The sequence below is a fragment of the Aquila chrysaetos genome, chromosome 17 (genome assembly GCF_900496995.4).
Source record: "Aquila chrysaetos chrysaetos chromosome 17, bAquChr1.4, whole genome shotgun sequence".
Taxonomy (NCBI): domain Eukaryota; kingdom Metazoa; phylum Chordata; class Aves; order Accipitriformes; family Accipitridae; genus Aquila; species Aquila chrysaetos.
In genome coordinates this window covers 28,336,474-28,452,087 of record NC_044020.1, presented here as the reverse complement: position 1 = coordinate 28,452,087, position 115,614 = coordinate 28,336,474, and the positions used below count along the sequence as shown (strand labels likewise).

At 43.4% G+C, this 115,614-nt stretch overlaps 2 protein-coding genes across 8 annotated transcripts; both read left to right on the top strand.

The window, feature by feature from the left end:
- Positions 1-4,867: 4,867 nt before the first annotated feature.
- On the top strand, positions 4,868-72,312 carry PARVB (parvin beta). Of its 5 annotated transcripts, none has more exons than XM_041118215.1 (14): positions 4,868-5,084; positions 5,122-5,285; positions 29,416-29,505; positions 32,856-32,926; positions 42,042-42,144; positions 45,524-45,664; positions 46,543-46,658; positions 52,221-52,279; positions 53,975-53,994; positions 55,746-55,807; positions 57,523-57,591; positions 59,839-59,940; positions 63,339-63,411; positions 68,656-72,312. In XM_041118215.1, exons 2-14 carry the CDS (start codon positions 5,171-5,173, stop codon positions 68,730-68,732), a joined length of 1,098 nt encoding a protein of 365 aa, XP_040974149.1. In that variant the 5' UTR covers positions 4,868-5,084; positions 5,122-5,170; the 3' UTR covers positions 68,733-72,312. The 5 variants fall into 5 exon arrangements, with proteins under 5 accessions (XP_040974149.1, XP_029896914.1, XP_029896916.1 ...); XM_030041057.2 differs by lacking the exons at positions 4,868-5,084; positions 5,122-5,285 and adding exons at positions 26,693-26,790; positions 27,308-27,408; XM_030041054.2 differs by having other exon boundaries at positions 4,868-5,285.
- A 338-nt stretch (positions 72,313-72,650) lies between these two features.
- On the top strand, positions 72,651-100,870 carry PARVG (parvin gamma). Of its 3 annotated transcripts, XM_041129677.1 has the most exons (15): positions 72,651-72,800; positions 74,233-74,491; positions 74,582-74,653; positions 80,341-80,442; positions 80,948-81,012; positions 85,560-85,662; positions 86,704-86,844; positions 87,264-87,379; positions 89,409-89,464; positions 90,359-90,381; positions 92,379-92,440; positions 92,554-92,622; positions 93,770-93,871; positions 97,606-97,678; positions 99,552-100,870. In XM_041129677.1, exons 4-15 carry the CDS (start codon positions 80,364-80,366, stop codon positions 99,629-99,631), a joined length of 969 nt encoding a protein of 322 aa, XP_040985611.1. In that variant the 5' UTR covers positions 72,651-72,800; positions 74,233-74,491; positions 74,582-74,653; positions 80,341-80,363; the 3' UTR covers positions 99,632-100,870. The 3 variants fall into 3 exon arrangements, with proteins under 3 accessions (XP_040985611.1, XP_029897188.1, XP_029897187.1); XM_030041328.2 differs by having other exon boundaries at positions 72,651-74,491; XM_030041327.2 differs by lacking the exon at positions 74,582-74,653 and having other exon boundaries at positions 72,651-74,491.
- The last annotated feature ends 14,744 nt before the right edge of the window (positions 100,871-115,614 follow it).

The window sequence follows — 115,614 nt, the reverse complement described above, 5'->3', positions numbered from 1 at the left end:
GAGGAGCTGTATTTGAATTAGGTTATTTAAGAAATTACACAACTTTTCAGCACTCACAGTACTGACACTACTGCTGTTAAATGCTGCAACAACACACTTGACTGGCAAACCTGGTACTGAAGGAGTGTGGCAGCTCTGTTTTTTGGATATGTAGACAGAACTGTGTGAAAGATGCATGTATTCATACCGTATGTGAATCTGGATGGTAAACTGGGTGTGTATCTCATTAGCAACTCCAAGGGTTGAAATATTCACCAGAAAAATGTGTAATAGTTGAAGTGTAGGTATTCGAACAAAGTAGAATAGCTTAAGGTTTTGGTATGCTAATCCACTTTTTCTACTAGCAAGAGCACCGGGAGGAACTCTCGCCTGCACAGGAAATCATCATAAAACATTCATTAGGTATAGCCTGAAACCTCAAAATCATTTAAGTGAGATGCAGATTTGTAACTGATATTGATCCCAGCCTCAGTAACTTCTCACTTACGGTCTAAAAGCCTTTGCTATGGGCCACACACTGTTGTTTCAGGAAATAGAATCTATTTGTTCTTCCAAAGAAGCACTACCCATAAAAAATAATCATCATCATTGCCTTGATGGGCAAACACAAGACAGGCTTATCTTGCTGTGAGGTTTAAAGATCAAATATTTACAGGGAGGAGATTATTTGACTAAAGCTGGGGCAGTGGGCTGTCTAAGAACAAACTGCTCCATTTTAAGTTTTACGTTTACTACACATTCCAAAATCATCATAGCATAAGGTTCACAGCTTTTTAAAGGCAGTGTTATCTATGAGCTAAGGCAAACATTTCTGTAACAAAGCAAGACATGAGCGTCCTGGTGCAGCACGAACCTTCAATGAAAATCAGAGATGGTTAGCGAAGAGGTGAGCATGCGAGAGGATTGTCACAGTGCGTGGTACATGGGAACGTGGAACTGGGACGATGCAGAACAAGACTGTGTGGTCACTGCAACTGCTTCAGCTATGCATTAAACATTTAGTTCAGACAGACCCTTATAAAATCCCTTCTGTAGGGTCCATGCAACATAGATCACAGGATGCTTCCTTGTATTCTGCAATAAAACTAGGTCAGAATTGAAAGCTATTGGCAGGTTTGGGACTTGCCAAGGAAATGGGAAGAGAAGTTCAGGTAATAACCCATGTCTTAAGCAGGATTTACACTTATTGAAATTGATTTCTGAAATCAGGAGAAAGAAACTTTGGGAAGGAATGAGAAAATAGATTTTGTGTAAGTTTCAGGTTACCTTATTGATGAGTGCTTAAAGCAAGAAATTATGCTTTAAAAAAAAAAATAGACTGCAAATATAGGGCATATTTATCTAGACACCAATTTAACACATGAGCCCTTAAAGATCTCCGGCATCATCTTCTGTTTGTGCAGCTCCTAAACTTGACAGAGTGGTTCTTTTCATTCCAGGCAGTGCCTCTTAAAGGGCTGCAAATGGGTCGTCATAATTGTTAAGCTGTTTTGCAGCCCTCCAAGACAGTACGTGGGCTGAATGAGCGGATTGGTCAGCAAAGGTCATCTCCTCAGGTGCCTGGAGCCTTTGTTGTAGTCGACAGTACCCCAGCAAGAAGAAGTGGGCACCATGGTCTGGTCTGGTCTGGGGGTTAGACCTACTGGAAGCTGGAAAATGCAGAATGCACCGTTGATGCAATGGTGCCAGGGTATGCCTTGTTTGTATCTTCTTCCTAGTAATTCTCACTGCTCTTTATGCAAACAAAGTAGTGAAGTTTTATAATTGTTTCCATGATGGATTCTGTGATCAATTAGAGTGAATCCATATGTTGCACTCAGGTTTGGGCCAGATATGAGGGACTGCCCTAATTTATACCAGGGCTTGCTGTGTTCCCTGAAGTTCTCAAGCATAGTGTGGTTACCATTTTATTTTTGCCTTGCTTGTTTTTAAGAAAAGTCATACTTTCTTCAGAGAGGTTTTGTCCAGGATTTCCCGAGATTTTTGTTTGTCACCAATCCATTCTTAAGGTTAGCATTCCTGGGGCTCCTGAATGGGCAGGATCACCACTCAGCAGTCTGGCTGGCGGAGCAGCCCACAAGAAACATGGCTTGCAGGAACAGCTAATGCTGCTTGCACAGCCAGTGAGAGTGACCATTATGTTAAAATCCACAGTATATATTATTTTATGAGATATTCAGATGATGTGGTAGCGCATAATGTAATGGTAGGATGGGGCTGGAGGAAATCACAGATGTGGAAATACTGCTCATTAACCTGATCAGGAACCCCTGGTCCAAGCTCCCTGCAATGCAAGACTTCTGAGACGTAGAAACAGCACTCCTCGTTCTCGGTTGCTTTTGCCAGTGATGCACTGTGGTGCTGCGGGTGACTTCGGACCTTGCTGTGCTGGAGCAGTAGGTGGTTTGAGCAAAGGAATGTTATAAACTTGAAATCTAATCCATTAAAGGCGAATATTAGAAGTAGCTGCAGGTGCTTCTCCCAACTTGTCACTGCCCCTCAGTTCTATGCTTTGAAACAGTATTTGTCTATTTTCCACTGTCCTGCTGATTTGCAAAACACAACAGAAATAGAGCCTGTAAGGCAAACCTATGGTTCAAATGCAGAAAGAGAACCCATTAGAGAAACAGCTGAGCAAGCACTGATGTTTTGAATCCTTCATTAGCTGTTGTGTTAAATATTACGTTCAACCGAAATATTTTGGGAAAACCAAAATATTTTTATACAAAAATTTACAGATTTTATTAAAAAATATACAGATTTTAAAATGCGATGTAGGTAAATTAACAGTATCTCTATATTTAGAAACTGCTCCATGTTCTGCTAACAGCAGTTGTGACAGAAACGCAAAACGCTCAGTCTCTTACAAACACCTTCAGGCAAAATCAAACTGCGTCCTGCACTGTGTTCCTCTTTGGACAAAAAGCCACATTCTAGTTTAAACACCCTCCTGTTTTGGGTTTGTATTCTAAAGGATGCTCCATGGCTGCCATCTCATTTAATGAAAAGGCATTTTCACGAAATGCCAAGTGTTGTGTAGCTTTGCTTTTCTGGCAGTTTAGAGCAGCCCTGCCCTGTTTGGACTAGTGTCATATTCTCAACAGACACGGTGGGATAGTTGCTGGGTGCAGCGGGTCCCTTTGGCCTGTGACCGCAAGGTGAGTTACAGGCTCTTGATTAAAGTTCCCTGCTGTGTCTCAGCTGGTGGACTGCACTGCCCACTCCTGAAACATGTAGTTCTTCTCAAAAAGCACCTGAACTTCCTTTATCCGCTGTTCTGCCACTGACAGCAGCAGCATCCCTCCTGGTCTTTGGTAATGTCTTTATAGTTGCAAAGCTGGATTAAAATGTGTCAGTCCAGTCTGGCACCTTCCTCTGAAAACATCATCTCAAAAAAAAAAAGTCAGTGTTCACTCTTGAATGCATTTAGAGTTGGATTCCCAAAGAATTAATGTCTACTCAAAATAAGTCATCACTCCATCATGTATCAGGCTGCAAATTCATGATAACCTCCAGTTCACAGAAGTCTGCGCTGCCATTCGAAAGGGTCTTCCCAGCCCCAGTCATGTGTTGCCTCCGCTTCCCTTCTGCTGGCACTTGCCCTTGGGTGACTTTATGCTCAGTCACACTGGAAAGCTGGGCAGGGCGATTTTGGTTTTGGTTTGTTGGCTGGGTTTTTTTTTGATTAGTTGCCTAAGTGCCTGTAGAAAAGCAACAAGCAGCAGGAGGAGAGGGACAAGAGTAGGTCTTCATGACAGAGTGGATTAGCTTGGGTTAAATGTCTTGTGAAACTACACACTGGGAAGAGTATCTCTGCTCTCTTATGCTCTGGATGTGTTGTGTCAGGTCAAGCATGAAAATCTGTCCCATAAACTGGGTGTGTGGATCCTGTGCCAAGTCACGTTGATTTGAATGCGGTTCTTTGTTGGGGCAAGGGCTGCTGACAGGGGGGAACCGCTTGCGGGAGCACAGCCAAAGGCATGTGCATAACTTTAGGTACCCAGTAGTCTCATTAAAGTCAAGGGGACCACTTCAGGGGCTTAAAGTTAAGTATGTGCATAAGACTTTGCAGGATCAGAGCCTAACGCTATAAACTCTTCAGGATCTGTTTTTAATGCGTATTCCACAAAGCCCTTATCACGCTCCCAGGTGCTGTAAAATGATAAGCAATAAGAATTCTCTCTGTGGGATCAAAACCGACTTTCCGTTTTTGGCTGTTTTTGTGAGCATACGCCGTGCTGACGGCGGCGGCAGTGCTCGGGGACCTGGGAGGTGGTGGCTTCCCTCCCGGAGGTGCCTGCGGGCCTCAGCACACCCGAGCCCGGCAAACACGGAGCCCACGGCCCCCTTCTCCTCAACCTTGCCTCAAGGGAGATGCCAAACCTAACAGGCAACGCGCCGGGAGGAGAAGGCAGGCTAGCCTGGCAGGAGAGGTGCTTGGCTGCAAAATTAGGAGGCGAGCCTGGATGCCGCCAGCACGAAGCGGCTAAGCAGAGCCCTGACCAACGGCACAGGCTCAGAGTTTGCCCTCAGTTCTGCGGTGCGGTCCGGTCTGGCTGCGAGGGGACCCGGGGCTTTGCTTTTTTGCCAGGCTTTTTACCCGCTTTCTCCCCACCCTCGTGGGTCTGTCACCGCACACGCACAGCCGCGGCGCCCCCGGCCCCTTTTCCCGGCCGCCGCCCAGCCGCGAAGGGACTCGCCCGGCTCTCTCCCGGTGAAGGAGCTTCACCGCTCGCTGCCGCCCGCCGCCCCGGCATTGGCCTCGGGCGACTCCCCGCGGCGGCCGCCGCCCCGCGGCCCCTCAGGGGGCGCGGGGCTGCCTGAGGCGGCGGGGCCGGCTCGGCGCGGCGGCCCGCCCCCGCCTCCCGCGGACTTCCAGGCCGTGGCAGGGCGCTGTGGCCGCCGGCAGCGGCTCTCAACCCGCCCCCCCCCCCCCCCCCCCGCCTTGCCCTCCGTGCGGCTCCGGCTCGCACACCCCCCACCCCACACACCGCCTCCCGCCGCCGGCTCTCCCCGCTGGGTCGCGGCCGGCCGGGCGATTCGGCCGCTGCCGGGCTTTGTTCGGCTCCTCGGGCCGCTTCAGCACCGCCCCCCCCCCCCCACCCCGGGCGGGGCAGGGATCGGGCAGGCCCCCCTCCCCGCCGCTGACCCCCCTACCCCGGCCGAGCCGATGTCCGCCGCTCCCGTCCGATCCCCGACGCTGCGGCCCCACAGGATGAAGAAAGACGAGTCGTTCCTGGGCAAGCTAGGCGGGACCCTGGCGAGGAAGAAGAAAGCCAAGGAGGGTGAGTTCGCCCGCGCGGAGGGGAGGAAGGAAAGTCCGCCCGACTCGGCAGCGGCTTGTCCCGTCCCGTCCCGTCCCGTCCCTCGGCGGGAGGCCTGCGGGGCAGAGCCCCGCTTTGTTCTAGCAGCCCCCGCGGAGGGGGGCACCGCCGCGGCTGCCGGGAGGCCCCTCCGCCCGGCGGCCCCTCCGCCTGGCAGCGCCCGGCGCTTCCCGCCACACGCCCCTGTGGGGCGGCCGGCCGCGGGCTCGGCCGCTCACGCCACCCCGCTGCCCGGCTCCCCTCTTCGCGCGGGAACCCCAGAACCCGCTTATCTGCTGTAAAATAAACTTCTGGCGAGCCAGGAGGCTGCGGGCGTCGTGTTCTTTTTTCTGGTCGGAGTTGAGGGAGCCACGAGGGAACCGTTCGATGCACCCGCGTTTCGTTCCAGGCCCGCTTCGTCCGTAGGCTTTGTGTTGGGGCAGACGCTTTCCCCAGAGTGTTTTTCGTGACCAGATACATTCAGCAAAAACATCTAGCCCTCGAGCGCCCGGATTTCGCACGGGCGCGCTCACACCAGGGTACACCGAGCGTGTTCGTTGCGGTCGTGGCCGCCGGCCGGGCAGGGAAAGCGTTAGCCTTCCCCTTCGGTGCGGGGAGCCTGGAGAGGCTCCCTCAGCCCGAGCCCCGTGGACCAGCACCCGCGTCGGGGTGGCTCAGCCTCCCCCCGGCACGGCCTTCGCACGTGGGCACGCGCGCGAGGCCACCTCGCCGCGGGGGCCGCTGGCGCCAGCGGCTGCGCGGAGATAGCACCGCTCGCGCTCGAGCAACGCGACTGGTTTTTAACTGTTGTTGCAGAGAGGGAGGCGGCGTCTCGCCGCTAGACTTGATAAAGACGGTCCAGCCCTGTGTATGCACAAAGTGTTCCTTTCTCCTGAGCGTTGTCTCCTCTCAGGACGGTGTACTCGGTCCTCTGCTTCCCCCACTGACCGAATACCGGCTTCTGTGGAGAAACTCCCTCCGCGTTATGCCCACACTGCTGCCGTCTGCTAGCAAGAAATCTAGGTGTCCTTGCCTTACAGTTTAATGCAGTTTTCACTTTCTGGCCGGTTAAAACTGGCCTTGGTTTTGTTCTAGAGTCTGATGGGTGTAGGGTAGGGACGTAGCTTGAGTTTCAGCCCCCTTTCAGCTGGCTGTAGAGTGAGCACATGCTTCACCCGTATTGAGTCTATTGATTGCCAGCAACATTTAGAAGGCAGCTTTCTAATATTTAACAATAACATATTTGGCCTCAAAACCTGGCTCAGGGAAATTGCTTCCCTTTCCTTCTGCTGGCCCTTGGTGTGGCTTACTGGTATTTCCTTTATTATCTATTCAAGTTTCTTCAACATGGTTCTGCTGAGGAGCAGCAGAAACAGTCATGCCTTCCTGATGATCTCATTGCTTCTGAAGGAAGATGGTGGAGAAAACTCATCTCCAGCGGGGGATGCCGACCACACGCTCCAAAAGAATGTGTTTTGTTGAAAGGTGGCTTCTAAGCTTAAACAGGTTGGCAGCGTCCCTTCTTAAACGAGAAATTTCAGCATCACTAGGTGATGTTTTTGAGGCGACCACTTTCAGCAGGGGCCACCCACTCGTTTTGCTGAGTTTGCCTGTTATTTTGCCTGCTCTTGTGGCTGCAGGTCCTCTTGGCGATGGAAGGGCCCATTTCGGTTACTGCCCTCAGTACTTGGTGGGGAACTGCTGCTGTGGTAGCGTAAAGCATGACAGTCACGCTTCTGTCAGTGCGATGGGGAGGAAACTGAAACATGTGATGCAGCTTTTAGTTTGAGTATTCCTTCCAGTCTGAAAATATGAAGGGAGGAAAGACTGCCTGCGAGCCCGTGGAGCCACCCGTGGGGTGTGACGCGCTGTGGTGCTGCCAGCGGCTGAGGCCCTTCGTTGAAAGGGGAAACGGCTTATTACCCTTTTACGTTTCGCACTTTCTTTGTGGGGTAGCGCTGAAATGCCGGCTGTCCAGACCGTGGCTGTGAAACTGGAGGGGGCCAAGGGCCGAGCAGTGACGAGGTGGTGGGATGGGGTCTGCGCCAGGGGGAGAGAGGCTGGTCCGTGGCTTGTGGTAGGACCTGGGCGGCCGCAGGAGCAAATTTCAGGGCTAGAAACTAAATCTTTGTGGGTGTGAAGCAGAAGTAAATTGGAAGCTCACCTGAGTGGCGTTCCTTGCATGAGTTGATAGACCATATAGGAGCCATGTGGTCAACTTTTCCTGTGAGCTTGGGAACCGCTCTGCCCTTGGGGGATTTCCTCCCTCCCTCCCTCCCTTCGGTTTCTGCTGGTTTTCTCTGAGGGGACCAGCAGAGGTCAGAGTGATCTTCCCAGAGTAAATGTTACCCTCTCCACAAACTACTCTCCACAATAGCAAATGGAAACCAAAAATCATTCTTGCCTTCTCTGCCTCTAAAGGCATGAAAAGCAAGCAAGCCAGAGGTCTCTTTATACATACTTCTTGCTTTCACTGCCTGTCTTTTGAACCGTAGTGTAGATATGGGCCTGCTATCACCATGTCAACTGTATTCATATAACGACCTTTAACCTGGTCTGTGCAAGAGCTGTAAGCCAGTTATGTTAACCCTTTTCATCTTTGTGCATCACTTCTGAGCCACGCAGCTCAAAGATCCTTATAATGGTACTGAAAAAGTTTTCATTTGTTACTTACGTGATTTTCTTTTTTTAATCATGGGTGGCAGCTATGTCATAAATAACCATAATATGTGGCTACCAACCCATAAGCAACTAAATTTAAATATTTTTTTGGCTAACTACTTTATAACAGGCTGCAGTCTATTTTTAGAGAAGCTATATTGGGAGAGGAGGGTTCATTAGGCTTATCAAGACGGCCACTGTAAGCTCATACCCTTGCTTTGTGACAGGAGGATAAATAAGGTTCCTAGGTATGCTGCGATAGTCACTGTGGCAGTATTCGAAGTATTTACTGTAGCATGTAAACAACTTTGCTGCTGCTTTGGCTTTAGCAGTATGGCGTGACATAGTGCTTTGTAAGTGGGTGCCAGCAGGTGAGGTAGGGTTGAGACCTCACGTCAAATTTGTTCAACGTTTTAAGTCAAATTCTATAGGTTGCTTAACTGTTTGAGGAACCCTTTGAATTTCTACCTCAGACCTCTGCTTTACACTATTACACCTTATATTCATGTTTCTGAATTTTTATGGCTGAACTGACTTATTAGGTAGCCCTGACAAAAGAAGCAGCAGCCACTGTTGCTCGTGGGGAAGCCGTTTTTACCCGGTTTCCTATGGAAGTACAGGGTGGGTGATCTGACTGTCTGTTTGGCTCCTCCCTTCCTCTTCCTTCCCAGGAATATTTTTAACCCATAGTTTGGCTGAAAATGCCCCTGAGAGAAAGCTACCCATCTTAAGGGTTATTAAATGACTGCGGATTGTGTCAAAATGGGTCACCAGTGAGTGTAGAAAGACCTTAGTGGAGTCCCACAGCAGGAAAACCTGCAGATGAGCTCAACCCTTACATGCTACTAGAGAGCCCACCTGGCAGGGACACGGCTGGAGAAAGGACCCATCTGTGGGGAGAGCACTGCGTGGAGATGTGCGTTCTTAATCTTTCAATCAGTCATGACACACATCCTTAGAAAAGCAGGATGTGTTAGTTCCAGTGCTCGTGCGACCGCTTGGTTTTTACTTCCCCCACTCCCCAACGAGGCTATGTGGAAGTCTGTGAAAATCTGTTTGCCTCATGTTACTGTGACACGGCTCTGTCGTGGTGTATGTTGGGCTTTCAAGATGTGCCACATCTGTGATATGATTAATAAACTTAAAACACCCATTCAGGAGCTCCAAAATGAGCTTTAAATACCTTACAAAACTATTGGGGTGCTGGCAGGGCCCATAGCAGGATACAGTTTGTAAGCTAGATGATCCCTTAGCTTCTTTTCAGACTCTGTAAAAGATAGTGTTTTAGATAGTGCTGTGTTTCATCTCCATCTCTAAATGAAACTTAAAAAACCCTCCCCTTTCCTGTTGGTCAGTGATGTCTTTGTACTGAAATACAGGAGGGGGTTTGCTCCAAGCTTCGCTCCAAGCCTACTTGCAAAGCTTTGTTTTCTTTTCCTCATAACACACTGTATGAAAGATCTGGGCAGCAGGTGTTTGGCTAAATAAACCTTCTATTATTGTATCTGTGTATGTGTGTGTGTGTATATATAGCCTATATGGAGGAGTCAGTGAGAGAAATACAACAGACTTAATTGCTTAGTGTTGTTTCCCACTGACACGATTGAGGGTGGGCATAGGGTGAGGGAAGTGCTCCAGAAAAGAGCGATTCATTGTGCCTGATGAAAACAATAGGAGAGGGGGAAAGAAGGGGAGAGATGACAGTGCTGCAGAGGGCAGAATTATTGCAACAGCAGCTGAATAATACAAAGGTTTTACGCATATCAAGGGAGGTTTAAGTATTGTTCTCATGGTCTGTGGCTCAGTGTGACAGTGAGATGGTGTGGCTGTGAAAAGTGTACTGTTGCATTTGCCTGCAGGCACACCAGTTTGGTAAATAGCTTGGTAATGCATATTTCGCTAGGTGGCAAGGTTTTTCTCCCAGAGAAAGGTGGCAGTTGTTGCCTCTATTTTGCAGGGAGAAAAGGTGGAGGGTGAGGAAGTGATTTGTTCAAGGTCATCTGGCAAGCCGGGGACAAAGCCGGGGAACGAAACTGTATCTCCAGAGTTGTCTCTCCTGCCGTGATCCTTAGGCAAAGGTGCTGCATAATCTGCCCATTTCCCACAGCTCCACACACGCTAAAACCCATCTCCAAATTGTTCAGATGGGGACTGCTCGTACTGCCCGATCCACTTTGGCTTTCTGGAGGGAAGAACATGGGGAAATAAGCCCAAAAGCAGAATTAAATTGGAGGAAACAGTTTCTTTATCATTCCTTTGAAACTGATGGGGCTGCTTGTGGGGGTAATTGCTCTCTGGAGAGAAAAGAGGTTCAAAACCAGATCTACTTCATTGCCTTTGTATTGATGAGCACATCTCAGGCCTGTAAGGCATCCCCTTGAACGCAAGAGGGTAGGAGAATTGGACTTGCTTAGAAAATGGATCTCATCTTTCATTTGAATATGGTATACTGAAAATAGTTAAAATCTCTTTTTAATGCTGTCTGTTATGCGGTCTCCAGAGGTGTATCTGTGTAAACAAACTGCAAAAAATTGAACTTCTCTGCCTCTGTGTGCTGCACGTTTGCTTTAGTCACTGCCTAGTGGCTGCCTGGGATTTCTAACAAATGTATTTAGCTTTAAAATTATGTTGAAAGATGCCTGTTCAATAGATCCTAAAAAGACGTAAAGCTGTAAGGCATCCTTAACTCAATCTTCATTCACCTTGCAGGTGTCACTCGTGTTGGTGGTATTATTCATGCGCAGGATTTGTCCCAGTCACAACCATTCCTGACCATTGCAGATTGCGTTTCATGCTGGCTGTGCCCATGCATCCTACTTCATGAACTGGTGCTGGTGGAGTAATTGCTCTAAGCTCTCTGATGTGGAAGAACTGGGACGTTGGCATCACCTGGTGCCTGGAAAGCTCAGGATGGAGGTGTGCTGCTGGTGTGGTGCCTGCACTCTAGCTTTTGTCCTGAGGCATGTCTGCATTTCTGACTGGTGGTGAAGTGCCAGGTAACTTGCAGGGTGCTGGCTAGTCTTGTGGTATTTCTCACCCAACAGGAAACTTCATGACCAAATCTGCCTCTCACAGATCCTTGAGGTGCAATCTGAGATCAGTTTCAACCGGTTGCTTCTTACTGTCTCCTGACCTGATGCTCAATGTGTTTTTAAGGCTCTTCCTTTCAATAGACTGGTGTTGGAGCTCACCCACATCTTAACTTACTTTCCATGCTCATAGTATGTGGCAGTGAATTCTTAGCCAGATGGAGAGACAAACGCAAAGTACATAGGGTCTAATTCTGTGGTCCTGGTTCACACAAGTACATTTCCTGCAGTCTGAGAGGATACTTGGCTAGGGAAGCGTGTCTGTGCATTGTAATGGGCTACTGCTGCTGAAATACGCAAACAGAAGATGAGATGGGTGCTGGTTAAGCAGAATTACTTGCTTTTTAAGAGAGTAATTTGCATATAATTATATTGAAGCTACATACTGTTCCAGGTATGTGTATATATCCATAGAAAGACTGTGCAGACATATGCAAATTCAGGTTCAATTTATTATCCTTTCTACTACTAATTTAAACAGAGACCTAAATTTCCAGTTGGAACCTGTGTAGCCTAATTGCTGAGTTTCTCCTGTAGGGCTCAGGCGTACCTCTGACCAGGTCTGGTTTCAGTCTTGCTAGAGCAGTGCCAGTTTAGGTTCTGACACTGTGTTCTATTCTGGCAAAAGCTGTGCTGTGGATGTAGTTTGTGTCAACGTCTCAACCAAAATGAACTTTACATGCACAGGAATCATCCTTTTAATAGTGTCATAAAACCTGTGCTTTTCTCCTGTAACTGCAGCTAGGCTAGGATGGTTCACCCAATGCAGCTTTAGGCACAGTCTCTTGGTGAGACAATAGAGTTTTGAATTACAGCCTAAAGTTTTCTTCCAGACAGGATGCAGCAAGATATGCGAAATAGCTCTGTAGCTCTTCAGCAGTGAATTGAAGAAAGTGACTTGCTTTTATTTGAGAAAAACAGCCATTTTAAAGTTGTTTTATTTTCAGAGTTGGAATCCTTAAAATAAGATCCATTATAAGAACACTGTTATGTTTCATTGTAAAACCTTAGCAAGGTGGTTATCAACACTTCTGATTTTCCAGAACCAGATTTGGAATTTCTTAAAAATACTAATGCAAGGATTTGGAAAGGGACTCCTTTTCTGCTTAAAGTCTACCCTTACTTAAAAGCAATTGTTCGATGATACCTGTTTTCATTTCTTCTAAAAGATTTATTAATGCTAACATCTTGGGAGAGACTTCTAGAAGCTGGTGTCTGGCTGTTTCTGTTCTGAGGAGCGTGTGGGTGAGCCCTGTGAGACTTTGATGTGTGGAGGGCTGCACATGGATCTGATATGGATGGGGGGAGCTTGGCCAAGTCACGACTTCATGCAGAGTCTGTGCCGATGCTCTCTGCTGGACGGTGTGAAGGGGGGATTCTTCGTCCCACTGGTGAATCTGTGCAGGGAGATCAGGCTGTGTTCTGCAATGCATTATCATAAATGCATTAGTCATATTGACTTCAGTGCTTGTGTTTTTAAGAGTTGTGATATTTAGATCCCTTTATTAATCTAAATGCATCCTACTGATTTGCACGTTGGCAATACAGGAGTCCAGAAGATTTAGTATCGTTACGCATAACAGTGCTAAATGTCTTTTTATGTACTTCAAGAACTGTTACAGGCCGGCTGATCCGAAAACAGATGAAGCTGGTGGAGTTTTCCAATGCACTGCTTTGAGCTTTGGATCATACTTTGATGTTAGGAGATTGGGGAGATTAACTGGCAAGCTCTTTCCATTGCGAAAGCATGTCAGAACAACTTGTTGCTAAGGGATCCAGGGATGTGTGGTCTGTGGCAAGACCAATGCAAGGGAGAGTCTGCTAGTTGCAGGAATTGGTGTTTCAGCAGCTACAGCTTTGCTGTTCAACTGGGAAGGAAATCTGGTGTGTGTACCTTGTGCATGCAAGTGTCACGGACAGAGCTGAGGAGATTAAAGTTTGTAGCTGTGGAAGTGCCAGTTCAAAGCTGCTCATAAGGGATTTGGATGCCAAATTGCTGTTAGTTTTCAAAGGGAGTCGAGTGCACAAATCTCTTGGGCACCAGTAGAAATCTTGGCCTGCAAATACACACCTCAGAGGTTGTCTGTGTCAGGGTGTCCTGTGTCAAGACATGATGTCTTGGCGGGGACATACAACCGTACAGAGACACTGATATGTATCATAAGGAGGAGGACTTTTCTGCCTCACTTATAACCTCATCTGTTTGTGATCCTTGTCACCCTTGCTCCTGCTGGTGATGCAGGAGGCTCTGTGTGTGCCGCCTTTACCCTGGAGTCTTGTTGCCTTTTCAGTGTTTTCAGTCTATCCATGTTCTTATGCAGGTGGGGCAAGGTCTTCACTGCAGCAGCAGGCTAAGGGCCAGCCCTCAAGCTCCTCACAGTCATTTCAGGAGACCTGGACGCCAGCGAGAAAGAAGGAAGGGAAGCCTTGTTTCCCAAAGGCTTCTCCTTGTGCTGACCTCTGCTCACTATAGGAATCACAGGAATCACAACTTCAGCAAACCCCCAGGGTTCTTTGAACTAACACGATCTGGGTATTTTGTTGCAGAAGCCGCCTACTTGAAAGTGATCCAGATGGCTCCAAAGATCTGACCTGTGCCAGTGTCTGGACGTGACTGATGGCATGGGCTCTGTTCTGGTCAGCTGTCGTGATGTCCACATGCTTTACTCTGCACAGCCCTCTAATTGAGCTCTTCTGCATGGTAACTTTGGTAGTTGCTTATCCCCTCCCTTGTACGTCCTCTGCCTGCTTAGTGAGATGTGTTATATATGTGCATTGTCACTGATGAAGCTTAGTTTTTTTCCTCGGGGCACAGCAAAATCAACCGATGCAGTTGTCAGAGTTGTCTGCTCTAACTTGCAAAGTACACACGTCTGCGGCAGGTTTTCCCCAGGGTCTATATGGCATAAATGGACTGGCCCTTGCTTTACGTGCCGTCCCGGGGGCTGCGGTGTACCTGCCTCTGGTCGTTGTCATAGGCTGCGTTGGCACTTCTCGCCCTGGGCTGAGGGGTTGGTGGTTTGGGAAGTGTGGCATGCGTTGCGGTGAGGAGGAGGGAAGTGGAAGGGAAGAAGGGGCAGGGTGAGCAGTGGGAGAGCCCTGCTTTTCAGGGGGCTTTTCCAGGCTGCCCTCAGGAGGAGTGCTGGATCCTGGGACCTCTGCTGCAGGACAGGCTGCTCGGTGGTGGTGCATGCCATCCCCACCATCGCAGGAGGGGCTGGGGGGGGGGCGGAATCTACACCAGCAGTTCTTGTGTGGGTGACAGTGACCCCTGTTTATCTTTGGGGGTGGGCTGAGCATGGAGGGGAAGTGGGAACAGGAACCTCTGTGTTGCACAGCTAATAGGTCAGTGGCCAAGTGATCTCTCCAGGGTGAAGTGTATTCTGCTCAGGTATAGACTTCCTAATTTGTACTCTTCTGTTGGCCAAGTAGAAAGCTGTAACCCAAAATTCGTGCCTTCTGTTGTGTATGTCTAGTTTAGTTGGAAAAGTATTATGACTAACATATGTGGTTTCAGGGTTTTGTAATTTGAATCCGGTTAAGTCTTGCTCTGAAAACCAGATGTGGAGAGAACATGCACACCTGGCAGTGTGTACTGGCCGAGAGCAGTGGCTCCTTACTCTTTGGGCCCTTAAATCACTGTCACTTCCTCGTGGAGGAACATATATCCGCACAACGAAGCTTCTAATTATAAATCCTGTACACATGATTTGTATCCATGCACCCCCTGCAGACCCCTCTCCAGAGCCCTTAGGCTGAGAGGGGAGGCCACAGGATGGGATTCTGCTTTTAGCTTTGCTAGTGGTGAGCAACAGGATCTTTGGGAATTCAGTTTTGCCTCTCAGTGACTGTTTCTCCAAGTTAAAAAAGGCTTCTTTATAATCCCGGAGACCTCTCTGGCGATCAGATATAAACTCTTACAAAATCTCTTTTCAATGTATGCTGCGTTTTGGTTATAAAACAAGCAAGCTGTTCTGGCTCCTGGAATTCCGGTTCCTTCTTTAAGTACTTCTTTCATTAAGTGGTTGAACCATAGTGAAATCCACTGAAAAAAGAAATAGGATTTTCCATTACAGCTGCCATATGGCCTTATTGCTAATTTTTAATTAGCTGAGATGGTTGCATACACAATTTATTTGGAGTAAGGAAGGAGACTGTGAGAGCTGGATGAGGAAGAGAGCTATTCTGATGTCTGTATAGAGGCATGGTGTCTTTTTTACTGCCTTTAAATAGAAAAACGTGTAATCCTCAGAAAGTGTCTTTCACTAGGTCTGTTTGGCAGATGTATGCATGTGTGTTATTAAACAGATGCAGACACTTCTGTCATTTTAAAATAGAATAGTGTTGTTTGCTCTCTGGCTTGTCTAGTCCAGCAGATGGATTTTGAGGCTTTGCAAAATGGACAGGATTTTCTTCAGAAATGGTAGAATAGGAGAAAGTACCAGGCCATCCAGGCTTGCATTTTCTGCTTAATATTCCTTCTCAGGAACAGGTTTATAAAATTGTCCCTCAGGATTACTGTTTGCCTTCTTCCCTGTGTGTGGCTCCCAGTATTGTTACAGTGAATTGGTTCCATTGGAAAATTAGGCAGGCTGCAAGAATGGTAACACTATACATATATCCTCGATCTGTACTGAATTTGGTCTGGCAGGGATCTTGACTCTCTAATTAGGTAATTAAATAAGCATGTATAATGGAGCCCTATCACTGGGAAACTGGATTTGAACTGGGTGCAGGATGTCATGCTCCAAGTGGTCCTGCTGTGCCAGGAGCAAACCAGATCTGCTGCCTGTATAGCAGATCTGATGCTGTTTGCCACACAAACTGATAGGGTTTTTTTCGCATGTGGAAGGGGAGAAGCAGTCATGACTGGCCTTGTCTAATATGGCAGTAGTCCAGCTCCAAGGTGGACCTTGGCAGGTCCTTCCAATCAAAATTTCTGTGATTCTGTGGAGCTGGTTTTTTTGCGGGTCCCTCGTCAGGGAGAGAGACAGTTGGTAATGGGAAGGGAAGAGGGACTGGCCTTAGTATCCACCCTCTGCTGTATGGTTGAAGGAGAAAGGTATAGATTTGTTTCCATGACATGTCCGGGATAACTGTGTGCTTGTGAGTTTTTCCTCTGACTGCTCACACAGATTCAGACTAATAGTTTCCCGCTTGACCACTTATGATGTGCTTAATTAGACTGGTGTCTTGAAAATGCCCTCTGTTACTACAGCACTGCAGCTGTAGCTCCATTAACACAGTGAGGGGCCATAGTTTAAATCATCATGTTGGATCCTCAGTATCATTTAGCTTTGTATCATTTAGCTTAAAAAACTAAACTGTGGTGGCTGTTGCTCTGCTGACACCAGTAGTAAGAGCAACAAGAAGGCTAGGGAGCTGTGCTTGACCAAGCCATGACTCTGACATTTAAGGTGTTTGTTTTATACTGTCTTTGCAACTGTATATTTCTGATCCCTTAATTCCTGTCATTTACATGTTAACAAACAGATCACAGGTACCAACATTTTCCAAGCTAGTTCAGCACTTGGTAAAAAGCCTTTCTTCATCAGTTCTTTAACCAACCGGGAACACGTATGGATTTTCTTTTCTGTGGACAAACTGGTAAAACAAATTGTAATTTTTAGTGAGTGACTTTTCTTCCCATGAATGGCATTATGTGCAGATGCCATACCACCCAGACTCTTGGTAGAAGGCATCCTCACTGAGTTCCTTCATTTGCTAAACAAATGTGCTGTTGATCCAGTGGTTCCTAAGAGGTTTCTCCAAGAATGCAAACACAATTACTTTGAAACTGTCTGAGCTGGGGAATTCCGCTTTTGTACTGAATGCACAGGAGATGGGCACTGTTGTTCCAGGAAGGCTGAGTTAATTTGGTGTGTTGCAGCACAGCTGGCCGTATGATTCTGTGGAGCCTTATTGGGAGTGTGAAAGATTTCGTATCTATTACATTGGAAGAGTGAAAACAGAGTAACTAATCCCTGTGCAAGAAAAGAGGGGAAAAGATCCTCGTGGCTGCCTGTGGCACTGCCCCTATGTCGTGTGATCTGTTTGTCTCGTGTTCTATCCCGGGATGTGTCCTGTTTAACATCTTCATCACCGACCTGGAGGACGTGGTGGAGCGCACGCTCGTGCAGTTTGCAGATGACACCAAAGTGGGTGACCAGCAGATACACTCGAGGGCAGGGCTGCCGCTCAGGGAGACGTAGACAGGCAGGAGAAACGGGCCGACAGAAACCTTCTGAAATCCAACAAGAACAAGTGAAAGGTCCTGGACTCGGGAAAGAAGAGCCCCCTGCAATGATACAGGCTGGAGACTGCCTGCCTGGGGGGCAGCTCTGCTGGAAAGGCCCTGGGGGCCGTGGTGGGCAGCAAGGTGACCACGGGCCAGCAGCATGCCATTGCTGGGAAGAAAACCAGCAATACCCTGGGGTGTATTAACAGGAGCACAGCAGTACGTGGAGCAAAGTGATCATCCCCTCTACTTAGCACTCCTTAGATCCCAGCTGATAGGCTGTGTCTGGTTTTGGGCTCCTCAATATGGGAAAGACCTGGCTAAACTGGAGCCCCTTCAGCAGTGGGCCTCCTCTCTCTGTGAGGAGAGCTGAGGGAGCTGGGCTTGTTCAGCCTATGGAAGAGACTGCTTCAGGGAGATCTTTAATAAGCAGTCTGCTGATACCTGTGAGGAGATTATTGAGAGGATGGAGCCAGGTTCTTCACCGTTGTGCATAGCAGAGGAGAGAGACAACAGGTATAAACTGAAACGAATGAGGTTCAGTCTGGACAAAGGGAGAAACCTTTTCATGCTGGGCACTGTGAAGCGGTGGGACAGGATGCCTACAGAGTTTGTGCAGCTTCCATTCTTAGAGGTTTTAAGATGTGACACAATAAAGCCTGAGCAACGTGGCCTGATCTCAGAGCTGACCCTGCTTTGAGGAGGAGGTTCAGCTAGAGACCTCCTTCGGTCCTTTCCACCCTGAATTATCCAATCATACTATGCAGCTCCCTGACAGCTTAGACCCTTCAAAGCCTGGAGTAAGGACATTTCTTATGACGTGAAGTCTGAGGATTGATGATTTATGAGCATGTGAATACAAGGGTGTGCAGTGGAACTGTGCTTCTCATCGGGGTCCTTTTACTGGTTTTGCACTGAGGTACTAGTAAAAGTACAATTATTTTTTTTTCCTGTCTTTTTTGCCTGTCTAACCTTTTAGTGAGGAGGAAAGCATGGTTTCCACTGGGCTGCTGCTCTGGCTGCTTCTTTAGCGAGGGTGAGTCGGAGAGGCTGTGTAGTTAGAAAGCTATTTTGGGACTGACCAGTAGCTGAGCTTGAAAGTCTTTAAGATGTCTAGCCCCATTGAAACGCCACCTTGTCTAGCTCATAGGACCTGGTATTAACAGCGCAAAGGCTTTAAAAGAGACCACAGAAAGCTAGAACTCCAAATCCTGTTAAAGTTTGGTGTGCTGACTAAGTAAACAAATAACAACAGCTGCAGGTCTTTTTGATACTTGGTGAAATGTGACATTTTCTTGTGCTTTGGACTCTATCTGATTCTTGGGCTGGCTGTTGTTTCATGATTGCATTGTGCTATCCTTTGAGGGCTGTGTTTGGGAGACTGGACTGGAATGGCAGTTGGAGGCCTGGGCTCCACTCTTTCTACATGGTCTTCAGCAGCTCCGTTAGGACATGGTGGTGTCTATTTCTTACTTAAACCTGGCAGACTTAAACACCTGCATGCTTTTATGGCAGCCTTTGTCTTCACTGTACCTTCCCTTTGTGGATGGGCTTTTATCTGACTGTGGGCTCTGAGTTCCAGACTTTCTTTTACTGTGAGGTCTGTAGTGCTTATCACTGAAGTGCTTGTCTTGGCAGGCTTCTCTGGTGCTCAAAGTAACAAGTAAAATAATTTTCCACATATGACTTGTCTGGAAACCATTGAGAAAACTTACTTGTATTTTGCAGTGTCTGCTTGTATAGTGAGATATTTCAGTTCATTTTCAGTACACTCTTTTACTGCCCTGGATGCAGGTAGGACACAGGAAAGGTAGAGCTGGGCGTGAGCAACCTCAGTATATGGGACTCTGAAAACTGTGTTGAGTGTTTAGGTTAAAGCTTCTAGTCTGGAGCACTGCCTGTCCCTCCATTGGTCCTGTGCACTGTTGAACTAAAAACTAGTATTTACTAGCAAACCCACAACATGTGTGTTGCAAATAAAGTTGCTATATATGAGTGTTTTTCAGGGTTTTCCTTGTCTTTCTGGGTGACGTTTGGGCAACTCCAGCAATTAGGCATGTGCACTTTTTGTGGTTTGCAGGATCATTTATCTCAGCTTATTCTTCCTGTAGAATCATGTTGCGCAAGCAAAAAAGTTGCTGTTTTTGAATTGCAAGTCATAGCTGTAGCCTCCTTTCCATTTGCATGAAGTTTGTTCGTTGAGCTCTGTACTACCAGCTGGAGAAGACGGTGCCCTTCTGTTACTTCTTGTGCTCACCTGCCATCACTGCCTTCAGAAGTGAGTCTGTTACTCTGTACTTCTCTTGACATGTTCAGAAGAACAAGCAACATCAAATGTTTTCATATTTGCACAGTAAAATGCTTTTGGTGGTGCTTCTTAACCTTCTCATGCCTTTGGGAAGGGGGGCGAAGGGTATGGGGAAAGCAGTAAGCTGAAGCAGGTAAAACTGCTTGGGCAGTTAACTAAGGGGATTTCATTTGGGTACTTACAAATGAAGTGTCAAACCATGAGAAGGAGGTGGAAGGAAGTTGATGTAGGGATGGAAACCAGCTCAGTTGTAAAATGTGTTATCACGAGCCACAGTAGTGACTTTTATGATGCCGAGTGTTCTGCTTGATAAAGTTTTCACAGTTAGATTTGTATGTGGGATCAGAGATAGAGCTTATAGGAGGCAATAAACTGAAGTGCTGTTTTCTCCCAGATTTCTTCATGATGCAGAAGACAAGAATTGAATGAAGGGACTGGGCATCTCTATTCCAGAGTAATGCTATTAGCTCTGCTTCTGACAGCTTCTGCTAGCCTTTCCCTTGGTGATTTGCTTTGTCTGGACCCATCAAACATGGATACTTTAAGTAGTGACTTGATTCTGGTTTCTGGAGTTGCTTTTGGTTAAAGGAGTCTTGTTGGTACTTGGCACCTTGCAGAAATCAGCCTACTTTGTTGGGGATCTCAGACTGAGTTCCTAGACTGTGAACATGCTGTTCCCTACCTGCTTGTGCCCATCAGCTTTGGTTGTAGGTGTACACAGAAGCCTTGGAGAGTACTAAGCACTATATAGTAGAATACAGTATTTCATGGAGAATTGGTGGCAGTAATTTAAAATGCCTTGCAGGTTTTCTACTGGGGGCAGATACAGGCCAGAAGTCTCCTTCAGTCCTTTCCTTTTCCTACCAGACTTTTTCTTTCCCTCTGTTCTCATCAGGCGGATTTGACTCCACATCCTTCTTTCAGGTGGAAGTTGTCCTGGTGCTCATGCGGTATGCTTGGGAGAACATAATCCTTCACCATTGCTTCGTGGGAAGAAATGACCTTTTGTATGTTGTGATGGAATTGTAACTGGGGAGGCTGAGAAAGTATGTTTTCTCCATTTTCAAGTAGAACTTGTGTGCAGAGTGAGGAGTGTAGCTTTCCCTAGTTGCTTTTAGGGTCCTCTCAAGCTGCAGTTACTGCCTGTGATGTTTGAGGCAGCAGCCTGGCTTTTCCCTGTGAAAAAACTCTGGGATTGAAGCAATCTGTTTTCAAGTTCAGGACAAAGCAAGTGCCAAAGGTATGCCCAGTTCATGTCCTGGAGTGTAGAAGCTGCATAGTTTTGGGGTGTATTATGCTAGTGCTTAGGAGAGCTGGGTAAGTCGTAGATACTTTAGAGAGTATTTTATTTTTGCCTTACAAATAAATACACGCTTGGCTTGGGACCCTCTCTTTACCTGAAACATTTTCCCATTTATTAACAAGGCTGTGCAAAAACTAGTGCAAGAGGCAGGAAATGGGGGAGAAAAATCTCACATCCATGAAATGAATGGATAAGTTGTGGGGTCCTGGTTCCAGCCGGGTGCTGGTTCCAGACCTCAGAGCGCACACAGGGTCTAAGCAACACTGAGGTGTAACAGCCAGCCTGCATCCTGAGAATACCGCAGCACATGACAAGTAACAAATGCAGCTTGTTGACCTCTCCTTGCTCATTTGCATGAAGGGGAGTGTTCTGTTTTGGGCAGGGAGGACAAAATGTCAGAACCATTTTCTGGGAGCTGCTAAAACATATACTTACACCTCTCAGGCATGAGGAAAGATGATTAAAAAAATGTGTGATTTTCAAAACTGTCGGATTGCGTTTGTAAGGTCAATGCAGGGAGACTGAAGCAGAGCTGACTAGGCCAGTAGGTCGGTATGTCAGCTCAGTATCCTATTGGGTGGCTTTTTTTATACTTGAAAACCTCCCCTTTGTAGGTGTAACTTTATAATAAACACCACTCTTGTTCACACTCTTATTTCTGCTGGTTGGAGTTTTTTTGTTTGGGTTTTTTTTGGCCAGCATTAGTGTTTGTGTGTCTACACAGTGCAAATTGACTTTATATTTTTTTCCTTTCTTATCTGGTTAGTTTTCAGGCACAGTGTCCTCACTCTGTGCCATAATGTGGCTTCTGCAATCACTCGTGCCAGCAAAAGGGAAGGGGTGAGTGGCAGCTAGGGATGGAGGCAAAGTCTGGAGTGCCCCTTTGCTGACAGCATGGGTGCCTGCCTGATGAAAACGGCTACATAACTATGGCTTAAGACACTAATGAAAGAAATGAGAAACAGGGACTTAGAGCAAAGTGATGAATCCCAAGTTTGACTTTTCGTTTTAGTTCCATAGCTCTCTGTATGCTTCCATCAGTCTGCTTCTCGCTTTTCTGCTTTGCAGAACCTATTTTGAAGGATTACTAGTTAAGTATTTACCGAGTGGGTGTTAGACCTGTTGCATGAGCTGAGCAGAAGGAGACTAAAACAACTGAGGAGCTAAAAGCTGAGATGAATTCTGGTCTGGTCCTTTTGGTAGTTTGAATGGGATTAGTGTGACTGCTGGAAAGAAGACCTGAATGTTAAAGACGATGGCTCTGTGTTGGTACTGTGGGCTCACCGTGGCTTTTGTCACTTTATGCCCAGGCAGCTGCAGGTCAGCTCTGGCTTTGTCAGTTGCTATCAGAGCCAGATTAATACCGGAGGGGGGATCTATCTGTTCAGTTATTCCAGCAGCGTGACAGCAGGGGTAGTCAGTCCTGCTTTCCTGGCTGTTGTGTTGTCCGTGGCTGACAGACTCAGGTGAGGCTGCCCAGCGTGGCAGTGGCTGGGTGAGGACAGGATCCTCCGTCCTCCTCGCAGGGCCCTGCGGGGACCTGGCGCAGAAAACTGGTTCAGCGCACAGCAGCTTGCTTTTTGCAGGATTCGGCTTTCTTGTTTTCTTGCTGAATTAAAGTGGAACACGTAACTGGCTAAAGATCTGTCTGCTTAGTAATTACAGAGTCTCATTTTGTTTGATTTGGTGTTCAGTTGCCAGCGCTGGCGATGTTGAAAGCCGCTTGCGGCCGCTGCAGTCCGTTTAGTGCTCCTCTCTCCCGAGCTGCTGCATCTCTGCCTGTTCCTCTTCTGCCTCAGTGCACCCTTCGTCTTTTCAGGAGGGCTGGTACATGTGCAGGGCTTGGCCAGGAGAGCTGTAACCGCTAAGCATTGGCTATCTCAACACAGGTGTCACCCACCAAAAAATGCAGATTCTTTTTTCACCCCACAACTCAACAGAAAGATAAGAATTTTCATGGGCAAAAATCTGAAAGCAGTATTTCACCCTCACAAACAAAACAAAGCCCCAGCTTCTCATAAATGTTTCCAGCTGGCTCAAGTATTGAATATGCTGCTACCACGCTAGATATATATTTTACCCCTGGCAAAAATAAAGGGGAGACCTTTGTTCTGGCAGTCACAGAATAGACCACTTGTCTGCGTAAGTCTAACACATCCATATAAGCAACTGTGGCCTGCTCTTTGTAACTAAACCAAAAGCATTATTACAGCCCTTTCCTAAAAGTTGCCTTTAGTTTTACTTTTCCCTTTTTTTAGGTCTTTAAGTGACAGAGCCTGGCCGTTGTGAGTGCCTTGTCTGCCTACTGAGGCATATAAATAATTTCCTTTATTACCACAGTTCTACTTTGAATGCAGTCCCTTGATACAGTGCCTTTATGTCGATTTGATCAAGTCTTTGCCTTTGATCTGCCTAGGATTATTAATGCTCTATTATAATTAATAGAGGCTTTCTCTTTCTCCTGCAGTCTCTATCAAAAGATCTCAGAGCCTTTTGTAAATGTTAAGCGATTAGTAATGCAGTAGCAGACTGGTGAGTTGTGTGTGTGGTTTGTCGAGTCACAGTTTATCAGCATGCGTTGCTTGGGGCTGGTTTTGAAATCTTTCAATACAACAGTTTTTCTTGGAAAATGCCAGGTTTTGTAAAACTTTATTTTTTTTAAATGTTCCTAGAAGGCTTACAGTTTAGAAGATGACTTTTTGTGAAAGAGTTTTAGGTGTCAGGTGGAAATTCTGCATGTGCATGGCTGCACGTGTTGGTCCGTGATAGGCAAATAGAGGAGCAGGTTAAGAGACAGACACTGCAGGGTCTCTACCCACCAGGGACCTGTTGCCTTCTGGTCTGACACTTTCTGTGGGAAGTGGGAGCTCCAGCAGAGATTTGATCTTTTAGGCAAGGGTTGGCTGCTTCATCAGGGGGATTTGTTCTGTGGTCACGTCTCACCTGAGGTGTGAGTGAATGAGGGTCATGTCACTGGTCTGGATGGGGTAGAGATGGTCTTGAATATGGACTTTCTGTTTTGCGCATGATTATCCGAACTCTTAGGATATGAGTTGCAGGCAGGTGAGTCACTGTCTGAAAAAGTGCAGCTGGTCACGGTTTTGTCTCTGGGAAGAGCAAGGAAACTTGGGAAGCAGTAAGACGTTGGGGGCAGGAAGAGCTTCCCGTGCAGTTCGAGTTCCATGGTCGTTGCACGTTTCCCGTCTGTGTGCTGCTCCAACCAAAGAGGATGACAAAGTTACTTGAACAAATAATCTGTAACGGAGCCAAGGGTAACAAAGCAGTCTAATAGCTTCCAAACTTAGGGTTTAATCATGAGATGAAAGTACATCATGTAAAAGTTGTGGTCAGGCAGCGCTGCAGAGCCAGCTCGGCACTGGTTGAATGCGAAGGAAAGCACCGTATCCAGAAACCCATGATTAGCATCACGACAGCTGCTGCTTTCTGCAGGGTGGGATTCAGCCTTGCAGTCAGAAATAACTAGAGCTAAAATTAAGTAGCATTTACCATCTGGTTTTGTAAGAGGCAGAGGCTTGTGGTCAATTTTTTAATAACAAGGCAGTGAATGGTAAAGACTTAAGAGGTGAACTGTGCTGTTGTTGATATCTTCTAAAATTACACTAAAATTATTAAGAGTGAAGGTAGAAAGGGTTAAATTGTTGACATCAGCTTGCTCTTTCTTATAAAAAGGAGAAAGCGGGGAGATCTCTTCTTTTTATAGTCCTATTGCTGACTTTAAAGGCCATTTCCTGACTTATGAGAAATCCTTGACAGCTCTGGTGGCACTTCCAACTTGCTGCAGCTAATTGCTCCTGTTCAGTGCAGTTTGCATGTAATCCCATGCACCGAGACAGCCTGCCTGGCTTACAGATACAGTGCTGTATAGCATGTGTGTATGCGATCCGCTCATTATATTAATTTGTTTGAAAGGCCAGCACAGCTTCCAATGTGACTAAATCATGTTGACTGCTGACACTGCCAGGAGATTATTAAAACATCAGAGGGCTGCCAGGAACTCTTGCTGCTTTCCTGGGGACTGGTAGAGAAGTGACCTTATACTGGTGAATTTAAATTTCTGGTTTAGGGAAATACTCAGGGTTTTTGCTGAATGCCTTGGCCACTTGCCTGTTCCTTGTTATGTTTGCATTTTGCTAGTGCTGGCTGATGGGGTACTAAAGCGGTTCAGAGGACTAGTGCTGCCTGTTAATCGAGGATCTGCTCAGAGAGGAGATCTCCAGCTGAAAGGGAGGGAGGCTACAGCAGACATCTGGGAGAAATCATAGATAATTCTGCCAGATACCTTCCCAAGGCATCATCTTTCTGTGCCTGTAGTAACACCTGACTTGCCCTATGTAAGTTCACAGCTGAGTCATTTAGACCATTGGCAAGTTTTATGTTAAGGCTCTAAACATTTAGCAGAGCCTGTGTTTTGGTTCACGGTGGGGGCAAACTCTTTTCGTGGGCAGGAGAGCATTCCCTGGGTGCTGGGGCTGCTCGTACGAGTACTGCTGGCATGTGAGGGAGACCTCTGCCCTGGCGTGGCGTGGCGTGCCAGCAGGAGCAGACAAACCAGCCGGGGGCAACAGATACAGGAGAGGTTCTGCTGGGGACCAGCCTGGACTAAGTGATAATACTCCAGCCTGTACTCAATTTCCTACCCCTTCCTGTCTTCCCCTACCGCAGGTTTCCTCTGACCGATCTATGAAATTAAACGATTAGGCTGTAGAGAAAGATGTTTTACACAGATCTCGTTTACAAAGAACTATGCCAACAGAACAGGGGAAGGTGTTTCCTCTGGCGAAGGGAAGGGGAGGAGAAAAGAAGGGGATCTGTGTATGGGGAGGTGGAGAGCAGGCAAGGAGCAGTAATACCTCATGTGGGACCTGCCATGACTATAACCTGTTGTACAGGTGCAGCTCTGCTCTACCAGTAAAACACCCTCTTGTATGGATGGCTCGTTCGATGTAAGGATCTCATATAAATCTTACAGCAAAGCCAGTGTTGCTGATACAAAGTCGAGGAGGTTGGCGTTTGCCAATTGATTAATATCCATAATCTTTTACAGTACCTTTGGGTTTGTGAAAGCATGGGCTGAAAGCTGTTCTTTGTTGTAAATTTGCATTAAAACATCTATCAGGTTCTTCTCAGAAATGTACCTGTTGCTCCATCCTGATGATTATTTTAACTGTCTCCACTTGGTTGTTTGTGGGCTCTCTGTTTTTTTCCAGTGTTGTGGCTCGGTTTCCTTTTCCTGCTTCTGTTTCTTTGCTCAGCAGTGATAAGTGAATACTGGGGGCAGCAAGCAGGGAAAAAGTCCTCAGCATTTGTTCAAGTGCAGCGTGAAAGGGTTCTGGAGTGCAGCAGGTGTTGCAACCTCACAAATTTATGTTCCTGAGCGCAATTGCTTCTTTGCGTGCTGGCTGTTGCTCTCTGGATGTCTGTGTTCCTGGGGCAAGATGTCACGGTGGGGAGCCCGACTGTGCTTTGCCCAGAGGGAGGAGATAACTTTCTCAGGACGGTCCTTGCCGAGAAAATGCCATCTCTGAGATGCCCGCTGTTAGGCGGCCAGCAGCAGCCCAAGGGAGGCACTTGGCTATCCGCAGAAGCGGCAAGGATAGGGAGGGATTCCTGGCTGGGAGTCCAGGGCCAAGTGCCGTGTCCTCCCTCCCGGCCCCCCCTCACCTAGCAGCTGGGAGGCTATCTTAGTGCCTCCTCCTGTGTTACCATGCCCGAATTAACGTAGGTTTGGCAGTCCCGAGGTGGCAGCCCCTTATCCAGTTGCTGCTGCTCCTTCAGCGTTCGGACGGCCCACGCGGTTCATCGGCGACCTGTTTGTGCTGCTGGGGCTGGGATGGCGGGGCTCCTGTGTAAGAGGCGCAAAAAAGGAGGTAAGAAACACTACATTTGTAGCAAGAATCTCTCCTAAGCTGTCTGCCTAGGAACTGGTGTACGGCCTCTCTGTGTATGGGCTCTCCCTGGGCAGCAGGCTTTGGGAGACTCTCAGCTGACATAGCTGTGCTTTGCCAGTAGTGGTAGGAGAGGATGTTTTGTGGACCCAGCCGCACCGGGTCTGAAGCCAAGTGTAAAGGTTTTATGTGGCTCTTTGTGTTGTGAGAGATGGGGGCTTAATACATAAATTTGTATTAATGTTTTCTTTCAGTTTAGTAAAGTGGTCAGAAACAAGGTATTTTTGTTAGGAAGAGTGGACATCGTTTTTATATTAAAAAAAAAAAGAGCAAGTGTGCTATCTTAATTGAACTTTTGGGAATAAAACTAGTTTAGCTGCATTTAAAAGTATTCTGGCTTGAAATGTATGCAGTATTTTTTTTTATATGGCATACACTGAAGACAGTACCATGTATTCACTGCCCAGAGGAACTAAGCAGCTCTCTTCTGCATTTGCAGAGCATTAGGAACTGCGATGCCCTGACCTCATTGAACGCTTGGCTTTCCCAGAATGACAGTAATGCTATAGTAATGAAAAGAGAGTTACATCTAGAAACAAGGCTGGTACTTCCAAAAAGAGTCTGATTTAAGTGGAATTTGGGCATTTACAGTCCTAGCAGGGTTTTAAAAATATTACTTGTAATGTCCAGTTTCCACACGATTTTTCTTGTGCCTCCTGGTGGCTGTATTCCTATTGGCATCACAATGTAGGAGCTGCTCGGGTGAGAAAGCTCTAGTTGGGCGTAATGCAAACAGGGCTGGGTAAGGCATGCTGTTAGAGCTGGTTTGGTCTGTTGCATGAGGCCTCTTAGCTCCCTGACTTTTGCTTGAAGAGTTTTCCAAGAAAATGAGAATGAGTGCAGAAAAGGGGTAATTAAGAGTTTCTTTAATAATAGTTTTCATTCAGGAGGTTAAATCTCAGCCTGCAGACATTGTATTCTGTTTGCAGTTGAGAATGCTGTTCCTTCCCTTCCCTTCCCTTTGCAGAAGGTACACAATACAGAAAGCAAGCCGTGCTTACTGCTGGCAGCCCCCCTACCTCCAGGCTTTGTACCGTGTCAGCTCTAACCAGCTGCTTTAACATGGTTCATAAGCCATAAGGTCTCAAAATATGAGACTGGTATTTGTTGCTTGCAGAACATAAGAACAGCATTTCGTAACTGAGTATTTTAGTCATGTTCAATATCATGCTGTGAACCAGAATTAACTAGCATCTTGGAACTGCAATTAAGAAATGTGGTAACTTGTTTTAAGAACCTGTTTCAAGTATCTGTGGGAGAAGGAGTGGGGACTGTAGTGTATTCTTCTTCCCTGTCCTCCTTTGGGGCAGTAGCATCTCTGTGTTTTCTCCTTCTGTCAAGCAGGAAAAAAGCAAGTACTGATGAAGGATTTTGTAACCTTTGCAGACTGCATGCAAATGATTAGCCTGTGGTTTGATTTTCCAATGGGAAAGGGGAATAGTGACTGTTCTTGAAGGAAGTGCTTGTTGGGATACTGTGACTATTAGCTAACTGTTCCTCCTTTTCTTTCCCCAGAAAAGTTTGTCTAGCAGACCTTACTTATTTGGAAGTCCTTGCTTTTCCCTGAAAAGAGTATGGGACTTGGACCTCTCCCAAAGGAGACTGTAATACCACAAGTGCTGCCACAAATTATCTTAGCCCATGCTAACACAGAACTGTCACTGAATAGATGGGCCTGTCTCGGTGTCTTTGTATCTCCTGTTTCAAGTGCATGTATTTCAATAGCTTGGCTTATAATAAATAATCGTTATCTGAGTTTGGGGGGAGATGTGCCTTGGAAAGTAAAAGTGTTATAGCATTGCTAGTGCTTTTCTTACTGCCAAGCTCTGTGAAGATACTAAAGAACTATTCAGTACTTGTCCTCTAGTTCAGTTCCTCTCAGGACGTAGGGAAGTATTTTAATATCCATTTTATTGATGAAGGTTACTTTACTGACTTTCCCAAATGAAAGTTGTAGGTTTTGGACAAGAGCTTGAAATCACAAATCCCAGATTTGTGTTCACCAGATCATGCTACATCTATTTTTAGCCGGTGGCAATGCTAGAAATAAATACATTTTCATCTTTATTTGGTGGGTCTCCCTGGGATTCTCTGAGGCTTTTAATAAGGCCAGTAGCAAGTTGCAGTTCCTGGTGTTCTGCAGCTGGAAAAGGTGGTGATGAGTGGTGGTTGTGCTATCAGAAAATGAGCTTGCTTTTACAGTTTGCTGTCTGCTCTAGATCTGGGCCGTCCTGCAGACAAAGCTCACACCCCTTCCTTCTGGAGAAGCAAGCATTCTGAGGTTGCTCTTACCACAAAGTTGGGTTTCTTGCAAAATATTTTCAGCCAGTTGTGTGGTGGCTCAGTCTAATAAGAAGCTATAAAAGGATGTTACTTTGATTTTATTTTCCACTGCGGCTGCAGTTCTTAATTCCATAAACTGTGGGCCTGTTTTGAAATAGATCTACCAGATGTTTTCTTTTATTATGAATACCCTCTTCAACCCCTACATATCTGCAAACTTTGCATTTATTACAGTCTTTCTTTCTGTTTTTTCCCTCTATTCAGTGAGTGACCTCCAAGAAGAAGGTAAAAATGCTATCAATGCACCAATGAACCCAAGCACTGTGGACATCCATCCAGAAGACACACTATTAGGTAAAGTATTCGTGCTACAGACCTCGACTAAGCGATTATTAATGAAGGTGGCCCCTGTGACCCCCATATGCATTGCTTTGCTGTTGAATGTAGATTGCTCAGTTGAAACTGAGAGAATTAGGCATGAGAATTGAAAACTGTTGCATGTCACATGTAGACTAGAAATTAGAAGGGCTAAAATGGAGTTTAAAGAGCAGTGCCAGCTATGCAGATACACTTAAACTAGGTAGTTTATGGGAAAATTGACTTGTTCAATGAATTGGCAGAGAACTTGAGTTCTTCTGTGATCAACCTGGAAGTAGATGGAAAGTTGAGGTTTGCAAAGAATTAGATGGAAAATACTGCTGAATTTGTCTGCTTAAGATTTACTTCAGTTCCATTAACTCATTGGCCAAGTGCATCTCAGACATCCTTCTTTGGTAAGGAAGTGGTATCTTCTCTCTATATATGTATAGATGGGGAACTGAAGTGTCAAAGGACCAACCCACAGAAAGCCTATAGCAGAATTGTGTGTTGTGGTTCCTGTGGAACCCTCAGACTGCCTTGTCTCAATGTACATACTACACTGTTGTTAACTACTGGATGCCATGTTCCTCCTTGGGTTACTGCTGCCACTTTGCAAGCGACAGTACATCAAAATGGGACCTGACACTGAATGAACAGATGAGCATTTAGGCTGCTGAAAATAGTAATTAAATGTGATTAGGATAGAAGTATGTAAAACAAGCAATGCTTTCTAGAAAGAAGGTAAATATTCAAATTTCTGTTCTCTCTGTTCCGTCCCCGTTCTGTTCCCTCCCCCCCCCCCCCCCCCCCGGGCCCCACCGAGTCCCTACAAGAGCAACAGCATAATTTAACAGCTAAAGTGTTTAAAACTTGTTGGAATAAACCACTTTTTTCTTTCCTGGCCATATGTCTCTCAGTCTACAGAATTAGCTGAAGCAAGCTGTCATGGAGACAAATAATAAAACAGTAAATTAAAAACAAAAAAGGGTTAGTCATTTAGATTTTCTGATTAGAAGAGTGGTAGGACATGCAAAGTACTGTTCTTCTGAGACATGGGCAAAGCGTTGATTGCTCTATGTATATGTATGGATTGTCTCCAGCAATTTCTTCTGGGTACCACTAAAGGTGAGTATGAATTTAGAAGATGCAGGACCACTCCTGAAGGCCTGTCATGCAAAGGCATGACCACTGGTGAACCTTAAGGAAAGTTCTGTGGTGAATCGTATACCATTATGGGTCAAATCTTGTTCAGGGTTTCAGTTAGCAGTATTTTGGGTGTGTAGTGGGTGTCATTTCCTTACGACTAGACTGCCTGACTCATCCTAGGCAGTAAGGAGGAAGTAAAGGAACAGGGGAAAAAAAAAACAGCGAAAGAATTCATGTTTTTTCAAAGGTTTGTGGAAATTTGTCAAGTATGTTCAGATAGCAGGGTCTTATTTTTTTTAATAAAGATAAGGGGCTTTGGAAAATACTGAACCCAAATGTCTGGGTAAGGTAACCAGTTAGATGGTATAGTCTGTCTTGTGTCTAGGATGTGTGAGTGTTGTGTTTTCCATCTGACAGCAGTGAAGTCTAGCACTGCAATAGGAAGTTACTGGAGGTTGGTCATTGTCAGGTTTTAAAGGGTTCCTCTATGCAGTGTGGCAATGGCCGGACCAATGGTCATACCGAAACCCCTCCTTTCTTGTCATGCTGGAAGGAATTGAGAAATCAATAGGAAAATAGGATTCCATATGGCCTGTCTAGACACAGCTAAAGATAAATCCATGGGGTTTATAAATAATTATTTTAGCTGAAGAGATGTGGATCTCCTCGTGTAGCTGTGACACTGTCACCATCCTTGTGTTCCTGTTGTGTGGTAGCCAGGATTTGCTCTCCACTGAAAGGACCAGATCGAACCTAGATCACAGCTACAACTTGGCTACTAAAGGAGCTAAAATGAAGGGTGCAGGGAGAGGTCTGCTACTTGAAAGCAAGCACCAGAATTTAAAATATGACACTTGCTCCAGCTGCTTCCTAAAAACTGGTATCCACACCTACAGTAGCATATAAACATGCACATGATGCACGTGTCTGTATGTGCTGTTGTGAAGATAATTCTGCCAAAGGTTGTTTGATTGTTAGCCTTACTGAGCTCAAGTTGATTTTTGCTACCAACATTTCTGTATGAAATCATCCCTTCTAAAAATTAATCTTTATATTTATGCCTCTTGTGGTTGTCCTGCTGGCCATTGGAGAGCATTTCTCACATCTGTCCATCTGCCAGCAACAGAAGAAATAGAAGACTTTACACCTGAGAAGTCTATTCTATGTTCTTCCCCCATGCACAACTGATATACATTTTCATTCTCCAGCTTAACCAGAGGTTAAGGAGTTCATGCACTCAGGGCTGCATGCGTGACCAAGTTTCAGGGAACCAGAGAGCGGAGGCACCAACTCTCAGCCCAAGTCTCAGCAGTTGCACTGAGTGTAGTGCCGTATGCTTGCTATACTTTTCAGGATGGTGTCATTTGGGACAGGTGTTTTCAAATAGAATCTAAATACAAATTGAGGAGAGGGAGAAAAGTAGTCAACTGCACTTTTTGGCATATTTATATTAACATGCCCCACATGGTATAGAGGATGGTGATTTTCTTGAACTGTTCTCCGTACAGCAGGGTCTGAGCTGGGGAAGGCCAGTGGAAACAGTCTTATTTTAGGGAAGTGTCCGGGGTTCAGCTGGGATAGAGTTAATTTTCACAGGAACCTGGGAGGGGGCACAGCTGGGACAGCTGACCTGAACTAGCCAAGGAGCTATTCCATACCTTGTGACGCCATACCCAGTATATAACTGGGGAGCAGGCTGGGGGTCCCCTCTCGGCTTTCGGTGGGGGAAGTGGCAGAGCGTCGGGTTCCGGGTGGTGAGCAGCTGCACTGTGCATCACTCATTTTGTATATTCTTTTATTAGTACCATTATTGTTGTTGTAACTTCTCTTCTTGTGTTGTCCCAGTAAACTGTCCTTATCTCAACCCACGAGGTTCCGTTTTTTTTCTTTTTTCCTTTCTGATTCTCCTCTCCATCCCACTGGAGCGGGGTGGGGAGGAGTGGGCGAGCGGCTGCGCGGTGCTTTGTTACCGGCTGGGCTGAAACCACGACAGGAAGTTAGGGCTGTGTTATCTCTCTGTATGTCTCTAAAAATACCTAACACTTTGATCATTGGATATTCCCTTGCTAAGATGATGACTAGGCACCGTCATTTCTTGATCAGCTGACAGGCCACTTCATGATTAGGAATTGTTGCAGTATTTCAGCAGTGTGTGTGTGAAGTGGATCTCACTAAAGTTTCCCATTTTACTTGGACAGAGGAGAATGAGGAACGCACTATGATTGATCCTAACTCAAAAGAAGACCCCAAGTTCAAAGAACTGATCAAGGTAGGAAATCACTATTTTGTCCTTCTTCAAATCTTTCACTAGTGAGCCAGAGTCATTTACAAGCTGCTTACCAAGAACACAGTTGAGGAGTAACAACTTGTTACTGAAGTATATCTGTGAAAACTGAGGTCATCAACAAGGTAAGGCTAAAAGCAACAACGAGAGAAAGAAGAAAAGGCTGAATGTCAGAGTGCTCATGGTAGTTATGGAGTAAAGCTCCATTGTCCACTTATATCGTTGTGATTATCACAGTGAGGATCAGTGCTTAGCTTGAATCTACCTGCAGTCATTGCACATAAACCTAGGTTCCTTCTGTTTATGAAAACAGGGAAGGAGTTTTGGAAAGCATTAGTGAGATTTCAGGAGAAGAGTAGGACTGAAATGAGCAAGGGCATGGTAGGGGACAACGAGGAGACCTCTGGTGTTACAGGAGAGTTGGACCTGAGATTCTTCTTGCCCTGTATTCTGTTGTTTTTTTTTAAAGAAAAGTCCTCAGTTTACCTGTGTGATTGGGGCAGGGGCCAGATTGTCCTGAATCTGTTGTCACTGGAGTCATCTGCCCAAGGTATTGATAATGGTGTTCCCAGCTGTGCTGATGTGAAGTGTGGCTTTCTGCCTCAGCAGTGCTCGTAGTTTCTGTCAGGTACGATGGAGGATTTGATCTTGAGGGACTAGTGTTTAGGAGAACCTTTCCTATGCAGTAAGTCATCGAGGTTAACACAGTGAAAGCTTGAGCAGGAAGAGAACGGATGGCAATTCTGAACAAATGTGATCTCTTTCCAAAAACCATTTGTGCTTGTGTTATACTTCCCGCTACACTTCCTCTTTATTATTTTTAAATTATTTTTAAAAATTATTTTTGTTAGAAACAACAATGCAGCTGTAGCTGGGTGGGTCTGAAAACTTTGGATAACGTCTCCAGATAGGGGGTTCAGCTGTGGCACATTCCTTTCAGGACACCTTGTGCACCTTGGCTGCACGCATATGCTTCACAGAATGCTTGAGCAAACTGCTCACCTGGTACATATTTAAAACAAGCCCAGTGATCTGTTATTAACGCTGCAATAACATGTTTAGGATTATAAAACTTCATCAAACCGAGTTTAGCAAGGAGCTCTACTCAAATTTCTTTGTTATTCTAATTCACCTGGAATACATTGTGGTTTTAAATCAAGTGAATTTGCATGTTCTTTCTTTGTTAGTACCTAAATCCATTAATTCTCTCAAAAGGTACAGTGGTCTTGCATCACTCTTTCAAAATGTACTGTGGTTTCTTTGCTAGTGGAGCAGCGATATTATCATGAATAATTCAGCTGAACAAGAGTCATTGTGGTGAAGGAACCAGATGCACTGTGTGATGCAGGAGACTCGATACTGAGATCAGAATTGCTTTTAAATTGGGAATTTTGCTGTTGAATTTAATAGGAGTTGGTGAGTCTTCCCCGGATGTCAGAGTCTAGCAAGGTTGTATTTTCCAGTTTAAAAACCTGAAAACCTTCAGGAGGAATGAAAATCAGGGCTAGAGCAGCACTTGAGAATGTGTCTGAGTGCTTACAGCACATTGCAGAAGGAGGCTCTGGTTCACTACGCCAGTTTACACTTGCATGAAGAGAGAATAACATATTACCAATTGAATATGTTCAATTGGAGCAGCCGGTGCAGGGAACAGCATGTAACTGCAGATTGTTTCCTTGGGATCATCCTCAAAGGAGAGATGTGTCCTGTAGAGTGCCTACTTGAAAATTATGTAATTTAGGTAATTGCTAATCATTTGCATACCTCTCAGCAGTTGAGAGTTTTTACAGAGATTCAGCTAGAGAAATATTTAACACTATGTTGGTGTGAATCTGTAAGGCAGGGAGAGGTTTGAATTATGTTAGTAAAACCTATTTTATGCCACAGAGTTTGGATAATGCAAAAAAATGAGCAATTTATTCCTTTTTTTCTGTTCTTCAGTGGTTAATGACATTTTCCAGGAGCCCCAGTGCTGGATGAGAATTAGCTGTGCTAAGTGCTGTTCAGCAGCAGCCAGCAGAAAAGATTGCCTGTCCCACACAGCTTGAAATCAAAGATCTCCACGGACTAGCAAGGAGTGAGGAGTTGAATAGATGGAGGTTTTTGTAGTTTAAAGTGGTTCTCGCTCTTTTCCCCTCAGAGGGGAGTGTGTCAATAGCAGCAATAGAGCCTCATGCCTTTTGAAGTTTGGCAGTATCACTTAGTTTCATTGGTGCCAGCCCAAATCTCTTTCAACACCAGAGTTAGACATGCCAATGGTTTGCCATCGTTGATTTTGAGTGTTTCTGTTCTGTCAGTCACATGCAGTTGGGTAAATGGATCTCAGTGCAAAGCAGCAGCAGAGATGATCTGTTGCTGACACTGCTTTAATATCTCTTTGTCTCCACAAAATGTTGTTTTAATTTCTGCTAGCCTCATGCCATAGGGACGATATGCATAATGGGTTGATCAGTGCAAGCTTGTGTGAGTGTTTGGAAGTGATTTTGACAGAGCCGTTGTAACTCTGGAGAGACAGATTGTATAGCATTGTGGTAACACGGAGAGACCAACAGAAAAAAACCCCACAATAAAAAGCCTCATTCCTCACTCTTATTAATGCAAATATACAGTGCATCCCCTTGTTGAAGACTGCTTAGTTGGGGATGCTAAAATACCTGCTTTAAGTCCTTTTGCACATATGAAAATCATTAGGAACTAGAATTATTCCTCAAAGTGTTGTTTGTTATCATCATTGATGGTATTCTAAAAATAGTTGGCCACAATTTGTCAATATGAAGTGTTCAAATAAGTTCCCTCTGTGGCCAGCAGCCTTTTTTTCCTCACTTAATTTGCTCTGTGTCTAATCAAACACAGTTTGGTACACGGCTGAACAGACCTAAAGCTGAAAATTCAGATCAGGGAAAGAAAGATGAGTTATCATTTTATTTATATATATGTATAAATAATTTATTCACAAAATACTCTATTTCTAGTGTCTGAAATGTGTGCGCTTCTTTTACTCAGTGCCCAATATTTGCCAAGTGACAAGTGCACAGCTAACTTAAAAGTAAGCATTTGAATTTTAAGTTTGGGCTGTTTTGTGATCAGATACAGAGGTGTCCTGTGATAATATTGTTTCTTTTTGTATACTTCAGAGTCAGGTTTCTGGTCTATATGTTATTGTGAATCTGTTTAAAATTCAGTTTACATTAATATATAAAGTTCCCTTAGTTGGTCCATGTCGCTAATTGTAAAGAGTGTGTAGGGGTTCTTCTAGCTCTCTTTTGAATACTAAAAAAAAAAAGAGGCGGCTGATGTATGTGTGCTTTCCTTGTTGTTCATGTGTGTTTCTTTGTGTACTGGGTGTAAAGGTGGTTTTTCCCCCCTTCTGGTTCAGATATGGCTGACGGGTAAAAGTTTCACAAGCTTCATTGCTGGTTGTCATCCTAAACATAATTAGAATTAATAGGCTGTAGGAATTGAGTCAGAGACTTCGAAAAGATATTTTAACATTTGACATAAGTGGCAGATTTCCTAGGGTTTTCTCATGTATTTCAGTAGGAAAAGTATGAAGAAGAGCTTCTACTAATTGAATCCAAAATTTTAGAACAGCAGCTTGTGAGAATTGGGTCCTGTCTGAAAGTGCCTTGCCTTGACAAAAGACAGTGAGTCACAGTTGCAAGATGCTTTCCCTCCCTGCAAAGACTTCTGCAAGATTGACTGATACTGCAACAACTTTTGGCCCTTAAAGCCTCATCTAAACTTAATACAGAGCCAAACACTGGTGCTCTAGATACTGCCTGAAACGAGTAAACATTCTCATTTGTAGTAAATCATTCACTGTCTTAGAAATTATCACCTTTTTCCATGTCTAATTTTATGGCTTTTTAAAATTCACTGTGGTGAACAGAAAACCAAAATGAAGCCACCTTCCTTTTGGTAAGGTTTCATGTGACCAAATGAAACTGTGCTTCCTAAATGCTCTCCATGGTCTGCTTTTAAAAACAAGAAGCCTTCTCTTTGTTTACAGGCAACCAGTGCTTTGTGCTTAGTCAATAGTTTCCAGGCCTGAATATGAATTTTTAATAAATTTCCATGCTCAACCCTGAAGCCAGTTAAGCTTTCATAGCTTTGATCTCTGCTTCCTATTTCTCGCAGAAGTCGGGGGAAAAGTGTCATTGAAATTAGGGTTTTCTTTCTTTGCTGCTTTTGGTGACTGGGCTTCCTGTTTTCCCATTGTACCAGATGTGTTCATGTATTTTGTCTTGGTTTTCATTTTGTTCATTACTGTATAGCGGTGACTGTGGGGTCCTTATGCCCTTGAACTCTGCACATTAACTCTGAATGTGCCTCACTGCCATGGGAACAGCCAGCCTGCCGAACAAAAATACTTCACCGAGCTGGTGAAGTTTGATGTAAAACCCCATCTTGCATGAACTAAAAAAACAAGTCGACCAGGCAGACTCATTTTTCCTCTCTAGATTTCTAGCACTCTCTTGTTTCAGCTGTCTGCCTCATGGCAAATTTCAGTTTTCAGCCCAGTGTTTAGTGATGCAACACGGCTCACTTAACCAGACATACGCATTTGTCTTAAGAATGATACGATAAATGGATGTGTCAGAATTTAAAGCACTGCTGGAAATTTTAGAACTACAAACGCATGTGTCTGAGCATTTGACGCAGTTCAGAGATGTTTTATATGAGTGTGGATATGCATGAAAGGGTAGGCGTGGTTTTGAGGACATGGGTATATTGTATTAAAGTTTTTAAATTGCGCTGCTAATCCCACATACTATAGAAAAGCAGCTTTTTATGAAGGTATGACAAGGGACCTAACAAACATTTTCTTGTACCTGCAGGCTGTTTTGTGAGTCTCCAAGTACTGAACAAGATGATGAGTCTCAGGTGCATTGAAGATCATTAGCTACATGTGGGATCTTGTAGTGGCTTCACCAGCCACTGCGTGTAAGGGGAGGCATGGTGTTAGGGCTGACACTGGGAGAACAGGCTTTGCAATAAAGCACTCCCTCAGTCCTGCAGTGTTTCTCCTACCCCTGTTATTTAATGCAGCAAATGTAGCCTGAGCTTAAAAGGCAATATCGAACTGCAGATGTATGAAGTACAGGCACAGAAATGAGGGAATGGGTAGAGGAGTGTGAGACCAGACAGATCGAAGTTAAGCATATTTTCATGCACCGGAAAAGCTCTCTGTCTGCACCTTCTGTCTGCTTCCCACCAAGTACTCTGCCTGTATCAAGCTGTTTAAATTTTTAGACATTCAGGTTATTGAATATTTTCTGCTTCTGTCTTTGCATGAAGGAGCAACTACAAAGAACTGGAGAGCTGACTATCCATGAGCAGAGAGTTAGAGAGTATTTCTGCATGTTTGTCATTTCAATAAGCAATATGGTGCTTTATTTCCCTTTTAAAAGTTAAAAAAAAAAAAATAATTCTGTGCATAAAGATTTTTCCAGGCTTCTAATTAAGACACAATCAGGAAATCAAGAGGTGGGACAGCAGATTTTGGGGGTTTGTTTGTTTGCTTTTTAATTACAGCACTTGCCAGTCTTGAAGGGTTGTTAAAAAAAAAAAACTTGGATTTTTTTTTTCTTAAATATAAATTGCAAATTCATTTTTTTCTAGCAGAGCTGGAGTTGTAGTCTGAATACTAAAGAAGTTAGAATGTTCTTTGGGTTATCTTTCATTCAGATGCTGAACTATTAAAATGATAAAATAACTATGGCTAGACCTTGTTTAATTTGTATCTCTTTTATGTACTTTTTTTTCCAAAAGTTTTCCAGTGCTAAATTTCCCTGAAACATTTAAGTAGCACATAGTGTAGGTATTTCCCTTTTTTAACACCTTGTACCCAAAGCCACTTTATGATTCCTGTGTACGTGCACACTTGGAAATGGGATGTTGGCTCCTACATTAGAAGGTACTTCCAGACTTTTATTTGTAATTCCTTGGCATTTTGTAGGTTCTGACTTCAATACCATTCAGCACAGCACAGACAAAATAAAATGTTCATTAATGGTTTCAAATAGTTTAGCATCCTGAGTCTTCTTTTAACAAAGCTTCTGAGGACTTTTGGAAATCTGCCCTCTTCCTTTAGGGACTGTAATGGGATCTGATTATCAAATGATAATTTCAGCTGAACTTCAGATAATTTTTGAAAGTCTGCTCTGTAAATCTCGCAGAAGACCTAAATCTTCTGTGACTTTGATTTCTTCTGTTGTTTTTCTATTGATGTCTATGTGTGTCAAACTTGTATCATTTTGGAATTGGGCAGTCACCTTATTGACAGGCTTTGAAAATCTCTTTCTAGATGATCTGCGACAAGAAAATACCTTGTTATTTAGGACTCACTTTTCTGTATCACTGGTGAGCAGTTTTCGAGGTGAAAGATGGTAGCCCTCTTCTCATTGTCTTCCAGCTGTGGTAATCCTTTGCCAACTTGTCTAATGACTCTCCAGCCCTTTACCATAAATGTCCATCTATCCCCTGAAGAAGATTGAAAGAGCCAAGAACAGCTGATTGGAGTTTTCTCTACAAATGTGGTCATGGTTCCCCACCTGTGGAGCAGAGCTCTGCTAACTGTTTTATTTAGACTGCATCTTCTTGCATTTAACTTTTGCTGGCTATGCTCTCCGATGAGCTCATTTTGGTTGGGGTTTTCAAAGGAAATCCAAAGGTTTGATGCCCTATGCCGGGTGATAGGTGACACGTTACGATTTTTTGAAAACCCTAGCTTTAAGCCTAGGGGAGAAGCACTGGGCAGGGAGAGTTTACCTGTTCCAGAGGCTGCTGAAGAGGCATCCTGAGGGTGAAACACAGGAAGAGCAGTTGTCTTGACATTTTTACCTGCCCATATGTGAGATATATATATATATATATATATATAGATAGATATATATATATATATATATCAGGCTGCGTGACACAGAAGCAAGATGGTTTCCAGGACATATTGGAGCATGTGTCAGGAGACAGACTTCCCAGCTTTGCTCCTGTGAGCACCGCCGAAGTGAGAGGATGACTGTACCTGCCAGGGCATGGTCCTGCAATACCCCTTTCAATCCAGGACCCCAAGTGCCAGGGGTAGCTGGCGTGCCGGCAGGCTGGGCTGCTAAAGCAGAAGTGTGGTTGTCAATTTATTGGCAGTGAAAGCCATGAAGGTGTTGCAGGAGGGGAGCATGAGGCAGGGGAAGGAGAGGGGGAAACTATGATCCTCCTCCCAATAAAAGGCATTAGGTGGATGTGAGAGTGTGGAACAACTTGGTGGCATGTGTTGGAACACTGGTGGTAGCTGTAACCTCGCAGCGGAGGCCATCTGGTAGAGGGAATGGCCCAAGTGGTAGATAAGGTTCCTGCAAGGTCACAGGGGAGCAGTGGGGCAATAATACCGGTGCAGAGCACATCCTTGTATATGCACGTCTGTCTTCAAATGTCACCTCCACTTTTCCTTTACCTGCTCTAGAGAAGACCACTTTTGATACAAGTTGCTGATACTGCCTAGTGAATAACTTACCAGAAAAGCTTTATTTTGAAAGCAAGCTCTTTAGAGGAGTCATTTTTATTACTGAGATTTTTCATCCCTCTGGGCAGCTTAGAGGGCAAAAGCGATTTACATATGTAAGCATTGATGCCGAGCCTTGCTTTCCATGACTTGACTGGTTGCCATATCACCCAGCTAAAATTTGCCACTTACACTATTTTTAGAGCCGAGTTTCAGCCCTCGCATTTTCAGCATGCTTTGGAAGTACTAAAGATACAGATTAGAGGTGCATGAAGCATTAGTATTTCATGTTTGGATTGTAAACTTCTTTGTAGACACTAAGTCTAGCAAAACTTACTTGAGGTTGGTAGATTCAGTGAACCTCAGTAGCCAGGCTGAATTACTTAAATGTCCTTGTGACCAACATATTCAAATGCTCATGTTTCCTAGGATGGCCGAGGTGGGTGTTTTCCGGTGCAAGCCTGTCTGAATTTTGTTTATTTGCTTTTGTTTCACAATCTCTTGTATATTAAAAACCTAAAACTCTCTTAGCTGTCATGACTGTTGAGAAGAGGCAGAAGTATGGGATCTAATCAGAAAGTTAATTTAAAGAATCCACAATTTTATATGAAGCAAATTAAAATCTGCAGAATTTTTAAATGAGGCTCATTGCTTTACGTGGCTCTAGTTAATGGATTTTGCATGTCTATGATTGGCAATACTCTTCTCTTATAGAATCAAGGATTTATCAGGATTTAACATTGCGTCTCTTCCCACAGAACAATATTATTTTTGCAAAAGTAATTTAATTTTCCAAATAATAAATTGGAGGAAAGCACTACTGCCAACTTCAAACAGTCAAGGCTGTTTTTCCTGTAACTGTTTGGTAATTGTTATCTTTGGCACCTGGAAAACTTAACTCAGTTCCTTTTCTTTTTAAAGGTTCTTTATGTTCATTCCTGTTTTGCAGGTGATTGAATGATTTTTATAGTTACAGTAGTCAGCATATGGGGACTATTGTATATGTTGTAGAATGGTTATCAGGTCCATTTGACAAAAATTTTAATTTGTATCCTTCTGTATCCTGCAATAGCTTAAGATAAAATGCCTTGTCCTGTTGCTAATGGCTGGGATCTAGCTAGTGGGTCTGTTTAGCTCCTGTTATAAGCGTTCAGTCTTTCCCTTCTGAAGCTCTTCTTTCTGGCACACCACTCACATCTATTCAGGGTAGAGATCATGGTGGGAGCGTGGGACTATTGTCATCTATTGGCAGGTCTGCTGTTCACATAAAACAGGTAAGACATGAGTTTTGGGACCTGGAGAACATAGATACTAGCAGAGGTTATTGTTGCAGAGCTGCTAGTTGCTACTTGCTTTAGAATTAGTGCAATAAGGAGACATTTTAATGTGGAAAAATAGAGGACACTAAAATTGCCATGCTGTAAGACCTGAACTAAAAACAATACAGCAAAAGCATCTCTTTGTCTGTTATTTCTCTGTAACCTGGAAGTACATAAATATGGTTACTCTTGCTCTGTTTTAAATTCCTGATTACTGCCTTGAATGGAAGGAACATCTTTCAGTGGTTTTTAGACATTTGTCCCCTTTTTTCTGTACTTCTAGGTTCTAATTGACTGGATTAATGATGTGCTGGTGGAGGAGAGAATCATTGTCAAACAGCTTGAAGAGGACCTTTATGATGGGCAGGTGCTGCAAAAGCTGCTAGGTGAGTTCACACAAGGGAAGGCGGCCCCTAAGTCTGGAAGGGGCCCAAAGTTAATCTCTTCCAAAGCTGCAGACAGCAGCAGGTCTGTGCAGTAACTCAACCATCTCACCAGGGATAGAGTTTGTTTCACTGATAGCTACAGTGTCAGCTTCTCCATCTGTTCTTCTCAGGCTGTCTGCTGAAAGGGGAGGAAATCCAGATGATTCCTAGGTATCTGTTTCATGGACTAAGTATAGTCCAGACAGCTGAAATATGTGGCAGAAAAAAGGTGAGATTTGTGTTTACAATGGGGAACCAAGCAGAAGCCATGTGACCCAAAATTTTGTCTGTATAGTTTGCTTCTGAAAGCTCTTGGGCTGAGAGCTTTTTTGAGGTCCTGATAGAATTACTTAAGGGGAAGAAAATGAGAAAAAGAGAATGTGTGGCAGCAGGCACATACTCATCATGTGCACTTCTGTGCGAATGAATCATGAAAGGATATACTCAGTTGAGCAATTGCAATTTTGCAGCCCCCTTACATCTTTGCGATGTGTGTGTTCACGGAAGCAGCACAATGGAGAAAACCTTATGATGATGCAGTGATTTATGGGGGTGCTTTTAGCAAACAAAGAGACTTGAAGCTTCAAGTGCCATTGTAAATCTACACTGTTTCTTGGAGATAGATAGTCAGACTGCTCTCAGTTTACTTATGACATGTTTTCAAGAGTGGGCTGGGATGTGGGATGTATGTGTCAGAGTGGGGCAAGAGGACCTAGTGGTGCTAATTCCACTGGTGCTAATGGATTCTGTTTACTGAGTTTACTGCATATGTCTGTGAAATAACAGGTCTGCTGGGTTTTGGTGAACATTCACAAGCTTTTAAAATTGGTTAACAGCAATTAACTTTGTGTTCAATTAAAATGCCTCAAAAATAACTTCACGAATAAAACAAGAGTACTTCTAACACTGCTTGGTTAGACTGCAGCTGGGACCCTCCAGACATGGTGGGGAGCAGGGGTGTGGAGTTAGTTTTAGCTGGGGAGTATTTGCGTGAATACAGTTGTACTTCTTAATATATAGACACTGCTGTTTCAGCAGGTGGTAGTGCATTTCACTGTAGCCATTTCTCATAGGTATCACTGCTTTCTTACACTCCCTGTGGAGGTTATGGTTCCACCTGCAGGCCTGCAGACATTTAGAAAGTGCTTAGTTGTACATACATACATACATATGCAGTTCCGTTGAACTTAGCGTATCTTACAGGAGAGAAGGTGGGCATGTACATCTTGCAGCCTGAGACTTTAACTGGACTGGTTTTCCCCCATTTTTTTCCTGTTGGGCCTCTGATTGGAGAGCAAAAGCTTCTCCCCTGACCTGAAGCTACCACAGCTCGGCCCCCATCTTGTGTTGTTCTTCAGTGGTGTCTTGGTTTCTTCAGCAAGACTTGTATTACTGAATCTATCCATCTTTGTGCTGTCTTATTGATGCAAGAGGCAAAGCAAGTCGTGCTTGTGGTGGTGCTGATGCTCGAGGCCTCAGAACTGAGTCAGCCCTCCGTTGTGCAATTCTTCTTTTCTGGTGCCTGTAGTAAAGGCTAACAAAGTAGGGTCATTAAACTTCAAGTAGTAGTTATCATTCCTTGTGTGTGAGAGATGTTTCAAAAAGACCTGTCCTGATAGGCAGACACAAAAAAAAGATGAAAGACAACAGCTTGTCAGTGGGCTTATTTTGAAGCAGTTTGGAGTAAGAGATTACCAAATGGCTGTCTGACTGATTGAGGTGTAGCTCCTTTAGTTAACTTTATCAATGTACAAGTAGTGCCACATAGAGGGGCTGGGGTGGCTTGGTATGCATGGTTTCAGGGTGAAAGGAAATAAATTTCTGCTTGCTGACTGGCAGCTAACGTGGGCTGAGAATAGATAGGAGCCATAACATGTAACCAAAAAATGAATCTTGTAGTATAATTTTTTTTAAAATGTCTAAAATAATTTTAAATAATATTTGCATGTTTTGGTGGTCAGTTTAAAAAAGACTCAGAGTTGGCTAAATGACATTTTTCCCATTAATATTATTTGGATATTGATTAAAATTTCCTACTGTAGATTGATAGAAACAGTCAAAATGTTCAAAGTATTTGTGAGTTGATAACCTGCAAGTCTCTTCTGTTCGGGTACTAACGTACTTTTGTATTTCTGTCACTTTTTAAAAAACAGATATATTATCTTCAGGTAGGTGAAATGTCCAGAAGAAACATACTCTGGAACTTGAGAGCAGAAATATCTCCATTATTGGAATAATAGGTTTTGACAACTCTGAAATGTTTCTGAAATAATCTTTAGAGGTGAAGCCCATCCCATTTTGTGGAAACAGCTTTGGTTGAAGTATGTTTTTTTTGTTTTAAAGACTGGAATAATAATATATAATCGGAATATGTTCAACCAGTCCTGACCTCCTAGTCCCAGGAGCAGAGTGAGTTTGACCTTTTTTTCCCCAGGGTGGAGGGAGAAAAGAGATCAGCTTGTTCCCATTGCTCTGGTGGCTGGAGGACTCTACCCCACCTTCCTCAGCTCTCTTTCTTCTTTTTTTTCTTTTTTAGAGAAATTCAGCTCCTGTGTCTTTGGCAAGGGCCACAATGCAGAGGAAGAGAAGAATGACTTGTCTATGACTTTGGCAACAAATAATTATATTACAGAAACATAATTCAAATTTTAGTAATGGCATTTTACAAAATTTCCTGCATTAGTTCATTTCTGGAAGTAATCAACCATGATGTGACAATGTCATAACAACATGACAAGCTTGTACCAACTTACTTCTTTCTTTAAATTAGTTCCACTAAGCCAGTACAAATCTGTGGGTCATATGAGTCTGTGACTCTTGATGGTTTATTGAGGAGGCAGTTTGCTCTAGCTTAAATTCATGCCTTCAGCTAACCTGAAATAAATCTTATCAAGGCGAAGTAAATGGTCACACAATATTTCCCCTTTTTTGTCCTAAATTAACTTGTTATTAGAAAAGTCCATTGAACCTGTGCAGATTCCTTGTGTAGTGAAGGCTGTGTTGTGCCAAGTGCTTTTCAGCAGTGCAAGAAAATGGGAGGTACAATAAATATTATTACTAACTTGGTGCCTGTCTGAAAGTTGTTATATATTTTGACACTTGATTGATGAGCATGCTCTGTCAGACCTTAGCAGTTTTCTGTCACAGATTTTATTGGAATTGATGCACTTTGATGAAAGGTTTGCTTTCAGCTGTTTTGCTTTCTGAGGAAAATCATTCTCTTGGAAAATTTCTAGCAGAGTCCAGCTCTGACCAGTGCTCTGTGCTCGTTATTCCCACTCAGGCCTTTGTTTAATCTGATTTTGCCTGTTCTTTTTGTTATTCTTTTTTTCAAACACAGAAAAATTGGCTGACCGTAAACTGAATGTGGCAGAAGTGACGCAATCTGAAATTGGTCAGAAACAAAAGTTGCAGACGGTCCTGGAAGCTGTCCATGATTTACTCCGACCCCATGGCTGGACAATCAAGTGGAACATTGACTGTAAGGACTCTGTTGTGCTTTCTCTCTCAGCTTCGCAGGCAAGGAGGGTATGATAATCAATAGGTTGATCATATTCTCTGTGATGCAGCGTGTTTTTTAAAAATTATTTATTTATTTGCGTAGAGGGTGTTACCACATCCATGTATGGATTGTAGCTGGTACCACCTTCTGTGGTCTTTGTTTAAGGACAGATGTACATTGCTATGGGATAGTTGAAGTAATTTGTTCCTTTAAGGATATGCTTTCATTAGAAAGTTTTTTGTTTGCTTCCTGAATTTGAATCCCCACAGGCATGAGAAATGTGTTAGTCATTCAAGTACTAGAGGGTCCTCTAACCCTTCAGGCCACCACAGGGAGGGTAAAAGGATCCTGCATCCTGCTGGAGGATGCAGCTTCTGACAGGCTAAGCAGAAAGTGCCCTTTGTTCAAGCATGGCCTGTTGCAATCCAAAAGTGAGAGCGGAATTTGAGAAGTCCCTTCACCTAGGTAGTGGGTTGGGTTCATCCCTTAAAGGTAGGAAAGCTTGTGTTAACACTTTGGAAGTCTGCTAAAAGAATTTTCCAGTGTTCTCTGGTACAGTGGAAGGCAAGTGATTGAGTCTGCCTGTCTTAATTGACTAGAGAGGGAGCTGAAGTGTTTGGACTCCTAAGTGAGGCATGTAATTTAAAGGGAGGGTTGAATCTAGGCTTTGCTACCTGTAAAATTATATTGTAGGCCTTGTTAATTTGGGATGGAGAAGAAGAAGGATAAAAAGAAAAAAGACAGTGTTCACCAAAGGCATTTTTCGCTGCCTTTTTCCTGCCTTTTTCCTGGAGCTGTTTGTTTAAAATAAGGCCTCAGTATTCTTTTATTTGCTTCATTTTCCTTATTCCCTGCAGCAATCCATGGCAAGAATCTGATTTCCATTCTTCACCTACTGGTAGCTTTGGCAATGCATTTCCGGGCTCCCATTCGACTGCCTGAACATGTGTCTGTACAAGTGGTAGTTGTACGGGTGAGTATGAACTCGTGAGAGAAATTGATCAGAACAATCATTATTTATCACTCTGATTTTTCAGTACTAGGCTGCTCCCATCCATTGTCCCCTGATCTCTTGTAATTTAGAAAATTCTTGTTCCAGTTGTTTAGTGAGTCCCAGTCCTGGGAATGCATTTTTGGTGTGCTCAAATGTGATCCCGAGAACATCATATCTTTAATATGTTTGGGACCACCATTTCCTACTGCAACATCAAGCTAAAAACATGTGATGGGTTTTTGTATAAGAGAGAGTTGTGTCCGTAATTTCTGGCACCTTAGTAAATGGGTTTTGCCATGCATTTTGTGTAGAGAAGCCATTGAAACATGAACAGCACAGAAAGGAGTTTCAGCATGTAGAATCTCCCTAGTCTGGGAAGCCTGTTACTGACGTTGTTTTTCCCCGATGACTTATTATGCAGACTTAGACATGTTGTTTTCCTTGGCATGCTAATAGACTTTCAAAATTTCTTTCACAGCTTTGTGTTTTTGTTAGCTTTCCTTGGATATGGAGAGGAGATCTGACCTGAGGAACCCTGATTTCTTCCCTCCTGCCCTAGATATTGCTCTAGTTATTCCTTTCTCTGCTTGGTGTTGATCATTTCCTTTCACTCTGCAAAGACTTTACTGTCAGAGCACATGTACTCTTACTTTTTATCTTGCCTTCTATCCCAGCTGAAGCTCCTGTGGCACTTCAGTCTGAAGCATGCGAACCCAGCTTTTCTCAACAGCTGTTGAAACACCAGGCAGAGCTGTTCCAGCTGGCACTCTGATCATGCCGTGACTGTTTGCTGTTGCTCAGCGCTGTTGTTGCAAGGCAGGCTGAGCTGCTGGCAACAGGCTGTGGAAGTGCTTTCTGTACGTGCCACTTACTGTTAGAGCTGTCAGGTTGCAGTAGGTTTCCTTTCAAGAATAAAGAAGAAAAAGTGATCTTGGATTCTGTTTTGCGAATGTGGATCGCCTTACAAGATGCGATTGCAAGGTGGTTGCTTAGGCAAGCCTCATTTTGCTTTACATTTAAATAATGGGATTTTCCAGGCTGCCTGCCTGAATGCTCTAGGGGTACTGGGTGTGATGCAAGTGAGTAATTGATGGATACTCCCTGGCTCACAATAAATGTATGTATTATCTTTAAGAGGTGATTTTGAACTGCTTTCAGGCTGCTGTATTTCTTTCATTTTAGTAATGGTGAGTTAGGTATAAAGTAACATGAATGTAAATAGGAGACCAATTTCTTCTTAAATTTCTTTTGACTGTCTTGGAAAGGTAAGGAGGAAAATGTAAATACAAGGTGGTCAACAGTCCTCTGACACCCTGATGCTAGAAATCTCCTCCTGCCCAGTACAGTGAAGTGTCTTCTGCAACTGATAAATCAGGAAAAAAACCTTAGGTGAAGAGGTAAAGCCTCCCTTTCCTTGTCCTTAGTTCAAGCTTCAGGACCCTCCACCTCTGTAGCACAGGGAAGGCTGTGCAGAATGTGCTTTCACATCTTTTCCTGTTGGAGGGATATAGAGAAGACACCTACTGAGAGCATCTGGTTCACCAGAGTCCCTGCATCTTGAGACTAGGCAAGGCTGAGGTGAAGACAGGATGAGATAAAGGCTGACAGAAACTAGGGAAAGAAAGAAAGAAAGAAAGAGGAAGAGCAACTCTTGTGTCCCCAAGGGAATGCCTGAAGGTGTCAGAGCAATGGTACAATGAGAGTTTAAGCCTGAGAGGCTGTAAGCTCTTGCTCTTGGACCTAGAGCCTGGAGTCCTGGAGATGGTTATGGCATCTGCTGGCTATGAGCCTACTTCAGCTGGCCTTGTGCAAGAGGAGGCTTGTTTCAGCCCCCCTATCCCACTGCTAGGAAAAGCTTGCAAATCTTCAGGTTTGTTTATTTAAATGGAAGGCAAGGCACAGTATGAACTGAAGCATGTTTCTTCTGGAGCAATAACTTTTGCCATATAGTTTGGTAAATTGAATTTTTGTGGTTCAGCATCCATATTCTCATCTAAAAATAGATGCTGGTTCAGTAACACAGATCTCTCTAAATGGATTTTATTTAGCCTTTGTTATACTAATGACAAACAGAATAATGGTAATGAGGTTAATACTGTTCCTAATCCAAGTAAGATAATAATAATCTTCTTAATAATAGTTCTTATAATTATCAATTTATTATGAAGTGATCTCTTACTACAGATCCTGATAATGATTAGGGTTCTGTCAAACTAGATCACAATTAACATAAGATGTCTGCTCTGAAAGGTTTTAGTTTAAATGCCTCTTCTTGCTTGAATATGCATTTAAGGGGATTAATTAACAGTTTAAGTGACTTCTTTGTAAGCTTTGCAGAATTGACCCCGCATCAAGAAAACCTTGCAAGATGCTGTGGAGTATTGTGCAAGAACACACCCACACTGAAATTTTCAAAACTAGTTAAGTGTCACTTTCACAGGTGACTTTGGCACTTAGGATTATCATTATCAACTTTGTTGAGCCGTCCTCACACTGTGCAGATGCATGAGGTGCTCCTTGCCCAGAAGGGCTGTGCTTACGCTATGAAAACAAGAGAGTCATACTGGTTTAGCAAGTTACTGCTTAGCTAAGTTGTGTGCATTTCCGTAGCCCATCTCAGAGCAATGCAGAATACCTTATTAGCTTGTGTAAGTGTTGTGGGCTTTTTCTTCTCTAATTTTTAGTGTCCTGCTCCATAAAATGAGATAATATCATGACAGCACTGTGCTACATGGAAAGTATTTATCAAGATCTCCACAGACTGGTGGTCATTCTGCCCTTCCCTTAAATTCTTCCCTTCCTTTAACATCTTGAGGTGGCAGACTGAGATTAAAAATAGTTAATTTAGAGCCTGAGAGATTTGTAGCTGGATCTGTATCTGCCAAACAATACACTATTGTTTTTTGGTCCTCCACTGTCTAGTTTGCTCAGAAAACCACAAGTGTTTTGGAGAGGACTTTCTGCTTTACCTTCCTTGGCAGGAAGAACCTTTGCCTATCTGTATGTCTGTCAATATTACGTAGAACAGCTACAAGACTAACCCAGCAGAAAACACTTTTGTTTATATTATTTTATAATGGGCACCATGAGGTAGCCCCTCTCAAGAGCAGAGTTCCTGAAACCTAGTTACTTTCAAACCTTTTTGAAATCAACCTCCAAAATTGTTTTTCTTGGTGGGTTTTGTGTGAAATAGAAAATTTTGTTACCATGACAATATATGTCCAAGTTGTACATGAAGTGTCCTAGCAGAGCAAGTGTTTAGGTGGGTCTTCTAGTTAAGATCCTGTTGATGGCTACTCCTGAGCTAAGTGCTGAGTTAAGAGTCTAAGATGCTACATGTTTTAATCCTGGTGTCACTCAGCATGTGCCTGTTGTTCCAGCCCTCCTCAGTGAGGACAGGGAGAAGAGAAAATTTGTGGTTTCAGTGAGTGCTTCCAGTGAGAACTGAAAATCCCGAGATTTTTCTTCCAGCTGACTTTACTACCTGTTATTTGAAACATAAACTTGAATGATGAAGGAATACCCTAATTCAGGAAAACAAAAATGTTCTCAGAAGTAAGTGTAAAATTTGTTCTTAAGTGTCACTGTGTTGGGTATTTTTACATGGCTCAGGAATTGCTGTCTTTTGCACTTAGCTTCCCTCATCCTCAGTTTTAACATTGCAGCATGTTCCACCTTGATGCTGCTGGGAGATCTGAGGTATTTTTACAGTAATTCCCTTGTAGTCTGAGTTGTAGACTGAAAGGTCAGAGGCAAGGCAGGATGAAGAATAAATATGTCTAGTGGCAGCGGTGCAAGGAATCAAAGTTTTATCAAAGAATGACATTTGCTTTTGGATTGCAAGGCCAAGGGACCTGGGCTTGCTGTGCGAGCAGCATGCTCAGCTGCCTCGGAGGGGGCTATGCAGAAATGCTGCCGTTTCCACCTGTTGGGGAGTCAGTGTTGGCATCTATTCCTCTTTCTTATCAGGCGTTTGGAGGCATTATTCACTAGTCACCACTTACTGAGTTTTTGTTCACAGTTTATAGCATCTTCTCCCTGGGGTACGTGGTGCCTGGAAGGTCCCAAAACCTGTGTTAATAAAGCAGAGACGTGGTGGGATGGAATAAAGACAACATTGTTTTGCATGCAAGAAAACATTGCCCTGTCAGATGTTTCCTCATTTTTCCATCCATGCTGTCATCCTGGCTTGTTTCACCAAACCTTCTGGCGCTGTTCCCGCGGCTCCCTGAGGGGAGCGGGATGAGATGGATGCGTGATAGGGAAGTGAGGAGCTGTGAAGACATGGCCAGCTGGCGGCATCCAGCACAGGGCCCAGCTCAGGCAGGAGCTGTAACAGCACGGCGGTGAGGGACCACGGCTCCCACCGTGCTTTCAGCCAGGCTCCCTGGGTGGTGGCTTGAGAAAGCAACGCTGCCTTCATTCATTGAGTAGGGAGTGGAGGGGCAGGAGTACTTCTTACGGGTTTTTAGATTTCAGGTTTTATTTCTTAGATTGCTGCTGGGGAAGGATGTGTTTCTCTTCAAAGCTGTTCTCCCTAATAACTTCTTGTTTGGGGCTCAGCTGGTGAAAAATGATTGAGGTGGCATACGTGTGTGGAGATTGTGCCTGAAGGGGTGGTTTCCCTGCTTACCTGAGCTAGCAGCTTTATTAACCTTGCCGTAAGTCATTCTGACAGACCCGGTTCCTAGATGGCTGCTGAGATTTGAGCTCTTTGTGTCAGCTTTTTAAGCACAGAGAAGGGACGAAAGAAATTCCTCCATTCAGGCATAAGGCTATATCCCATAGTTTTGGAAGTGACCCGTAGAGATGTTAAGAAAGTTTTTGACTCAGGTGAAAGCACTTCCAGCCTCCGAGATGTACGTGCCATGTCTCCAAAACTCTGGAGAGGCTCAGAAACATTTGACCCCACCTGTGTCAGAGGGCTGTGTCTTAACAGAGCTGAGGAAGCTGTTATAAAGCCGTTTTGAAACTGAGTCTCACCACATGCTAACTTTTTGTTGGGTAGGAAAATCCTTATTCATGCAGAAAATTATCCCAAGGAGAGAAAACCTGGTAACAGGGAAATACTATTCATGCACACCGGAGCCCTGGCCTGGGGGCAGCCATCCACGTTCTTTCAGCCCCAGACCTCTCCGGAGAGCCAGGCTGCCAATTGTGTCGAATTGTTGGTTGACACTGTGACATGAACGAGCACCCTTGGGGAATTTAAGATAGGGCTGACAAACTCTCTCTAATTTGTGTTCCAGGCACGATGTTGACTCTGGTTGCAGGTGGAGAATTGTTAGTGAGTCTGTTGGCTGCAGATATATATATATATTTCCGAAACTTCCATTTGGCTGTCAGCCTGATGAATGCCACTGTTCTGGGAGTGAGCCCTCCTGTGCCAGCTGTTTCACCTCTATCTCTACAAAACTTAGCAAGCACGCTTTATCCAGTTTTATCCTCTGGGATTCTGAAAGATGGTGAATGCTGCAGGGCCCCTAATGAGCTTCTCCTTTACTAATGCCATCCCGTTTCTAACTCCATCTTCCTTTCCAGAAACGTGAAGGCCTCCTTCAGACCACTCATGTTACAGAGGAGCTGACGACTACAACAGAGTAAGCACAAAACACTTTAGCTTTGGAGTGTATCTGTGGGGCATGATGTGAGACCGTTTACAAAGACGAAAGAGAGACTTAATCTTCCCCCTGTCCCTGCTAAATTAACAAAATCCCCTAATGTGGTGCTTTTTTAACTATATAGAAATAACTTGGTCTCTGGAAATATGTTACAAAGGAGAGAAGTATTTTCTTGACATTCTTGCATTACAGAAGCTTTTAACTGAATAGTTCTTTGAAAGTGACCTTTGTGGGCCTTTTTTTTTTTTTTTCCCCTGCCTTCTGGAGGTGGCCATATATAACTAATTTCTGCCCAGTGCTGTTGCCTCTCTCAAGCGAACGGCCCATGTTGATATTTTGGCGAAGAATTAGTTTGACAAAAGGCAGCTCTTTGGAATACCTCTCAAAACTGAAGCGATACCCTGTTAAAATTGTAGGGAGAGATGATCTCTCATGATGATGTCTCATCTCAGAGATGAGCTCTGTAGAGCTCAGCAAAAATAAATTAAATAAATAAACCTCTTCCCTCTCCAGTTTTTGCAACGGATTACTTTATGTTTTTACAGTCCTTTTTATAAGGCGAAGGCTAGACATGCACTTTGGCTGCAAATAAAAGCTGAGATTTTTCTTCACGTGGCCTGAAGGCATCTCTTGTAAGAGGGGCTTGCATGAGCCCTCCTTCAGTTTATCAGTGTATTGGCTCCCTGTAGAGTTGGCTCCGCTTTCCATGACTTTGAAGATAAATGAAGTACCATGTGGCTAGCTCAGTGGGGAAGATCTTTCAGATGGAAATGCTCAAAAATGAGATCATAACATCTCTCTGTGGACATTAAAGATCTCATAGTGTTTTTTGTAGGATCAGAGCTCTGCCTCAGGTTTGTGGGCCAAAATTCCTCCCCTCACTCCTATGCTCTTCAACAATGTAGTTTGCTTGTCCTCTCCTTCAGATGTGGTTTGTAAGATGTAATCTGCGGAGTGGGGTTTAGACACTTTTTTTAGCAAGAAACATGTTTACAGATTTGCATGTGTGTTTATACATTTATTTATTAAGTTATTTAATATTACACAATATTAAGAGGTTTACTGTTTAATGTGTTGCACACCCAGTTATAAGGATAGCTACGGAAAATGCAATGATCAGCAGAATCCAGCATTGATTGAATACTTTAAAATTCCTCTGTGCAAATCAGGGCAAGATTCTCAGCTGATAAACATCTGCATATGTCTGGTGATGTCACTGGCTGTGTATATAATTCATATGTGGCAGTTTTATTTACATAATATCCAGCTCTGATGTATGTTTTCTTTCTTCAGAGAGAACAGATTGAAGTGAGATAGATAGCCTTGCTCCTTCTGAGCTCTGTGGACTGTATTTGTGGAAACTGTACACAGAAGTACATTTGTTCAGTCTTCATCATAAAAATAGTTATGCATAAGAAATCGTAATTATGTGTAAAACATAATTACACATTTCCATTCATTTAAAATGTATCTCCCTGACATCACTGGCGGTCTGCTGGGGACATTCCTGCAGCACGATGGGTCTGGTCTTGCACCATGCTCAGCCTCCTGACTTGGTAGGAGTGGTTATCCCTCGGCATCTTGCAGGAAAAGGCCTGTTAAGCCCATGGTCTTGTCTTTTCAAAGTGATTATTCGTGAACTAACCAGATATTTTTGAATGCTCTGACTTGCAGGATGATGATGGGAAGATTTGGTAAGTAACAAAATTGACTGAATTTTTTTTTAATTTATGTCAGCCACAGAAATCTTGTCTGTTTTCCTTCAGCAGATCAAGACAATAGGTTGAGCAATTCTGTGGGGTTGGAATGTATTGCGCGGGCAGGTTTTGTTACTCCACAGAGATGTGGAGCATAATGGGTAGAACCAGATCATCCAGTATACTGCTTGTGCTCTGTAGACTGGTCTCTGTTGATTAGTTTTCATTTGCAAGTAATGAATAGTGAAAATGCTGCACAGGGCAGTATTTCCTAGTACTGTTGTTAGTGGCTTGCAAGTAAAAATCTTTGCAACCCCCAGCAATAAGAGTTACACCTTCATGATGTGACCATTTAATTTATATACAAATGAATACATGAAAATTACTGAAGCAAAGGTGTATGGTACAAGGTCTAAGAAAGCTCTGTTTATCTGTCCGCTTTCAGCAGCCAGTCAGCCCTCTATAATTCCTTTGCATGGAGTGTCTTATCTCCTCCATATTCACTAGATTTTACAGTTTGGACCTTGCCAACCGTAGATTTGGTCTTCGAAACAAAACCCAATTTTTTTGGTGTTGCTGCCGAGAGACTTCTCTTTTTGCATTTAGTTTTGTTAGTGGCATCAAGTCACCACTTCTCACTGAAGAGATGTGGGCTCCTGTAAAGGACTATGCGTGATGAAGAACAAGTAATTTAGTTTCTCTGTTCCCCGGTTGTAATATGTGAACGCTATCATTTCCCCTCTTGCAGAATATCTATATTAATGATTAATAAGGTATTCGGAAAATAAGTAATGTCAGGGCGCTATAGGGACTAAATAACATTTCTTCAGATACGAAAGGGATTTGGATAATAAATATGTTTGTTTATTTAATAATAGAAAACTATTAAAAGGTAAACAAAAAGAATTTGAAATTGGAAAAACTGTTAAAAACTATGTTGAAAATTTTAACAGCTTAAAACCTGCACACTTTTCCAGCATTTTTTTATGCTTTTTTTTTTCCAAATGCAACTGCAATTGGTTAGATTTCCAATTTTTTCCTGTTTTACCTGATGATGACAGTTGTAATCCAAAAAACTCAGTGTTTGGAAAATTTCAGTCAGCCCAAAGCTGCCACAATGTGAAATGTTGCACTACTATAGTCAATTTAGTAGATTTTAGATTGGATTAGATATTGTTATACAATGCTTTGAAAGTCTAAAAATAATTTAAATGTTCATACTGTATGTAAGCTTTGCTTTTCCTACACTGCTGGATCAGGTTCACTCATGTTCAGTTTTAAGCTTTACTGAAGTCAGGGGTACTAACAGTAATTTTAAATTAACCAAATTAATATCTGATTTTGACACCAAGTGGTGGATGCAACCATAGCTATCACTGTAGCTGTAGTGCATCAAAACCAGGTGATGTTTCAGTGGCTCATTGTTTAAGTTAGGATTGGGGCATAGTCAAAATTTGTGTTTCATTTTAATTTTGATTCCACCTACATGTTTTGTGTACCCGTTATGAATGGCAGAAAAGGGAAATCAGTGAATGGTATGTTTATTTTCAGTTACCTCTAAAATTCCATGGGGAGTTTGCTCTGGCATTTAGTTAGACACCAAAATCAGGTGATAACTTTTAGCTTGAGTCTCTGTTATGTGGTTTTCTGAGAAAGACCTTTAAGCTTGGGACACATAACCTGCTTCCCATAGTTGGCTGTTGGAGGTGTATTGATTTTTTTTTTTTTTTTCCCCCCCCTAAAACCAGAGCGTGATGCCTTTGACACACTTTTTGATCATGCACCAGACAAACTCAGCGTAGTCAAAAAGGTAAAAAATAAAATTCAAGTTTTATTTTCTACATTGCTTTTTTTCTTATGGTTTTGGAAAGATATCCAGAAAGATCTGGAAAATAGGATAGGAGATAGATAGGAGAAGAGGATACTGAAATAGTGAGAAGCGTGTTTATCCCCCAGCGGTCACTGTTTCAAAGCCAGGTGATACCTGGATTCATTGGCTTCGGTCAGGCTTGTCTCATTACTCTGGTTTATTGGCCAAGGCTTTTCTAATGGTAGTGCTAGGTAGTGCTGCTAGATTCAATCAAAATGATGCAGGTTAGAAAAAGCTACTCTGCACTACTCTGCAGTGGTACAGATCATTCTGACTGGACAATTGTACACGCTTTTATGTCCCAGGCGCTGTCCTCCAGCGAGGAGGGGCTGCGCTGTAGGCTAATGAGCGGCTGGCTCATTAAAGTGGTGACCCCTTCACTGGGGCAGCCACAGTCATGCGTGTGTCTTCAGCCTTAGTCTCCCCAAGAAGCACTCGCTGTTTGGTTTTCAGCTCATTCTTGTACTAAAGATGATCTTCCATAACTGGAAGATTTTTTCCACAGTACCCTGAAATGTGATTCACCCATAAATAAGTTTGCTAAATATAAAGCTTTTACAGAAGAGTTGCTTTTGTCCCAGGGTTTTCTACTTAACACTAATTCATATGGTCCTCTGGTTTCTCCTCCAAGGCTGAGCATCATCGCAAAGCATGCCTATCCAGACATATTCTTGACATGGCTTTTTGTGCTAGGCAGAATGGAGGGGTAAAGTAGGTGTTGATCTCTGCCAGCTCTTGTTAGTTTTAGAGAACACATAAGGAAGAGACTCCATGTTGTTCCAACATGGCTGTTAAGGTATTTATTAGAACAGTAGTATGCAAAGATCAGTATTGTAATTTGTCCCTTCACTTTGTATGAAACAGCGGATGTATGCATTTAAAATAATGCTTTGAAGTCTCTGGAAGATTTTATCTTTCCAATCTGAAACATCTTCTAGAAGAGTGTTTTTAAAGTTGATAGAGAATTAAGTTAACTCTATCCACACAATGAAAGTGTTAACACCCAACTCTATGTCTCGTTTCAAAATGTTATAAGCAGGCTGGCAGATCTCTGTGCTTCAATACATGAGCACGTAATGTGGCTCATAGTAGCAGGATCTTGGATGTCTGCTTCCTATGGGAGTAGAAATGCCAGACTTGGGTTACATCCTGACTGTAATTTTCTAATTGATATACACACATCACTCCAGGAACAGAGGTGTGTGCAGGACAGCGTACTGTTGGAATCTTCTCTTGGGAGTCTTAGCTCAGTGCTGCTGCTGCCTTGCTCCCAGGCAGTGGATCTTCTCCAAGAACCTGAAGAGATTAGTGTGGACAGTAAATGCACCAACTGTTTGCTTCATCTTCACGAAGAACCTCCAAAAGAACCAATGTCATCACAGCTTTTTCCCACGACACTAAAGTATGCTTTATGTGCCAAGAAAAATAACTAGTAAGCTGTATGTAATAGCACCATCTGGTGACTTCTGGCATACGGTGCAACAAAAATGACTATACGACTGAGTTGTTTTATGTACTTATTTATGCAAAAGCAAATAGCACACATGCATATTTATTAAGCTTTAAAAAAAAGTCTTAAAAGATTATGTTAACCCTTTCACATAGGCACTGACTATAGTGTCTAACATCACTGGTTCTGGTGTTTTCTTTTATAGTCTCTGATCACCTTTGTGAACAAACACTTGAATAAACTGAATTTGGAAGTAACGGAGTTAGAAACCCAGGTAGGAGACTTTGTCTTTTTGTATGTAATCTAACTGTGTAAATTGCAAATCTAGGCCCTCACTCCATAAAACCCTGTTATGGAACTGTTGGGCACGTTAATTTAGGGGACAAAAGCTCTCTGTTTTAAGTAGCAATGACATTTGCTGATGCTTGCTTCCTTTACTCATGTTTACATGTACTTCATATTGCTGTTGATTTGTATTATAAGGTGAAATTCTTGGATATTTAATAGGGTTATGTTAATGACTGTAGAATATGGCTGGATTTCAGGGCAGCTTGTCTCTCGGATCAAAGTGGAGTTCTGCAAAGCAGTTGGTATAGTTATGGGTGGATGGTGGGTTGTGTTTTTTCTAGCTGTGAGGGTTCATGATGAACTGATACAAGCTCTTAATAGCTGGCTGCCTGGGGCTCTTGGGAGGAGTGTGGACTGCAGTGTGCAGTTCGTCATAGAGATATCAGTACTAGCTTTGATCACATCAAAGTGGGACTGGAAACAATTTTGCTGTTGCAGCAAAGGCCTTCATATCCTCCTCTTTACTCTGCTGTCTTGTGAGCACATGCACTGTGCTTGCTTCTCAGCAGCGTGGATTAATGACTCAGAGCTCCTGTACTGCAGTGGCTTGACTCCAGGTTAGTTTGTCTCAAGTTAGCGGAGGTGAGTGTCAACCACCACCGTCTGCTCTGAGGACTTCTCCGTCTCTAGTGCAGAACTGGTACCGAATGTGCTTGGAAACCTTAAGTGTGAATTTCAGTGTCAGTGGGGTAGTTCTCACTTTACAGATAAAATTCAGCAATTTTCAGGCATGGGCTTGGCTTAGCAGAAGCAGATATTCTTTCCAGAGTTCACTGAACTGTGGAGAGATGGTTATCTTATTGTCCTGGCAAAAAAATAAGCATGGCATCTAGAGAATTATACCAGCAGTACAGGTAATTGGTTTGAGCCAGGCTTAGTTTAATGCCAGTCATTCTCTGCTATTTTATAGCTTTGCTGAAATAAATGGGTGACTGGATCTGATTTGTCACAATAAATTGTTGCTTAATGCCTTGGAAGTACCCAACAATTTATTTTTGAAAAGGTTAGAGGATATCACGTACACCATATCAGGATCACAAGTGAGAAGTCTGTTAGAAATACATAACATTACCCCCCCTTAGCCAGTAAGTAGTCATCCTATTGGTAGGAATATTGAATAGTATTGCTGAAAGTATTTAGTATATTATTTAGTGTTTACTGAAACTGTAAACAATCTATTTTTACTTGGGAAAAAAATTCTTTTGTGAAGTTAAACTTCCTACCTGTGACAGGGGAGACTTAATTTCAAGTTCTGATTAAGGGCAGAGATTTGAATGTCCAACACACACGACTTAAGAGGGATTGTGGCTGAAATGACCAGGTACTGTAGTAGTAGGACTGGGAGTATATAATGTGCAAACATGTTTCCCAGGAAGTCTTTTTTTTTTTTTTTTATTAAACTAAAAGAGCTTTGTTAAATACAGTAGTGAAGTTGGCAAGATTCCTCAAGCAAGTAAAATGAATGTGAGGAAGAGCAAGAACAGATTACATACTCTAACCTCACCTCAAAGTATTCAGTAGCCTAGTAAATAGGTAACTGGCTGGAGATAAAGAAGATGTTGTTTTCAGTCCCTGCCTTTTCAGACCAAATACTCTGCACAACTAAGGAGTACAAATTGTAGATAACTCCCAGGTGAATTACTTTTAATTTTTTCTGCTTAAAGCTATTTACTGTATGTAAGTAATTTAAATAGTCTTTGGCACATGATCTTGCATAGGTTAATGCTATAGCAATAGCTGATGGGCTTGCTTGTTTTGCTCAGGAAATGAGAGTAGGGGAAATAATGCTACCAGATGTAGGGAGAAAGCCTGGTATCCTGTTTTTTTCTTTTCTTTAGAGAACTGACAAGAAAGCAGCTATGTCAACAGGCTCTTAAGAAAAGACTGATTTACCTTGCTCAGCTGCACTGGTGATTGCAAGGGTATAGGTGAATCCAGGGAGCAGATGAAACAAACCCCTAAATGCTTGTTACACTTGCTGTCAGTTCCTTGCTATGCCTGAAAGGAGCAGTCTGTGACTCCTGAACCATCTTACACTTCTGTGCTAGCAAACAACAGTGGTAGAAATCAAAGTACATAATTTGGGCCAAGCATTCTTTGTTCTGCTTGTTTATGAATGCTTATCTGAAAACAGATGCTTTCACCTAGAAATGTCATCAGTATTTCTATTTAGTTTGCAGATGGTGTTTACTTGGTTTTGCTCATGGGTCTCCTTGAAGACTATTTTGTTCCACTTCACAACTTCTACTTAACACCTGAAAGTTTTGATCAAAAGGTAGGTAGAAACTCCAGGTTATATTCTTTTTGCTTTGTTACCACATGTTATTTTCCAGTCATTGTGTCCTTTCTCTTTGTGCCCAGTAAATCAGAACGCGATATATTCTTCTTTTCAGGAGCTGCAGCAAAGATGCACTGGCTGTGACACTTGATAGTTAATACCACTAAAAGTTGCCTGTGAAATGAATGAGTAAATTCCCCATAGTTACGAAAGAAAGGTATTGTGTTACTAGCATGAAACGACGCATAAAGCTCATGAATATCTGGAATGAATAAATCAGTAATAAGTGCTTTGTACTGTATAGTACTTTGCATAATCAAAGTGATTTTTTAAATTGCAGTACTGCCTGAAGTGTTTTTGTGCACAGGGATGTCTTATTGTCCTAGACAGCAGAGCTGATGCCTGACCTTGCCTAGTATGTACTATGTAAATAGGCAAGAAAGACAAAACATGAGAGATGGGAAGCTCTGCTTTAGCGGCATCCTGTATACTGGGATTGACGTGGAGGTAGAGCTTTTTCCCAAGGTCACGGAATGTCATCCCTAAAACCTGCCCCCTCATCTCATTAATATCAGTTGCCTAATACCTATTAGTTCTTTTTCTGTAGTTTATTTAATGTTCCTACAAACCAAGTGAATAAATATCATTACTGGATATGTAAATGAGATACTGTAGTAGAAGAGGTGGTACCTGAGCCATGATCTTTGGTTGATCTGGGGTTAGAAACTGTATGTTGAGTGCTCACAGGTAACATGTTTTGGAGCTGATCTAAAGCCAAGATGGATGCCCTGATCCTGCCAGGGAGGGAGCATGCAAACAGTGGCCTGTCTGAAGTCAATTTGTGAGCACAGACTTCTGGTTCTGTGTCCAGTTCCTGGCAGGATCATTGCCAACATTGCTGACTTAAACTTTTGAGAGAATGTGCTAGCTTGTCTTTTTTGGATATTCCTTTCTGTCTGGAAAGGAGTGAATGACTTACTGTCTAACAGTGTCTCAGACAAAATGAGCTTTAAGGAAGAAGAGTGGATTCTTTGCAGTCTTAGATTGACTTACTCATAATCAGAGTATTAGGGATGGAAGGAGACGAAATAAGTATCTTGGTCTTAGTCCCACACTTGCTCCATTGTCATCTGTCCTTCCTAGTGTTAACGATGAGAAGAGCGCTTAACGTATTTCATTGTCATAACCAAAAGTATGCGTCTTTCTGCAGTTGTTCCTGAACATGCACGCACCTCTGTGTATATTCAGTGCCTGGTATCAGAATACTCTGAGCCTGGTTGTACTGCAGTAACGCGTCGGCCCCCTGCTTTTTATTCTGCCAGGTTCTGCAGTGGAGAGGATGCAAGTATTGCGTTGGCTGAGCTGGAGCAGGAGATGGCTAGGTCAGGAGTGGAAACATTGGCAAAAGTTAAAGGATCGAATGCTCTGTAACGTGAGGGCTGTTTAAAATGGTGGGGTTTTCGTAGTGACTTCAGTGCAGATTGTTGCTGTCAAGCACCCCTCAGCAAAGGTACATGCTCTCTGAGGGATGGGACTTCACCATTGGTAGAATAAGCCAGCTTTGCCTGCGGGGATCATACCAGCATCGCAAGAGGAAATTGAGCTGCACCAAATGAGCGCCGTTACAGACCCAGGCTAACATGCTGAGTCTGCTGGTTCTGTAGGTTATATAGGGTTTGTTGACTTTCTCAGGAGGTGACTAGTTGCTATGTGGGAGCTTAAAGGGGCTCCCTGAAGGCAGGAAATCAGGGTCTGTTAAGAGGGGCTTTCTTTAGGTGTTAAGTTTGTGGATAGGACGGGTATTAGTTCATTTTAAATGTTGTATACTGCACAGGACCTTGATAGAGCAGTGGGAAAATGGTTCTCTGTTACATCTTATACAAACTCTCCTTTACAGATTTCTATTGCTTTTTTATCCTAGTATCTTGAATTTTTGCCCATGTTGAAATGCAGGATGCGGAGTTGTAGCCAGCACCTGTTCAGTTATGATTTTGTTGTTAACGGTTTAAATTCATAAAGATTATCCAGTATTCCTGAAGTAATATTGTGGGTTTGTGTGGACGCTCTGCCTTGAGGAAAGGGGACTTGTAAATTAAAGAAGGAGAGGTAGACTCTGTGTTTTTGGGAAAGGAAAAAATATTTTCATCTTGAAAGTGACTGGTTTTGTCACAATGAAGGAGGAGGAACTGTAGCAGGTAAAAAGAGATTAATAAAGTCCTGAGCAATAAGCGCCAGTGAAAGGGGCCTTTCTTCCTTATTGTAGGGGAGCTTTATATGCGTAACTCCCTGATTTTCAAGATGAGTAGCTTTAATTAAATCTCTCCCCCTTGCTATGTATCTCCAGAACTGTCATTTGCAGTAACAAAAATGCACAGAATTCATAATCCAAATTACCTTGCTTAAATTTCAGTAAGCGTGGATGAGAAAGCTGCTATGCAGATCCTTTTAAACCATAATGTTTGCTCCTCAAAGGAGAGATTAAAAGAAGACACCCGCTTTCCTGCATTTTTCCTTTTTGTCCATTTTCTTTCCTCTGACTTTATGTTCGTGTATGATCTTTGGTGGCTTTTTCAGGAAGCTCTTTCTGTACAGTTGTGCCTAGATTGTTTTGCAAGCTCACTGCACAGTCTGTCTGGGAACTGCCATCACGAAGCATTTTTTGAAGCATTTGCTTCATTAGAGAAACTTAATTTGACTTCTATCTCTGTTTTTAAGTAGAGGAAGCCAAAGCACCAAGAGACTAAGGGATTAGCACAAGGTCATGCAACAAGCAGCCTGGCTCCTTGATGGTGTGATGTTGATGTTGCTTGACATGCAGCTGATAATGATGTAGAAAAGACTAATGTTTGAAAATAATTCCATTTAGTGTCCTTATTTCTTCTCACTTACACACCCATATGTATTTTCTCATCTCTGTTCAGTTATGTCACTTCTGTTACATTCCTTGTTGCCTGGGTGGCGAGTGATCTCTTGCCTTGTAGTTGGAAATGTTGATCTTGGGTACAGGCAGGAAGAACTTGACAGAATATATCTCTGTTGTAGTTGTTACTGGGAGCTTTCTGGCCTCTGCCATAGAGACTGAGATCGGGGCTTAATGGGCTTTCCTGGTTCATGTGGTACTCAGTCACATTTTTACACTTGAAATTTGGATATCTTAAATTACCTCCTTTGTATCAAAAAGTGAATATTTGCCCTATAATGATACAAGCTTTCATTTCTTAATCTCTCATATGTACTTTCTGCCATGCTTAAACATGTAAATGTTTAATATTGATTTAAATAGAATTACCATTTCTCTATGTCAAGCATAGAGAGAATAAGGTGTTTTTAAAATGTAATTAAAGGTTTTTAATACCTATGTAACTTTGAGGTTCTAAACACTTTACCTCTTTCAGGTCCATAATGTTTCCTTTGCTTTTGAGCTGATGCAAGATGGAGGACTGAAGAAACCAAAAGCTCGCCCTGAAGGTACGGATATGCCATGTGGCTTTAAACTGAATATAAGGACATAATAGCAGGTACATTTCAAGTGCAACTCCTTTCGAAGACAGTAGCAGTAGTACCACAAAGTGGAGTTGTAAATGTGCCCCTTGACAGTTTTCCAAAGTATTCATTGTCTGTATCTGGGGTATATCCTTACCTGTGTTTCTTGTCTGGAATAGATTTACTGAGGTGTACAAGTCTAGCTTTAGTGAATGATCCAAAAGCTGTTCAGTGCTATATTATAAATTCAGTTGGTATTCTCAATAACGATCCAAGCAGGAAGCTTTTCATGGTCTAATTCTTATAATTCTTACAGCTAGAGTCTTGTGAACGGATTTCAGTGGTAGATAACTGAAAGGCTTTTGTTGGTTTTTTTAGGAGAACCGATAGCAAACTCTCTTCCTGATTTATGTGGACTTGGGAGTCAGAACTGAAAAGTGTAAAAACTGTGTTTTTCCTTTAAAGTCTCTGAACCTTGAAATTAATTAATGATGAGGTCTCCATTGTTGCTTGCACTAGGGATAAAAAGAGGAATTAAAATTTTATGACTGCTAAATGAGCAATTTTTATTCCTGGTGTTACAAACCACATATGTGTTAGAGGCTTCCACAGAACAAAGAAAAATGAGGAGCCCCCAAGAAATGTTCAGTCTGACTTAAAATGAGACAAAGTGGTGATAGTAAATAGATTAACAAATAGTGGAGCTGCTTATAGTGGGGAAAAAAGACAAAAGACAATATTAAATGCATATATATCCTGTCAGTGCTGTTCTTTTAAATTTGGGTGTGAAAAGTGCTCCTGAAGAATTCAGTGAAACGACACTAAGTTGGGAAAGTAAAGGAGTGTTCCGAGCACTGGAGCTGAGTCAGGGGGTATATGGGGAGGACAAGGAAGCTGGAGAAATACAAATGCACAATTAGGAATGGCAGGTTTTTGAGTGGAAGTGTTAAAGAGATTGCAGAAGGAGACCGGATAGGCTAGGTAAGCCTGTTTCAAGAGAGATAAAATGTTAAGAACCTAGGAGAAGACTTCTCTAGTTGAAAGCTTGTCCTTTTTTTTGTTTTGTTTTCATCGGTTGATCTAACAGAGGAGATTACCTTCCCATAAGGCTATCCTTACACTATCATGTGTGATAGAATACAGTAACAGGCAACAACAGATCTTTTGTTTGCTCTGGACAAGGTGTGTAGTTTCAGTAAGCAGCAGAATATGCTTAAGTGTTTTACTGATTGAGAATTTAATTATTAATAGAAGTTAGAGAGCCAAATTAGCTCATAGAACATTCCTTCTTGCTGCTGCAGGGTGTACGGTCTCTTGCGTGTATTCCTTCCTCTTCTGTGTATGTACTTATTCCCGGCAGCAGTAGTTCATAGCTGTTGGAGTGCATGTGCTCGTGTGGTGTCTGTGTGGCTGGAATTGCCTGTAAAACTGACTGTTCCTCTTGAAAAGCTGCCCCTGTGGAGAGGACAGTAATATGTTGGGCTTTGCTTGTCACCATAGTTTCATTGAATCCTCTGTAGGATCTTGACAGTCAGTACAGTCAGGTAATATGTGTTTCTTGGAACAAGAATTCATTTTGTCATAGAGACTGGTGCTCTGCAAAAAGTTTTGTGTATAGTATACTCGTGTTAATGCCATACTGGTCTATTGTTTGTTCCTAAATAGGCTGGAAAACCTGTTAGGTGAATCCATGTCCTTTAGCGTGAATTGGGTAGTAAATGCCTCTTGAATTAGTTGCAGCATTTTCATGTAAAACATTGTCTAGAGCAGAACATCACAGTTTTTATTTCTGTAGGCCATGCTTCCTGCAGTGCTTGCAAGAAAGAGGTCTTGTTTAATATTTTAGTGTGTCTTTGTATGGGTGATAAACATAAATAGGAGCATACAGGACAGCTCCTCTTCTCTGTTCTTCCAGCCCAATTCAGTAGATTGAGCTAGCAGCAGAACTTGATGCTGAGTTATTGCAGCAAAAGTATGTTGTAGTGGATTAGTTTATTGGGCTCTAATGGGGTTGTTACGGAGTGTGAAAGTTTTAAATTGATGGAATGTTTTAAACTATTTTGATAATTTATGGCTACTTGCAGTTAAAATTACCAACAACAACTAATAAAATGTTATGACTGTGCATGCTTCATCTCTAAAATAAGAAATGGGAGGCTGAGAATATGCTTGTTCCTGAGAATACCTGCTAGAGACTGATCAGTAAAGAACACTGTAATCGTCCACACAGGGAGGGTGCATCTCACACTACCATACTCTTTAATGCAGCAAAGGCATAACAAGGTCTGAAAGTTAGGAAAATGTCAAACTAGAATTACAGTATAACTTGCAACAGTGAAGGTAATTAGCCATCAGTCTGAATTGTCAAGGGTTGGAGGTGGAATTTCCACCACTGGAAGATCTAAAAAGAAAAAAAAAACCAAAAAAATCCCCTGCAATGTTAAGCTTATATTTTAATTCAGCCACAGGTTGCTTTGTAAGCTCAATACAAGATTTCCAAGGTAAAGTTCTCTAAGGACTGTGTTGTACATGAGGTGAGACTATGTCACCACAATAGTTTCTTCTGACCCTAAATTTACATGTGATTACACTGCCAGATAAAAGGGCTGGGTCCATTCCTTCTTTTAGTGATGGGGCCTCCCATACCTCTCATTCCTCAGGGTAATCACCAGGGGTGATCAGCAGCAGGTACCTAGCTCAAATTGCTGTTGGAGATTTGTAGGAGCCAGCCTTAAATGCCTCCATGAGGGAGGATGGACGGTACCTGCCCAGCACAGTGCTGCGGATCTGGGCCCCCTTCCAGCTTCTGCGTGTGCTCTTTCTTAGCTCTTGCTCTGGCACTTCGCTGCCTCTTACTCCCAGCTTCTCTCTCCCTGGGACGTGCCCTGGTTTCCTAGCTGTGCTTCTGGCTTCCAGCGATGTCTCTGCTCTGCCCTCCAGATTCCTGTTTCTCTCCACTGGCACCTTGACCTTGGTTTACAGCACAGGCAGCTCCTGCCTCTGAAGTGATGTCAGCCAGAGACGGAGCTGAACCCTGCGAGACTGGATTACACCGCTTCGTGCCACCTCAGCCGAGATGGAGGTTGTGGTGGCTCAGGGACAGGACCCATCCTGCTTTCAGTGCGAAGCTGAAAAGGGGTGGCATGGGGAAAAGAAAACCATTCGGGAGGAATGGGAAAACAGACACTACAAATCGCTGACCACTACAGAGCTGACTGTTTGGGCCAGTTTTTTTGGCATTTTCATAGTGCCAGCACTGTTTTGTTTAATTGTTCAGCAAAAAAAAGTGACTGCCAGGATCAGTGGGTCGAATCTGCTGGTAGTTGTCTCTTCCCTAGATATTTGCCTTGATTTTCCAGCTTTAGAAATGCATGGCTGTTGCAAAGTGTTGTTTCCCATGGCTAAATTAACATTTTAAATCTGTCTCTGAGGGAACTGGGTCTTGGTACAGGGGAACCGATGCTGACTCTGGCTGTTACCTTACTGAGAACGCTATGGTAGTAAGCCACTTTCTATGATACCTGGAAGAATTAGAAATGTGTTTCATATTTCTGTTATCCAGGTAAGACGTCTCTTTTTTCAGGGTGTATTACTTCACAGCAGTTAGGATCTTTTCCTTTGGGGCAGGAGAATATTATTTTGCAAATGCAAAATACAAAATCATAAATGAAATATGTAAAATAATACAGGAAAAAGGGTAGAAAGAAAAGTGTGAGAGGTTACTGAAAATACCAGATGAAGTGTGGGGGTTAGAGTGTTATCCAGTATGGGGTGGGAGGGAAGGGTGGAGAGGTCCTGGCAATGATTCTTAGAAAACAGGCAGTAGGTGTTTCCCCTGGACCTCACAGTAATTGTACTTAGTCTGTTAACTGTTTGCTGTCTTCCTAGTTCTTTGAATGATTTTTTTATTATCTGCTCTTCCTTACTTCTGCTTCCATATATGTTGTTTACTGTCTAATTTTTTGCTTCCTCCTCCTCCTTTCTTACATATTGAATCCAACATTTCTTTCTACCTCTTCAGCCTTCCCTGTGCTATGCCTCCCCCCATAGTCCCTGGATTACATGTCTGCGTGTCCTGGTTTCAGCTGGGATAGAGTTAATTTTCTTTCTAGTAGCTGGTATAGTGTTATGTCTTGGGTTCAGTGTGAGAAGAATGTTGATAACACACTGATGTTTTCAGTTGTTGCTACGTGGTGTTTAGACTAAATCAAGGCTTTTTCAGCTTCTCATGCCCAGCCAGCAAGAAGGCTGGAGGGGTGCAAGAAGTTGGGAGGGGACACAGCCAGGGCACCTGACCCAAACTGGCCAAAGGGGTATTCCATACCATGGGACATCATGGCCAGTATATAAACTGGGGGGAGTTGGCCGGGGAGGCGGCAATCACTGCTTGGGCCTGGGCTGGGCTGGGCATCGGTCAGTGGGTGGTGAGAAATTGCATTGTGCATCACTTGTGTTGTATAATTTTGTTTGTTTGTTTGTTTATTATTATCACTTCCTTTGCTGTCCTATTAAACTGTCTTTATCTCAACCCACAAGGTTTACTTTCCCCCCCGCCAGCCCTGATTCTTTTTCCCATGCCACTGGGGCGGGGAGGAGTGAGCAAACGGCTGCGTGGTGCTTAGTTGCCGGCTGGGCTTAAACCACGACACTGTGGTATTTCCTGGCACTTTATTATCGTAATAGGTTGGGAGGAGGTGCTAGCAGAAAAGCTTTTTGTTTAGAACTGTTCTAGACCTGTTCCGGGGCCTACCATGGTAAGAAAGGATATTAGATAATAGAAAGCTTTGAGTCTGCTAAGAGAATTCAGGCTTTTTTTATTCATGGACTGTATCATTGCAGAGTTGTCGATGTGTGAGGTTCGGTATCTCATATGATGTGTGTGGCTACTTGTTTGCTGGTTGTGTGGCCAGTGAAGTTATCGGTAGTATTTCCCAAAGCCTTTATCCCAGGTCTCAGACAGAAATATACTTTCTCTGTAACCAATTTTAGATGAGGAAGGGAATTATCTTTCTTCCATTTCCCAGAGAAGTTAGCTGTGACTATTATCGTGAAGGTGTTTTGAAGTGCATCATATAGGACATTTAAAAAGCTTGACTTGGGAAGATCAGAACTCAGTGGGTTTTTTTGTTGCTAATCCCAGTGGCTCAGAGATGTGGGGACTTTTGTTCCTTTGAGGACAAACAAGGGAGAACAAAAAGTAAAGTAAGGATTTCTCCTTTTCTTCCACAGATGTTGTCAACTTGGATCTGAAGTCTACCCTCAGGGTTCTGTACAACCTGTTCACAAAGTACAAGAATGTTGAATGATCCTGGAAGCTGCTGAGGTCTTCATCCTTCCAACCTCCTTAGGCAGAAATTACAATAAACACGCCCTCTGCACGCTCCCGTTGTGCCTTATGCTATACTTCATGCATTCTTTCTACAGTTGATGTTGTCTGTCTGTAACTGTTTGTATGACAATCCCACTAAAAATAATGCATGTGTATTCTGTAGGTCACTTGAAAATGTGTAGATATTTCACACTTTTACCAGAAGATACTGTTGGGTCTGTTGTTTATTATGGTCAACAAATGTTATTTTGATAAAGGAAGTATACCACTAACTACTTTAATAAGCAGGGAAAACATGAGACCTTCCTCATGGCTGGAGACTCTTTGATTCTACAGTAGACTTTCTTTTGCATACTCCTTGGTTGCAACTAGCGTTTGATGGTTTTCCAGGCTTAAGTGTTAGCAATAGAAATTCAGCATTGGAATTTATTTAGAAGCTGAGCCTTTTCTGTTAAATAAGGTTTTGTATGTTCTTTTGGGTGGGTGGGGCTGAGGGAAATTACAAGCGCTATCTGAAGCTAATGGCAAAATCTGCAGGTTTTGTGTTAACCTCATGCTACTCAGTGTTATTTCTGTTTAGTGTTTACATAGAATAAGTCTTGCAATGGGATGACCAGCTAATCTTTTGACATCTATTTTTTATTTCATCTCCTTTCTAGGAGAAATCTGGTTGCTAGAACCACTGTCAGCCGTTAAGGACACAGCTTCAATCAGGTCAGTCAGGAGCTGGTCAAATAGGCACAGGCTGGATTAATGCATTTTGCCCCCAGTCCTTTCTGAAACAAATGCGTGGAATAATGAGCTTGGCAGTTTAAAGGCTGACTCTTCATTTCACATAGCTGAGTTAAAGGGTCAGATTCATTCCTGTTGGAGTTACTGGCAGCTGTACAGTTCTGGTGGGTAAGGCTTTTATAAACAGTTTTATATATTTTCTTTCCTAAACAGTAAAATTGAATTCCTGTAAAAATAAGAGCTTGCCTGTACTTATGGATTGCACTGGGCTATGTAAGACGTGGTATACATAGTGGAAGCCAATGATTAGCACTCAAATGTGAAGCTCTTTAGTGATCAGTTATGCTTCAAAGTAATTTCGTCGAGTTGCCCTGTGCCATCCCAAGAAATAGTCTCCTAGGCTCTGGCCTAGTCCTGTAGTCTTTTATGCTGTTACAGATTTTAGTGGGAATCTGTTTTAAAAAAGGATTGCTAGATTTATCTGGTAGACTCTAGTTACCTCATAGTACTTAACAGGTTTCACCTGTAGAGCTGTTCTGGCTGGTGATGTGCTAGGAGCAGCAGTGTGTACAAGGAGCGCTGGAAGATGAGCCATCTGAGTAGATTTTTGAGGAGAGCGGTGCAAAGGAAATGGGATTGTAATTTCCAGAGTAAATTATTTGTGGAATATGCATATAACAGCACTCCTTTCCTTGGAGTGCATAGGGGAGAGATTTGATTCCTGCTTTTATGTATCACAGCAGCAGCTTTTATGGGCAGCCATGATTTTGTGTGAAACATTAGGCAGAGAGCCCCAAAGAGGAAGCAGGTAGTATTGCTCTGCTCCACAGCCTTACTTGAGTCCTGTTGTAAGTAGACATCTTCTTTACCTAAGAATGGATTTCTTACACCAAACATTATTCACCCTTCTGAGTTCGGTTGGAAACATGCTATTTGAATGATATGATTTTACAGTTGGGATTTTCTCCTTCCCTCCTTAAACATTTTTTAATCTCAAAGGGAGAGAAATGGGCTTCTGCTTCTTTGTTTCATATTTTTGGGTTCTGAGTTCTAGTATTTGATTTATTTGGGTCACCTCCTCTCACACCTCCAAAAAAAAGATGGAAGGAAGTTGCCCTTTCTTTCCATGAAAAATTCAGATCTCATCTACTCTACAAGGTTCTGTGGGGAATCATTGCTTGCCTGTGCTTTAGGAGGGAGCTGACCTCTCGCTGTTTATACAGAGCATAGTACAATTGGGCTCGAATTTCAGATGGGGCCACTAGACTCTACCATGACGCTAGCAATTATTACAGAGGAGACTTCCAGAGGCACTAAGGCCTGGTGGGTCAGCTGTCCTGGCAAGTTAATGAAATTGGTCTAACTTTCGTGCTGTGAAATAGGGGTATCATGAGGCTGGAAGGTGATTGAACTGAAAGGTGTCTCAAACTTTTAGTTTAATGCAGTGTTATTTGTGGGAAACAAGTCTATTAAAGAGCTGTCATTCCACCCACCTCACTTCAGGTGATGTGGAAGTGCCAATGCTGTTTACATTCTCTGAGCTGCTGGGAAAGACCTCCAGAGAATCTAGTTTTTGAAATTGCAAGCTATATTAATATCAAAAGCAAACAGAAAATAACAAGAGGAGACTGATAAAAGCAGTTTGGCTTTGGGAGGGGAAATGGCTATTTCTGAGATGGGATTATACAGCTGGCATCTTTATTGCATGTGAGCAAATGTGAACATACTACCGAATTTTAAAAAGAGTCCCTGTTTTGTTCAGTTAGTGTTTCTGGTCACTCTGCAGAAACCTGCGTCCTTCCTCTACAACTTGAGGCATGAGTCCCTTTTAATTAATGTTCCTTACATTAATATCCCTGTCAGTCAAAACTGCAGGCTTGATGCCCTGAACAGGTTGGGGGCAGTTGTCATACCCTGTTTTGTTATGGTTTTAAGTCTGTTGGTAAATGCTGCACAGGGAAAACACATTTTTCATTCCTTGGCTCCTTGCTGTCTAGCCAGCTCACTCTTCCTTGTATATGCTGTATTTATTGGATTGGGAGCAGGGTGGATTTAACTGAACTGGATCTTCATCCCAATCAGTCCAGTTTCCAGGAAGAGCAATGTAGGTAAAGCTTCTTTAAACACCTGCTTTCGTCATGCCTTTCTGTTACATATGCATGATACTTCTTCTCCTCTCAAAAAGATAAGTCAATGTTAAAAATGTTATTCATGAACTCTCTGTGTTACTGGAGTTTTAGATATATTCCCTGGGTGCCAGTGGGGTCGATCCAAATCCTGTTGAGTTCATCTGGAATGCTGAATGCTCTGCAGCATTAAAGCTTCCACATTTTAAGTACTTAATGAATATCTGTCTTTTCCAGTCCGTACAACTTGCCTTTTAGGTGCATCTGCTTGACTTACTCAGTTCCAGTGAGCTATATTACCACAGAAGAAGCCCAGATATTCCTCAGCTGGACCTGTTTTTCAAGATGAAAAACCAACAGTGGCAGATTTTTTAAAATCAGTTTAAACCTTACAGGATTTCTTACCCCTATTCCCCACACCCCAGTGCTTTCAGTATTAATGTATTTTTTAAGAGTCTTTTCTACTGTTTTTAACTCTGTTTTGCTGTTTACTCTGGATTTCTAACTACTAAAAACCAGCCTTGCAGATAAAATTCTGGACTTGTCATGTGCTGGAGGCATCCAGCTTTGTGACAAGAGTTGTGTACTGTAAGCAAGTTACAATGCAATGCTATGTTTGCTAAAAATCACAGCAGGAGTGTTATGCATGGTTTGTGACAGTTGTACTATTTATTCAAATAAATAAATAAATAATGATCACTTGCTTTTCTACATCTTTTTTTTTTTTTTGCTAAATGGACAAGTCTGTGGGAAGAACTTTTGAAAGGTGAGCTTCAGCCGTCTTCTTCATCAGGGGTCCTAGGTACACGATGCTCCGTGCAGACCTAGCAAAGAAGTGATCTCATGTTTCTGGCCCTGGTACAGGTGATGAGGTTGTGTGGGCAGACACAAATTAGCTCTTCTGTAGGTTTCATCAGCTGCTTTTTTTTTTTTTTTTTTTAATATTGCTCAGCTACTGGACCTGATCAAGTTGTTTACCTTTTTCCTTCCACAAGAGGAAAGTAACTGAATTACATTCTCTGATACTGTTCGAAGACTTACAGCGCAGTTCTCCCGCAGAGGCGCAGGAGGGGACCCTGGCATGCCGAAGCCAGTCCTGTATTGTGTCTACAGAGCACTTGGGAAGCCAGAAGCCCGAGTAAGCCTGGAGTGACACTGAAAATGCCTGCGTGCTTCCCTTCGCTCTGGTATGGAGAGAGCATAGAGTGGCTCTCCAATAAAGCAAGGCTGTGTGGAGAAGCAGGAAAATGCATTATCAGAACTTGTTATTGGTGGGAGTGCTGTTGATTCCTTGAATTGTTCTGCAGTGGCTATTTTTATGTGAGGGCCAGGTGTGTGTGGCGGGGGGTGTGCATGAGGTGTGCTTTGGGAACGTACAGAAAGACTCGGGGGGGGGGGGGGGGGGGGGAGATGGGCATGAAGTCAAATGAGGCTGATACAGAATTTACTAGCACTGTTCTACAGAAGACCGGGTACTTCATGCACTGCTGGCAGCATCAGGTTTTGGACGAAAAAAGGTGCTTGTCCATCACGTGTTTTAGACTTGTTCTTTTAGCACTGACCCGCTGTATTGTGAATGAGGCTTTCAAGAAAGAAGTAATTTGAGTTGCCAGTTGAAGCAGGGAGAGACCCAGTAATTACAGATGGATTTCCCAATGTTTAATTCTTCCTGGACCCTCTGCCTGCTGATAGGAAACTGGTTTGTCCAAAGTTCCCAATAGCATCTTCAACTATACCTTCCTTTTGTTTTTTACTTACTGTATTTCTAGGCTGTGGCATGCACTTCTGTGTAGGTAAGAAGGTACTCTGCGTCTTTGCTAGTTTGATGTATTGTTGTGCTTGTTATCTGATTAGAAAATACAGTTACGTTTGCCCTTTGATTAAGGATTTTGGGTTACGTTCTCAGTTACTAAGAATTCATGGCAGCTGAAAATCTGTTTTCAACCCACTTTCCTTTATCCCATTTAGCTCATGCCAAACTATCCGTTCGTGTCTATGGCATGGAGCTAAACACAGGAGTCAGTCCCTTAAGAGCGTTAAAACAGACCAGCTTAATTAGTGTGGCTGTCTACTGTCTCATTCGGGGATTTCATGGAGGACTGTAGAGTTGCTTTTGCTTTCTGGAAGAGTTAACGAATGTAACTGGTACCTGAAGGAAATGTCCAGGGAAAGCGGTTGCTGTAGGGAGCTTTCCCTCTTTAATCAATGATGGAAAAGGGAAAGAAGAGCAGCAGCACTGCCGAGTGGAGATAACTCTTGTCTCGGATGAACGTTTTGGGCCCTGATGTGGCTAACTAGCTCTCTAAAGACAAATGAGTTAATCTTCTGCCTAGGTTTCACCTTCTACCAGGTACATAGAGTAGCGCTGATCTGCTTTATCAAATGCTCAAAGGACCATGAGTAAAAGGTGTAATGTAGCATGACGATTTTGTCTGTGGTTGGCTGTTTTTCTTTGCATATAATAATAGAAGTGCACTGTGAGTTGCCCCGGACGCAGACTAGCAAACAGTCACGCCATGCAGTACCGTGGAAGAACGATCATACCTTTCTAATACTTTCTGGTATTTCAGGAGTTGTGGGGTTGCATGTTTCCTGCATTTGTATTTCTGTTTATTTTAGTCTCCAGCAGGGACCAAGCGCATAGACAATTAAGTTCCGGATGTGACTGTGGTTTCGTTTTTAAGAGTAGTCAGTACCGCGCGGCACGACTTCCCGCTCACATACTCTGTGTGCTTTGCGCTGCCCCGCATGGGGGGCTGCAGCTTCGGCGCAGGACGCTCTGAGCCTGGGGGTCAGTCCCCTCTCCCCATAAATTTCATTGCGCCTGCTGTGAGAAGATCTTGGAAGAGCTTCTGGAGAATTGCTGAAGGAGAGAAAGGTAAGTTTGGGGAAAAGGACTCTTTTGGGTGCTTTTTTTTTTTTTTTTAACTGTAAGACTTTCTGTGTCCACATGTATTCTTCTTGCTAGGATGACATCTCTTCTGATGCTAATGAGCAAAAATGGCTCTTGAAAGGTCTGGTACTAAACAAGGAAGTAAAAGTAAGTTTTGAACTGGGCACACAATGCATATTCTCTTTTTTTTTTCTTATTTATTTTTTAATTCTAGTTTTCTGAAGGCAGAAATATTACTATTAACATTCCCACTTGGTTTTTGTTCCCTCCTTTGTGTGATCTATTTAGACAACTGTTCCTAGGAAATGTGTTTGAGGTAATGCGGAGTAGGGCTTTTGTGTTTTCAAACAGGAAATAAAACAGTTGAAACAATTTGGTAACATCAGTAAGTGCCTTGTGTATATTCTACAGCTAGTTTGTATGCCAGAGACCACCTGTAGCTCATTAATGCTTTGTATCGTGTATCAGAGATACATGGGAGCCAGACTGTGTGAAGACTCGTGGAGGAAAAGCGAGCTGATATGACCCACTTGGAGAATTAGTTGTTTTACCTGTCCGTAGTTGTGGCATTGCAGTGTTGTGCAATAGTCTAGCTCTTGGCCTAAGAAAAATTGTTGGCTGCCTCAGCAGGTGTCAGAGGAGAAACAAAACACTCCTTGACTTTAAAACGGACAAGCCCGTAATATCTATGACGTTGTCTCAGTAACAGAGAATGAAGGATCAAATTATGCCATTTCGTTTGAATAGTCAAAGTTCAGTTTTATTTAAAAATGCCATCGTGAAATACCTCTGCAATCAGTATTCAAGCTGTTGTCTCCTACAATGGTCTCTTCTGCAAGTACTGATAAATAACGCATGCAGGAGGATGGAGGCTGGAAAAAACAGCATGTCAGTCGCAACTCTGAACGGCAAGTTTGAACGATGGGCTGCAGAAGCTGGTTGCAGCAAACGTGGAAGCTTGCATGCGAGAACCAAATCTTCCATCCCTTCCTATTTTTCATTAAACGGCTAACCCCAAGAAGGAGTGCCAACCCAGTCATGTTCCATTTTAGGTTTTTTTTGCAGTAAGTTATTCTCTGAAAGGCTGCTGTCTAGGATCAAGCCTCACAGAAATGAAACTTGCCACAGGAAGGACTGCTCGTGAATGCTAATTATTAGTAATAAGCAATGAGTCTATTAAATGCTAAGGAACTGCAGTTCTCAGGCTCTGAAATGGCTGTGGGAAATCAATGTAGGTAAATGTGAAGTGAAACACATGGGGGAAAAAAAAATACTAGCTCTCCAGATAAATGATGGGCTCTGAGCGGAGTGTTGCTATTTAGGACTAAGATCTTGGGGATATAATAGATAGTTCCATTAGTGTCAGCTCGATGCTCAGCAGTCATCAAAAAAGCAAACAGTGTTGGGAACGAGGAGGAGAGGAATGGAGAACAACGCAGTGAACAACGAGAGGTTGCAGTGCAGCTCCCTAAATCTGTGCGGGTCTGGTTCCCAGCACTTCAAAAGGGCCGTGATAGCGCTGGAGAGCGTTCAGAAAAGGGCGACTGGGATGATCGAAGGTACTACGGAGTGGGTTTCCCTGTGAAGGACGACTAAGATGTACGCTGTGCTTCCTCAGTTTCGGAAAGAGATGACTGTCGAGGGTGTAGGATAGTAGTACAGTAGTAACATGGGTGGTAACACAGTGACGTGAAGAATGTGAATCCGTTGACCTCCTTTGCACTGTACGTAGTGGGGAGCTTCAGGGGAAGCTGCCAGGTGGCCGATGAGAGCAAGCGACAGGAGGTGGTGCTTCATGCGAGGGTAAAGGCACGCTCTTCGGCTCCTCACTGTCAATGGTGGGAGATACAGGTATGCAAGGGGTGAATGGGAAGTAAACGTGTTGACAGCTTCTAATTACCAGGACCCCAGTTTTGATTTAGGAAGGCTGAGCCGCAGGCTGTTGAAGTGTTTTAGGGAAGTATCTGTTAATGCTTGCTCTGCTTATGGTTTGGTTTTTTTTTTCCCTAAGCTTCTGCTTTTGGGTGCTGTAAGGCACTTGGACACTAGGCGAGCTAGTCTTACCCAGTATAGCAACTTTAATGCTCAGAGTAGGACACACAGGACTGAGGCCTTAAAGGATATTAACTTACACTATTGCAAATTCTTAATTTCAGGCCCTTTCCTACAGGCTACCAAATTTTAAAGACTGGCTTCTGATATTTGGGTTCCTTGGCCAAACAGAGACCAAGGCTGCGGCAGGCAGTACACGTCACTTTGGTGTGTAAATAGTCAAAGGAAATGTAAGAGATACACAAGTTGAGCATTGCAGCAAAGCTGAGTTAATGTAAATGGTGGTTTACACAGATGATTGCAGAAGGCTTACGAGCAGAACTTCCCAAGCGATAACAACTGTCAGAAACGTAATTAAAAGTAAGTTGTCCTTAGGTTGCTCCGTATTAACTTTTCTCTCTCAGTTAATTTCATCTGGACAGTCTTAACTCAGATAGTTCAGTTGTTCCTTAGGCACTAAATGACTCAATTTCTCCTATCTTATTTTACCAAGCAGCTTTTTAGAGACAGCATTCAGTTTTGCAGCCACCATAATGAAACTAATTCGCTTGTGACCCTTTTCCCTAGTGGCTTGCTGGGAATTTTGTACCTAATTTGTTCTACTAGACTGATGTGCAAAAGCATCCAATTGCTATTTTCTACGAATATTCTCGGCTTGGCAAAATCCATGTTGAAATACGTGTTCATAATGCACTCTGACTGGAACCTTTAATAAATATGTGAGAGAGAGCCTGCAGAGCAGCACCATGGTGTTTGGCATATAAAGCTATCAAGGAGATGTATGTCAGCTTGGAGATGTTCTATGGGCACTGTGCAACAGCATTTGCAGCAACTGCCTTGCTCCACTGTGCTTATAGGGCTGGGTCATCATAGCATCTCACTTCAGGCACCAGTGGTAGCAGTTGAGGCTGTCTCTTTGGTAACAGAATGGAGGTGGTAACTGGAAAATACAAGCCAGGGCTAGACTCTCATTTAAATGTTCTGGATTGCTCTTTAAAGGTGCTATGTCCACTCATTACATAGGGAGCCTTGATAGACAGGGCTCCTAATACGGGCATCTTAGGTAGACATCTTGTGTGAACCTCTAACATAGGGCATCTCGCTTTCTGCTAAAAAAGAACAAAAAGAGTCAGCCTCCCCTCTCCTACAGCAGCCCTGCAGCACTGAACTTCAGAGAGAAGGGCGAGCGTTTCCCATCCACAAACAGGTAGTGCTCCCAATTAGAGAGCAGAGCAGCAGTCCGTCCCGGCGGGTACCCTGCGTCCAGCAGCAGCTGGGATTTGATGATTCAGAGGAGTGTAAAAAGTCTTCCTGGTCATCATGTTGTCTCCTCTACTCTGGCTTTCATAGATTTTAGGACTGTCAGGAAAGGTGGGATCTCTTACTCATGCTAGTAGAGATGCTGCTGTGACAGAAACCATGTGCTGCCATGATTGTCCGGGACTGAGAGCCGTGATCCTTCTGTAGTTCCCTTCACCTCTGCAGGCAACCATTTATGTGAACAGTTGCAGTATATAACTCCAATTTCTTGCACTCAAATCAACATACATTTGGTTTAATAAAGAGCCATCTTCTTGCATGGCTGGATGGCTGGGTGCAAAGTGTTATGGTGAATGGAGTTAAATCCAGTTGGCAGCTGGACACAAGTGGTGTTCCCCAGGGCTCAGTTTAGGGGCCAGTTCTCTTTAATGTCTTTATTAATGATCTGGATGAGGGGATCGAGTGCACTCTCACTAAATTTGCAGATGACACCGAGCTGGGAGGGAGTGTTGATCTACTTGAGGGCAGGAAGTCTCTACAGAGAGATCTGGACAGGCTGGATCCATGGGCCAAGGCCAACTGTATGAGGTTCAACAAGGCCAAGTGCCGGGTCCTGCACTTGGGACACAACAACCCCATGCAACGCTACAGGCTTGGGGAAGAGCAGCTGGAAAGCTGCCCGGCAGAGAAAGACCTGGGTGTGCTGGTTGACAGCCGGCTGAGTATGAGCCAGCAGTGTGCCCAGGTGGCCAAGAAGGCCAACGGCATCCTGGCCTCTACCAGAAGTGGTGTGGCCGGCAGGAGCAGGGAGGTGGTTGTTCCCCTGTACTCGGCACTTAGGTGAGGCTGCACCTTGAATCATGTGTTCAGTTTTGGGCCCCTCACCACAAGAAAGACCTTGAGGTGCTGGAGCGTGTCCAAAGAAGGGAAGTGAAGCCAGTGAAGGGTCTAGAGCACAAGTCTTATGAGGAGCCGCTGAGGGAACTGGGGTTGTGTAGGCTGGAGAAAAGGAGGCTGAGGGGAGACCTTATCGCTCTCTACAACTACCTGAAAGGAGGCTGTAGCAAGGTAGGTGTCAGTCGCTTTCCCCAAGTAACAAGTGATAGGACAAGAGAAAATGGCCTCAAGTTGCACCAGGGGAGGTTTATATAGGACATTAGGAAAAATTTCTTCACCGAAAGGGTTGTCAAGCATTGGAACAGGCTGCCCAGGGAAGTGGTTGAGTCACCATCCCTGGAGGTATTTAAAAGACGTGTGGACGTGGCACTTGGGGACATGGTTTAGTAGTGGACTTGGCAGTGCTAGGTGTACGGTTGGACTTGATGATCTTAAGGGTCTTTTCCATCCTAAATGATTTTATGATTCTACAATAAAGTTTGTAAGAGAGACTATTCAGATTCTACTATCTGTAACTTTTTATTGAGTTTTAGTCTTTGCCAAGCTAAAGCATCCTAGTTTTTTTGTGGACTTGACTGAAAAACCTGTACGCAAACATTAAGATTGCAAAAGCAAGCACTTAAAACTGGACATTTCCTACTATGTAAGCTGCCTGTAGAGCCTGGCTCTTATCTTTTGTGTTGTCTGCGTAGGCAGCATTACATACCCATGGTTAAAAAATCGGACTCGTCTCCACTTGCACTGTGGTTTGAGTCATGGCTTCTAGAAGAGCCAGCTTCTTATTCGTAGATAGTTTCTGGTGATAGAGATGAACTTCAGCTGGTGTTTGGTAGGACAGCACATATAGGTGGCTATGCAGCCTTTCCACCCAGCTCCGACAACCCCGTGCCTTTCTCTGACTTCTGCTGTCCTCCAACATGACTCTTAGCTGTTTTGGAAAACCTTGCCCATGGTTTTGTGTTTGTTGGCAAGGTATTTTCACCACTGCATTGTTTATTGTCATTCTGCTTTCATTTGAGGACATCTGGGTTGGGAAGGAAAGTAATTTTCCAATCTGTGTTTAAAATAAAAAAATCTTTGAGAAGCCATGCAGCTTAATCTAGCAGGAAGATGGGATTGTCTACGCAGAAGCCTGTCATTGTTTCCCCACAGCTATACCAGCTGGTCTAATAAAGGAAACTGCTTATATTTATAAGCTTGTCTCTGTAACTTAACTACTGTACTCTTGATTTAATACTTCTTAAGTATTGGTCATTTTTATAGCAGATATCCATTGATACCTAGGAACTGAAAACTTTTTCATTTCAGTTGAAATAGGATTTTACTAATCTAATTCAGGTGAAACAGAATTAGATGGAATTAAGGCAAGTTTTAGTGCTTCAGGGCTTTTTTCCTACATTTTGATGATTAATAGAAAAAGGAAAGTTCTTTTCAACTTCTTTTTCTTTACACACATTTAAATACATTTTCAGATTTTTTTTAAAAAGCAATCCACCAGTCATGACATAGTAACTAAAAAAATCCTCTTCAGTTTGGTTGTTTGTTTGTTTTTTTTTTTCTTAGCACTAATTTTGATCTTTACATGCCTTTTCTCATGTTCCTTTTCCTCCCGTATTTTTTACCAGTTTACCAGGAGTGAGAAAAGACAATGGATCCAGACTTTTTAAATGTGTTTACACAGCCTGCTGGACTTAATCAATTCCTAGCTGAAAATGTCATAGCTCAAGGTATGTACTTTATGAACCAGGACAGAAAAGGTCCAAAGAATGACCTGAAGAACCAAGCAGAAAATGTGCACTACAAATGGATCATATATTTTTCAGCAGTGGTCCCATGGTTTTATCAGCAGTGAGTAAGCTGTACGTGTAAGTTGGGTGCAGACCCTCTAGAGGCAGATCATGAAGAAGCAACACAAATTCTAACTGGTTCTGTAAATGAAATTTAAATTTCACACGTAAGGATCTGACCAAGTTTGTTTTCCTCTTTCCAGGATTGTCCGTCTAGATTTTACTGGTTTGAATTACGTTGAAGCATAATTTCCAACAGCAGTCTTAATAGTCTGTTATACCATTTTCTTGCTCATAAGGAATCAGTTAAAATAAAAAATGACATTGTTTCTACATATGGCAGTTAGTGACACTGGGTAATATTAAACTGATAGCAGATTTTACAGCAAACTTGCATTAGTCATATCTGATCATTGTAATGGATCTTGTTTGCTTCCTTTCATAGGTGAGAAGAAGAAAATCATAAAACCAACCTCAAGAAACAATCCCAAATTGGAAGAATTAAAACTGGTACCATTTCTTTTACTATATTGTTTAACCCTCACCTCAAGTTGTTTTAACCTGTTGTGTTAATGCTCAGCCCTGTAAATTACCCAGCACTTTGGCCGCAGTCCCCCACTCTCTGTGGGTGGGGAGGAGCTGTGCTTTTGGCACGTGGGCCCCACACAAGTCAACCAGAGCTTTTGCTTAAGCGCAGCGCCAGGACGGCTGGGGCCGAATAAGACCAAGCTTCAAATGCCTGCATCACCCAAGAGTGGTCACTGCCCTGTGTAAAGTGGAGTGTAGATTTCAAAACTGAGTTTCTTCTTATATGATACCTCTCCTAACTTGGGATGTGTGGATGAGCCACACCAGAAGTACCCAGTTGCTAGTTCATTGTAATGACAGTGTAATAGCAATAGAATCCAGCTGGAACAGTGGACCGTGACCGAAAGCAAACCCACGTCAGCATTTGCTGTGACTGAAGAGAGATGTTCGGGTACGTGCAAGTTTGCTGCCCTGATCCCATGACAACAAGTTTCAGGATTGCTGTACTGATTTGCAACAGTCTTCTCTCTTGTCTTCTACCTCCAGCGGCAGCTGGCTCGGCTGCGATGCAGCCTGACGATAGCAGAGAGCAGAGGGAGAAGGGATGAAGGGTAGGCAAGTCACCCAGAATTCAGGAGAAAAGCTTTCAAGTTGTTGTATGGTACATTATATGCTTCAGGTAACTGTGAAAGATTAATCCTATTTCATGGGAAAGTACTTTATTTCCAAGTAATTTTCAAAATCTCTCCTGTGCATTCAATCACAGTGTTTAATGGTGCAGCCCAGGGGAAGGCTAGCATACTGAAATGTCCTGGAAGAAAAGTGGCATGTCTCTTATGAGACCAGCACTTCTTGCATTATGGAGACACTAAAATTGTTATAAATATTATGAAAACCAGCTTAGGCTACGTGCTGATGTGTGTATTATATGGCATTCATAAATCCATCAATACATACGTTTCTATATTACGTTTTCTTAAACCTTCATGCACATTTGATCAAAAAGATTTAGATTTTGTGTCAGGCTTTCACAATGTTTTTATACAAAAGAGAAAATCTGAAAGGTGGTGCTGCAAAATGCAATTATGTTGCCTACAGAGACACTGAATTTGTTCTTTCCAAACTGCCAAAAATGAAGAGCTTTCCTCAGTTTATGAAGATTTCTGTGAGCTTCAGTGCTTAATCCATTTCCCGTCAGAGACCCCTGAAACAATGTCCTTCATCGTCTAATTTCTTTTATTTGGATGAGGAGGAGGTGGAAATTGGGTCCCAAGGGAGGCAGTCGTCTGGGTGCCCATGGGTGCCACTGATTGCCGCCTTAATCTCAAGAGTTCACGGCTCCTCTAGAGAACAGATTGGGATGGGGTGGGGATGGGACAGGAAGGTATCTTCAAGGGAGGAATAAGGGAAGCAAAGAAACTTGCTTGGGAGAAAGACTCTGTTCTGCTGCAGTTTCATTTTGAGGTGGTTTTGGGGAACTAAGGAATGTGAAATGGCTCTCTATAGTTACTATAAATACCGAACTGCGTGTAAAATAGAAGACGGTTACATTTGAAAGCCAGTAGCAAACTTCTTGAAGTACTCCTTTTCCCCTTTCCCTATTTACTCATTTTTAGACACAACGCTCTGCTCTGCAGCTGGTCTGAAAGCAGAGGTGTGTGAGCTGCAGGCTGTGGATGTGGCTGCTGAGAGCCGAGATAGCAAATGAGGGATCTTGTAGATCTGTACTCAGCAGTACTTTCTGCTTTTCTGACTTCCATCTGGTTGTACCGCTGTGTTTGGGGTTCCGCTCTATCCCTCACACATCTAAAGCATTGCCAGGTCGTAACCTGCAAGCATTAGCTGAGGAGCACAGCTTTCTGCTCTAGAAAATTCTTTTTACTTCTTAGCTGAGGAAGTATATTACAAACACTTTGACAGCTTCTCAGTTCAGGCAAGTGCCAGCGCCAGGCATTTTTGTTTCTTGTGTGGTTTCAAGCATCTTGGTGATATTTCTTTTTTTTTCAAACTTCTTTTTACATTTTTGTTAATGTTGGCTAACTTACAGGGATCTGCTCTGAATTTTCTCCTCTGCTTACAGCGAGTGAGAAGGATATTATCCAGACAACAAACTCCAGACACTCACTTGTAGCAATAATAGCAATACAAGCAATACCCATCCCTCTTTCGAGAGGTTCTCGTTAACAGCCAGCTGGGGCTTCTGCTTTGCAGTTCTGCTTCAGCAGGTCATCTTCCCTTTCTATCCACATATGTGGATAAAACACGTGCTTGGGGAAGTGCTGAGGGGCTCCTTTGGTCTCCTGTGTAGGAGCACAGTGCTGAAGGAAGGGGCTGCAGGGCCAAGGGATGTAACTGGGAACGTGGTTCCTTTCCAGCTGTAGCCAGCCCTTGGCTTCCTGAGCAGCTTCCCCTTGCAAATGCAGGAAGGATATTGGAAAGGGCGATGGGAGGTGTATTAGGTTTGTGTGGCAAGGTTTTGTAGCGGGGGGGTTACAGGGAACCCTAGGGAGGTACTCATTGAGTGTCTTAACCTCAAGGTTGAGTTTCACAGGTTGGGGCACAACCTGCTTGCTTGTAATTGTCATACCCAAATATTACCAGGGTTCTATTTTTTGTACCTTTCATAACATTTCTCAGAAATCTAGTGAATATGTATGTAGAACCTGTACTTAACCTGCACAATTAGACCCGACGGTGTGCACGATAGGTGGAACGATCCCCCGTGCATCCAGAGCTGCCAATAAAGAATACCTACTCAATAGTTAATCAAACTATTGTGTTAGTTTCTTTGAATCAGTCTGGGACCCCAGATGGGACCTGTTCTGCTCGGCTGCAGGACCCGCTGAGAACAGGACTCCCTAGGGTACCCCCTTCTGTGAGAAGCTGCTGGAAGCTTCCCCTATGTCCGACAGAGCCAATGCCAGCCGGCTCCGAGACGGACCCGCCGCCGGCCAAGGCCGAGCCCATCAGCGATAGTGGTAGCGCCTCGGTGATAACATATTTAAGAAGGAAAAAAAGTTGTTGGAATGAAAACGGCAGCCAAAGAGAGGAGTGAGAACATGTAAGAGAAACAACCCTGCAGACCCCCAGGTCAGTGAAGAAGGAGAGGGAGGAGATGCTCCAGGCGCCGGAGCAGAGATTCCCCTGCAGCCCGTGGTGATGAAGACCATGGTGAGGCAGGCTGTGCCCTGCAGCCCATGGAGGTCCACGGTGGAGCAGATCTCCACCTGCAGCCCGGGGAGGACCCCACGGTGGAGCGGGTGGGTGCCCAAAGGAGGCTGTGACCCCGTGGGAAGCCCGCGCTGGAGCAGGCTCCTGGCAGGACCTGTGGCCCTGTGGAGAGAGGAGCCCACGCTGGAGCAGGTTTTCTGGCAGGACTTGTGACCCCACAGGGGACCCACGCTGGAGCAGCCTGTGCCTGAAGGACTGCAGCCCATGGAAGGGACCCACGCTGGAGCAGTTCATGAAGAACTGCAGCCCGTGGGAAGGACCCACACTGGAGACATTTGTGGAGGACTGTCTCCTGTGGGAGGGACCCCACGCTGGAGCAGGGGAAGAGTGAGGAGTCCTGTCCCTGAAGAGGATGAATTGGCAGAGATAACGTGTGATGAATTGACTGTAAACGCCGTTCCCCGTCCCCCTGCGCTGCTAGGGGGGATAGGTAGAGAATCCAGGAGTGAAGCTGTGCCTGGGAAGAAGGGAGGGGTGGAGGGAAGGTGTTCTGAGATTTGGTTTTATTTCTCATTACCCTACTCTGGTTGATTGGTAATAAATTGAGTTCATTTTCCCCAAGTTGAGTCCGTTTTGCCCGTGACAGTAATTGGTGAGTGATCTCTCCTGTCCTTATCTTGACCCACAAGCCCTTTGTTATATTTTCTCTTCCCTGTGCAGCTGAGGGCATGGGGGGAGTGATAGAACAGCTTTGGTGGGCACCTGGCATCCAGGCAGGGTCAACCCGCCACAGGAGGACTGCCACACAAGAAAGCAAAATAAACAAAATGCTTTTTTTCCCCCTGAAAAGGTATTTGGAGAGCGATTAGTATAAAATTGCAGAAAGAAAAAGAAAACAAAAATAGGAAAGGGAGGAGTGCTAGTAACATGGATGACTATAAGGAACAACCAACAGAATGACTGCAGCCTCTTTTCTAACAAACTTTTGTCTGACAGTTGAATTTGTGTGAATTCTGTGATGTCTAATGAAGGCAGGAGTTGGGAAGTGTACTCTGTAGCCTTTTCTGTGATGGAAGTGGGAATAGGGTCTGTCTCTCCACCTGTATAATTATTTCTACAAAATTCATAGGAATATAACTTTTGAGATGTCTATCTCGCTTGAAAATTAGGGAGAACTAACTGATACTTAACTTCCCTTTAAAAAACAACTACAAAGCACAAAGGAAGTGGAGGTTGAAAGCAAACCAAGATGTGAGATAAGGGACTAAAGAGAAAGGTGAAACACAATGGTAGCACTGAGTGCTATACTGTCCAAACAACAAGAATGTAATTGCCAGCTGCTTTGTTTTCCTCCGCAGTTATTGATTGACTGGATTAACACAACTCTGAAAGAGGAACACATAGTAGTTAAAAGTCTGGAAGAAGATCTGTATGATGGGCTGGTACTTCATCATCTTTTGGGTAAGCTGCTGCTTTGAGTTTAGCTCACAAACACATCATGGAGGAACTTCCAGATCAGAGAATAAACCTCACAAATTGCAATAGCAGTGATCTGCTGGAGTCTTGCTTCTCGCTAACGGAGAAGGTACTGCACTGTGAACCATCTGTGATAATTGCAATTCTGAGCAAATGCATGATGATCTGCTATTGTTTTTATATAATTCTTTTTCTTCTAAGAAGGTCTTTTTACCTGCTAGTTAACATAATAAAAAGGTTAACTTTGAAGTGTGAAATTACAGTGCCTCTGAAGGGAAGGAGGGCTTTAGAAGCCAGGAGCTTATGAAGCAGCATATAGTGGAAGCAGCACTATAATTTATATGTTTCCCTGCTTTTAAAAAAAATGAAAAAGTTCTAGGTCTAAAGCACTGGGCTGGAACTGGAACTGATGAAAATCTAAGAGGCTTTCTATACTATGAAGTGCTTGTATAAAGATGTGACCTCTTGGAACAGCCTGTTGGTCTATTTCTATTTCTCCATCTCTCCTGTCCCTACTTCATTTTTCTTTCCCCTGTCACTCTTTTTGGGAATGTCTTTCAAATCTTGTCTCCTTTTCACCAAGGCTGAGGGAAGCAGCATGAGCAGGATTGGCTTATTTTCATAGTTTACTTGCCTAAGCAATGAGCTGGGATTTCTTCTATATATGTAAGTCGATAATGCCTTTGTACACTGTCTACAGGAAGGATTCACTCATTGGATTCCCATAGCTTCCACTAGGAAGAGGAGGAACGTGGAGTGTTAGGGTGGGGGATGATGCAGCAAGGAATGACTTGAGTCCTCTCCCTTTTGCAGAGCTTCACTGATTTTACTGAGGCTTTCAGACAGTGCAGGAGTTTAACAAGGCATACAGGTGTGGGATGTGGGTCTGTGGAAGCTATTAAGTGGTATCAAATATTTAAAACAAGATTTTGTGTGCTTTGCTGTCATTTTACGTTTCTGATTTATTTTTTTCCTATGATGGTGTTAAAATACATCCTTCTCCTTCCTATGGACTCTCTGTCACAGAAAACCTAGGATCTCTCAAGTTGGATGTTGACAAGATTGCATTAACAGAAAAAAAGCAGAGACAGAAACTCTCTGTGATTCTGGAAGCTGTGGCTAAGTGTTTGCAACTGGAAGAAAGTCAGCTGAAATGGAGTGTGGAATGTAGGTGCAGAAGTGAAATTGGAGAAAATTATCCATCACAGGGCTTCCTCTGCTATAAGGCTGCTTTGAGGCAAAGGGGTGCCAGAACAGTAATTAAACAACCTGTTTCAATTATCAGTTGAATCAGAAGTGAGACAGCAATACCTACCGTGACTGGGTCATGCAAGCTGCATCCTCTGGGTGTGTGGCTTGTGGACCACTTAACAGCCCTCAGCATCTCTGTGTATGTCTCACAAAAAGGACTTTTAAGGTGTGGTATTGCTGAATTGTGATATTATATAAACCCCAATCTGATGTCCCACATGTGTTATGGCCCTTCATGACTTTGGGATCCTCTACGCAGGGAGAATTCATGACATTTTAGTGAGGTTTACTTGTTTTGCATACTAAACGTTGTTTTCTTTCTTTATGCGGAATAGCTATCTTGGCAAAGGACTTACTGAGCACACTGCATCTTCTGGTTGCAATAGCAAAGCACTTCAAACCCAACCTGGCCATGCCTCCAAATGTTCAAGTGGAAACAATCACCATTGAGGTAATTATAGTTTCAGTATTTGTTACAGTAGATCCTAGAGACCTTTCACAAGACTGATTTGCTTAGAATTAGGGAGAAATGTGTGTACAACTGTGAAAGAGATACTTGTATTTTCTGTGAACTGTGCCTTTTAATTTCTGAGTTTGCTGGACTGGACCCTCATTTTGTTCTCAGTTCAGATGTTGTATCTTTAAAAGGGTAGAAACACTATGCTGTTTTTTCTCCTTGATCAAAAAAAAGGAATGGTCCAAACTGACAACAGCTATTAATCTCTGTAAAGAAGAAGAAATTCTGCTGTTACTATCTCTAAGTGTTTTAGAATAGAAGCCTGCACGCATAAATTGTGACGCTGGTTCAATGCTGAGGATTTATTTCTTTAGGGGAAGGGATTTTCTACTCCCCTTCCATTGGGGTCACGTTTTGTAATTTTTCTCTACAAGCTGAGATCTACAGGCTTTCTTTCTCTATTTGTTTCTTAAAGTCAACGCTGGGACTTTGGGAGAACATCAAATATCCCGCAATTGGGGATATAGTTGCAAAAATTAGCACCGCTGTGTTACAGTTTTAACAGAGGGTTTGCAATTCAGTGGTGTTGGGAGCCCAGCACACGGTCTGCATGGCATGACCTAGTGCTCTTCCCTCTTTGGAGGATCCTAACTGGAACTGAAGCGAAGCATGCCCTCGAGCTACGTGTGTCACTTTAGGAGGTTTGAAAGTGTCCCGGAGGGACAGCTTCTTCTGGGGCTTGGTTCTGCGAAGGTCGCCGTTGTGGCCCCGTCGCAGCTGAACGCTTCGACAGAGGAGTGGTCTCTCTGGTATCTAATGGGAGTCCAAACTGTGCATTGCTGCCCACGCTGCTGTCGCGTGGGTCTGGCCAGTGACAACCCAGGCGCTGAGGAGAGCGGCCCTCCACCTAGTGCCTCATGGGGCTGCGAGCGCCTCAGCCGCGCAGAAATCGGGAGGGATTGTCTGCGAAACCGCAGCATCGGAAAGGGCCGTTCACCCTGGGAGAGAGAGGAGAGGCAATGGAGATAGTGGGGTTGTGGTGGGGAGCTGATTCCCCGTAGGAGAAATCAATGCCCCTGATGGGAACGGTAATCATTAGGTCAAAAGTGAGGAAAGCCCGTGAAGGCACAGCTCGGAAGAGGGCTCAAGGGCAGCAAGGGGGAAATGTTGGGGAAGCCCAAAGGAGACCAGAGAAGGCCTGGCCTTTCCGCGACACGTGCCTGCAGGAAGGACCTGCCTTTGCCCCCGTGGGGCTGGCTGTGCTCCTCTTCAGCGATGAGTTGACCCAAAGGAGTTGACTCAGTATGTGAACAGGGCGTGCTTTTCACTGCCTAAAAGGGGAGAGCAGCAAACACTAAAGACTTTTCTGTCGTAGGAGATGTTTGCCAAGTGCCTGAATAAAGCAGCAGGCATGCCCGTCCTCTCCTATCTCTTCAGACTGTCAGTTGGGTTGGAAGCACTGTTCTTTTGATGTTTTGTGGAGAACTAAGATTTATATAGAGGAACAAGGATACAAGGACATAAGCAAAGATCCCAGGTGGCTTCAGAAATAGTAAGAATTGCCAACCTAAATCTAAGCGACCCACCAAACCTCTGCAGGGGGATTGATCAATGGGTGGCAGGCCATGGCGTGAGGTTATTATAAGGCAGCGGTGACCACCTCCAGTGCTGTAAAACTGAAGAGTCCTTAATGCAGTGAAGTGCACAAGGAAATTGTTGCCTGCCCAAAGCAGCTCAATGCATTCATCAAGTCATGCCAGCCTTTGAACTTCACCAGCGGAGGGACCACGTGCTTCTCCTTTGGCTTCCTCTGATGGGGAAGTAGGTAACTTCTGGTTGAAGAGCGAAGAGAGCAGAAGGGAGCAGCAACCTCTCAAAGTGCCTGTACTAATTGCACTGGACTTCTTGAATAAATACCCTCTGGTAATCATTTAAGGCAGCAAACAGGTCATGAAAGCCTCATTAATGCTTATGGATTTTTTGTGTGTAACAAAACCAAAAATATTGATTGTCCTTTCAACAGAACACCTCCAGAGGATTAAAGACGGCAAATGCGGTGGAATATATCACAGAAAACAAGTAAGAGGGGATATATCTGGTTTTTACACTGTCAATCAGAAAGGAAATATTGTGGGTGTTTTCCCCCTTAGAAAAAATAGCTGGGATCATGATGATGACAAAGAATGTAAACCCAGGCATGCATATGCATGTGAACTGTTTCTCTGATTTCTTTCCTTTTTTTTTTTTCCTCTTCAGATTTGGTATTGTGGTATAATACCTTTCTTTACTCTTTATGTAAACTTCACTAAAATAATGGGTATGACCATTTCTGAGGCTTAGTGTTTGTCATTGCCATGGAATATAATAACAAATATAATAACAAAAATCGAGTACTGTAAATTTGCCTGTCCCAGACTAAACTGGAAATTTCCTAAAGCCACAGTGGTTTAAATCTACTTTGAATTTATTGCTATTGTGTCATTAAATAAAGGGAAAAGAATCAGTTCTTATTTCAGTGTGAAAGAAAGATTTGAGCTTGCTGAGTTTGTGAGGTACTGTCATTATTAAAGGAGTTAAGTAGTAGGATACCTTTTATATACGCAGAAAATGTGGACATCATTCCAAGAACTAGAAACAGGTTTTCCTACTATCATCTTTTATATGCTAGAACATCTTCAAACTCTAATATCATGAGCAGCTTATTGGAAGAGGATATCATGGATTGTGCTTATAAAATAAATGTTCATTAGTCTGTGGGACAGTTAAAATCTCATATACTTCCAAGAGCCTATACAGATATACAGTGTACTTAAAAATGTCTGTTGGAAAGTCACTCTGACGTAGAGTTAATGGCGCTTTGTACTCTATCTCCTGCTTTACAAGACAGCTGATGGCCCAGATAAGCTTTTCTTGTGAATAACATTAGTTCTGCTGAATGCTTTTTCTAATTCTTGCTTTTTACTGCACTTTCAGGGAGAATTTAGAAGCGCAGTCAAGTAAGTACTGGCATTGCCAAGTTCAGTGTTTCACTATTATGTGCTATTATACACCACATTCTGATCCGTTTTTACCACTTGATAAAATTGGTATGCTCCCACTAGAGTTAATGGAGATTCATGGACTTCTCCTAGTGTTTTTCTCCAAATGTCTTCTGTTAATGTCTGTTCGTATCAGTTGGAAATTGATATATAGTTTGGAAATTGGGTGGTCACTTTGCCCGTGGACTACAGGCAACAGATGGGAGGTGAGACAAGAAATGATAGAGTGGGTTGATAACCCAACAGAGAAGACCTGGCTGAGGGACAATGCATGTTTTGGATTTACGTATTGACCTCATTCACTGTTGGAACTATTTATGAGCATAACGACTTGAGAATTGTGCTTCTTGTTGCTACCAGTTTCAATGTAGTTTCCTTTCTGCAGTTTGCAAACGAGATTTTGAAATCTATTGGTGCTTGGTTATGGATGGTAGCCCAGTAAAACTAACATCCCCCAAGATTTTACCCTTAGGGTTTTTGAGGGCTGTGAAACACCTGAGGTGAAAAATGTCCACGTGCGCAGAGCCTGCAGAAGGTCTGGGCACTGCTCAGGCTTCAGTGTGAGCTGCTCTTCCTTGCTCCAAAGGAGCACGTTGCATCCCCAATGAATCAATGCAACCATTTTAATTCTCTGCTGTGCCCTTTATGCTAGCATTTTCACCCTTTGCAGAGGTGCAAACTATATCATTTAATACATATTTATCACTTATTCCACTGAGTGGCCTCTAGTGTGGGCTGAAATTGTTAAAAACAAAACAAAAGAAGACAAACAAACAAACAAACCAACCCCAAACCCAGCCCTGTAATTCCAGTGGGCTGATTCTGCTGGAAAGACAAATCTGCATTTCACTCTTCAAAATGCTTGAGTCTCTGTCTATTTTTAACGCGGCTTGCTTAACAAAGAGAGAAATCCCGAAGCGTGGCTCCAGAAGAGGGCTCTCTAGTTTGCGAGACCGCTGCAGGTTTCAGACTGTGGCTCAGTGATTTGTTTGATGGATTCACCTGTTCCCTGACATTGCTCCTGCAGCAACCCCTAGCAGGGAGGATGGAGAAGCCTGAGGAAACCCTTTCACAGTGGAGGATTCTCTGTTGCTGGCTTTTGGGAGGAATCTTCCTTAAGCAGAGCTGCCTTTGCTTTCCTGCGCTGTAGAAACTGGTTCTCCACTTTCTGCTGCCAGAGTGCCCTTGATTTTTAAGGGTGTTTCACGTGCTTTGTTCATGCTTGAACCAGAGCAGTCTTGCGGCCGGGTGACGGTGAGGAGCTGTATCCTGCTCTCGTCAAACCTGGGCTGAAAATGGAGGTGAGGGTGGGCGTTCACAAGGACTTCGATGAATCTCATTTCCTTGGAAGTCTTTAAATTTGTGCTAGTTCTCTGGTGCAGATTTGCTAGCACCGGCTCGGTGCCTGCCTTTAAACTGGATGGCAGCACTGGTCATTTTTGAGGTCCGTGAATTTTCAGAGGAAGGGCAGCGTCTCCAAACCCAGTATCTAGTTTGTGGTTTTTTGAAGGAAGGGGGCTGTTTTTCTGCAAGTTTGATGTAACTGATATTAATGTTGGGGGAGAGCAGTAAAATGTATAGCTCTTCTTCTCTGCTTACAAAATTTTATCCCAGAGGTTCAGGGTTAAAAAAAAAGGTAACTGAAAAGAGATAAACTGTAGAGATGCGAAACTTAGCCATTGCTCACACTGGTGAGCACAAATCTTGAGAACCTCTGCAGGCGAAAATCACAGAGCTGAATGAAGTAAATTGTTTTCTCTGATGTAGTCAGGCTGAAGGGAAGCCTGTCACCCTGTCCTCTGATAAATAGAAAAGCAGGATTTTTCCCTGTCTCCCTGTGACTTTTTTCCTCCTTGGCTTATAAGGTATGAACACCTTTCTCCTCCTGGAGCCACTTGAAACCTCTGATCTGACAGTTATTCCAAATAACACCAATTAATTTTGTTTTGATACAGAAGATGATGCCTTTGATGAATTATTTAGCCGTGCTCCAGATAAACTGGATGCTGTAAAAAAGGTGATTTACTTTTTTAATAGACATCAAAATTTGTAAGGTAAAGCATAATTCATGACTTCACTGAAAAAAGTTCTCTTTTCTTCCACCCTCTCCTCCCCTTCTGTTTTCTTTAGGTATTTTTGCAATTTGTCAACCAGCATGTTGGAAAATTAGGATTAAATGTGAAAGACATCGCATCTCAGGTAGCCTGCTCTAAGCTGCACGTTAACCATGTTTTTTCAGCCATTTGAGCGTTTCCTCTCACCATTAGGATTCCTCCTTTTTGTTGTAGTAATTTGAAACTTGGCAACGTAACAATTATTTCTAGCTTCAGGTTAAGAAACCGGGCTTCAGTCTCCGAAGTTTCTGAAGCTAATAAGTAATGAAAAAATACAGCTTCGTATTGAATCCTGCCCTCGTAATGCTACAGGGAGTAATTTTCGGAGTCTGCCCAACTCTTGTGGATGCTCTTTCTGTCAGGATGGAAATAAGGGTGTTCTGAAAATTAAACCGAAAGCCAAGCCGATTGCTGGTGCTTAGTGATTTTTAATGCTGGATTTGCTTCACGGTGGGAAGGCCTGATTTTCATTACATTTCAAAGTCCCACCCTCTGAACATCGAGCTTCCTTAGAGCCCGTGAATTAGCAGAAGTGCTCATTAGGCACCTCGGGATCACCTCCCCGGGCGCCGGTGAAGGGAGGCACGACCGTACCTCTGCCGTCCTCCTCTGGGGCCGCCGCGGAGCTGGGGGGCTGCAGCATCCTCCCGCGCCGCGCCGGGGAGCGAGCGGGGGGCGAGCAACGAGCTCGGGGACGTCCCTCCGGCTTTCTCGTTCCCTGCTTCGGCAGACGCGCGCGCAGAAAGCAGCCCGCAGCTCTCGCCTCGCTCCACGCGCTCAAGACCTTGGTGCGGTGGCGGTCCCTGCGCTTTATGTCGCGCAGACGAAAAGCGGAGCTGTGCTCCGGTGCTCTTCTGGGTTTTCCTGGTGGGCGACTGTGAGAAAGGAAGCTTTGCAAGCGTTGTCTCGTAAATCTCGGGCGCTAGGCACAGTTTTCTTTTATTTATAGCTGTGCGTTTGTCGCTTGTGGTCGTCTGAAGTCTCTTCGCATCTGGAATAGTTTGTTTTTAATAGCTGTCCTTTTACAAGGTCGTATTTTCACTATTATGAACTTGGGACCCTTATGTAACTAAATACGAAGTTCACTGTAGAAGAGGTTGAGGGAGCTGAGTCATTAGGCTGTCTGCTTGCCAGAGTACCATTTAAATTCCTTTATCGCTAGAAAGGCATTTATCGGAGTAATTTACTAAAAGCCAGCATAATAAATAATACTCAGAGCATTCTTCATCTAGTTTGCAGATGGAGTTATCTTACTGCTGTTAATTGGACAACTGGAGGGTTACTTTCTGAATTTAAGGGATTTCTTCCTGACTCCAGCCAGCACCACGGAGATGGTAGGTTGTTATTTAATTACTTAGAGCTTGAGGCTTCAAACATCTTGTGTATTTAATGCTTCCATGTCAGTGAAGAGCTTTGCCTCTTGCTTTAACTGCTGCTGCATATGAAGTCATATGCATGCACAGTGTTTGCAGGATAGTGGTTTGGGACCGTACAAATGCAGGTACTCGATGCTGTTAAAATACCCTGGAACAGGTCGGTGTCTTCTTCAAAATTAATTATTATGTTATGGGAGGCAAGCTATTGTTGCTTGCATTTATTGGGCAGATACATGCTTCTGAAGCCTTCCGGTAAAATCCAGAGTCTCTGTGTGGTGAGGAATTGGTATGCTATCTCCCTACAAGTCTGTCCTGCAAACAACATTTTAAAGTGGATGACACCTTTTACGTAGCAGAACTGGATCCCTATAGGTTTCCTTACGCTGTCCTAAAAATATACCTTAATCGAGACATGACCAGAAGATTTTGAAGGTCCCCTTTGTGCTTACGAAGCTCTTGATAATTTACATCTTTTCCTCCCCCAAGGCTGGGAGCTGTAACCTACCCAGCCAGACTTGCTCGACGCCTTTTTCAACCTCTACCAGGCAGATTTCATGGGTGCTTTAGAAGAAGGAGGTGGCATCAGCCAGAAGGTAGTGCGTGCGGGGCTGCTGGTGTAAACGCCTCCTCCACAGACCTAGGATGCTGAGATATTTTGAGATATTTGAGATATTTTCAAATTGGCTCTGGTGTGGGTAGGGATTTTTCATTTGGGTCACTGAACAGCTCTGAAAATCTTGAAACGGTAGCTGTTTTTCCTGGGTTACATTCAGTTAGATCTCTGAAGGTGAAACGTGTCAGATCCTTTTTGCTTGAGAGCTGCCTGAGAAGGAAATCTCTCCTCTGGCGTGGTTTGTGTTACAGCTTCCCCACACAAACGAGGCCGTCGTCCGATTCCTGACCTCACCACAGTTAATCTCCCTGGGCAATATTTATTTGTAATGAAAATTCTCAGAGGTCTTGTATTAATTAATAACTATTCCTGTGGAGCTTTCCATCAAAATATTTAAAAGCATGATTATCTGAGACCTAGGTTTAAATTTTGTCAAAAATTCATTGCTGACTGTTGATGACTGTTTAAGGTATTAAGAAAATTCAGATTTTTTTGATCCAAGATGACTGAGAATGGGGAAAATATATTTTGAAGGGTTGAATCAAACAAAATCAAAGCATTTCCTTGCAGTTGTTTTTCTTCCCTTTCTCCTCCTCCACTCAGTTTTCAAAATTGTTTGCTCCGATCCACTGACTTGGAAATAAATTTTTATTATTTCCATTAACTTTTTTCAGAGGAAGTCACTGAATTTTTTTTAATTTAAAATTTCATAGATAACCTTTTTCTTTTTGGATCAGCCCTATTCAAGCCTCACAGATCTCTTTCAAAAACGAGATACCCCTACATTTCAGGTACAAATCAGAGCTCAGACTTTCTAGTTCATACCCTGCACGTGCTGGTCACTGGCCTCAGAGAAGGATATAATGGGGTTGGGTACTGGTTCAGTACAATTCTCTACATCCTAGTAATTTCATTTTAGCAAAGTTGCTTGCAAGTACTGGACTTATCGTTGAACAGTTTGCCAAAGCGGTATTTACCATTTGTTTCTCCTCTGATGTTCATTACAAGATGAAAAGTGGGATGACAATATAACTAAAAATATTGAGGGACAATAGTTCAACTGTCATTTATACATAAAATACGTCTTTCAATTCCCCTGTGCTTTCTAACTCCCTGTCATTTTAGACGTTAATTGGTACAGTAAGGTATGAAAATGTAACCTTTGCTGAGATTTAAAACACATCATTTATGTTATAAAAATGGTGACAACCGCACGCACCGTTATGATCGGTGCGGTGGATCGACTTTCATTCGAGCTAAAAGCTTGTGGTTCAAAGCTGGTACGTACACTTTGTGAATCGCAAGGAGGAGAAATTGGGATGGAAACAGTGATTCTGAGGAGAAAATAGAAACAAGAAATAGGGAGGGCAGGAACCTGTGTTAGAGGGACAGGAGGGGTGAGGAAAGCAGGAGCAGAAATTTGGGAGGTTACCCACCTACAGGTGCAAGAAGACAACACTACATGTGGGTAGGTTTGTTGCAGGTTTTTTGGGTGTTTATTACCAAAAAATGAGGTTTACAAGTAACTGTAAAGAAAGTCCAGCTCTGGGTGTTCATGTGTATAGAAAGGTGTGTATTCTGAGACAAAGAATATAATCACAAAATAGGTCAGGCTGAAATTAGGGGTGAACTTTGTGCAGTCAGGAAATGAAGAAGATGATGAAAGAGGGCCCCTGTGCTTATCAAAATTGGGTGAACTTGGTACTTTTGCCAAAACAGGCCCAGAGCTGAAATACCCCAAATGTCCTGACCTCTGTCCGGTTGTAAATCCTGGAGAATTGTCCAGGTCTTTTGAGTGTGGAAGCGCAGCTGGATGAAACAACTTATTTTTCTAGGTTGCCTTTCTTTGGTAATGATCAGTATTTCCGTCTGAAGATTTATTTTGAAATCTGCATGTTATTGTTCCTTTCAAATCTCATACACATTGCAGAGAGGGAAATGTGCCCCTTTTACCTATGCTGGTTCATTAAGGAAACGTTTGATTTATTCATTCCAATCAGAAAATTGTTTAGATCTGTATGAGCTTAAGCTCTCCTGGCTGCTGACTGTCAGAGGAAGAAAACAAGCCCGAATCCAAACTGTCAGTCTCAGTTACTTGTAAACCAGAGAACCAGGTAAAACATAAATCTATTGCTTCACTTCAGAGCACACGGTTTTTGCTTGGCTCATGCGTGGGGGGCCCCTGCGCTTATTGTCAGAAGATAATAGGGAACAGCACGGCAGCAGTTCTGATGTGCCTCCCGAAGGATGAATTGCTCAGTAGCCTAAGGAATGTGCGAAGAGACAATTTGAAGTTCATTCAGATCTTGTTACTTCATTGGAGGAAGGGAGCTTGCTAATTACCAGCCAAGTAAACAACTGCCCTTAAGCTGTTAAAAGCTAGTAATGGGATGCTATATTACTTTAAAAATCATTCATGACTACTGTATATGCATGTGATGCTGCTTTTATATGGGGGAGAGGAAAAACCAGTGAGGAAAAAACAAAAAAAACCCCACCCTTCATTCATAGACCTGTGCTTAATTTCTCATGAGTAATATTAAGGATATCACCACTACTGTTATTGTGCATAGACATCTTTATATGTTAAAGCATAAACTTCTAGCTCACAAATATAGCTGATCAGAAGATTTCCAATCTTTGTAATTCTGAATGAAATACAGAGACCTTCTTCCTTACGTATTTTTTGTTTGTTCCAAATGTGGTAAGCATATGGGCATTGTTAAAAAAAAAATAGAAATAAACTTCATGCATTTACTAGATCCAGCGTGTTTTCCCCTTGGAAACATCCATTAACACAAGACTTTCACATGTAAGGCCTATCTTTAAATAAATGGATTCTTCTGCCCACCTCATGGGATATGTTTTGTTGGAGATGGATTTTACATCCAATTTTATATCATAATTGGTAGAAATTCTAAAGAGCACTCCATCAAAGCTAAGGAGATGAATATGAGTACATATTTATGAATCAGTATCTTCAGCTACTAGAGAAATACTTTTTAAAACCTCCTGGCCACTGCACTGTTGGGTGGAAAATATTTTCTGTAATATTGATATCTCTCTGTCTCATCAACAGCTTCACAATGTTAACCTTGCATTGGACTTGCTGGCAGATGGAGGTCTCCTGAATTTTTCTGTGAACTCTGAAGGTGAGTCATGACACGCATACTTGTCTGGAATAGAACTGCTAATATCCTGGCTTAGCAAAAGTTAGGGTCGTTGAAGAAAGTAAGTTCTGCAGTGTGACACTGACACATTTCATTATATGGCTGCCCCATAGCTCCTCATTCAGAATGAATAGCAATAAAGCTGAGAATTGTTTTGAACAATCTTTATTTCTATACTAAAAATGTTGGATTGTTACAAGTTTAGTAACTTTACACTAAACTTAAACTGTTTAGTAAGTCAGTATTTGTTAAAGATTTAAAACAGTGGCAGCTCTGAGGGAAACTACAGCAGCTGAGCCGGAGGGAAAGCTTTTTTCCTATCTCATAACAAGTTTTAGTGCGTTAAAAACAAGCGTGTTTCATGTGGAAAGATACCTTGCAGAATATGTCCTGAAAATCAGAAACACTGACTGCTCTATTCAAGCCCAGAAGACCTGGTGGGTCAGTCTGCTGGATGTGAAGTTAATAGGTTTTAAGTTGCTGTTCTGCCTGGTTCAGACCTGGGAGCTGAATCGTGATCTCCTACATCCAAGTGAATGCTTTCATTGCTGAGTCAATGTACATGCATGTTCCTCTCTCTTGCCCCACCACACACAAAAAAAATTTCCTTTGGATGAGTCCAATTTTACAATTAAAAACTGCTCCACAGAAAAATTTTTGACCAGCTCGTGGTGGGATGAGGGATGTGGCTACATTAATGAACGGTGCTGTGACTGCTTAGCCTGACCCCTTGCACATCAAAAACTTGTTGAATAAGGAAATCAAATCTTTATTAAAAATAGAAAGCATTCTCTCTTCCCCTGTTAGTTATTCATAAGCAAGTGGGTGCATGTGTTTAGTACGTAACCCATGGCATCATGGAGACGGAAGGATACAATTTAGGACTTTCTTTGTTTTTTCTTTTGTTTTCCTTTTCCGCTACTGCTTTGATGGTGTTGGCAGTTTGCATGACAGGCATGCATGAATTGTGGGCTTTTGCCACGTTGCATAGAGCTGGGAGTTTGGAAAGCTATTTATGTTAACTTTGAAAAGAGTACTCCGCGTGGGGTCAGGTCTCCATGCTGAGATTCACCTTTTGTATGAAAGGAGTTAAACCCATGCTTGCTTTCCTTCCCTCTGGCTATTCTGCACTGCCTCAAATACAGAGTTGATCAATATAAGAAATATTGGTGCCAACATCTGCAGGCCCTTTAGCTTCACTGGGAAAATCCTCAGCTAGTGATTGAATTTAGTATGATTTAGGGGTACTTATTACAGCTACACTATTTAGATGGTTCAAGGATCTCATTTACTAGTGTTTCACTGTTAGTCTTTCTCCTGGTGATTTACAGCACTGTAAGAAGAACAGTAAACCCTCTAAATCAGTTAGCCTCTTCCATTGCAATTATTAAATACAAGCGCAGTTTGTTTAGCCAAGAACACGGAAGCTGAAAACTAAATGAAAAAAAGAAAACAGCCAACAGCAGCAAAACACGATGGAATCATTACAACCAAAAAATAAAGTGTCAGGTAATTCTCAACATGATTCCTGCCATAGGAGAATCAGAAAAAACTAAAGCTGTAAAGTCCTATTAAATTATCTATCTACTCTGTTGTCTGCTAGTGAAGAATTGTTTCTTACTATGCATTATTTAGCCTGTCTTCCAGCAAGGTAGTGCAGTGAAGGTCCCTTTTCCTTAAGTTCATTTAATAAATAAATAATTTGCTGGCTCTGTAGTTCCTGTGTTGCTTCTTGTTACAATTAGATTGTCTAAGTTCATGTTATAATTGGGGAAAGGTGGAGGATTGTCTTTGGCAGTTGCAGTCTCTTGCTAATACTTCCCGTCTGGTTTTGTGGTTTCTTGTGTATCCACAGATATTGTGAATGGAGATATGAAGACTATAATGCGGATTCTGTATTGTTTGTATTCCAAATACAAGACCAAAGAAACATGAAGAGCAAGGCCAAGAGCTCAAGAGCTTGGGCTTTTTTTTTTGTTCTGCCTTTTTTTTTTTTTTTTTTTTTTTCCCCCTAGCGTGTCAGGGTCTGATTTTTGGATTCCCAGCTCTGTTTGCCACTGTTTGTGTGCACGCACTTGTGTTCGGCACTTGCTGTATTAACATTGTATATGCAAGTATGTATTCATGCAAGGTTGCACATACACCGCCTGAATAACTGTAAGCATGTGTGTGTCCAGGGCCCGTGTACTGTGTAATTCTGTGGCTGTAGCTCTTGCTCCAGCCCTGTCTCTTGTTCTCTCTTAGCCCTCCTAATGATGTAAAGAAGTGCAATGTGTGTTTATTCTGGACTGTGGATTCTTTGCTTCTGGAGATGATTTTGGAAGCTGTTATTGCAGCCTCCCCACTTCCCTGCTTCTGATTCATTCTGAAAACTAGAGAGGTGAAAGACCCATGACGGCATCTCTGGGAAGATTGCAGACACACTCGAAGCTCAAGTTCAGAACCTTCTTTACACAGGTGGCCAGCTGTTGTCACACAAGAGGATGTGGATTGGGCACCAAATGAATAGGTAGCTGAAATGAAATCTGAACTTATCAAGTGTTTGATAAAAATTTCACCATTTGCCTGCTCGAATATGGAAAAGGGACCCAGGATAACATGCTGGCGTGAGACTGTGCAGTAACAGAGGCATCTCCTGCACAGCTGTGGAAAGTCGCCCTTATTTCCTTGCTAAGCTATTGCCAAACTGTGGCCAGCTCCAGCCTGCTGCAGCCCTAATGTAATGTCTGACTAGCGGGGACGCCGATTCCTGTGCAGAGCAGGTTATACGAGCGACCAGGACAGCCACGCTGTCTCTCCGGTGAGAGGTGGATACGTGCTGCCTTCCTCTGCAGCTGGTAGAAGGGGAGGCCGTCATGGGCGGGAGCAGCGAAACTCTGAGCTTCTGCCACTTCTGTCGGCATACTCGTGCTGTGGGCACTCTCAAACTCCTCCGGGGCTCTCTGAGGTGAATTTGTCCGGTGACCGTCCCCAGGCATCCCAGCAGCTCCCTCTGGGTGCAGGGGAGGCCAGCCGCAATTTATGTTAGCTGTCACCCTCGGTCTTTCTCGGGGGTTTTAAATCAGAACTCCTTCAAAACCTCCCTAAACTCCCTTGACCTTAAAATTATGTCATATTTGTGTTGCCTAAGCTTGAGATCTAATTAATAAAAAAAAAAAAGATGTTTTGATATTATTTTGGCTTCCATCTAAACTGATTTAATTTCCTGTCGTCAGTGGCTCTGACATTTGATCTCTGATCTGATCCTCCATCTGTGTGTTAATGGGAAACCAAAACTCGCCTAGCGCAAGTGCTGACATTTACAGATGAGAATTTGTTGTGTCTAGTTCTGGATCACACAGCCTAAGAAAGCTCCTTAGATAGCAATGCTGATAAGTCTTCGAGTTCTGCCTTTGAAAATGGTAATACTGCACAGCTGCTGGAGGAAAGAGTTCTGCAAACTGCCCTGAGCCTAATCCTTTTTGCACCAATGATTACCTTGTTATGGTTTTACAGAGAAAAAATACAATGTGTGGTGCCAAGGAGCTACAAGAAGATCGACTTGCTTCCCTGGCAAATTAGTTGCGTGTGCTGTTTTGAATGATTTAAGTCAAAAATACTTGTTTATTCACGTGCAAGTCTCCATAGGTATCTTGCTTTATTCCTTAATGGGCTTCAAACAGTCGACTGAGAGACCTCAGAAGTCTGTTCTTGCTTCACAGATCCCTGCTGTCGTTGCTGTAACATAGCAAGCAGATTGTAGAATAAATCATTACTGAGCAGGTAAAACTGGGATGTGGTTTGCGGAGGGCAGGGGCGAGGGGCAGGAGGGCGTTTGGTGGTGACGCTGGTGGCCCCGTGGCCTTTTCCACCAAGGAAGCCAACGCTCTTCCCTGCCGCTGGTGACCAGAAGTCATTTCCAGTGCGTGACTTCAGGCATAACCTGGAGGCTCTGAAAAAGTCAGTGGTGGGGGGATTCGCTGGTGCTGCCCCGGCCAGATGGTTATTACTGCTCAAGGAAACAGCTGGATTTTTCTCTGCGTGTTCTGAGTTTTGTGGTCCGCTCCTCTGGCATAAGTAAATCCAGTGCTTGTACTTCTGCAGATTCCTGGCAGGGGAAGTCTAGTTCTTGATATTTAATAAAAGAAAGGCTCATATTCCCTTCCCAACACCAGCTTGCCTAAACCTGTTATGAACAAGTCATTCTTTTGAAAACATACAGGGGAAAAAATGACAGCTAATGTGCTTGAATCAAAAATACAGCGAGACCAAAAATGAATGTTTTAATCTGTTTTTTATGCTGCAAGCCAATTTATAACACGCTTGATGTCTCTGAACACTTTGATAAAGAGCCTGTGTTTGATTCCTAAAACACGCTACAGAATTTTACTAATCCATCATACAGGCACCCACTCCATAAATTGGTGTAGAATATGCAAGTGCACTATTTACATTTGAGATGTAGTCACAGGCTTGGCATAGTTTTAATAGTAAATATAAAGTGACAGAGCTAAAAAGAATATTCCAACAGTATGAAACTGGGGAAAAAAGAAATATATATTATTGTTCTCAGATGTTACTTTTGCCTTACATTAAGATAACCTCTTTCCCTTTTCTCTTATAAATGTAAGTTAATGGAAAACCAAGCCACTTACTGCTTAAGTTGGCAAATTAACTAAGATATTTTGAATAAACTAAGCTCTCTCTATGTGAGCCTGCTCATTGACACATAATTAAGTTTACAATTTTCATGTTTAAATCCTAGATAGTAAGCTGTTTGTGATGGAAGACATGGTGGACTATGAAGGTGTTGGGGTTTTTTATTGTGCTGTGTAGCTACGTATGTAAGTTTAACTGCGATGACTGTTCAGTTTTCCAACAGTCATTGACTGACTGTGTCACACTCTGTTTTCAAGGAAGAACATGCAGTCTGTTTATCTTTTAAATAACTGGTAAAAAGTCCAAGAATTTCTGAGGCAGAAAAAAGCCCTACAGGAGCTTCTGTTCTTATCCTTGTCTCAAAGACAAGTGGCGTGGTGGCTTTGCGGCAAGGCAACGGCCAGGATGTGGAACAAATCTGAAGTGTTTCTAACTGCTGCTTGCTGTCATCTTTCTGTTGTCCTGTCTTTCCAAAATACATGGCCTTGTAAATATAAAGACATCTTTCCAGGGGCGGAGTGGCAAGGGTCTGTGGAGAGAAGCACAGGTGAAGGGGCAGAGTTACCACGATGACTTTGAGGGAAGCAGCGGATGCACAAAAGTTTTTGTTAGTGGGATCAAGGGACCAAGACAGATACTGGCTGTAAAGCCTGGGAAAGCAAACTGGAGATCTGTCCCTGCTGTCAAAACCCCTTCTCCTCCTCAGGAGCTACCTCCTGTAGGATTACATTGCCTTTTTTTTCATGCCCTCGTGTGGCTACAACCCTCTGCACTGGGAGCTTGCTGGTGTGCCTCTCTGGGAACTGGGCAGTTAAACTCCAGATGGAAAATGCTGGCAGCCCCCAAGTGCACTTGATGGGTGGGAGCAGCACCTCTACTCCTCTGCGGTCCTGCCTATTCTTAGTGTCTGTCCTTTTCTTTCTTCTCATTTTTTCCCCTTCTCTTATTCTTTTCGTATGGTTTCTATTGTGTTGCTTCTTGCAGGGAGACATCCCCACGGTTGCTTCCAAAAGTCTCTTTGGCAATTAGGCTTTCAAACCATGAAAGCAGCCAATTCAAATTCTTCCTCTCCCTAAGCTCAAAGGGGGTGTGTGTGTTTGCATCTGTGTGAAGGGACCTTGCTGTTCTTTCTCTTACAGACTGCTAAAATTTCCCCAGAGAATAAAAGCCGTTGTCAGTTTTTACACAAGTGATTTTTTTTTTTCTAGTCAATTAATATTGTAATAAAGGATAGATGAAAGTGTTACTTTGGAGGAAACAAAATAGTGTATATGAGCCCTGCTTGCTGTGGTGGAGATGGATGGGTTTCCTGTGCTATTCAAAATTTTCTAGGATGGTGACAAGGTGAGCAGGACACAAAGAGTAAGATATGGAGAGATGAGTTTTGAGACTAGAGCTAATGAAATCAAGAGAGCAGTACTGTAGACTGGAACATCCCTGTTGTTCCCGTCTTCTCCATCAGCCAGTTGTACTTTCTAGAACTTAGAAATGAAAAAAAAACCCAAACCACAACAAACCACCTCTATTTCTTTGGCATTTTGATTTGAACAATGTGCATCAGGGCACCTTTGCCATTGGCTTTTCCCCTTGCACCTCCAGATTTCTAAGTCTTTCCCCCCATGTCATTCCATTACAACTGAAGTCCCCTAAGCCGTTCTGCTCCAGCCACTGGTTAAGAAATTAAAGTTTTTAAGGATTTTATCCATTGATGCCCTTTCTCAGGCTGTACTTAATGACTTTCACACACCTTGGCAAGAAGCCAATAAAATAATATAAAATAGCATGCAAATATTAGAGGAGAAGGGAGGAGCTTGGCCAAAGTTAGTTTTATCTGTAGAACAGTGGCTGGACACTTGGATGGGAGCTACCTAAATTTGGGTCCTAAAATCTTGCTGTCATGAAATGCTGGGGAATTGCAGTTCAGGTGCTTCATGCTGTTCCCTGCAGCTGTATTCCAGGTGCCCATCAGGCGTTACCTCCTATAGGGAGCTGCAGTCTGCGCCGGGCTAGTCCTCATGCTATAGGCAGCACGTGTTCCCTGGCAATTGGGTGGTTTAGTTTCTTTTGGGAAATGGAGTCCGACTGTGGAGTTGTGCCCATGATGGTAAATGGAAAGTTGAAATATAAGAACTGAAATGCCTGTGGTGTAATGAAAATATGTTTTTTCCATCTTTTTTCATCTTTTCCCCACTTAACTCCCCCTCTCCCCTTTTTCTCTGTCTAAAGCCCCATTTTCCCATTGGGGAAGCATTTTATTTTAATGAAAAAATGTCAACCATCACATTTAGTCATCACTTTCATGCCACACAGTCTGTGTCTCAGGATCCTAAACTGCAGAGCGTACTTCCAGTGAAATGTCCAGCGTGGTGATGGGGGCCAGTTTGTCCCTGGGCTTGGATGTCTTTCAGGACCACCTGTCGCATAATCCACTTGCCAGCCCCAGGCCAGAGAACACAGTAATTATTTTAAGGTCTGTAAGCACAGCGCTAATCAGGCTTTTAGGGACCAAAAGCCAGGAAAAATAAAATGTATAGTGTAAAAAAGCCACAAGTTTCAAAGTAGTTCTTGTCATGGATGTTTTTACTAGAAATACTATTGCAAACATATGATGTGACCCTAAATGCATCTGAAGAATGCAATTCTGTTATGAAATAGAAAAGAGTTTAGAGAGTTTGGACCATGTTAAGTTATGATACTGTCATAGTAATATAAAGAAGTCTTAGTGGAATTGGATCTATTTATTTTGTCAGGTTATTCTACAGACACACCAACTAAAATGCAAAAAATGAATCAACCTCAATTTACAGCCTCCTTCTAGCATCCAACTTTTCTATGTGTTCTTCCCCCTGCACACTCCAGTAGTTTTGCATTGTGACTCCTTGCTCCCCCCCAATTTTCCTCCTTCTCATGCCCCCCTCGTGCTGCCGGCTCAGGTGGTCAAACAGCTGCCTTTCCGCAGCGCCTGCTCCTTCCCCTCTCCGTGCTCAGAGCTGCCGGGGTGTCACTGGGAAAGCTTCTTCTAGAGAAGTCGTATTTGCAATGCAAAAAAGCTGTGAAAAAAATCTGGAAACACCAGCTGGCTGCTGTGTGTAAGAACTTAGAATGTTTCTCAGTGGTATGCAAGAATTCCTTTGTCCTTCCTCCAACATTAAAAAAAAAAAAAAAAAAAATCAAAGCTAGAAGATAGCATTTTGACTGACCCAGTATATTAGGGATGCAGAAGTACGTCCAGATCACAATAATGAGCTAATTTTCCAGCCCCATTTTACCTTTTGATGAAAGGCAGCTAGGGGCTGTATGTGTGTGTGTCTGTGTGTAGTTTTCCTGGATGTGTTCCCTTTTTGGCAGGAAAATGTTGAATAGGGAGGTTTTGAAAATTTCTGAATGTTTGAGAACTCTACCAGATCAGACTCCTCTGACGCAGTTGTTGTACGCTGGGATTTTTCTGTGGTCATGCGTGGGATTTCTGGATACTAGTCTCCTAGTTGGCACTGGTGGGAATGTACCCTTCGCTCTATTGTCATGTGTAGCAGTGTAACTTCTCTTGGATGTTTCAGGTTTGCAGCGTGCAAGTAGGATTAGGTACGTGTAGGACATAACTCATAGTTGTGACAGCTCAGGTTTGCTCTATGTACACCCTGCAGGTTTTGTGCACATACTTCTGTATAAGAAAACTTGTCATCATGATGGCCTTCATCAATAGCAAATAGTGACAGAAGGCTGGACATCTCCTAAGGCAAAGCTTGGAGGTTGGTTTTGGGACAATTACAGCACAGACAAGAGGAATACAGCTCACACCAAGACTCTTCCAAATTAGTTAGTGTATCTTAGGTAAGAGAAATTTAAGCGTATAATTTCTATATGCAGATACCTGCAAAGCTTGCATCCTAGTAGTGCTACAGAACTTGAAGAGCCACAGGTTTGATCTCAGTGCTTTCTTAGTCATTAAAGTTACTCATGAGATCACCAGGAAGATATGCTTTGAAAAGACTTTTGGGTCTCCTGACAGTGCAGAGTCTGTCTGGAAGGGCAAAGAAGGCTATAGGGAAAGGGATTTTCTAGGATCTTGGACATGAAGCCGAAAGGGCAAGAGCTGTTGATAGAATTTCTTATAGGGGATCCCCACTGTAGAAATGTTGACTCTGGCTCGCTGCTAAGTTTAGAAACCATGTAAAACATGTACCATGCACTTTATACAGAGCAGATGGTACAACAGGCTTTACTGGTAGCAGTGTGTCAAATAACAGATTGACTAGAAAAGTTTGCTTGCTTTTGGCAGACAATTTAATTCAGCTCATAGCACGTTACTGAAGTTCACTGTGCATCTCTGCAAAAGTAGGCAGCTAACACATTTTATGTCATCTGCTATACCAAAAGTTTCTTAAATAATAAAAAAAATGTTAGAAGTTGTGTCCCTACTTGTTCTCTTGAGCGGAGGTGGGGAGAGGAGTCTCGAGCATGTGAGTAGAAAAAGCAATCTGAAATCCATGAAATTGATTCATGTTCCAAAGCCACAATCTCCTTCCACTTGGTACAAAATTATATTTTCATTCTCTTTTTAATATACTTTTTGAAATAATTCCTCCCTTTATTTTGGAATGGGAGAAACATGAAAATCTCAGAATTTATTGCAAATAAAACCAGTTTCTACAAACTTTTAACATTTACACAGAATAGTCTATTAGGTTTGGTACCAGCTATGATTGGACAGATTCAATAAACCAAAGTATTGTTTAATCTTAACAAGAAGAACTGAGCACACACAAACATGGATGTTAAAGTACTAGTAAAGATATCTGTGTACAGGTTGATCATGTTAAGCATGATCATATTGCAAAGGGATCCTATAAAGCTTCTTCAGGTCTCTCTCTGTATGTCATTGCATGTTTTTCTCTTCTCTGAAAGTCTCTCGAAAACATTGTAGCGTAATCCAGGCAAAAGTACTTAGTTGAGCTGGCTGTCACCTGGACTGGTCTGGTGTGCTCAGCAAGCAGGTCAAGGCTTTATATCCAAGTGACTTGCTCTTGCAATGCTCTTCTCATTTTGTCAGACGGGTGGCAATCTGGAACTATGGTCGAGTTACCTGCTTGCCATTAAGCTGCGCTAATATACTGAGCATCCCAAAGACCGGGGCGCAGGACAGTGTTTACTGAGGAGCTTAAAGTCCTGCAGGCTGTCGTTGTATGTGACTCCAAGGGGTGGTAGTGTCTTTAAAATGGACTTTTTCTTTAAAAAGTATCATATCTGTAGCTGTGAATCACTATGCATGTTTCACATTTCATTCCCTTGTTGCACATCTTGCATGTGAAATCCATTTGCCAAGGTGTGTCTTCCATGAACCCATCTGTGCCAAACTCGGGGGATGAGAGTCAGTAATATTACTGAGTTCTTCAGTGTGAGCCCTAAAAACTCGTATTTTTTTCTTCTGCAGACCACTAGTCAGTCACTACTTTGGCCAAAGCGGTGGCCAGCACTGTGTCAGATGCTGTGATTTGTCTGTAAGAGCAAGGTAAGACTTGTGTTGGCAAGGACAAGGGTGGGGGACGGAGGAGGTGCGCTGGCATCCTCACTATACACAATTCTTACAGGCCTCCAAGTTTTTCAAGACACAGACGACAGCAGGTTCCCTCCCCGCAAATCCAGCCCGCTGATAGACGACGCTGTTGCCAGCTGGCATGGTTTTATTATGACTTTGTTATTAATCATGATTTGCCGGTTTTCTCTTGCTCAGCCTGACTGCCGTTTCTTGTTATCGCCAGTGGAGCTGCCAGTGCCCCAGTGGGGCGAGGGGACTACCATTTTCCGTACCTCTTTGCCATGGTCCTTGCCACCTCTTAGGGTTTCCAGGGAGAGTGAAACCTGTCCAGTCTACAGCTCTGTGCGTGAGGGGAGGAGATCAGCATCTCTGTGAGGATACGACCTGTGAGGAGCAGTGAAGACCCCGTGACAGACGTGAGTTGTGGCAGGGCAGTGAAGTGCACTTAAGGGCTGCAAGACATTGCAGTGGAACATGTTACCTGGAGGAGGAGAGTAAGGGGGCCCAGCTAGCCTGGAGGAGGAGGAGGCTTGCTGGGGCTGAAGAGGGAAGCTGGAAGGTGCACAGGGAAGATTCATATTTTCTCAGCAGTGTCACAGTTCTTCACGTCTTACCTTCAAAGGAGCTGGTGACTGCAAGAGGACACAGTAATACAGGCAAGAAACCTGCCCAAACCTCGACCCAGCAGGAGCAAGCTGGGTGGTTGGGGACCTTCAGGTTTGGGTCCCTTAGAGCAAAGGGGTCAGTGACCAGCAGGCTGAGCACAGTCAGCTTTAAGGTCAGCTTATGCCAGCTACTGAGGTCCTAATCTTGTACTTCTGCTGGTGCAGAGCCTGAGAAAGGTGGTCTCAGACCTGAGTCTTTGGTGGGGCCCTACTGTATATAACCAAGCACTTAATAATAACATAATAATAATAACAACATAATGTGCTCACGACAACATCATTTGGGGAAATGATGGTGGGCAGCCAGTACTTCCAAAGAAATTTTTTAATGGATTGGTAATCAAGCATATCAAAATCCATCAGCAAAAAACCTTACTGAGTGTGCTGGGAAATTCTCTATTCTCTGACTTCTCGCTGCCGTGCTCCTTGTGAGTTTATTCCTACAGAAACTGGGTATGAAATGGTGCCAGCACGTAACAGTGGTAATAGACAGGCAGCTTTGACAGGAGTAAGTGACCACACAGGATTGAGGGCAGGAGAGGTCTCTCAGAGGTAACCGTGTGTGAGGAGCGGTGGAGCGTGCGCTGGGGCAAGCAATGCCTTTCCTCCTACCCCCTCTACCCGGAGGAAGCATTGACACTGTCCAGAATTTGTGCTTTATGGTTCCCGTGGATGGTTTTTTTCAAGACGCCCACCGTTGACTTAACTGTGAATTCAGTGGGAGTTAAGCCAAATTAGAGCATTTCGGAAAACCCTTTTCAAAATATGTAGTCTGCCATTCGTGGGGATGTTGCCTGGATGCCTTCCAGAGCAGCTCCCAGGCCAAGCAGGATCGTCGCTGAGCGCTGGTGAGAGTGACAGACTCTACCCGTAGGATGCAAATGGAAGCAAGGGTGGGATGAGTGTGGGCACCTGGGTGCTGACCTGTTATGGGGAGAGCTACGGACATGCGTGTTGGAGGCGATCCCACCTCCTGCTCACAACTTTCCTCTGGAACAAAATCTATTATAAACTTGGTGTCTCTAGAAAATCCATTTGTTGCTGGCCTGGAGCCAGTCCAATCAAGAAACGCTCCTTTGCAATCTAGTAGCAGCATGAAATGTTCACTTCAATTTTGCTCATAAGCTATTTTTGATTAACTGCAGGCATTTGTGCTGACTTTTCAGCGGCAGCCACTTTGCATACTTAGCTGTATTTGCATGTAGCAAAGGGTATTTGAGCACGAACAAGGATATTTCCTTATTACTTTCTGATATCTTGGATTTTCTCTCATCCGAGCACAGAAGCAAATCCAGTATTAGTGGTTTAAGAAATAATTGTCTATTGGGGAGCTGAAGCAAACAGTTTATGGAAAACCTGCTCACATTATCTTTGGAGAAATGACTGTGGACAACCAGTACTTCCCAAGGAAGGGAGTTGGTTTTTAACTGATTGGTAATCAAACATGGCAAAATACGTCAGCAAATAGCCCGACTTAGTGTACTGGAAAATTAACTGATAGCTGGAGTTATGCTCCTCTCCGAAATTATTCTTTCTGTGATTTGACAGCTCTACTAATCTAATTGCTGCGAGTTTAATTTCATATTTATCTTTCTGTGAGGATGTGTTTTAATGGTTGCTTTGGCTTGCTGCCCTCTAATGAGAATTTTTATTTAAAAAAAAAAAAAAAAAAAAAAAGAAGGTGCTTTGCAAACTGGATTGATTTCATAGCAAGGAAAGCCAGTGTTTCTGGATGAGGTGATCCTCGTGCCCTGCCAGGCAGCGGTGGTGGGGAGATGCCACGTGCTGCAAGCGGGTACGGCTAGCGGTGGTCTCTGCAGGCAAGCGTGCCGTCACAGCCCCACGGTGGGGGCCAGGCACCACTCCTGGGGGGGGAAGGTGACGCTGGGTGGGTGCTGCTGCTGTGGGGGTCCCTGTGGGCCCGGCTGTGGGTGGGAATGGGGTGAGAGGAGGGGCGCTGGGGCGAGAGTGCTGGAGAGGTGTGAGCACAGTTAGCATGTCCCTCGGGTACTGTGCTGCCCAAATCCTCACTTGGTTTTGGCCGGGACAACCTGGTGTGGCTTCCTGACTCAGGAACTGGTTAATGGTGGTGTTTGTGGGGGATGGATGGAGGCAGCCCCGGGAAGCAGCCCTCCCACCCCTGTTCCCCAGCCAGCCACCTCCCTGAGCGGCCGTCATCATCGTCGTCCTCCTCGCATAAGCAGGCTCGTTTCTAACCAGGCGCGCGTGTTCACGGAGGCGTGCGATTAACATCGTCGGGTCTGCTCGTAGGGAAGATGCCAGGCTCAGCCCACCGCTCCACAACACCCACCTACGCTGGGGGAGCAGCTCCCCTTCTTCGGAGACCTGGAATAAAACCCCTGCAACCCCCTCCACCTCCAGCTCCGCTGAAACGGTTCCTGAAGTTATTGCTTCTTGTATTCTCCTTGTTTTGTTTGTTTGTTTCTTTGTTTTTAATTCTGGCTTTCCCCAAAGTCTCTACCTTCAGCACACAAGCCAGTGCGCTTTGTTTTGCTCTGCACCAAGTGGCTGCCAAGGCAGGGACATTTCCCGGGGCTCGGCCAGGGTGAAGGCATCTATTATAAAGCCACTGGCATGTCCCTGGAGCTCACTGAATGTGAAGCAGTTTCAAAACATAACCAGCTCTCGTAGACAGAGCTGCCGCGGGTCTGCATGTAGAGCATGCTCCTGGGGAGCCGGCCTGGGGGGCTTCTCCGGGTGGGATGTGAGTTTTCCTGGTATACGGAGTGGGGGACATGCACCAGCTCGGGAGTCTTGATGGGTGCACATTGAAAGAGGTCAAGTAACTTCCTTTTCAGAATTTTTTAGGCTGTGCTATTTTTCATTTTAAAATGCTCTTTCCTTGGGTATCTGCAGTGTCTGACACTGTGTACGGGGGGGGGTCGTGGTGTGTGCGGGCTAATCTGGCTTTCTGCATGCTAAATTCTGTAGGAAATTCCATTTCAAAGTACCTAAATGAAAATAATGACTAAATTGTGAATAATCCAGTAAGTAAGAAACTTCAGTATTCATTTTCTGATACATGAAGTAAGAATCTGAACAAATGCATGCTAAATTAAAGAATATTTCTTGAGGCTGCTGGAGAGATACCAAGTTTACCATAAAGATTATATTTAGTTGCAAATCCACATCTCTCCATGATTACAAGTCAAGGCAGAGATACCCTTTTTATTTGCAAAGAAAAAGAAGTACTACTAATGTAAAACAATATCTCTAACACGGTTGCTTTTCAGTGACTCTGTGTTAGACACTTAGAGGACAGCTATGTTGGGGTAAAATCTCCTCCTACCCGTCAGTGATGAGATGGCTTGTGCACTGCACATGAAAGATCACGCATCTTTGAAAACAAACAGTGGTCACCTAAGAAAACAACCCCCTGCAAACGAGAAATGAAAACAGTCCAACTATATGTAATACAGACAGAAGCGGAAAGCTCTGCAACCTGCTGAGATAAATGTTTTTGAGCCTGGGAAATTCATAAGGCTGGAAATACTGTGAAGTCTAAGCAAGCTGATTGAGACAGTTACTGTATGATTTTTTTTTATAAGGCACAGTGGTCACACTTTCAGCCTTTCTTCTGTTTTCAAGATTCCAGTGTCTGAGGTATATTCTGATAATTATCATGGGGAGAGCCATTGTGATAGTGGCACCTTTGTATTCTCTTAAAAAAAAAAAACAACAAGAAAAAGCCTTTGAAGTGGTGATTGAATTTTATTTTTTTCAATAAAATTCTTCAATGATTGCCTCAAGTAGGTGGGGGGCAAGTGCGAGTGAATCTCAGATAATTGGTTTAGAAAAATAATAGCATTAGCAACTTGCTCCCATTAATTCCTAATAGAAATATCCAGGCTTATCTGCTTCCAAAGGATATTCCACCGGCTTGCTAGTGCTTCTTTTAAAAAAAAAAAAAGAAAAAACCAAAGGTGTGGAGGGGACAAAAGCTGCTAACCTTTCTTTCCCATTCAGAGTCTAATGCCATTATAAAGTTATTTGTGTGCAATTTTTCCCTTTTCTTCTGGGGTTTTGGGTTTTTTTCCCCCTTTAACGTTTCCATCTAATCCTACACCATGTCAATAAATACACTAAGATGGAGAATCTGGCTACAGATTTTTTAATTTTGCCTGGCTTTGCCTTGTCCTTCCCTCTCTGATGTTAGGGGAGGGCTGGGGCACAAGAAGAAAGAGAAGCAGGGATACAAAAAGAGGGATCTCTGATGTTGCTGCTGTCATCTTGAACTTCTCCCAGAGCTTTTGTGGGGCTGAAGAGAGGCACTGTGCCTCTTTCATGGCTCTGTCAGTATTTTGAATCATCCCTCCCTCAGAGCTGTTTCAACCCCAGGTGCTGTCGTGCCACTAGAACAAGGGTTTCTGTTCCTCTGCTTTCATCCTGGCTATCTCGTAACATTTCTTTGCTTGGGAAATGGACTTGGTAAACGAAACGGCTTTATAAATAATCTGAAGATAGTTAATCATCAAAAAATCATGCAAGAGAATGGCTAAGATGGACAATGGTAGCTTTGTAGCTTGCAGCTTTGCTAAGGAAGTCTTTACAGATGAAAGGCTGAAGTTTTGTGTCTTGTCAGTACTGAGCAGCTAAGATTTAAAACACTGAAACAAAACCACCATGTTTTAGCACTCACGCTGGGGAGTGAAGTAACATAGAAATATTCCATAAATCAAGAGCAGCACCAGTGAGGGCTTAGTTTTTTGTAGTCCAACAACCCAGCTTGATACGCTCTGTGCAAGTTATGGATGCTAGGTTTAGTCTCAGTATGATAATTCAGACTTCCCAGTATTGGAAACCACTACAGGTGCTATAAGTGCTCGAACATGATGAGAAGATGTGAAAGGACTTCCTGAGAATTTCTGCCTTTATTTTTTAAGCGACAGTCCTCTGGTAATGATACATAAAATAACTTGGTGGAAGGATGTAGTTGTGTTGGTATCCATATTGGGCATAGGGTCCAGGCTCAGGTGCTTGAGTTTAGCCCTGGAGCTGTGCGTACACCGATTTTTGCAAGAGCACAGCAACCAAAGTTGTACCTATCTGGCGTACATCCTCCAAGTGAATTCACCCTGGCCTCTGGCACTGCTTACATGGCATGAGGAACAGGACAGCCTACACCATCAGCTGAGTGTCTCATGACAAGTATGTTACACGTCCATTCTGTACTGGCTGGTTGTGTGTTGGCACCAACTCCATAAAAGGCCCAAGATTTTGCTACCTATCAATTTGTGCTTTGGGTCAGCAACAGGTGGTTTGACTAGAACTGGCCTTTTTTAAACTTATCCCTAGTTTTAGGGCAGGGATGTGTGTTGTTATTATTTTTCCACAAATATTTTTCTTCTTCAGACTGCTGGAAGATGCTCTGCAATTCTTCTTCCCTAGATCTGAAGGAGAGAGAAAATTCAGCTGGAAGAGGTTCACACTTTATTATCCAGGAAGGACAGAAGCACTTGTAATTTAATGGAGTTATTGCCTTATTTAAAGACTCCTAAAGGTACTCACCGCCTTGAGGTGGGCCCTGTCTTCAGTAGTTCTTTCCAATAACCAACTATTTAGTTAAAAAAGAATTTAACCGTGTTAGCCAGGTGTTGCCAAAGCACAACATTTCTTCTGGTGCGGTTCACATCCTACAGGAATATTTCCACTGCATTAAATACATGGGATGTCTGACTGTGCTTCCTGACCTCTTTGCCATCAGGTCAAAATGATGACAACATTGATATCCCTTTCTTCTGCAAAACTGTAATAAATTAAAATAGGCAAAGACATCTTATGATGAAGCAGTCTTTTTGAGAAGGAAATGCGTATTAAGTTTACCTCCTTTACCCCAGTCCTGACCACGCACAGATAAGAGGGCAGTGCCTGACATTTCATAGACCTTGCTTATTACTACTCATTTCTTTCTGAGAAATGCACAGATCACAGCGTTGCCCGGCAGAATAAAAACCCTGCAAGAGATAGATCAACATGGGATTAATGTTTCACGACAGGAAAGTGCCAGAGTGTCTCTGCAAAGGAAAGAAGTAGATATATAAACTTCAACCGCAACAGAAGCAGCCTAGCACACATTGACCTAGCAGCCCTCTTCCCATGGCCGAAGTCTAAAACATCTGCCTGTGTCTCTTAGGAAGCAGCGGTGAGTAATGCTTTGTGCAGCAAGCTTCAGAGGATGGCTGGCCACAAGGCGATTTATCATTGGAATTTGTATAGCTGTGCCTGTTTACACATAAAAGGAAAAGCCAATATATCTGGAACCGGTCATGCACATACATCTTTCTAACCAATAACATCTTGTAATTACGCTAGAAAATTGTTTCTGAATCAGAAAAATGAGTGCTCTGCCAGGGGTCTGGTACACAAGTGGATGTGGTGAAGGAAAAGGATGCTGTCACGCTAATACTTCAGAAGAGCAGGAAGCCTGAACACAAAGTGCACCTTTTATGGTCAAGAGCTGGTAGTAAGGAATATTTCCATTTTATAGCAGGGGTGTGGAAAGGAAGGACAGTCTCATACTTATGGGTGCATATTAAATGGTTTATTTGGCTTCTCTTTAGACTGTAACTTGCTTCTTTTGCCCTCCTGTTGCAAATTGCTTTCTAGATCAGTTGATGCTAGAGCTACAAAAACCTAAAGAACGAAGCCGTAAGCCAGTTTAATTGAGCATACCAAACTAAACTGCTGTATCACAAATAAATAAACTAGCTATAAATCATTGAAAAAGAAAGAAACTGTTTACAGGTAGTGTCACAGAAATGTGACTGCTCTTAATGAAAGGCTTCTGAAGGAAAACTTACTTTGAAATGCTGCATTTGCCTATTAAAAGAAAATTAATGTAAAATCATGCAAAATAGCTTTATTTTTACCTTTGCTCACTTGCCTCCTTCCTCCTCTTCCCCCCCCGCCCCGCTCCTCCACTTTCTTTCCCTGGAGACAAACAAAAAAACCCCTTCTCTCACTGCCTGTTCCCTTCACAACCCAGGTGTTCAATAAAGGGAACTTAAGTTTTTCATCTGCAACCCCCTCTCCTCCATGAAATAAGGTCTAAAGAAAAA

Bases quoted from the DNA above. Each gene is read 5' to 3' on its own strand.
- PARVB (XM_041118215.1), top strand. From the start codon at position 5,171: ATGTCCGCCGCTCCCGTCCGATCCCCGACGCTGCGGCCCCACAGGATG. The intron at 55,808-57,522 runs GTAAAAAATAAA...TTTCTTTTATAG, and splicing joins AACTCAGCGTAGTCAAAAAG to TCTCTGATCACCTTTGTGAA. The intron at 63,412-68,655 runs GTACGGATATGC...TTTCTTCCACAG, and splicing joins ACCAAAAGCTCGCCCTGAAG to ATGTTGTCAACTTGGATCTG.
- PARVG (XM_041129677.1), top strand. From the start codon at position 80,364: ATGGATCCAGACTTTTTAAATGTGTTTACACAGCCTGCTGGACTTAAT. The intron at 85,663-86,703 runs GTAAGCTGCTGC...TCTCTGTCACAG, and splicing joins GGTACTTCATCATCTTTTGG to AAAACCTAGGATCTCTCAAG. The intron at 93,872-97,605 runs GTAGGTTGTTAT...TCTCATCAACAG, and splicing joins CAGCCAGCACCACGGAGATG to CTTCACAATGTTAACCTTGC.